This window comes from Falco biarmicus, chromosome 13 (genome assembly GCF_023638135.1).
Source record: "Falco biarmicus isolate bFalBia1 chromosome 13, bFalBia1.pri, whole genome shotgun sequence".
NCBI classification, from domain to species: domain Eukaryota; kingdom Metazoa; phylum Chordata; class Aves; order Falconiformes; family Falconidae; genus Falco; species Falco biarmicus.
Genome location: NC_079300.1, coordinates 15,314,923 through 15,459,101, shown reverse-complemented (window position 1 = coordinate 15,459,101; position 144,179 = coordinate 15,314,923). Strand labels below are relative to the sequence as shown.

The following is a 144,179-nucleotide window of genomic DNA, read 5'->3' as shown; positions in this document are numbered from 1 at the left end:
ACTCAGATACCTCCTGCAAAGCTTAGCATGAGGCAAGAACATTTTGCCAGTCTTGCTTTTTGGCTTCGTTGCTCTTATTTCTATTTATTTCTTAACTTCTATCGTGAAGTTTTTCGCATTTTGTGATCTTAGTCACAAGCCATCTTCACTGAGAATAGGAAAGGATCTTGTGGTCTCCTACAAAGCTACAGTGTAAATGAAGCAGAAATGCTATTACAAGCCTAAGATAGCTATGTTTTAGTGGGATTTTTTAAATGCATCTAGTATGTAAACAGTCTTGGGAACCTGCTGAATGAGGAAACCTATGGTAGGGGACTGTAGCATATTCCCCACTAGATGTTTAACAGTTATTTGTAAACATAAAAATGACAGGAATAATAATGATAGACAAAGAGGATTTAAATATCATCATGGAAATACACAAATACTACAGAAAGACAAAAAACTTCTGTGCATATTTGTCATAACATTGTATTCTGATATTCTCATGTGTAAGTGCTTTTAGAACACAGAATAAGAACAAAGTAGAACAAGCTTCTGAAAGCATAAAGTATATTATCAAGTCTATGGAATTATGTAGAGTCCATGAACAGTTTCCTTTTTAATCCTGACATCCCTTTCGAAGCCCCTGGTTTTGTTGCAAAAATTTCCAGTATATCAGAAGACTCTTATATTGGCCATTAATCTACACCGAGCATTTTTCTTTTAAAGTTCAAGCATGATTAGGCAACCTGGGTTTCTTTAAACAGAAAAAAACCCTGATATGGATTCATATATGCCAACTCAAAACAAGCACATTTTTAATAATAACTAGAAGCCTTTCTTAGACAAAGCTTCTCCCCCCAAAAAATTGCAAAGGCATATTAGTTTCATGTGATGAGTTGCAGGAGAAACTTGGTGGACATTATCAGAATGTGGAAAATGACCGTGGATCTTGCAAAAAAGCTCCTAAAATGTACCTGTGTGGTGTTGACCAGTGGTGCTTGCAGTAGGCTCCACATGTTTCTCCATCGGTACTCTTCCTATAAAGTTCAAAAAACTTTTACACCTAATTTTCACAGGGCTCACTACGACACTTGAGGAAAATCACTTTTTCCAAATGGAAAAATGCAAATTTCCTAAACGGAAAATTCAGCAAGTCCAAGGAGTTCATAAACTTAAGGCCCTATATCATGCTTCTGAAATTCCTGCTCCCTATGCTTCTGTTTTCCTGCCTCTAAAATAATAGCATAGTAAACACAGAAATACTGGCTGAAGCTAGTTGTGAGCTTTTTCATAAATCCCATGTTTACTGTTCCCCAAGGTCACCACGGAATTATAATAGATGCTCTAAGAAACAGCTCCTACTTTGGGCACAAAATCTCTGCAAACAGCTGTTCTCAGGACAGCAATGAGAAAAAAAAATCAGGAATCTTCAACTCAAAGATCTTTTAACATATAGCTGTATTTGAAGTTAAAAAAAAAATCATTTTATTGAATACAGCACAATCGATTCTGTGATCATTTTGGTATCTAACTTCACCGTTATTGTCATGATATATAAACCACGTCACTAATGCATTCTGAAGATGTGGGATTTGGAGTGGCTCTACTGTTTGCTACTCAGTTATCTTGGTTTTGGATAAAAACAGGAAATGTGTTATAGAACTCTTTAACATATAATTCTCACGATCAGAAGACAGCAGATACAAACAGATCCACTCACACAGGGCTGAGAAATGAAGGAACATTTCAGACCTAAAGCACAGCAGGCACCATTTTCCTGCTGACCTTTTCTTTGCAGCAAAGTGATGGCCCTGGTAAATAAATGACCAATCTTGGTCTTTTTTCGTTAAACTGATTTTTGCCATTTTGGGGCTCCAGACTGTCCCTTTCTCCCTGGGAAGGCCTGTCTCTGCTGTGAGCAGCTCTCTTGGTCAGCAGCAGGAGGTAAGGCTGGTGGCAGCTGCCTGAAGAGAGAATACAACAACCTATTACTGCTTCATACAGGAACAGCAGCCGCCTCCAATTGTGTGAAGAAAGAAGGAACACTTGTTTTGCCCTTAGCAATCTCTCCTATTTCATCCCTACCTATAAAAGGTATTCACACAGCTCCTACTGAGGCCATGCAATCTCCAGTGTCCTTACAACACTTCTGCATTACAAAAAAGCAGATTGTATCTTTGTACACATCAAAAATTGAAGCATAGAAAAATCAACTTGCTCAAGATAAAGTTTTCAGTCCAGAAGAAACACTTCATATTTGGAGAAAACCTCTTAAAAAGAGCTTACTGTTTATACAAACTCCCCAGAAAATTGCTAGTAACAGAAAAGTTAATCAGTGTACAAAAAAATCCAGTTCCTACACTTCTCTTTCTTCAGACACTGTACTAGTAGAACTTCATCTGTGCCTTCATCTTAAAACACTTGTAAAGCCAAGCTGAAGAATCAGCCAGTCATCTTGCAGTAGATCAGACACATATCAAGGGTGGACTTTAAGACTGAGCTTCCTCCACAAAAAAACCTGGACAAAACTGTTCTACAACTTCAACCTGCTCCATGGTGGGAAAATCCAAGCCTTTGAACACTTTCTGAAGAGACAGAGCTGTGAATGCACCAGTATCTCAATGCAAAGTGCGGAAGACAGGGGGTGGAGTAAGAAGTTGTAAGAGTTTCTTACAAATGAAAACCTGTCTGAAACACCCCAGGGTGACAGCTTCCAGAAAATAAATGGGTTTCAAGTGCAATTTCTTATCCCCTCCCTCTTCTCCCCCAGGTTGCCTGTTAATTCACCATGGTAATTTGGGGTAACATGTAGAGACAGTAGCTGCTTGATGGAATTGTCAAATGTGAACTCCGGAATCTCTGAAGAATCAGGGCAGATAAGTCACGTAATTTTGATGTTACTGTGCAATGAAAGACAAGTTGTGGCTTTCTTTAACTTAGCCACTACTGAAAATATATGGTAGGAAATACTGTCTTTATTTGATCCGCACAATGCATTTCAGCTCTACTTAAAGCAGAATGACTCATTTTGGCTTGATGTTACTGTCATTCCATATGATAATGATACTAGCAACTCTGACCTTCAGCATTAGAACAATATGCCCAATAGATACAAAGTTTCACGAACCAGATTTAAAATAATTACTATAGGTGAAGATCATTAAAGGTTTTTAATTTTGCATGACTGCTTTATTTAAGATCATTCTTTGGGGTCATCTTATGGCAAGTATTTTTTTTGTCTTGGCAAAATGTGTGTGAAAAGTTAAGACACATGTGCAGTGTGAAAGTCAAGATGCATGTGTCCCAAATAAATGAAAATCAAGCATTTTCTGGCTTTGTTGTTACCAGTTTCCTGGTAATATCTTTGGAGAGAATATTATGCAAAGTGTGGAATTTATTATTTATTTTAAAGTTATATTTAGTACATAAAAAGCTAAACCACATTTGTTCAACTACTGTATATACTGTAATTGCACATCCTAATTTTGTGCTTTTGGTCATGCAGTTAGCATAAGTAGTTGTAATTACACTTTTAAGGTATGTAATCATGTAATAATTAAGATGCACAATTCAATTATATAATTATGGTATGCAAATACATAGGACTATCCTGTGACATTGATTTTAAGTAGATTACCCCATTATTTCTGAGGGGAGTTCTACTTAAAAACTCATTACACAATACAAGTTGCAAAGAATTATAGAGACAGGAAAAAACCCTTGTCATGCTTGTTTGGATATCTGCCTGAAATGTAAAAAACTCAAAACTCTTAAGCAAAAAAATAAAAAACAAGATTATTGACCTCGGTATCAATGTACAACATTTTTGCTAATGCTTTTAATAATTTTTTCCACTCTTTTGTTCTCACAATAAAAAAAGACACACCTAAAACTAGAAGGGCTTTGTGCAGAGCACCACAATAATTGATGGCTCATTCAAGGAGGTTTCTCTCCAAAAGTAGGAAGTGGCAGAAGCAAGAAAGCCGCTGCCAGAGCATGGGGACAAAGTAGTTGTCCTGCTCCATGCACACTCATCATTAGCAAATCGCATTAAGACAGGAATTTCAAAAAGCTAACAACATCCTGGCATGAGCTCCAGCATAGAGCAGATTCACCTTCCCCTATACATTCACCTTGATGTGACTTGAAGAACAGGCATGAAGACCTGAGAAGTGGCTCTCCCCCAAGTAAAGCAATAAGGAAAAAACATGATCTGTATGATACAACCTGCCCCCCACCCCCCAAGTTTGGTTAATAATAACATTACAGTAACAATGTGTTGGAAGAAACATGTCAAATTAAGGAAAACATGTCTGAGCACATCCAAGCTAGAAGAACAAACCAAAATATCATGTTATAATTCTCCTTTTACGCCACATTCCCTCTGCCCTTCATAACACTTTCTTGCACATAATTTTATGATTAGCTGTAAGGCTGTGCTGGGGAAGCTCCTCTCGGTTACAAATTGAAGCAGGCATATCACAATGGGACCCTGACTGGTGCTCAGTAATCCTCAAAATGTTGCAATGAATAACTGCTAATTGCTGGTCGCTCATCATTACACATGACAGATTCATACTCATTCCAGAAATAGGCAGAGAAGAAAAAAAAAAATATCTTAAATTATTTTCATTTAGGTTCTTCAGTAGCTTTTTCCTCTGAGAAAAAGATGTCAATACCCTGAATGTTCTCTGGCTTAAAGATATAAAACAAAGTTAACAGATGTTCATCAGTATGTGTGATAACAAAATCAGATATTCAGTGACCAGACTTCCCCTCAGATGTCAGAACAGCTTTAAAGGTCCTACTTAGAATTTTCATAGGATCTGGGGTGAAAGTATTTTTTTCTTTTTTAGCAAGATTAATACACATTATTATTCATTTGAAAGATATAGGAACACATTCATAGTTCAGCATCTTAGAACTGATTTAAGGATGAAAACCACTTAATTGCATATTTTGAGTTTAAATAAGTAACTGTAAGTGCATACAGACACGCAAGAAACTGAATTCTGCCAAGAGAACATACCCAGGCAAAGTTATTTACATTGCTAGGTACTGAAGGTCAGGAACAGATACACCCCAGCTATCTCCACAGGACTGGGAAAACCCCACACTTCTCCAGTAGATAGCTCTGAACCAGATCCTATTTCAGCATCAACTAGGACAACATGAATCTGATCTTCAGTGGTGTTTCTATTGCAGTCTTTGCCACTCTACAACTAACAAATACCATTTATAACCTGGTGAGCAATGCCTCTGCAGGTGATCTCAGCTATTTTCAAAGTATTCTTTTCTATTATTGCTGAGGAATAGCATAGCTAGGCTTGAAGAGGAATTCATCTCTCTTTGAAGGGCTACCAATAGCATTCTCTGGTGGCAGTATTTCAAAGAGAAACTACTTCTTTTCTTTAGGGCCCTGCAGCTCTTTGAAGAAGGGGAGGCTACTCTGAAGTACTGTAATGCAGAAGCACACAGTGTTCTGTCCGAAAAAATCAAGCCAAACTGAGGGGTCTTGATGGATGTCCTGAAAATAGGATGGCATACTTGTCTTCCTCCAAATTTTCCATCTTCTCTTCACACAGCACAACTGACATAAGTCTGTTTCCTCTAATTTCAGAGAATTTTGCCATGTAATATTGGAATTTGGAAGCTGCTGCTGCAAGACATTTTCCTTCTCCCACAAACCATAAATGGAAGCTGACAGTGAATTTCTTTATTCACCTTCATTTGCTGCTAACACCTTGTGCTTTACACAATTTAGTTTATCAGCTTAGTTTTAGCCTTTCTGCAACGATGGAAGGTAGCATCATAGATTTGAAAGATAGTACACGTAGCTTGGACAGACCTGTGAAAGTTCATAGCCCATATCCTTCCAGTTTGTCCTCTGGCCTTTCCCTGATTTCCAGCATCAGCTTACACAGAGCATTTCTAACTAGACAGGTGTTAGCAAGTCCTTAGAATGGTTACCTTTCCTTTCAATGATTGCTGTACTGACCTACTTCAATTTCAATTCATCTGGTTTTAAAGAAACCCCAAAACATAACAAAATAAAACCAAAACAAAACACTAAAGCTCAAAAAACCCCAACAGCTATTTTCATGTGTGCCTTTCTTGGCAGATGACAACTAAGTATATCTCTTTTCCAACTGCCTTAAGGCAGGCAAAGGGGTTCCCTTTTTCTTTGATTTTTTTTCTGATATTGATGGAAGAAACTCTAGCTCTCTGAAGCCTATTCTCTCATGAACACATTCTCTGCTTACACACATTCGTGACTCTTTCTCTGCATATTAAACATTTAGGTAAACAGGTTGGATTTTAAAGGCTTGGTTCAAAAACAGGAGCTCCTAGGTGGAGCTAGTCTTCAGCTCTAACTTAATGGGTCAAAGATTATCCCAGAGGCATACACTCACATTTTATCACGCTGTTCTTATGCTGCTGTCATGGCAATTGACCACTGCAAACAGGAAAATCCTGAAAATCATTAGATGTCATATAAGGATTCTATAGCTGTAGGAATGTCAAGCACTAGACTAACATATAGCAAATATCCTCGAGCATAGAGGCCAACACATTGCATGGAACTGACTGCAAATTTTCATATGGTCTTTTACAAGAGTTTGAAAAACAAAACATACACACAAAAACCGGTGCCAGTTTGAAGTCTGTTTTGGTAGATGTGGGTAGTCTTGATGTAAAAATCAATGATGTTAAAGATGACTTGCGTTATAATGTAAAATTTATTACAAAGTAGTATAAAGAGGGAAAACATTTTCACACTGAATGCAGAAAATTTATTTCTAATGAGATATTATGGGTCTAGTATGGTAACCTAGTATACGAACCTCTTTACCATCTTCTGTGGAGCCCCTTGCTGCAGTACATGCCATGCCTTCCAAACAAGGACATTTTGGTGCATCTATACAATTTCTATGTCATTCACAACACTGCAGCCCAACCACTTTTTCCGTCCATCCCTCACCATTGCTGTCTCACAGACAGACCGGGATGAAAGAAAAGACGACTGTGTGTAACATAGCTCACATTTAACATACACAGGTCACCAGCATCCTCAAGAGCCTGCCTGCAAAGCAGCATTGACCACCACAGACAGGCTCCATTTCTCCCCACCAAGATCCCCCAGCACATCCATAACACCATGAATATTTGAAACTCAAGAATACCAAGAGCTGCTAACAAACAATGAGAAAAAGCCTGATCAATGATGGTATCACAAGGATATTGACCACCAGTGACCTTAACCTGTAACTATCTAACAATTTCTACACTGACCAGCATGGTCTGTACACTTTTCAGTTACTGGAAGATGGTCTCAGCTGCTTTAAAACTGTTGACCACAATTTGGTAAGAGGAAGACACTCCTGTATATGCTTTAAAGTGACACCAACATCAAGATGTATTCAATTAAGGTGTCATGTCTCATCTCAAGTGGAAAAAGAGAAATTAAGTAGTACAATAGCATTTAACAGCTGATAATAGTGTTTCTGCCTGACTTGCTCTAATTACAGATTGAACAGGCTCAGTGTTACAGGCAACCATTAATTACCTGCTCTATACCCCAAGTGTATATTTTTCTCCAGTTTTAAAGCTAAGGTCAAAATTCTTTTCATATAAGAATTGCATACAGAAGTTTAAGTAATCCAGTAACTCTCCTTCCACACCAAAAAACTCTACTTTCAACTTCATTTAGCGCAGACATTTAAATTTCACTGCTAGTATACTTAAAAGTGACTAAATTATTCCTCAAGAGAAACTCCCAATGAAATACCAGATTCATATCAGAGCATTTGCCAACCACATATTTTAAATTACATCATAAGTTGTTTCATGGCATGACTGTTGCTTTTCACGTTGATTAGTAGATATTTTTTGCTTATATTAAATTATTCAAGGGCAGAATGCATCAAGACAAGAATTTAATTTCAGAAAGTTTACCTCATCACATTTTGTAGTCCCTGTGAAAATCATATGTAATATAGTTAACATTATTCATTCTTTTTTTTTTTAATTTCCCTCCCCCTCTTTAAATTTTGAGAAGGAATTGAAATTAATGCAGATGCTCAACTGTTTCTTACTACTTATTTGTGATAACCATTTATGTCTCTAGAGCACATAGCTACTTTTCTCTGAGAGTGATTTTAGCAGAAGTAGCAGACTTGTGGATTTGCCTTACAAAAAGCATGAATTCCCATTACATTTATGGAGCTCTGATGAATGCAAAGCTAGAGCTACTTAAAACAAGACTATGCAAACACAGTCCTTTAAAAGGGAAGGAATATTTTGGACCCCTTACTCATGATAGAGGACCATGAATAATTATGGTTAGACAGCAGAAATAATACTACATGAAACACTTCTGAAAGCCTTTTTACAAAAATGTACATTCATTTACTCAGAGTGAAGAGCTAACTGTAAAAGCAAATAAAGAGCAACCCAGTTAATCTGGAATTTGGCTTTGAAATAATTTCATGATTTAGCTTAAAGCTTTCTCTTGCTTATACAGGCATTTTGGAAACTAAATCCCTGATCTTCAGCAGGAGCGCAGGCTACACACGGTCCCTTAATGTAAATGGCTGAGGCCAAACTCGTGTTACCCACAATACTGGATTTGAGTGTCTCCCTACTTCTCCAAAAGGAATTGTCTTTCAAAACAGACATTGTGATATGCCAAGATTTAAAGTGATCACAATCTGGCAACATTACAACCTGAAGATAAAAAAAGCATATGCAAACACTGTTAAAAAAAATAATCTAAACCCCCACATTATGACAGCACTAGAGTGACAACTAAATGTGAAATTATAAGAATGTTACAAACAAGAAAATAAAGACTTCATGGCAACTTCAGCCTAACAATAACCTCAGTGTAAAGATATTGAGACAAGAAGTCTACACCGAAAATTTCAACTAAATGTATTGACAGAAACTACGTATTTCATTGCAATTCTGATAAAGGCATATTCCAGCTATGACAGCTCAGGACCCCTCCTGAAGCTATTTATTTTTAAAATTCACAATGTGAGTCTTCTATTTTTTGTCTCTTCTTGTTCCATTTATTACATGCTGAAGCCATTCCATGTTTTGGGTAATGGGAATATGTTAAATGAGAGAAACAGTGTCAAGCAACAGGAAAAACTAACCATTTAACTCTGGGAAAGGACACTTTTTTTAAGCCTTTCAATCAAGGGTTTAAGGTAGGTTGCAAGGTTTCTATCACATAACCAGTAATTCTAATTCAGTTTGATATTCTGAATCTTTAGTCATCATCACTGTCAAAATAACCCCACACGAAGAGAAATAACATGAGGAAAGTAAAATGGGGATGATTTTACCAAAACCTGTTTCCTCCTGTGAGAGTGAGGAACCCCTTGATGGCTCTTCCTCTTTCCTCCTGTTTCTCTTTACAGGAGATGAAAGCAACTTGGAGGTTTTTATGCTTCCTAGACTTCATTTTGCTGCAGGAATGAAGACTTTGCCCCTCATCAACACAAAACAGACATAAGCCTTGGCAACTTCTGCTGAAGGATTTTGTTTCTACCCTGATGATCCACACTCTTTAAAGTGTGCTCAAGCAAACAACGTGATATTGTGCATTGCTGACAGAGGTTCCAGTACTACTCATACCGCTCCAAACTGGCCTCCTTTCAGCCTGAAATCTGAGCTCCTCAACATTTCTTAGCCACACTATGGTTTGAATGCACAGCATATTCTTGTAGATTAATTGAAATAATTGAAAAGGGAAGGAAATACTTTACTCAAGATTCTCTTTGCAAATCACACTCATGTTTATATAAAAGGTCACAGTCCCAATTCTCTAGGGTCTCAAGTACTTCTAAAGTTTGCTCTCTTCCTTTTTTTCCTTATCTCACCTAGTATTATTCATCTTTAAAGATTAATGATTCTTTGCTCACCAGTTTTTTCCTTAGTAACCTTCAACAAGCACAAAGTCACTCCATTTCCACATACAATCAGGTAAGGTTCGAGTATCTTCATAAAAAGGGATGAAACAGTATCTCACTGCTTCTACCTCAGTTATGTCACCTAACAGAAAACAACATTCTTCAGCTCACATCTGTGTAAACAACTTAATTTCATCATACAGATTTACTTTCTTTTGCAACAAAAGAGCAAAGATGCTGCACATTTCTGCAAAAACTCATGGAAATGCCTTTCTGGAGGCCCTCTTGGGCTTGCTTGGGCTTACAGATAGAGGTTTTCCATCTGATAAGACTGAAAACACAACATTCCCTTCCAAACAGCCTGTCCTCTTCTACCTAATTGCCAGGGTACGTATGTACATCTTACAAGCACATCTACTCTAACCAAATACAGAGGAAAAACCTGTGATCCACAGGCAATAGGAGTTATCTGCCTCCCTAGGGAGATACTTCTTACTAGTCACTAACTGCTTTTTCTTAGTAACAAAATCCTGTCAATCTTCTCAGGCAATGTAGCTCCCAGAGGCTCTCCATGACATTGTGTCCCTTAGCTCCGCACTTGTAGTCCTATACAGATGTAACATAAGAGCCTGGAGTCCTTTAAAGTCTCCCTCAGAGTAATTCTTAACTAGTCAACTATATAGAGAAAAAGAGCTGTTTATTGCTTGTAATGATAGAAACAGAACTCTTTACTGGATTGTGTAAAGAATTGAAAAAATACTGCCTCTTTTCCCAGTAAACTACTCTGCCAGCTGTTGTTTATATTGTGCTAGTTAATACTCAAAAATACATTCTTTGGTTTAATCTGTGTTAAGAATATATATGCTTAGAGAGAGAAGGGTTGGTTGTTCAATTATATGTGACATCTTCATTTAATTTAAGCCAATATAAATTTATAGTAGTTACCACAATCACTAGGCCTGATTCTCAGCTTCTCTATAACTAGAAATTACCTATGGGTAATAATGTTTATCCCATTTTCCTGCTAGAGTCTGTGTTTGTTGCTGGTGCACCTGTCAAAGCAATGTATACTGTCTGAAGACATAAAGCAAGAGTCTACCATTCTCACTGTTTGCTGGTTTCCATGAAAACTGCAATGTTCTCTTGTTTGTTTTAAAACAAGAATCTCTTTATTTTCAGTTGAATTTTTCCTGATCCAGCTTCCAAGCATTGTTCCAAATTTCTCCATGTGATTTAAAGTCTTTTAAGTTGCTCTTATCTGGCTGTGAAAGACTCAGCACTTTGCGTTCCTGTCATTTAAAAAACTTGGATTGACTCTGGTACCCTTCAACATAATAACATATCTACAGCCGAGAAATCTTTCTAGTTCTTCTGCTGACATTGTCCAGTTCTTCATATCTTTTGAAGATGTTGACCTCACAAAGAGCTGGAGAGTTCTAGTGTTTTTTAATTACTCAAATCCCACTTGGGAATAATTTTGTATTTGCACCAAAAAAGAATAAAGTCTACACAACCACTTGTACCCCCACTTAATGCATCATCTTTCATTAATAGTACTGCAATAATCACAAGGCTTAATTGCTTACTCTGTCAGCTAAGCCCTTTGTAGGAAAGTGTCAATTCACAATTCACTGCTTTCGAACCCAATTTCAACAAGGGATATTTATTCTTCCCTTTTGTCACATTAAAACTTCAGGTAAACTGGCTACAATTGTCTATGGCATTGCAGAATCCAGTTCTGTTGTATATAGCTACAGGCCATAGTAACCATTATCACAGTGTAATTAACTAACCACTTCATCTACATCCAAATAGCACAGCACTATTTTTCTAGCACAGCAGAATCCAGTAATCCCTGACATGTCTGAGTGCACATTATATTCAAAAATATGAAACATAAACCTCAAGTATATTAATAATTACAATTAAAAATAGATATTTCAGTCATTCCACTTGCTCAGAGGCAAAATGATGTGTTTGAAGAGCTAAATAAAGAAAGCCACTGAAATATGCTTCCACATGCCGAACACTCAAAGCTGCAGTCTTGTTAACATTAAACATGGATATTTAAAAAAAAATACTCTTGAAATATGATCTTTAATTTTTCCTGTGTTACTGTTTTCACGTGCCTCACTGAATTCATCTAAGTGTAAGTCTGAATTACAACCTTGGCACAGAAATGCAGTCTTCCCAGAAAGTCAGTGATGGCCATATAAATGTTGAAGTAAGGACTATTTAACATCAATTGGGCCAGCAAGGGCTAGTTAAACATCAAACATGCTCAACTTATGCAGTCAGTCCCATACAAATTCCTACCTGACTTTTCTAATAACAACAGCAAAAAATAAAATTGTTCATTATTCCTGATATCTGCTTACATAGTTATAATTTATCCAAGTCTTGCTTTGTTACTGCTTTTCTAGATGAAAATCAGTTGAAATGATGCAATTCTGTTACTGATGGCAAATTTTTAAGCAGTACCCTGTCTGATCTGCAGATTATAAGGGAACATTTTCATTGCTCGATTTGATAAAATATCTAAAGCAGACAGCCAGAGGCTGGTAGTCACTACGCTGGCTACGTTCTTACGTTCCTTCACAAAGTCTCCTCTCCTGGCCACAAAGGCAGCATATCAGCACTAGACAGACAGTGGGCTGATTCTATATGGCCATTTTGAAGCACACATTAAGTGCATCAAATAATATTGTCTTAAATTAGTCACATTTTACACTGACAACTTACTTCTAATACTGAGCCACTATGCTGACATTTGGAAATCTGAAATAGATAGGCATATGAAATTTGTTATTTTGTATTTCAGCCATAAATAGTATTGCATAATAAAGCAAATTATAGTATTAATGAAAGCCAGTCACAGTGACTTCTATAGTTTTAAGATGAGGACATTGAAAGACGTGTCTTCTTGGCATTTGCAGAGGAAGGTGTGTAGACGAATCATGTAACTGATTGATACCCTTGTTTCAAAAAGACAGCTTTTCTGCAAAGTCATGTTCATTTTTATCTAATCCAATTAAGGAAACATAACGCAATCTAGCTTACTACATTTCCTATAACAAATACCCATTTGAAACATGTTCATTCATAGCCGCATACACAACAAACTCCAGAAGGAACAGTTCAGTGTTATGTATTGCTACCAGGAAAAGGGCAAGTCTAGCCTCTATAAAATCCACATTTTTGTTCATCCAAGAGGGTCCTGTTTGCAGCATAACACCAAGAAACAATACTTTGTTAGCATTAAACACGATAGTGTCACCCCAACAGAAACAAAAGCAACAGCACAGAGAGAAACATTTACCACAGCAGATGCTGTTTCTTTCAATCTCTGATAATATCTAGGTTTTTTTAATACAAAGATATTAAAAATTAATTATGCTGTCAGTCAGTAACATAAAAGTGTTACTGTATGTGATGAACTCAGCTCTAGATGTGAAGGAAGTAATGAAAATAAAAGCAATAACCTAATTGCTTGATCTGAATTATAACAGTGCCAGATGATGTAAGACATGCTTTTAACAAGAAAAGACTTGTTCAAGACCAAAATTGTTCTGTGCGTTATAAATTACTTTTTTAGAAGACTATGGGTACATCATGCTACAGAATGAAAATCTAATATGTGCAGACATGCAATTTCAAAACAGTCCTCAAGACCAGAACGGGACATTCACACAAAGACAAAAGACCCATAAATTTACCAGCTGTTGCCTGATACCCTAGAGGCATACAATACTTCACACAACTCAAAAGATAAACAACAGGCAACTGTGGGCAACATTCAGCTTTAGCAGTGGTCAGAGGCTAAGAATAACAAAGAACACTGCATCTCTCAACAGCAATAAAATCTACCCAGCATCTCAGTATGTGGCTTTAAAAAACCCTGTTAATGACTGGGGCAGAGCACTGCTCCCATTGAAGCCAACGAAGCTTGAATTGGAGAAGCCAGCATTCATATCTTTTCATTTACATGATCATTGAAAACAAGGAATGGATAGATATATTTAGTAAGAACAAACTGCTTGACTAATAGTAAGTTTCAGAAAGATGAAAAAAAATGTCAGGAACTTCATAAAGAAAAACTCATTTCAGCAATCTAATGTCATGAAGCTACCAAAATATTTTTTTCTGTCCAAAGTAACAGAACCTTGTATCTGGACCTCAATGTAAATTTTTATTCACTTAGTTAAAAAAAAAAACAACAACCTAACAAAAAAAACCCAAACAAAATTTCATTCATGGCCTTTTCTCCTCAGTATTTTCAAATCTCTACAGTTCGGGCCCAGTGTGAAGATATTAGCAACTAGCATTTTCCTCTGCCAAAGGAATGTACAACTTCATGCACTGAACACATGGCTAAAGCTGCCTAAGCCAGTACAGATCATTGTACAGCTGCCCTAAGCCCTGATCTTGTTTTTCTTAGTGCAAGATGCAGCTCAGCACACACCAACCCATCAGAGATGGGCCATCCTCCAACTGCAGCATCTGAAGTTGTGGGGGAGGCTGCACACTCCAGTTGTGCGGAGCCCTGGGTGTCTGATGAGCTCCATCATTTAGCCTTCACACTGGCAAATCAAATAAAGATGACATTTTGCTTCTTTTCAGAGCTGATTGGCATTTTAATTACTCTACAGTTAGAAGCGTTAATCGTGCTATGAAATGAAGCAGTAATTCACAGCTAGTAAAATTTCCCACAATGGTTTTACAAGCATCAATATACAGTTTACCTCATTTGTTTTTTTAAAAAAATCAAGAAAATAACAATAATCATAAAATGCACCCATAGTGGTATAAACACTTTTTCCAAAAAACACCAGCTTCCAGAAATCCATTCCCAGCAGAGGATTCTTCTTGTCTTCTATAAGATTATTTAAACCCCTGATGAGTTATTTCAAAGGACTCAAATATGATAGCTGTATTTACTACTTTTGTTTCAGTAGATTCATAAAGGTATTTGCCTAATATCCCAGACCCCTCCTTCCCATAAGCTTCCTTCTTTCACAGCACTGATAATATTGTATAAACAAGTTGTGTCCTTTTATTTTTCAGGTATTCTACACGTGAAAAGCTTTTTGCTCCAGCGAGTTTGCAGAAAAAAAAGCTGCAGTTGCTATTAAAAATAAATATGGAGCAAAACCATGTTGAAGAATGCATATAAGCAGCTGAAATAGAGCAGCAGCATACACATAAAAGCCACCATACCATTTATTTTTTAAAAGAATGTAAGCCCTTCACAACAAATATTTTTTAATTAATCACTCATTTGCTTATTTGTTTGGGGAGTACATGTCTGCAAGATGATTTATCTTCTACAAATTTCAGCCATCTGGCTGTTGTGAAAGCCTAAAAGAACATTATAAAAACAAATGGCTAAGAAATTCCTTTATTTTTCTAAGGAATATTATGGGTGTGGTGGGCCTGTTCTGGCAGCGTGTATGTGCGTGGGTCCAGCAAAGGATGGCTATAACATAGCATCACCTACTTGAAAGACAAAGTTTTTCACTTCAGTCAGTGGATACAACCCTAAAATATACTCAGTACTTCCACCCATTGTTTTCAGTGAACAGTGGTAAGAAGAGGTAGTATTTGAGAAGTTGGAGGTGCTCATATCTTGCACAGATGCATCACTGATTCAGAGAAGCACACTTAATATGAACCTATCAGATGCAGACATCAAGATGAACTTCATTTTGTCACAATAGGAAGTGTACAAAAAGCTTTCTAAGTTACGTTACACTTAGAACTTATAAATGTTCATGTAGTGTTTCTCTGCAGACTTTTGATTTATTAGTCTAAAGGAAGAAAAGGACAACTTTTTCTTACTCTTTTACTTCCTTAAAGGTTCCTACACATCAGTCATATCTGTTTAGTGCAAGGCTAACGTGCCATCATCTGCAACTATGCAGAATTTTCTATCGCCATGCTTAATTCCTGACTCTGTAGATGAACCAAACCCCACAATAAATAATAAGAGTAAAAAAGACATCCTTACACATTCAGTTGTTTGTTTTTAGAGGGAAAATGGACAAATCATTTCAAAGAGTGTGCACCAGACAGTTGATACATAAAATTTCTCATACATTTTTCCTATTGAATGCTGACCCTCAAGTCAGTAAGAACACTTAATCCGTTGTCAGCAATTTGCATACCCAATGCTCTGTTGAGATCTAATGACAGTCCTTGCAATTCTTACACATCTTTTATCCTTCACTGGTTATATATATCACTAAATATCAATCTTTCAATGTAATGAAACACACAAAAATCACAAATAAGTTGTTGTTCAAACTACATATTGCTGTTAGTAAAGCTAACCTTACATAAATAGATACAAGGCAGGGAGGAAATAAGTTTCAGAAACCTCACTTTCACACACATCATTAAAACTTATGATTAAGAAATGGGGCAAGGGTAGCTGCAGATCAGGTCCACATGGTATTTAGTTTTCCATGTGAAATATGGATCTTGGCTCCATGAGCATGCCTCCGAGCCAGAACTGAGGGAAGGAGGAAGAAAAGGGGTTATTTGCAGGACAGAAGGAAGCGGGTGTGATCAGAGCCTCCCCCCGCAGATTTTCTTGTTCTTTTTTTTTTAAAAAAAACCCCAAGATTGCACTTTTGTAGGTGAAGAACTACAGAACTACTATATTAATTCTTCCTCAATCGAGGGTGTAAATTGCACGCACAAACTTTTGACTTGCAACTAGCACAAATATGTGGGATGGTATACACATATTATTCATAGCACTTCGTTTCTATTTCACACCAGGATCAACTAAAAATCTCATAAGAAAGTCCTTTCAGATTAAGTAGCCAATTTTTCACTCAGTGAGGTCCATAAATAATTTTTTTTAAAAAAAAAAAACAACACAAAAGTATCTGAGAAAAATCTTATCTAGTGTTATTTTAGTGCTCAAAGCAAAGATGTTTCCTTTTATTGAAGCATCTTCTTAGTGTTTTTCAGACCAGGATTAGTTAATCAAGTAATAAAATAAAAATACACGTGGCAGGCTTTTATTGGTGCCATAGTCAGATCTAGACTTTAGTTTTATTGTTCTTAAGAAATTATGTAGTTCAACACTACTTATTCAATCCCAAATCCTTTGAATAAGATAGGGAAAATGTGACATTCATCTTACACTATTACCAGGGAAAAACTAAAACTACCACTAGGAAAACACACAAAAACAATACATTGTTGAACCTTGCCATCTCTTCTATAGGTTTTGTTGAGAGATGGGGTAAAGAGGATTTTCACTTAGCGAGCGGGAATTCAAACCCAGTTTTGGCCCAAAACTTGCACTAATTCTGCAGAAGATCATGGGATCCTTGGGCTGGTTAGTGTTCTTCAAAATGCAGGCTTATGACTTCTGTGCTTGTTTATGTAATTCCCACTTCTCTGTTAAAAGTGAAGTTGCCAGTGTTACGTGCAGTGCAGCAGCAAAAGTGTTCTTTTTCTCCCCCTTTCCTTGATACAACAAATAACATGACTGTATTTTTCTCCACATGCTCTCAAATTCATAGTCAAAACTGAAAGAGCCCATCACCACCTGGAAGTGTGAACAGATCTTATCTGGCCTGTCACCGTAGGCGTACTCCCCTCTGTCTCGCACACGGGCCAGCTATTCCTATTGGAAGTTGTCCATTCACACGGAACTGCAGAACAGCCAAGAAACTGGTCTTTATGAAGAACAGGTGGACTTTTTCCTTATACCAAATCAAAGATACTTGAAGCCTCACAACATGCAGTGTTATTGTTCACTTGTTCACCACTTCATACCCAACCTGCCACAAGCTTGCAGTAGAGAATTGCAGCATTTCCTGACTTGACAACACAACTTTGCCAGGGGAAGGTGCTAGGGGTTGTTCTGTAGGAAAGGCAGTGGCCAAATCGCAAAACCTGTGCTTCTCCCAGCAGGGTGCCACACTTCGAAAAGTCTCACCCCAGGTCGTTCCTTTCCTATCTTCTTATCTCATGTTGTCACCTGATTTAACACACACACACAAATTAACGTCCTGTCACACAAAACATCTCACACTTCAGTTTAAAAGCAGCCAAGGCAACGGTAAGTGTACAAGAAAGCTTGGAGAAGCTCATACTGAGATTTCTAATCTTTCGAAGATAAAACATCAAAACCAGAGAGCATCTTACTTTAGCTGGACAACAAAAATGCACACTCAACTTCTTAACTAAGACACCACAGTTCTAATTGTTCTTTTTATCCACTATTGTTTGGAAATGACAGCAATCTTCGCTCCCAGCTCCAGAAAACACTGAAGATGATACATTTAGAAATATTTCTGTTTTGTTGCAAAAGACTTAACATTTGGCAGTTGATAGAGGATAAAAAACTTGGCTGATGGGTCTTAGTCTTATCAAACTTTGTCATTAACTTTTAGTTGATCTTCTCCTACTGCCATGAAGACAGACACAAAGTATTTTGGGCAAAGGTCCTTCAGTTCAGATTCTCTCAGAATTAGTTATCAATACCATTATAGTGACGTACCCAGGAAGGACACATACATCACTTAGCATCGTAATAACAGAGACTGTAGGTCTTGCATTTGTATACATCACATAAACTATAGATAAACACAAAATACAAAAAGTTACTTATAGGATTATGAGAAAATTAAATATCTCATTTTATCTACTTTGTTTCGATTGAACAAGAATATTAATATCCAAACTGAAAGGGTTTGCTTGTGTTAACAGAAGTACTTGTATAAAAAAAAGAAAATCCACGTATGAGAATCTTTCTTTCAACACCAGTGAGGGTTGCTCTTCAGATCAAGTACGTGTTTTCAAATGGATTGTATATTTCACATATATTTTCAAAAATCTGGCTTTATAATAAGGGCTACATTTAGACACTGCAGAGTACAAACAGCTCAACACAAAATCATTTTTCAGTTAAATACATAGCATGTTCTCAGAACTAGCGCCTTCTCCAATTGCACTTATAAAAGAACATAACTGGCCATTTTGCCACCTTCCAAACACCGTAACTTCTATTAATACTTAAAAGAGACGTCACGTTCAGAGCTTTTACTGGATCATAAAGTTTCCCTGGTATATCCAAAGGTTACTAAGCTTTTCGCAGTTGACTGAGATTTACAAGCCAAATGAGAAAGCAGCTCACATCAGTAAGGCTTTGTAACTAAGCAAGTAGAAAGCAGCTTTAACCATGAATAAGGCATGATGGGGCAGCAACATTACAAAGACAAAATAGCAGGGAAAACAAGTCATAAGGGGTGGGGGATCAGTTAATTTGGTAAGACAGATTTTGGTTCATTAAAGAGTTACAAAATCAGAAGTAGCACATGTGAAGAAAAATGAGGTGGAGGTTTGTCACCACTGAAAGCAAACTGAAACAAGAACACAAAGCAATCCTAGGAAGGTACAAGATAAAAATCAGGACACAGAGATTCGTACAGCACCTTGAAAAGCTGACACAGGTTTAAAACCTTTACTTTTTCACATCAACAAAGTGAAAGAGGCAAAAATCAAGGAGGTTATCAACTGATTCATAATTGCAAAGGGTGCCTATCTTGATCAGCTGATATGGAAACATTAATTTCTACTAGATTTTTGAGGAGAGTATAAAATAACATTATTGCCATTTGAGTGCCCCAAAATATGCATATGTAGAGCTCCTACTTACCACTACACATTCCTGAAAAGCTTCCAACTTTCATATATAACATTCCTAAAATGAACAGTCTGCTGAGGACAGAATAATTGACAGAAAAATATTTAAGAATCCAGGTGTAACTACTTACAGAATTAGTGATTTTTAACATTATTTTTTTTTTTTTTAGTTTACCACTTGCCAAACCTTCCATTGTCTCCTTGGCATTTGGTTGATTTAGTCCAGGAGACTTAAAACCAAAACAAAAGCAAACTAGAACTCTCCAAATTGATACCATCATGAACAAGGATGACATTATCTTGTATAAACTAACAAGACTGAAAAAAAGAGGAAGACAGATAATCATAGGTTTAAAAATTAAGCAGGACAGATGAAGAAAGTGTCAGCAGTTATTTTAATGCATCCCCATATTTTTCTAGAATGTGTAAAACCTCTGTTTTCAAAACATTTGGGGCCTGACATTGCTGGGTTACATTCATGTGTGCGTTTTGCCAAAAAGGGAGGAAGGTCCACATTGCAGGAGCCGCCTCACCCTTATGGAGAAAACATGACCTGTGCTCTGAGACCAAAGCTGGCCCACACAAGACTCCCTTAAAAACAGAAGCCAGGGAAGTTCATCATTATTACTGCTTCAGTATTGGTCCAGTATGTATTGGACACATACAAAAATTCACACCAGGAATGAATTAACCAGACTCCAACTACAAGGAAAAAACAAAAGGCAAGAAGGGGCTTATCAAGAAGCAAAAATTACAAGGGGTACCAAACACAAGAGCAAAATATGGATAGCAAGATACGAAGAAAACAGCAGTATGGTCCTGGAAAAGCATTTCTTTTTTGCTATGCTGTGAAGTAAAACTTTAAAATGCTACAATAAGGGATATTAGGTTGATAATCAGGAATCAAGGAAACTCTGGTGGGGGTGGGAACCAAATCAAAAGAAAACTAGAGACATTTAAGAAATCAAGATGTAAGCATACCTACTTTTTCCTGTAGGCAATAGTTCCAGAAAGCTCTGGTTTATTTCTAAAGACTGAAAATTTATGAAGAATCAAAACTTATACAACAGACTACATTTACAGACCATTATGATCTACAGATTGATAAGCTAATAAATAACGCATCTGCAACAGATTAGATTGTCCTTGTTTTAAAAATAATTTGTAATTTTAAAATAACATACATGGATGTAATGCATAGTATATGCTACTCCACAGCCAGTGTTTATTTATAATTCACCAGTTTAATGAGACAAAAAACCCATTGCAGATTTTCCTTGTAAGATGACACTGTAGGAGGAAATTATTATTATAAGTAAATCTGAATGGATATTTTACTACTCTTTTCCCCACATGTGTGTGTGTGGCTGTTTTTTTTTTTAAATTCAAAACATCCCACAAGCATAGTGGAATACTATTAAGTTGAAAACTTCCAGCAATAATGCAAATAATCATTACATTCTTTAATAAAAAGCTCTGAAAAATAACTGCAAATAATTAATTTCATGTATATGTAAACTGGAACATGTATCACTATCTGATTGGCTAAGTCAATAGCATCTAGCTTCTCTAGCTGTAGTACTTACTGAATTCATTCAAGGAAAATCCTGAATTGTGAGTTCTACAATAAAGTACACACAAACAGAAAACACACCTGTTAATGAAATAATTTTAGTTAGAAAATTTATTCAAATGTTTTCAAATTAATATTAAGGATAAGCTGAGGATCAAGGAAACCAACACAGCTGCAACAGCCCTGCCATGCTTTTCAATGTATCTTCATGTTTTCCTCAGAGTTAAATTTTCTGTCTCGATCAGGCAGAATCAGTCTCACAATTCACACTTCCTTGCCATTAAGGACTAACTTAACTAACAAGCATCTCTACAGTTGCATCACATACAGATCTATCTCATACTACACTGAGACACACCAGAGCTGGAAGAGAATGCTGTGTGGGAACAACTGCTCTTACAATATTACAAAGCCAATTACTTAAATTTTTGTCAAGAAAAGAGACTGGAATTAGGTGGGCAGGGTGGGTGTTAATACGATAGCTCTAAGCCAAGCAAGACAATGACAACAACAAAAAAAAAAAAAAAAAAAAAAAAAGCTACACACATATAATTCCACACAGTAAAAGTAGCTGCAAGCACTGCAGGAGTCGTCCTATGCTCAAAGCCTGTTTTTCCCCAAAGGAATTGCAAGACCTAGATTTTATCTCAGCATAAGCATTTGTACACTAATCATTTCTTTCTTTCTTTCATGTTACTGTCCTCAAAACTTGCATGAAGCTCTACCACATGCAACTCCCATAACTACTATTCAAGAACACAAGGGTTCAGTTTTCTTCATATACTAACCATCCGGAGAGCCAAAACATAACATCCGATGTAAGAGCAATTACAGCTCTTTGATTAAACTCTGGAAATCAGGCACTGCTGATATCCAAAATAACAGCACTAAGTACAAACAGTTTACATTTCTGCAACTAATATTGGAGTCCTTTAAGCAAGCAGACAAGGACTGAGTTCAGTGCTATAAGGTTAGAGAGCTCTCACTGTGCTGTTCCCAGCCCAGGATGAAAGAGATGAATAGAGATGATCTTTCCTGCTCTCCTGCCACAAGCAGGTAAAGCAGTGCTTCCCAAGAGCCCACTCAATGGGACACTTCTCCAACGGCATAAAAACTATCCCAATTTTAAAATGTGCTGAAAGTCCTGACTTGCTCTGGAAATTAAAAAAAATATAAATACAAAAAAAAAAATCACATATCTCTCATCTTCTACACCTAATGCAAAATATTAATTTTATGATGAGGTGTAGCAATGCTGATTTACTTCAGGTGATATCCAACACTGAGACACTTTGGAAAACAAAAACCTCAGTGAGAAAGATAGCTGACAGTCAGCACTGTCCTCCCAGCTATCAGCTATCCAGAGGGCTCCCACCATTCCAGGAATTACTCTGGCTGGACTCTGCACAGAACAACTTTGCATCTGTGAACAGGGTTCACACATTTCATGACAGCACTTATGAACCTATTCTGGGATGGACTTTTAAGCAGCTAAAAAAAAAAAAGCAACAAGACATGTCTGATACACAGATGACCTTTTTAATCCACAGGACTCTTAACCTTATCTGTGTTATGAAGAAAATTTTCCTCCCAAGTAAAAAAACCGAATATACCTTTTTTCCTTTCTCCCCAAATATCAAAACTTGGGAAAGTTTGCAGTTCAGTTTTTAACTGAAAAAGAGGTTTACCTGTTGGTTCTCCCACTTTTTCCTTTCATTTGCCCCTTGAGTTAACAAAATGAATGGCTTTTATTTGCACTTATATTTTTTTTTCTTCAGTTGTCTTTCCTCTATTCTACTTTTTAATAGAAGACTTTCTCCTCCATTTTTTATTAAGGTCACTTATGGAACTGTGTTCAGGAGTGTACAGAGGGCAGCAGCACATTTCTCAACACATAGGGTTCAATATGTGAGAAACTTACACATGTCCATATATTGGAGATGCTAAAAGTGGCCTGACTGCAACAAATTAAACTGCTGCCACTACAGTCACTACACTGTGGGTGAAAGAAGTTCATACCTTCTTCCAACAACCACTTTAGAGCCTATTTTAGTGCTTCTTCAAGTACTGCAAATAAAGAAGTAAAATGCTGCTTAGAGAAGTATTATACTGTTTACATTTAAAAAATGACTGAAAAATACAGATATATTTTAAAGTTCTTTCTCCACAGAGCCTGATTCACAGTTCATGCCATGAAAAATAGTTTCTCGGGGGGGGGGGGGGGGGGGGGGGGAGAAGTTAGAAGTTGGGGACAACTGTATGAAAACAGTAAGTACAGCACTGGTTGCAAATATGGTAATCAGGGCTACACTACATGCCCTTCCTGATGGGATTACTGCTCCAGGTTTGCTCATTAAATTGTGAAGAGTTGGCTGTTCACAGTCTTCTGTCAGGTGCTATCTGATGACAGGAAGATCTTCCCAGCCCATTACAGCTACCAAGTGGCTTGACAAACGTCCTGCAAAACTGGAATATTGTATCTCAGCAGTATGCAATGGAGTTTTGCCAAATGCCTAACAGCCCTATTATTTCTCCCTGACAGGCTGTTTTACAGAGGTTATTATTTTCTGATTACACTAAATTAAAGTATGGGTTGCTGGACAGAACAGAAGGATATTTACATTGGACCTCTGGCATCATTATAATGAGATAAAGGGCAAATACAAGCCAGAAATGATCCACTCAGAGTGACATTACAACTTGTTATACTGTATATTTACCAAAAAAAAAAAAAAGTAAATTAATCCTTATTGCAATACAGATTCCCCCCCCCCCCCCAAAGGTGAGGCCACCAAGAAATAAGATAAAGCAGCTAAGAATAGGGAAATACTGGATATTTCATTGAAGTGGGAAGAACTTAAGAGCAATGGGGCTGTAATAATTCAGACCAGTTGGAGATCCAGTCTCAGCAAAACAAGTCTTATACTCAAAGTTATTAACCCTCAAGAGTCAATAACATATATGCTATTAAATTGTGAGACAAATGTGTATCTTAACAAGTAAAAAAATACATTGATAACAAGACAATCCTGATTTTAAATAAACCTCAGACTGAACTTGCCCTACAGGTGTTTTGTGTTGAGGAGAAGTATCTGCCTACTGCTGTCATTTACCTCACTTCTTAGGCACATAGATTTCAAATCTACGAAAACTGAAACAAATGGTTTCAATTTGGCAGCATCAAGGTCCTATGAAAAGCAACCTCCATAGAGATACAAGCTATGAAATTATATCTAATAATTCACTCTCTTTTCTGTACCACTCAACTGGGCATGGAGCGGATGAAAATGGACATGGAATAGGCAGAGTCCCATTAGCCATCCCAGCATCATCCAACAAAGGTGAGGATGCATCCAAGAGGAAATAATAGTATGGCAAACAGAACTGTTTTTTTTCAGACAACAAAAGAGCAACAGTCTGTTTTTCTTTGCATACCTTCTGCACGGAGGGGAAAGTTACATGTGTTCCATAAGCAGCATGCTCTATTCATATGTTGATATACACAGCAAACAACCATATATTTTCTTCCAATTTCAAAAAGATCAGCCTAATTGTAAATGGTAATTAAGACATAATTATTCTAACCCCACATCCATTACCATAAAAATTAAATCTTCATGACATTTGTAGTTTCCAGCAATACAGTAAAATAAAGCTGCATAGAAAAGAAACAGGGCTTACATCTGTTATTTTAACCATGGGGAAAGAAGAATGGTACATATGTTAAAGATTAATCCTGATCAAATTACATAGAAATCTGGGCTCATAGCAATGCCAAAGATGAGGAAACTGAAAAAGCTATCAAGGGTCATATCTGAAATTTAAGAATCAGAACATAACAATCTTTCCATTTTAGTTCAGAATGCATCACTGACCCATGTAGGGACCAGCACTGCAGTACCAGAAACAATATAATGTTGTTGGTTTTGAGGCTGAACTTCCTGTGCAGGTTTTATTGGTATAACATCCATTTGATATCAGTAAAGACACTTCTGAGCTGCACCAGAATAACAACTTGACAGCTGCAGTTATTTAAATTGCTACCATTGCCCTTTTAGCTAGCCACAGCACAGAGCTGAACATCATCTTACCTGTAAGTGTAACTAAATTTTTTCTCTATACAACCCCTAGTATCAAACAGCAGTCCTCGTTTGACAAAAGCAAAGCCTACTGTCTTGTCTGACTGCAATTAAAAAAGAAGTGATCATAGGAAAAATGAAACCATCAAATTAAATATCTTGATGACTTAATGAATAGAGTTATTCATGTGACACCAACTTTACAGCTCCAGTCTAAAGTCTTTCAAAGCTAGCAAGACTTCCATTCAACCAAAAGGCATAAACATCATCCTAACAGTGAGATTCTCAAGGATTTAAAACACTTATCACTATTACAGCTACACAGGCTGGGAAGTGAAAGGCAGGAGTGTCTTTCTGAGCTGGATTCAATGGTTTCAAACTCCAGGACCCAGGTTTGAAATACACAGGCTACCTGGAAAAGTCAGGTCCAGGCAAGACCCACTCTGACTCTTGATTAAAAATCGAGTAGGGCATTTAGTGTATAGAGTGAACGTCAGTTCTTTCTGGCTGTAATTTTCCTGCACCTAAAGTACAAAATATATTGGTTTTTTTTTCAAAATTCAGTTTCTTGTCACATACTTGTTAGGCTGCAGATCCTTCCTGAACTATACCTGCAAGGTAAGTTAAGTGGTATTGCTTTGGCACTTTCACTGTATGGCTTCCCAAAGAGAAAGTGATCGTAACATGTCAAAGGAAAAATTAAACAATCCTCAAAATGTGTTCTGTACTCTATTAGTATTGTGACTAAAAATCTCATTTTAAACTTCTACATGTACATTCCATGTCATTCTTTGATTAAAGAAAATTCTTCTATATAGGAGGTCTCCACAAAGACCCTGTGAATAATACGTGTAACTTGATGCACAGACCACTAGTGAGGGTTGGTCAGCAGTGAATTCATGGAAAGCAAAAAGCAGAAAAAACTAAAATCAAGTCTGAATTAGCTTTTTATTTTCCTTTCTGTCCCAGACCCTAGTCCTAGCTGTAATTCAAACCTGGATGGTAATGTGCCAGAAATATCAGGACAGCTGACCACAACTGGCATCTTCTGAAGGGAGAATTGTTTTTGCCAAATCATACTGAACCAAGTCATTAGTTCCTCCGCATATACTACTGAAGCTTAAACAGAAAATCATAACCACAGTAATACAGGATTTCAAAACAGCAGCTTACTCCACAGAGACAGCTAGATCACAGAATCTGCAGTCGATCTGGTGTTCACACAAAAGGAGTGAAACAGTCGAGGTGAAGAACTTCTCGGACATGAAAAACAAACTATATCTATAAGGATGAAATATTTGCCTGAATACTTTTAAATGCTTATTTCATTGTGACTGAATAAGTTTTTTTCCTTCCCAAACCATTTTATGCTGCACTATTAAGGATTAGGTAAATGAGTTGTCTTGGGCCACCAATCTGGAGATTCAGCTTCGACCCACAAAAAGTGTTCAAACAACTGTTGCTTTGAAAGCATTCATCCACTGACTACTGTCAACCTGGGATTAGATCTAGAAGTTTGTTACTCCCGTCTCAAAAATACCTTTCACCATGCACTGTCTGAAGAGAAGGTGATTACATATAACATTAACATATGTTTCAATTTCTCCTTCTGTTTTTAAAAACAAATAAAAAATACTGAAGTAACTAGACAATTCCAAAACATTCATGTTGTTACAATTAGAAACTTTTTTTAAAAAAGAAATAGAATTAGTTCTAAATTTATGCATGGCTATTTGGTACCATTTGGACAGTATTAGGTGAAGTACAAAAAGAAGTTCTTCTCCTTCCTGATATAAACAGTCACAATAGCCTCTTCAGCTTTTTGTTTTTGACACTGAATAAGTCATATTTCTTCATCTCCTCTTGTACAGGGAGTTCTCCCTTCTTCCGATGATCCTGGCTGGACATTCCAGTTTGGATCCACATCTTTCGATCATGAGTGATTTGAGTTGCTCACAACATACCCAGAGGTCTCCTGAGTGCCTGAACTTGAGTATCAGTACTCACGCTTTGGGAGTATTTCACTGGATACACATTTCATTTTTTCCATGGCCATGTCACACTGATGGTTCAATACTCTTCCTGTGTAGGAAGACTATGCAATCAGTGTACACAGATCCTCTTCTTTTGTGACTACTTCCAGCTGCAAGCCTCCAGAAGAGATACATCGATTCCCAGGTGCCCAGCCTTGGGGTTTATTTTATTGATTTTCTATTACTTTGGTTTCCAAGGCTGTCCTGTTCTTTCCTTTATAGTACAAAATAACTGTCTTTATGGTCCCTCCTAAATTTTTGTCATCAATAGATTTCATCAGCATAATCCCATTGTTTATGCCAAAGTCATTAATAAAAAACACAGAACAAAAGTAATTCTCCCCAAGACAATCCTTGAGGAAATAAGTAATCTCTATCCAGACAATCTTTTTTTCATAACTATTAGTTGTTGACATATTTTAAGCAGTTCCTTATGTGCTGTGTACGTTTTCTACCACTTACCATCATAACTAATAATTTGCCATTATTTCTCCCAGTCCCTAACTAATAGTTTCCCAGTGTTAGATTTAAATTGCAAAGACTCCAGAGAATAGTGAAGTATAAAGTATTTAAAATTTCTCCATAAACTGCTGCATTGAAAATATTAACTCTCTTGTTTGACCCATGGGGTGTGAATTATTCTCTTTTCCCTCATGCAAAAATAGATGTAGATCCCAGTTCCGATGAGACTTTGAAAAGAGCAGACAACTACGGAAACCAAACTTGCAAGAATATTTACAATATCCATCACATCCAGCAGAAAACTCAGAGAGTTCCAGCAGGAAACTTCTACAATATGGAGTTAAAGATTTTTCAAGGAGAATTGCATTATCTAAAACAAAACCATGTTGTATTTCAATTTCATCCTTCCTTAAAAGGGCTTCCATTAGATATCAGTATGTCTGAAAAGGGTGTGCTATGAATCCTTACTATGGTCAGCTCTATTTATAAACTGTCAGTTACATATTCAAACTTTTATGAACACAAAATCCAGAGAGTAATTTTGTATTCATTTAGGAATTATTTTTGAAAAAAACTCACACATTTCTACAAACATTTACTTCCTATAAAGCAGCAGTCTTCATATATTTAACCGAAGCTTCTCTCAAAGAACACTCCACCCCCCAAAAAAACCCCACCCAAACCAAACCACCACCAACAACTCCCCCCAGGTTTACAGTTCCCTGAATAAACTATATTTCATAGTTATTTCCTAGATTTTTTTTTATTTCTTAGATGTTCTAACTCAAAACCAATTTTTATTATTATTTTTGAGACTAGTACTTTGGTCCACCAGTTCACTATTTGTTTACTCATTCACCATTATTTTTGCATCTTTTCTAATATTCACACCTTACAAGTTTAAAAGTCAGCAAGATTCATCCCAGTCTCCAACTGTATGCATGAAAATTTTTGCACTGCACCTGCAGCATGGAAGTAACACACGTGGTAGGTGATAACATTTCCTAAGGTAATAAAAGTTCCTACGACAATGTTAGCCACGTGGAGTGGGAATGCTGGAACACAGTCCTTAGCCTCTATCTCTTGCGGTTCCAAATATTTTTAAATTAAATGCTATAGGTATTTGAGAGGTCCTCTCTGCAGTAGGCTGCTAAAAGCAAGAGATATCCATTAGCAAATTCCAAAATAGATTGTGCGAGGTCTTTCATATATTTTCAGCTTTAAAGACCAACAGACTGTTTTAAATAAAGCAAGGCTTTGGCAACGAATTTAAAGTTTCTGGTTTTAGCAGCACTAGCAGAAAGCCACAGAGGTTACGGCACAAGGGATCCAGGAAATCGATTTCTAAACTCAGTTTCCCAAGCTCAGAGAATAATAGCAGTTTTTGCTGTAAGAGTCCTTGACAGAATGCCCCAGTTTTCATACCCTTAACAGTCTGATTTTCAGGGATACAGCCACCTAAAATTCCAACATTTGCAAGCACTAGGAGCCTGGTCAGAGCCTAGGCTCCATGAGTCTTTGTATCTCTAGGAACAGTTTAAGTCAAGCTTTGTCCATCACATCCTTATCAGACAGCTGGAACCCAAAATGACAACATCTATTGCCAGCCCCCATTACAGCTGCCTCTTTGCAAATTCTCACTACAGGTGTCTATCTCTTGCTAAATGTTAACTCTTCAGAAATCAACAGCATAAATATACCCCAACACATTTGCACACAGGAAGAAAGCTTGGCACAGAATTTCTGGTAGCAACATTGTGAACAAAAAAACCCCAGGGCTTGCAAACTATTAAAAAAATTCTGTGCTGTGCTGTTTCATTTGCATAGCCTTTCCTTGGGAATCCATTCCTGCTCAGGAATGACTGGGGTTCACCATTTGCTTCTTCACATTTTTCTTCCAAAACTACCTTAGCTCTCCCATCACTGGGAAGCATGTTCACTCCCTCTACCAATCAAAGCTTATGCCCCCCAGCTTCTCTTTCAAAGACCTTTTAAAATTATTTTTGTAATGGTTTCTCTTGTTATCAGTAACTTTCCAAAACTCCAACCACTGTTTCACTATTTTAAAAAATACTGGCAAGCTGTTGCTTACCTTCTGTTATCCAACTTTCTAGAATACCGTACACAACAGCAGACTTCCACTAAAAATAAAATTTCATTAAAACCTAACATATCCATTAAATAACAAAATCCTACCAACTTATAATGAAAATATGTAATGGAGATTCTTGGTCCTTTTGCATATTCTTACACTTATCACATATTATTTCTATGTTTCATTTCTTCCTCTATAGTGCTGGAGCAATACTTCATTGTTCCTGGTTTTTGACTGGTCTCTAGGCTCAAATCCTGCAATGTAGTGTATTTCTGAGGAGTCCCAGAGGATATTTTTCCTACTATATGTTTACAGTACCTTGCAGAAAAGGATTCCAATCTTCAATAAATTATTTCAGTACTATTTTAATATAAATACTGCTGCAAATATGTAAGAAAGTACCATAAGTTAAATGATTTCTTGTGTGGTCCTTGGGATCTCAGCCACAAATACCAGAAAAAGTACAAGAAGTAGTCTACAGAAATAGAAGGTTAGGAATTAGATTAAAAATAACCCAGGACAAAAGAATACCTATCTTATTTAAACTTAGGTTTAAAAATAAGATGGTTTTATTCTGTAGTATTAACAAAATACTCCAAGTCAGGTCTTGCCATGAAAAGAGAAACAGCATGAGTAGCAAAAAACAGCCATTAGAATAAACACCAGTGAATTAGTTTTCCGTGGAAACTGAAAAAGAAAATAAAAGGTGCAAAAGCACAAAGTTCTGTAGGGAAATAAACTCATGACAGTGTATTACAGTGGATGTTACATGTGGTCATTGGTCATTATAGTATTGTGAGAATTTGTCACCACAAGATTTCTGTAAAGCAAGGAGCTGATGGAGCCACTGGCTATCCTGAAAGATAGAGCTTTGCCAAAAACAAAAATACGTGAGGGTGAACAACAGAATAAAGGAATCAATAATAATTTGTAGTCATTAAGTCCCAATCACAGACTAGCAAGGATGATATATACATACAAAAAAGTAACATTATTACATAAAATCAGATCTGCCATGTTGGACCACAACAATGCAAACATACTGCCTCTGACTGATTTTAAGCATTTCTCCAGAGGCAGCCATCATCCCCCAAACTAACAATTGCAGATTAGTTTGTCCACAGACATTCTTACTTTGATTCCAATGGCTACATTTTCACCACTGATAAAAACACATTCCAAGAACGTTCTCAGCACTGACTCGTTCTCCATCCATATGGTCAATACAAAGGGTAGGAGAACCATGAAGTAGGGGGATTTGGCATCTTTAGTGTATCACAGGTGCAGCAATCAAGGAAAGAGTTCCCAAGTAGGTACCTCAGAAGACCTACCGAGCAGAAGGACACCACCTTATCAAGGAACTCAAAGATACCTTACTACTTATGTCTTGATCACCCAAGCACCAATACTACTTGCCCAGTTCCCAGCCCACCCTTTAATACAACGATGAACAGTTAAGTACATCATATGCAAGATACTAAAGTGCCTATGCTTCTCATCAGCACCCAAGTAACACTACCTGGAAAACAACGTAGGTAAATAATATTCATCACCAAATTGCCCTAACAGGCTCAAATTCAACTTTTTATTCCTTTTCCTCATGAACAGAGAGCATCTCAGGAGCCAAGAGTTGGCCTGACCAATCCCAGTAAAACTGGGACGTCAGGATACTCCTACCCATTCACCAAAGCCCATATACACCTTTAAAATCCTTTCATGGAAACAGAAGTGTGGATGTTTTGTGGAAGAGCTTAGTCTCATTCTAAACAAATATGGCAGCATACCAAAGCAGGCAACCATCAGCAAAGTGAGAAAGCTAAAGACATTAGCATGCATCCAAAGTCAGCATGCAATCAGCCAGATTTTCAGCTAATACAAAACAGCATTAATCTCATTAACTTCTTTGGCTCGTAATCGTCTTCTAGATTTACAACACACACATACCACACGTGACTTCCCCCATCAAATTTTTCATGAGCCAAATCTCAGCCTCACCCACCTCCTTCTCCCACAGCCCCTCGGCTGTATCCTGTTACCAACACAACTGGGCTTCATTATCACATCTTCCGCAACCCTGCAAAAGCACGTCCTGCACAAAGTGCTTCTTTTGCTTCTGTCTTTGTGCTAGAGAAGCTTGAAAGCACCATCTAATGGCACAAGTAGTATCTTTAATATTAACTTTTAAAACTGCTTCTAGAGTACCTTAAGGAGATATGAATTCATATAAGTAATTTTAGTGGACGCTTTCCATAGAATGTAAGGTACAAAAATGGGAAATATTATTTTACCCCACGTCAAGGACAAGGCATTGTACTTTACTAAGCCATATTTATAGAAAAGCGTACCTTTCTATATTGTATGTCAGAGTTTTCTGATATCCTCAATTTCCAAAATGGCTTAAATATGAAGTTCATTAGTGCAGTGACCACAGTTCTGTTTCTGCATTTAGAAGTGAACTGAGTGAACTCTACTGGAGATAATAAACAAGGACATTTCTGCTGTTAACTGTATATGAAACAAAACAAAACCAACAACAAACAAAAAAAAAAAGAAAGAAAAAAAAAGAAAAAATGTGCTGCACAAGATATTTCAGGATCTTAGCTGCGGGCTGTCTCATATCGCTAGTACTTACTAACAGAAACTGGAACAACTGGAAGCTGTCTGATTTCTTTATCCAGACTTTACCACTTGGCTACTGTAACGTTCCCAACTACTTTCAAGAGTACAAATGAAATGGAACACCGATTTCATTCACAACAGTTTGGAGTGGATTTTGGCAGGACACTACAGATGGTTGTGGTCAGCCTCTGACTCTGAAGTAAACTGCTTATTGTTTTATTCAATCCTGAGCAGACTGAATAAACACCCTTCTTGCCACCATTCTCACCACAAGCAGCCAGAACAGCAGTTAGTGATTTGCATATGCCTATTTATATCCTTTATATTTTAGTATCCAAACATGCAGACAAGTGGCACATTATGACAAACAGAACTTACATTGCTCCAGCACCATCAGTATTTTTATCTTTATAGAAAGAATTATGCAAGATGAACTGATGATAGTCTAACAGTAATAATAATTCTACCTTCTCATCTCAAATGTTTCTTTTCTGCAAAAATACTATTTCTGCAGGTAGAGAAACACAGACAAAAAGAAATTAAAAGATTTACCTACATTTCACACAGCAGGTCAGTCGCAGATCTAGAAACAGAATGCAGTATCCCAGCCCTGTTCCAAAGCTCCATTCACTCAACTGTATACAAAGCATATGTCATGCAATGATTTTAATCAAAGCAATAGCAAAGCATCATCTTCCCAGCTTCCAAGTCTTTCTCAGATGAAAAACTTAGAAATATTGGCAATGCCATTCTTCTGGTTCCAACTCCTTGATCTAGCTTTATTTAAAATAAAAATAAAAAAACCCAAATAAATTTCCTTTGTGAAAGCAAATATGCATAAAAGTAGGTCTCCAGCATTGTTACAGGAACTTGAGTGGCCTACAGGTACTAGACGTTGGAAATATGAAACGTAAATGAAAATGTCAAGAGAATAAGGGACAAAAGAGAACATTTTCTTTTTCTTTTAATAGAACCAGCTTTAAAAGTGAGGGTGTTGGAACAATTCTGTCATACACAGGAACTTTCTTCCATGTAGAATTTACAGCTGCCAGCAGGCTATAAACTTTTAATACGGAGTGCACGACAACCAAACGTTCAGAAGTCACACGGCCTCCTCTGACACAAAGGAACAAGTGTTATTCCCCCTTAAAAGCTATACAAACATGGATCCAAACATGAATGTACCTGTACAATCTTTAATGTCAGTTATTCTTAGCTATTGAGACACAGATGTTGTCTCTAGCTAGGGGGTATTTATTTTTTCTTTCCTTCATTTAAGTCGTGTAAATCTCTTATTCTGATCCCTATTTTAATTTCCATTTGATGTTGCTTTATCTGTCTCTGACGAATGGCTACCAAATGAAGCTTTTGGAAAGGAAAAAAATCTACCTACTTTGAAATAAGCTGATATTGAAGCGATTTCCATATGAACTAGCAAAAAAACGTACCTGTAAATCCTTATTACCTACACTGCAGCTTCTCTATACAGCTTTATTTGACTTGCAAACTTTTTTTATTAGCCAAGTCATGGTTTTCCCACATGAAGATCTATTTCATGGAAGATTCACTTCTCTTTGGAACCTCAAGGCTTTCACTAAGACCAGATCCAAAGCATTTTGAAGTTTGACTAGGGCTTTGGAGTTTACAGTGAAAGATGTTTCTATTTGACTCAGATGTACTAACTATATGTTAGTCTCATATTTGCTTTGTTTGTTTTGGGTTTTTTTTTTTCTTATTCTGACTGCAGAGAGAAAATACTAATACTAGCCAAATGAACAGAGAACCAATCCGAGCCTGGGATCATCTACAAACAAGGAATAGAGAACGAAAAATAGATCGTTCCATTTGTTACAGATTATAGCATATTTTTACAATGTGTTTTAACTTTTCCATGCAATTGCCTGTTATACTGGGTATATGCACTAAACCACAATATTTATCATACTGAGTACTGCTTGTCTATCTTGTATTTAGAATTGCTTGCTGTGTTTATGTTTAAACCAGATAACGCAGATGGTTACCCCCTCCACAACTGAATAATAAATCTAAACTGTAAATCCCTATTTATTTTGACTGTCTTGACAAAACTTCTTTGAAATTATCATGTATTTCATTTAAAGGATTTTTTGATTTTCCCATGTTAAAGGAATCTCCTGGGAAGGAAAAAAAGGCACCTTCAAAACAAATAAGTTCTATTAATAGAAAAATATTTTTAAATGGTAAAAATGGAGCAGATTCAGAGCTTACTATTTTTTGTCTACAAATTGTTATTGGGGTATTTTTCTGGTTTTTTGTCCTTTAAATTAATATAAATAGGGCTAGTGGGAGAAATTTTTTTGCTTGGGTTTTATAGCTTGAATTGTAACTGAAGAATTACGTGCCATTGCATATTACAGTCTGTTTTCATTTTATCTCTACCAGTTCAACTGATGGTATGATTACCAAGTGGCTTAGCAGGTAGACACCTGGAAATTGGAAAATCTGTGCTCTACTTTTGTTTCTAGCACTGTCACTCAGTTTCTCTAAAACGCACTGGCATTACACAAGAAACAACATACTAAGTTTTGTCTGTTCAAACTTCATAATAAACCACAAATATACAAGGGGGAACAAGTTATTCAACGGATAACAAGTCAAATTATTATGACAAAGTCCTCAGCTCCAGTCATAGGGTATATCAGATCTCCTTACAAGATATTTGCCAGTCAGGCGTGCTAAAAAAAAAAATAGCATAATTAGATGTAGATCAGGATTGCTATTTAATTAAAATTAGGATCAACAATACAATGGACAAACATAAAATTGTTAAGAAAGTGTAAAAATATTATGCTGAATTCACCATAAGCATACTTCTGCCACTCTTGGAGAGGAGCTGCATTCACTTGGAGAGTGATTAGATACCCCGCAACACCTCCACACCTATTTCTTGTTCACAGAGCTCAAAGGGCTTCTGAAAAGCAAGAAAATTATAACTAGGTTCTGTTTACAGATGGGACAGCCAAAGGGCAAAAAAAAAAAAAATGTTCATGTAACAAGTCATTAGAAGAAAGAGGTATTCAACTAGTTATCAGGCCACTAACATTCTCAGTTAAACTGTTCACAAAAAATCAGCGCATTACAGCTGCAAAGAGGTGCTTGGTCTTTTTTCTTGCCCTTTCACGGTCCTTACCACACCTACACCCTAAATGTATTTCTCCATGGCAGTTTCATTTAAGAAAAACATGAAGTGAAAACCAGAATGTGAGAAGGATGCTATAGTGAAGACAAGCAGACCAGAAAGGTCACCATGAAGAGGAGCTTGGCAATCAAAGATGGAAAAAACCCCACTCTTCTGAGCAGTCTTCCAAGGAAGTAATTCTTGCATGATCACATCAGCACCTCACACTAACTTTAGAACACACTGCCCAAGTTCAACCAAATCTGACAAAGGCCTGTAGGTTTCAGACAAGAACATTCTGCAGCAAATGCCCGGAGGCTTTGTACAGGCCCATGGTGTCCCTAAAGCCACTTATTTCAAGTGCAGCAGCCAAGAGTCAGGGCTTTCCACAGACTTTCCAAGCAGTCAGGAGAAGCAGCAAACTTGAAAGAACATTGGCAGGTCAGTCTTTATATGCACAGCCCTGGTATTTCCTCCTGTCCATAGGCAGGAGAAATGTGATACCACACACAATGTAGGGAAGCCAAGCTTTGTTAGTTTTATTACTCCGAGTAATTAGTCATATGACTAATTATATGCAGAAGAAAATCCACAAAGGAGAAATAATAGACATTGTAGACTTTTTTACTGTTCATATTGATAAAGGGCAGGATGACTGGTGATAATTTCTTCTCCTTTACAGCATTTACTCAATTAACCCAAGCCCCTTACCCATATTCAGGGTTGTATCACATTACAAAGTGTCGAAACCTAGAGTAGAAAATTGACCAGATTATACAGACAGTACTCAATGTCTACATAGGCATGCCTGCCTGCCACCCTTCATATTTCCATGTTGCCAGGAACCAGCAAGACTGCTGGCAATGCTGACGTTTTTTTCCATATCACATTTTTCCTCTCATGAATTGATGCTTAGATTTCACTCTAACCTTTGGAGGGTGGGGGCCAGCACCTGGCCTATTAATTCTCCATTATTCTAAACATATATAGGAACAAAATATTATTTTTGCCTTTCATGGATTAAATGTTTGGTTTTTTTAAGTGGTGTACCTGAGAGTCCAGATATCCTCGCACATCATGATATCTGATGAAATACATCCCAATTTAAATGAATATGAGGGTTGGGACAGACTAAGACTGGCAAAACATGCTTAAAGATCTGTGGAGATGCATGGGAGGTTGCATATCCTCTGAAAGAGGCAAAAACCAGGACATCCCTTAAAAAAAAAAAAAAAAAAAAAAAGCAGAATGACTCCCAGTAGTTAGTTTAAAAGAAATTTGCATGTTTGCTTCTGGACAGAAGCTAAGAGAGCACCAACATGGACTTTAAGAATGAAAATATTAGGACAATATAAAGTAATCACCATGCACTTGCCCTTACTAGCAAGGATAGTTATTTTTTTCAGCATAAGAACCAAAGTTTCATTAGATTTCACTAAAATTCTTTTTTTTTTTAAAAAAAAAAAAAAAAGAAAAAGAAAAAAGAAAAAGCAGTTCTGGAACACTAAAGCATTCTGACTGAGTTCAAGTAAGGAACTAAGAGATTTACTCTTTAAGTTGCTCCATTTCTTTAAGTAATAAAGGGAGCCTTTCCATTACTTCAAGGGAAGCCAGATTCAGCTCCCACAGAGTTCAGGTGGAGGTTGGGCACTAAAATCCCATAACACACACAGAAGAGAACAGCCTTTTGTGTTTATACCAAACACAGTCCATAGAAACCACTCAGTGATGGCAAATTATAACATTAAGTGGACACACACACAAAAACAAACCCCAAAACACGTTCTCATAGGAACTGAAACTAAATCATTAATTTGGTTCTAGTTTGGTAAGTTTTGTCCAGCAATCATTTTTTAAAATATCATATGTCAAAACACTTCATTAGCTCATTGCCCAACATTTCAGTGCATTAACAAATGGATTTTGCTTTGGACATGATGCCTTAGAAGATACCAATGCCTTTGCAAGTATTAAATCAGCTGTTACCATGCAGCTGAGAGGATTTGCACCTCAGTCTTATTTTGAGCTCAAGCTTCAGGTTGGGTGTCTCATCCTATGGTCAAGACTATACTAATTACTGCCTCAGGATGTCCCTGGGTGGACATGCCCTTTGTCATGCAAGCAAGTCATATAAGTGATGTAAAATTTGTAGAAATTGCCTGGAAAGGGGGGAGGAGGGGAAAAAAAAAAAAAAGGGTTATCTGAAAAAATACCACTAATCACACAAAGCCACCATTAACTTATAAAAAAGAAATGCTGCCTACGCTTATTCAGAGAATGTAGCTCACCAAGAATGCCTTTTCCAAATAACTAAGAGTAAGAGATCGGTTGTGCCAAGAAGGAAAACACATTATTTCAAAGTTGTCCAGATCAATGGAATACAGGTTTGGAAAGATGTCAACAGCGTAGGAAGAATGAAATCTTTCTGTCCCTTTTATATGCTTCAGTTAAGCTGAATTTGCAATGCAAAAAACCTTTCAGGTATTCTCTGAGCCATTTCTATTGGTTGCCTTTATGCCCTTATAAATTATTTTTTTAAAATGTTTATGCCCCTCTCTCCTTCCAAGTGTTTTAACTCCACTATAAAAATCAGATGCTGTTTCACAGACAAAGATATCTCAGTCAAAATAACTTCTGGAAGAAGCACTTGAATAAGCCTAAGCAAACCGGTGCCAAACCTCCTCCTGCTTCTGTGCTGAGGGGGAGCTGGTTGGATACACCAGGATTACAACCACGTGACACTGCTCCACAAGAGCTCCATTTTGAAGACCTTTTTAGGATTATTTTGCATTACTCCATCAGTTTGCAAATCAGACTGTTCTTAAATGAAAGACTGGGGGTAGGGGAGGGCAGAAAACCATAACATTACCATGTGGTGAATGTTTTTCTGTTAGCTGATGAACTCCTACAACACTTCCATGGATACCTCTTAGATTATTTTATATATCTATCACTAAAAGCAAAACCTCCACAAACAGATTTAGATTGGTAACACAAGGCAGTAAAGCAGAAAGCCTAAGAGAACCAGATGCAATTTCATCTTTAAAACGTTTCAGTTGACTTTATGGATTTTAGATTTAACTATTTTATTGCACAGCAACAAGGACTACAAGTGAAGGAAGAACCATTTCATAAAAGGCTGAATATATCCTTTGATACCATTTCTACATTGTCTTTGGTTTTGAAGAGTTTAGTAAAAAAGGCAGATCACTATACGTAGATACATATTGTGGCAAGTAGATCTAATAATTCAGTACTGAAAAAGTTAGACATGTATGTTCAAAGGCCACACCACACTTAAGCTCTGTTTTTATAGAAACTACCTCAGCACATATAAACACCCCTTAAAAGGTCTGCTAGCCAGAAAATTATGTCGGCTGTATGCTATGAAGTACTGCATTGGGTCTGGCTGAGCCCCACAGCAGCTCCCGTAGTGCTGTGCTTGTATCGGTAGCTGGGACGGTGGTGGTGACACACCAGGGTCTGGCTGCTGCTGAGCAGCGCTCACACAGCATCAGGGCTGCTCACCAGTAGGCTGGGGGTGGGCAAGGTCTTGGGAGGGGACACAGCCAGGGCAGCTGGCCCAAATTGACCAAGGGGATGTCCCATAGCATATGATCTCTGCTCAGATATAAAAGCTAAGAGAAAGGAGGAGGAAGGGCAGGCATTTGTTATTAATGATGCGACCGCTACCCATATTGAAGCCCTGTTTCCTGGGAAGTGGCTGAACATCACCTGCTGATGCGGAGTAGAGAATAACATCTTCTGTTTTCCTTCACTTCCACGTGTGCAACTTTTGCTATTCCTTCATTAAACTGTATCTTGACTGACAAGTGTGGTTCTCCCATCCACCCCACCCCCCACCCCCATCTTATTTTCTCCCTCCCTGTTCTGCTGAGGAGAGGAGTGGTAGAGCAGCTTGGTGGGCACCCAGCATCCAGTCAAGGTCAACCCACCACAAGTACAGGTGCACTGTAGGACTGCAGAACAGAGTGCACCCTCTTGTGCTGTGCATGTCAGTCTCATATTTCCAGGGCTGGTATATAACTTTCACATATGTAATCCACTTCACCTTCCAAGCAAGAGTAGAGCAAAGGCTTTCCTTTTGTAACATGGATTTTGGCCAAAATGTAATGTTTACGAAATCAAGCATTTGAGAAATTTTATTACTGAGTATATTCCCAGAAAGAGGGGAAGCTTTAAACCATGCCTTATTCTAGAGTAGAAGTCAAGCTGAAACACCTAACTGCCTCTCCGCTTCCTGACATTTATTAGGTTGGCTTTATAAACCCAGGACAAAGAACAGGTAAAAGTGGTTGGACCCACTCTTTCAACATTTGTTAGCAACAGCTTTTCGCAATTATTTTTTTCCAGAAAATTCATCAACTAACAAAAATTGTTTATCAGCAGCTTGCAGATGTACGCATAAGAGAAAAGCAGTTCATGGATCACAAAACAGAGAATACAATTCAGAGAAAGCTTGGAATTTTCAGATCTACACAGAAATCCCCACTTGCACTGCTGACCGATAGCTGCAATACACCAATGGCCTCCCTGCTCTCCTTATGAAGCATCAGACCACACATTCCCTACCTTCAGACCCAACACACAAATGCAAGGCATCAGACACGAGCAATTCACAAAGCCGGCGTTTTTGACTTTTTCCACAAAACAGCATGTGCAAAAAGTGACTCAAGCCATTTTTCATGCAGAAATATCCTGCTCCAAAGCATAGGGCCTCTAATATTAAAGTTCTCTAAAATATACCCTCCTGTTAAAAAAAAAAAAAAAGAAAAAATATTCTCTCAAAATTCAACACACAGTTCTGACTAAAAGCTTGCAAAATTTTTCAGTTTCAGATGAGCAACCATTACAGAAAATAGCAGAGCACACCAAGACACAGCAATGTTGTAACCATCCAAAAAGAGTAACAGGAAACAAACATCCAACTTTTGATCTGTACTGCAAAACACTCAAGAACAGCCTACAGTCCCAGCTCTGCAATAATTCATTAGGTACTTACTGTCAACTGGACCAAATTCTTGATCCTATTGAAGTCAGCGGCGTAACTCCCAATTCGCTACTCTTCACATAGCTCTCTGGCCTCAGTTTAGCTTGGGGATGTTTGTTTTAAAAAAGTCTTGAATGTTTCAAATGCGCCTCGTATTATCAATCAGCAAGACATTTATATTTCTCTTAAATGCAACATCTGGTATTAATCACAAAATAAGAATAATTTACCCCACATACCCATTCAGGAGCTAAATGGTTTTCCCTGGAAACACCAGCTTTATTGTGCTGTTGGGAAAGAAGAAAGCTTTAAAATATTACTTTCTGAATTAAATTTAGACACTTTCTGATTTCTAAATCTCATCCCCCTTACTGAATTTAGTAATCGATCCAGATACTTTTCTTGAAAGTTGTTTTTCTCCTGTCTCAGGGATAACAAGAGTCCTGAATCATCCATTCATTCCTTCATTTTTCACACATTTAAACTCAAATCTCATAACACTTCAGCTCTGACGCCAAGGGGAAATGACCACAAGTCTGATTGATGCTCAAAGAAAAAGCATCAATTGAACTTTACAGTGTTTTCTAAGACCAAAATGTTTCCTTCAGAGGCTTTAATAAAGGTCATAGGTTTCATTTAAAAATGGAAGAAATGTTTTTAATTTAAGCTATTAAAAAAATGACAGTTTCCACTACTAACACAAGAAAAAAAATCCTATGAGGCTGTCTTTAGTGTAAAAATCAACATCATCTCTCTTTTGATGAATCAAAATTAGGTATTATTATAGGACCCTGATAGCAACCAAAAAAAAAGATCAGAAAACGAACTCCTGGGGGCTGGAGAGGTGGATGTACTTTGCTTTACTATACAAGTACAACAATAGCCAAAATCCTTATCCAAATTAAAATGTCCAGCCACACTACAGCTCAAATAAATAATATTACTGGAAACAAGAGTGTAGAATTTGGAGAAGATCAACTACTTTGTGATGCTATAAATGCATTATATGCATAAGGTGGTCCTTCATGCACACAGACCAGCTACAGGGCATTGCAAGCCGCAGCATGGATTCCATCCTGCTGTTAGCTGGGAAGGATTGAAGTACCCTCATTAGCATGGGCCATTCATAAGGTCTGTAAATTGACTAAACTTCTGCACCTTTCAGCTAACAAGCAAGATTGCATACCTCAAGGTTTACGCGTACTTTTAACATCTTGTGTCTGATATGCCACTGTTCTGCATGGCTACACAGCACAAACACAGAACTTCACTTTCACCAGCTAGTTCCCATACATGGGTAGAAGTTGTACTGTGCTTACAGTACCATAGGTACAACAAGAAATCCAAAGAATTTTAGTCTCTTGACCTGTTCCTGATAACAAATGTTCTTTGTACCTCCTTTAAAAGCAGCCTCGACAGACAGCTCACATTATTCTTTAATGCCACTGGCCCCATGGCTCCAAATCTTTGTTTGCATCACTACTCTCAAACATATTACTGACATTTAATACTTATGGGAGAGGGAAAAGCTACGACCTCTTCTATCAGGAAGTTGTTCATCACTGGATTTTATCCAAGGGGAATGTTAATGATGATACAGAAAAGTGGTTAACCATTTTTCATAAATATAAAAGGCATCTCCTGTTAAGGATATGTTTCCGGCTTACTGTGGGAAATACACTAAGAGGTGACATATTAACCTCAGTTTGTTTATATGAACTCTTATCTTCAAATATGGACAAAACGGCTCCAAAATTATTCTACCTAACAGCTGAGGGACTATTCCAATTTGTCCACTCAAGACAAAAGGAAGGTTTAGACTAATTATGTGGGGGATTGGACCAGGTCCCTGTGCATACATTGTACTGTACACACACACTCCACACAGCAGCAGTAAGAAAAACTATTGAGGAGAGTACATCAGCATGGTCTCTGCAGCCACTCTGCCTTGCGCAGTATCTACAGCTTACCTTGATTAGGAATGCCAGAGGACACATCTCTGCCTATTCCCTTTAGCATCCTAACAGATATGGGCAATGGTCTCTGCCTCCCTCTCAATAGCCTTCCCAAGAACATCCAACATTTTGTTGGCTTTTTTGACCATTGCACGCTGATACAATGATTCCGGGGAACTGTCAATGATAGCTCAAAGACTTTCCTGAGTTTTAACTGCCAGCTCCAAGTCGAAGATCATGCAGGTGTGTTCCCTCCACAATGCATTACCTGCACTGCTTATGCTGAATCTTATCTACCACCTTTTTGTCCATGTAGTTTTGTAGAGTTCCTCCCTATCTGCTCTAAGAGTCAGTAAACTCAAGGCAGTGCTATCATATCACAGACACATCAAGTAATATCTGGTAACTGAGTGGTAAAAATGGATAAATTAAAATCCAAGGAGTTATTCCGGTTAAAAATGAGAATTTTGTTTAGAGTTATAATAGGCAATTATTGTTATATTTTTCATTCAGATTAGTAAACTAGGAATTTAAATATAGTCATTCCTTTCATGCAGTAAGTAACTAGGACTTGTGGTTGAAGGAATAAATTAAAACTTCATTGAGTTGTGTTGAAAAAAGAACGGTAGCACCAGCTCCACAGCTACTTACACAGTGAATACATACACGTAGCTTTAATTGCTAAATCATGACTTTGGCCAGACTTCTCTGCACCACTAGAGTTAGCTTGGGCAGCAGTTCATACACCGCACAGCTAAGACCAAGCAGGGTCAAATACACGTCCCATGATATAGCTCCCCATAAGCAACAAAGCATCAAGAACGTGACCTACAGTGTATCAGGTTTGACAGCACTTTATAGCTCCATCTCTGCGGCACCTGTGCCGTTGGAAGGGCACAGCCATTATGCTAGTGAAAGGAGCCAGCAGAGCTGCAGGGGGCTTTTTGCTTCCTAAGGAAGGATTCCTCTCACTTGCTGTTCTCTTAAGACAGCAAGCCTGCTCTCTCACACCAAGCATGCTGAAGCACAGAGCAGAGCCATAGAAGGCAGTCGATATTGCAAATTTTTTCAAAGAATTTTAAAGAAAAGTACTTGTATCTATTTTGGAGATCTCTTGGTCCCTCTCCAGCAGTTCCCTTTTGCTATCCAACTCAGATAATAGGAAGGTGCTCTTCAAGTCATTCTTAGTAAAAAAAAAAAAAAACCAAAAACAAAAAAACCACAATCTCCTCCTTCACCATACTGGAAATGGATTAATTTTGCTGAACTTCAAAGCAATCAGCAATTTTATCAGTGTTAAATGAAATCAAATCCTTATTTACCAATGGAGCTGTTCACACAGATGAAGACAGATTACACAATAAAAATGTCCAGAGTTATAGTCCTAAATAATGTCCAATTACCATTAGGTTTTGTGTTTCGGACTTATTTTACAGAACGTTGAATACTGCTGTATTACAACATATTTAAAATCTCTGCTTTCTGAAATGTTACTGGCACAGCGTCTCCTGTATTTCAGAACTAAATTGTTTAGCAATTCATTAAATAAATCAGACAAATCAGATTCTAGCACAGCATGTAGCAGAATGGACTTGAGTCACTGGTATTTAAGATGCTTTGCAATTGAAAGCAAACAGGCCCTACCCAATTATTATTATGAGGTTTTTTACTTGTAATTTTGTTTATATAAATAGTAGCTCTTTATACAAACAGTAGCTGTTGAGTTGCATTAGAAGTGAATGTGTATACATGCAGAAGGTATATATAACAAGGATTTTTATATACTTTGTATAAAAAATTATATATTATCTACACACAATGCACCTAAATTTTTGCATTAACAGCTTTTTTCAACATACTGTCATGAGTTATGAATCTTTATTAATTTAGGATTTAGTCTATTAGTGTCGTGTAAAGCCAGTTTATCAGCCCTTTCAAATCTACCAAGTTGTTTTATTAGCAATGTAAATCATTTGCTCTAAGTTGCTCTGCAAATCTCCTTTCCCCGCAAATGAAAATATGATTAGACACAGCACCATGCAGTACTTCGGAGGTGAGAACAAATGTATGAAGTGTGAAATAGATGTAGCAGTACATGAATCTCGCATTCCTAACAGCTGTTTGGCAGTACAATGTGTGTATGTGACAGTAATGACAACACACTGTCCTCAAGAGGTAATGAGACTTATATCTCAATGAGCACAGAAGATACATCATAGTTCCAGGAAGCCCCAGGACAGACATCGTGCTGCACAAAATGCATCACTTTGGGTTACAGGAAAGCAGGGAGCAAGCATCCCTACAAGCATTGGGGATTTCCCTACCCAGGTGGGAAAGCAGTATTGATTTGTGGTGTGATTACCAAAGTGGCATGGTTAGAGCTGGTCTAATAATATATTATTCCTTGCTGTTAGGTACTGAAATGCAGGTCTAAGGCCCTACTTTGGTCTCCTTTAGAGCAACTGTATATTTAATTCTATTTGAGTGAGTAAATAGGAAGTTAAAAATCAGAGCCTTTTTCTTCTATTAGAAACTTTTGTCATTGCTGACAAGGGAACAGGGCAACACAACAAAGCTGGGATGACTACATCAGAGAAACCACTGAGAGCTTCTAGTGGAATACGAGCAAACAAGACGGTCATGCAAAATCTACTGCCAGAAATCCCAAAAGACACATCCAGCACAGAAGGGGAGCAAGTATCAGGAAAGCTTTTCTAGTTTCTATTATCCCTTCTCTCTGGTGAGGTCTTTCCAAAAACAATCCAGGTCATGAAAATTTAGAAATGCCATAAAGACCCAGTCATCCACAGAAGTAACCAGGCTTACTTGTGAGAAACCATGCTCTCCTCCAGGCAGACTTTTCATTTATTCCTGTTCTATCGGAACCAGCACCTCAGGCAACAGGACAGGCACAGCTGCCCAGTTCATCACACAAGAAGGACACATCCCGATACACAAAAAGGGGATGTGCTGCCTTGCTCAGCTCAGGTATGAGCCTTCCAGTGTGCAGCACCACTGGGACTGCTCAGTGAAGGTGCAGTGTCTCTTCCTCAAGGACCTCTTACCTCAGGTACCACTAAGTCCCTTCTCTTGTGAGGGGAGAAACTATGCACAGGGTGCCAGAGATGGAGTGCAAGATATAAGGCTCACCAAAATGCATCTGATTTTCATTACCCAGCAAAATCATTGGTACATGATTCCTCAAGTGTAAAGCAGTTGATTACAGCTCTGTATCGTCACCTATTCATTAATTTAAAATACTACATAGCTTGAAGAAAATAATCAATAACAACTTGTTTTGGGTTAGAAACAAAATGCTCTTTGTCCTGCATAACATAAGGGAGGATATTTGTCAGCTCACAAGGTACTACTTTCTGTTGCAAGCACAGGGAACAAACAAGCAAACAAACCCCAAAACAAACCACAAAAAACCCAAACAAAAATATGCAGATTGATGCACATTTATCAGCAGAAAAATGACCTGGAAGTTTCTGAAGGGCCAGCACTGCCTAAAAATTGTTGTTAAACCATACATACATGCTGGATCTCCTGCAAAGTCAGTATTTGATTGCACACAGACCAGCCCCATAGTCCTCACTCCTATCAACAACCAGTTAAAACCCAGTACTATTCTAACAGTATAAATGTAATGCACTCTTCAATAGTAACAGAACCTGTGCAAAATATGCAGAAAAACACAACTGTTTGTTTAACTAGGCAATGCTAAATGGCAGACAAAAGTAATTCTCATTTTTCGTAGAGCTATGCTCCCTTCTCTGTCTACTCTCCAAGCACAGTTTTCAGGACACAAGATGATACTTGTTGGTGTTTTGGTCTGATAAAAGTAAATTTGGGATGTCACAAATCTAGATAGTATTCAGTCTTTCCTGACTTCTCATAAAAATCAGAATAGTTGATAAGGATCACGCTCTGAAAAATTTGACATCATATTTTTTAGCTAAGAACCTTTTGCTTTTTTGTTTACTAGCAATTTATCCAACAGCAGGGAAAAAGAATAATCTGCTGGTCAGCCATTGTATTTCAGGGGGATTAAATGGGTTCTTAAGAAAGGAAAAGATATTAGTGACGAGGAGAAGTGAGTTCTCCCCAATTACCGCTCTTGAGGGCATGCATGGGAAGGACAGATTCAGAGAATGCTGCAAGGCTAATTGTTTTATGAGGGTTAGGGTTTTTTTAAAACTTTTTTTAAAGCAGATATAATCTTATAAAGAATTTGCCCAGAATACAACCTGATTCACTTTGGAGCCAAATGCCATATTTTAACTATTTATAAAGCTAATATCTAGTAAAATTAGAATTTATCAACACTACTTACATATACATTAAATGTCATACTCAGACCATTTATACTTCAGGGCAACTGTCCTTCAGTCAATGCACCAAAACATGCAAAAATATTATTTAGCACACGGGATGTCGCAAGATTCAGGCAGACAGGCACTTGCTATTCTGCTAGAAACTCACTAACGCATTGTGATTTTCTGAAACCTAAATCCTAAAAGCAAGCATGGCCGAAGGAAATCAGGTGTGTTTCAGATCAGGATCTTCTCCATATAGAACAGTAAACACCACACAGTGCTTGCCTGCAGATAAAATATTTCACCTTGCAAATAGAAACATTAGGAAGCAGATGGTTAAACAGCAGCAAAGCATCACACAAGGAAGAAAGGAAGGCAGACAACTTCTCTTTAATATGTATTTCTATGATTCCTGGATATAAGAGAATCTAATTCCCAGAGTAAAACTGATGAAAGGGCCAAAGCCAGAGACATCTGAAGCAGTAACAGAGGTCTGCTTCCATCTGTGTTACACAGCTCTGCCAGAAGCTAAGTCTGAATATTTTCCTGCAGCCACCTTGATGCTAAGCTTGAACATCGAATTCTACCTTGGACTCCAAGGCAAGTAAGGCTCCATAGGCCATGTTAGCTCATGGAAAGCCAGGACTCGCAATGGTCAGGTTTTGCTTTGTTTAAAACAGACAAGCTAAAGTTCTGCTGGCAGGCAGGTGTCCAGGATGAGACTGCATTGCACTCTTCCTCCTGAAGGAGGAAGACCGCGGTCAAGTGTGAAGAAATATGTTAATAAGACAAGCCAGAACAGGTAGATAATTAACCAAACGACTCACCCAACAGTCTGCAACTGGAGACCAGAGAGGAGTCCAGAGAGAGGGAGGGAGCTTAACTGAACAACAACTGAAGTGTTTCAGTTTTGAAACACTGATAAGTAATTGCAAGGAGGAAGGACTCAGGTGACCTGAAGTGAAGGCTTCACAGCTTACAACACAACACACAGCTCTTTGCTAAAAAAAATATGTACTGAGCCCTATATTTAAAAAACACTGTTATCAAAAAAGACAAACGATGGGGTAAGAATGATTCATCACAGCAGGTACAAAAAGGACGGGATTAATCAAATACACAAGTATCCAAAGTTAACATCCATGCGTGGTAGACTAACATATTAACACAAAATAACTTTCATAAATTGACAAGGTGTTCTCGGTGCAAGGGACTGTAGAACAACCAAATACTGAGCAATTCCATACGGAACAGATTTTCAGGACAACATTGTAAAAGGTGCATCTTCCAAAAATTCATTCCATAAGTGAGAAGTACTTTTTCCTACCACTGATTTCATCATTCCATCATGACCAGAAGATTTAGCAATAATCTGTGACATGCCACCTTCCACAGAAGTGCAGTTTTACAGTGCATCCAGATCCACTTTTTGCACAGGAGACAGAATTCATTGTAAAGAACCACACTCATTCAGGTACTGAGGCTGAGTATTAATTTTCTGAGTCTGAAGAACAGAACACAGCAAATACTGTTTATGCATTTCTAAACTTTAGTCAAGATCTCATTTATCAGTATTACTCCCTTTGAATTTGCTAGTATTTCTCAAAGTGGAACCAGTCTCACTGGATCTTTTATTTGGCTATCAACTTTTGCTGGTGCTGCCACTGACCACCTTGGCAAGCATGTCTGCTCCTGTGGCTATGACCACTGCATATATTCACACAGTAAAAGAACAATGCAACATATGTTTTCACAAAACTGTTGTGACTAAGAGGAATGTGCTACTTATCATGCAATAAACACCATAATTAAAACCAGATATGTGTGTGTCCTTTATCCATTTTAATTAGCAAACTTAGAAACATGTAGGAGGCCAGACACAAGACAGACACTGACAAGGAGGTTTCTTATCATTTACTGCAAAATAAACAGCTGTGCACTTTACCACATTTGAGATTTTTTTCCACATACAAAACAAGACATGGCAAGACTGTACTCCAACCTGCCTCAAGTGTATTTCTACAAAGCATCAAGTAAAACAGTTGACCATTTCATTGATACTGAGCTAGGTTGTGAAGTTCACTTCAACCAAAATACCAGCAACTCATCACAAGGCAATCTGCGATAATATTTTAATTAAATACCCCACGTTTGCAACACTTCCAATTTTACCAAAAGGACAAGTTAGCTATTGGTCTTGTGCTTTCACCACTCCAGTAAATCAAACAGAAAACTATCCTTGTCTCTCCCTCTCCTGCATGATACCATATCTTGCTCACTTAATTTCACAGTTATAACAAAAAGTGACAAGACATGCCAGACCTTGTGCTTCATTTTTTTCACAGGCCATTTACGTGCACGCTTTGGGAGAGATGGCCATATGGGCATCTGCAGTTCTGTTTTCAGTTTTTACAGTCCTCACTGATGAGCAACATCAGATAAAAAGCTATTCAAAGTCAACTGTGTGCCAGCAACAGAAAGAGAACTTGAAGGTGTCAGACAAATGACATTTCTCTTTATCAGCCTCATTGAAGGGGTCTTTTTGTATTATCTAGTCTGAAGTCTTAATTTTGGGAGGAATTGTCAAATCCAGTAACTTCAGTCCCTTATTGTTCATCCAAAGTCATGAAAATAATACAGATTTTAAACTATGGAACAAAAATCAGATTTAATTTTCAATGGCTTTTCTCTTTAACATTTAGCAGTAGAGAAGACCATCATATCTCTATAAGCCACATGAAGGCTCCAAGGATTGATGGTCTTCTAGATAGCTGACACTTGTCTAGCACTGCTAATAAGTTAAAATTTTTAGATAAAAACCTTCATATTTTACCTTACAGTGCAAGAAAAGTAATTGCACTTTAATCTTTTCATAGGTACAAATAAAAGCGTAACAAGACATTAATTAGTTGCTTTATTTCAAGTCAAAGTTAGCTATTCTTTCAGTAGAGTCCTACTCCAGGAGGCAGCAATGAGGTGAGGTCCTCCAGCAGAACATGAGTTACTCTACAGCTTGCTACCCACATGGCTCCTAACCCTGAAAGCACACAAAAGAGCCAAACACCTCAAAAAAGCCAGAAGACTTACCCAAATCTGACATCAAAGTTAGAAACAAAAGCTCTCTCTCTAAACTCCTATTTATTGTGTTTAGTTTTTCCTCCTGAGAGGCTTTTTGTAATAATCTGAACTTTTACACATCATTCATTTTACAGAGATTTAGAATTTTGCTAGTCTAGGCGAAGGAAACTACGGTTTTTAAGTAACATTGTGTCCTCCAAGAATGCGTGAAAAGAAAATGAGAAGGGCAATAAATTAAAATAAGGCTAAAATATCTGTGATTGCACATACATACTCAGCTATCCAGGTCTTACTCAGTCCAAGTTTCACAATGCATAAAGGTGTAAGAGAAAGTACATATTCTGAGAAAAGGAGACCCAAAGTTCTCCAGCCACTCTCAGAAAAAGACTAATTAAGGATGGCATCTTATCCTCACAGATGAGCCAAATTAAATTACAAACATTTTTTTTAAAAAATCACACTGCCTATTTCCTCACTAATAGAAAAGCATACAAACAATACAAAGTTCTCTGGCAGAAACTGCATTTAAGAATTATATGTACATGCCCACCACAATCTCCTTCAAATCCGTTTTTATAGATGGGAACATTAGCTTTCATTTCTGCCTCCCTTGTTTCCTGCTTTCCCTGCCAGTGTCAGACAGTGTTTTTTCTTGTACCAGCACTGAGCTAAGTGTGAGCTCCCTAAGGCAAGACTAATCCAGTGGACCACATCTGCCTTACTAAGGGCATAATCCTTTCTCTGCAGTTTTAAAGGTCTTGAGACAACAGGTTGCCATTGAGAAATTTCTGGCTGGAGGGAACAAGGACTGTGAAGCAGACTTAACAAAGACAAATACATAGCAGTTAATCAAGAACATTTCTGCCAGCTGCTTTAATTTCAGTGTTCTGAGTGTATCATGAGGTATTACATGATCTAGTTCTGCCTGCAACATCCAGACAGCCCAGGTTGCGAGGTGTTCAATGTTGGAGCTGTACCCAGCCACATTTATAACCTCCCAGTTTACTAGTGAGCAAAAGACACCAAAACCAACAAATTACCACACTAAGAAAAAGAAACCCTGGGTTGCATCACCTCTTCCTACTTCAGCCTCCACTTCCAGTGTTTGGCATTTTTCACAGGTGGGGCAGGCAGAAGCTAACAGCACTCACAGCACCTCATTAACCCCAGGTGGGCTGTCATTACTTCAAAGCTGTTTCCAATATTCAAGCATTTTTAATCATCTGCTATCTATCCCCATCAATCACAATCACCATGAGTGCCTTGAAGCCCTTTTCAAATTGATAATGCCTTTCTAAGATCAACTCTGAAACCTACGTTAGAGCAAGTGTACAGAAGTCAGCCAAATGTAACACACTAAGCCAGATTTGGGGAAAGAAGGTAGTTATGCAGTTGAAAATACAAACATCAGTTAGCCAGCCAGATACAAAATTAATCCAATTCTATATCCCTATATGCTTTAGGGAACACTTACATTTCTTTTTAGCTGGGAACATCCATATTAACCTTGAATAACGCTGTATGCTCTGATCTCTCAAAGGCAGATAGAGCTCCTAAAGGTACGAAAAGACTGATTAGAATAACAAAATATACTTAAGCATCAGTTTCCACCCTTGTGGGCTCTACAATAAGACAACTGGCGGAAGCAAGTTACACATCTTGAGCTGCAGGCATCAAAATTAATTATTTTACACCAAAGCATGCCTCAAAAGGGACCACTGTAATTAGGATAATAAGCATTAGTGCACATTGTGAATTTTATATGTTGGGTTTTTTTAAGTTTATAAATCCCTTTTGTACATGATCGTTTTGTTATTTGAAATAAAAACACAAGCCAGAAATTTAAAATCTTATTAAAATATATGCAGTTAAACATGGACTAAAGTGTACATAATCCTCTCCCAATTTCAGACTTTATAGACAATATCTATCATTCTAAGTCTTTAAGTATATTAATTGCATGGATTTTAAGTACCATTAACATTCATTCAATATTGTTATTCCAGAAAGCTTCCAGCTAGGATTAAGACCTTTTGGAAACAAAATTTAATTTGCAGGGAAGATAATCATAACATTTTAATCTATTTCAATGTATTAAAATTAAAGAAAAAAACCCCCAGCCAATATTGTTTTTAAACACTGGAGACCTGGCCCACAGTTTACAGAAATTAAAACCAATCCCTCCATTGATGGCAGAGTGTAGACCACACTATAAGCTAACTGGGGCCCCAGTTGGGGTAGTTCACTACTTATTACACATTTACTGCTGCATGGGGGGTGCGAGCTAATGCACCTTTTCATACTCTCACCACCTCATCCAAGGCCCCTAAAAGAGGGAACAGATGCTGAGGTGGAAGCAGACAGTGCATTGATTGCTTCTTTTAGGATTAGCATTAAAGTGTGTAATATATAACATTTAACCCTCACAAAACACCCTCTGCTCCTGCACCTTTTGATCAGCCACTAGCACACTGCACAATGACAAAAAAGAAAGATTTTACCTTAAGCCAACAGAACATTTATAATCATTTGACTTTGTAGGAACAGCATAGATTAATCTTGCTATTGTTTTTGAATGTGGTATTTGTTTGCTTTCAAAAGTGCTACAAGGCAACATTAGGTTGTTGTGCCAGATACCATATTTATAATTACATCTCAGAGTCAATTTATAAAACAATTTGTTAACATACAAAAACTGTTGCTGGTAGAAGGAAAATTTTTGAAGGGCAGTTCTGCATGTAGTCACTATGAAATTCATAGTGATTTCTCTGAAATTTATGTTTGTTAACCTCAGGCTTCAAGCAATTTTTTCTAATTAATTACCAATTTCCTCCCTAATTTTCTCCAAAATTTTAGTTGTCACAATATGTGCAATTTCCTCCCTCAGATTATTTCATCATATCACAATTAGCTTTAAAACAACTATCACTTTCCACTCAGAACTTGCTATGTTTTAGAAGTGAACAAAATTTTTTTTTCTACTTTTAGATCTGTTGTAAAACCTAATTAACATCTGTAAAGTACTCCAATATCTTGGATACAGACTAAGTAAGTGTAGGAAAACAGTTGTTATCAGTGCTCATTAATTTCTTCAGGAAAGCGGAGGGGGAATTCTTCTACCAATTTCTTTCCACTGTTCCCTTTTAATAGGAACATTATATGGCATAACATTTGACAAAAAAAATCACAGTTTTGTTGCGAAGAACTGTGACATGTGTTCTTTGAAATATCCCCTTTAGAGAGGGGATGTGCATGCTGCAAGTGCTGCCTGAAAGAAGAAAGGAAAATTCCACTGAGAATTTAATCTGCCACTTACCATTGCTGAAATAACGGCTGATAACACAGATCACACTAACTAATCACACTGTTAACATCTCTTTCCACATAAGTTTCAATATTACTTAGATCTCACACCTGAATCCATCTTAGTTGTTTATGTTACAGATATACCCTTCAGGGCGCAAGCATTTGTGATCCAAAGCTAACGGAAACCTTTTGCTTTATGTTGGTGGGCTTTGGGTAAGTCCCCTGAGCTCCAGACAGTGACAGAACACGCACCTGGGCTGTATGAGCCAGCAGCTATGAAGTCCTCATCTACAAAATAATAAAGGGAAACCTCACAAAGGTAAACTTCCAGGACTAGTACCATAATCAAGTAATCTAAGGATGCAAAACCAGCCTCAACAAGTTTATGTGCAGCAGAACTAGAGCATTTTAATTAATTAACAGAAATGTTAAGTGGTGGGGTTTTTTATAAAGTAAATAAGACACACATCTGTGAAGACCTTCAGAAGACACATTTCATTCCATGTGTAGGTAAGGAGAAACAGCGAAGGGAGGCAAACAAAGCATTGGTGATTATATGACACTCACCCGTGTGAAAGAATACAAGGAAGATAAACTGAACTATGTAAATTTTAATCAGCAAAACAAGCGTGTTTAGATTTGTCCCAAATGAAAGGAGGGGACTGACTGCAGTAGTATCTGGCTTATGGCAAGCCTCACATCATAAATGCTTTGGATAAATATCTGCTGACCAAACCCTGACTTGTTCAGGGCTTCCCAGTAATCATTATAGAACAGACTAACTTTGGTCTGCTTCAGAATCTGTTTGTAGCCTACACGAGGAATCCAGACATACTGAAGACTAGCTGAATATTGCGATTCATGCTTTCACATCTACCTGAATGGATGACTGCCATTACCACAAAGAAAAAAGCAAGCTCTAAAACAGGTGAGAGGCTTAAAAACAGGAGGCGGCCACTCCTGGACATATCAAAATTGTTGATAATTTTTAGGAAGCAGAATAGGAAAACAGCCAAACAAATGCTGACACTATGCAATGCTTATAATTCATTTCAAACAGGTGGTGACCAACCTCAGCACACACAGGAGTACATGAGTCATTATAACTCTATACAGCTCCTAAACTCCAAGAGTACAAACACTGGCAAGGGCCTCTCTTCTGAACTCTGGATACAAACCAGAGGTAGAATATTGCTATAGGGAAGAAAGATGCTACTGTATAAAGCATTTTCCAACACAAATCAAAACCCCCAGACATTTACAAAGGAATACAATTAGACTGTGTAAGACAATATACAATCCAGCTGCCGCTGATAGCGGGGTCTGGACTTGATAGCAAGTTGAACTTCCTACAAGCCCCAAGACCTCAGTCGCTTGGTTACCCCTACACAGGCAAAATGCAAACTGCCTAAAAAGGCTGATAGAAAATGCATTTTCCTACCACCTACCTACTGCATTTCTGAGAAGTTAACCAGGCCTTTTCCTAACATCTCTATCAAATGCACATCAATTTGCTACATAGCCTATAAAACTAGCTTTTGCCACTCCTTCTTTGGCTACCTTTTGGAAACACAACTACAATTTACATACTCAATCACTAGTTACATTTTAAGTTTCCAGATACCTAATGGTTCTAAAGCAATTAACTTCTGGAAGTCACCACAACAGTAACCGTAACACATTTTGTTCATTTCCATATTCCTTACCTGGATCACCACATCCATTTTTCTCCAGGTGCTTATGCACCACCTGAATTCTTTTCTTGTATTGATTGTATTTAAGGAAAGAGTTTCATTACATTTCTGCAGGTCAGCCCCAGTTTTTAATAACTTTATGCCTTGCTGAGGGAGTAGCTTTTGACACACACTACAAGCAGTATCAAACCTTTTTGAAGTCAGATACATGTTTACATTTCCTCCAGCCACCTACCTTTTTCAATTTTTTTTCCAGCTTACTTATTCCCCCACTCTAGAACTGGCATTTCATATGCTTACTCCTTATAAAGCCTGTTTTCTTTCAGATGCTTGACCCCTAAGTCATTGTTTCTCTCTATCACCCAAGTTTTGCAGCTGTGGCTCCTCATCATTCAGCTGGAGTTCAGCCCATTCAAGCCCCTCATGAGCTGGAGGATTTAACCCTGAAGAGGTCCTTCCATTTTTCTACAGCTGACAACAGTTACTCTCCTTAATGAATCCTAGTTATGGCTGATTTCTACTTCCTCTTATTTTCACTATCAGAATAGGTCCTCACCAAGTTCTTCTCTTCTTTCCCATCCATTTATTTCCTCCTAAGTGAGGCACATGGATGCACTTTGGTGAGATTATCACAATTTAGCCCTCTCTCCCATCTTTCCACAACTGTATCAGCTGCTTCCTTGGGGTCTTAGCATTCCTATTCCTTCTTCCATAAAATAACTTTGCTGTGCTACATTTTAAGCATTCGGAATATGCTGGTTTATCATTTTCAAAAGAAAGCCATCTCATCTGGCTGCTCCACCAGATGGGACTCTTCCCACCGCGTGACAGGACCCACCGTACCTCATGTATACTCCAGTCCCTGCTAACGACAGAATTTAAGTACTCAGCTCCCCCAGACAGGAGTTTCAGTAGCCAGATTCAAACATTGTGGAAGTTCTGCCCATGACTCTTAGAAACTGTTAGCTTTTGTTTGTTTACTTACATAGTCATGGGGTTGGAAGAGTGAGCATGCCCTCCCCAGGTGCATGGTGTTGACTCCCTCTAGGTACCATCTTCCAAACCTTTTATGCATTTCAACCATTTTTGTTCCCCAGTCGCCATCTGTGTGTCCTCTCATTGTATTTAAGCAGAACAGGTTTATTCATTCCTCTGGATTTGTAAGCAATTTTTCAGCTTGTGAAAAGCTTCAAACAAAAGCTGCCATGTGATTTGCCTTTTGGATGTGATAATTGAGCTATCCCAATTCTTTGTTCACACTTACCCTGTTGGGTTAATGTATAGCTCTAGTATGATGTCTCTCTAACACAAATAGTTGCCAGCAAACTGGTAAGCTGAGGCACATTAAAAAAAAATAATACTACAGGAACCTCCCACTTTCTCCATAAAGCAACTTATCAAATGGACAAAAACAAACAAAAAAAATTATCTGTGAGCTCCAGTAAGTAACTACAGGCACCCCAGAGACAACACAGGACAGCATGAAATACATCAGGTAGTTCACACCTTTTTTCCATAAAATGATACCATAAGAAAAAGGAATATGGAGTATTCATGTTCATATAACCCTTGCATTTAAAGACATGATAGAATTTGGGTGTCTGAATTGGCAGATAATTCTTTCCAGAAATATTTTGGTTTTCTGATCAGTTCTTTTTCCATTTATATTTTATTCAATTCCACCACTTTTTTAAAAAAAAAAACATTTTAAATAAAATCCTGTTGTTATTTGTTTCTGCCAATTTTGTTCTACTGAATTCAGTTTTGCCTACAGCAGCATTTCAATTCAGACTTACGACTTTCACTAGTAAGGCCAATTAAACTGCATGATTCCACTTTCATTTAACCTAAACAGAATTAACAGCTTACCTCAAAGCAGATTGGTTTTTTCTAAGTCATATTTTAAGTGATACAGGAATGTGAAAAAAAAACCCCAGCAACAACAAACAGAAACAAAATAAAACAAGACCAAGTTACAGATAAGAAAATACTGTGTTGTCCAAATGCATTTGCGAGCACTGGCTGTTTTAAGAAATGTATTCCATGAAAGGTTCAAAATGAGCCTTGGAGATACTGGAGATAGAATATTGTAAGCATCGGTGATATTTCAGCAAAATTAAATACAAACATGGCCAAGGAGAGAAAAAATAACAGTAATAATTTCTGATTTAAAGAGCCTCCTTATCAGGGTCTGCTCTTCCTTCACAAGCAAAAAAGTGTCCTAAACTCTTACTATGAGTTCCTACTATCTACATCCTACTGTACTTAGCTGAACTCTTGTTTTTACTACAAGTTTCCCCACTACCAACAAGCTATAGACATATCACTAAAACCAGGAAGAAACATACCAGACAGGATTTTAATCCTTGTATTTTCCTCACATTATCTCTGTGATCTGCCTGTAACAGAGAGACCGCATCTCCAAGAAAGCACATTGCCACTCAGCTGAAACAACCCAAGCCATTTGCTTTTCATTTACCCTAATTTAATACATCTGGGGGCAATCCAAAGACACCTGACACTGGTATTTGGTTACCAATTTTCAACCTGATCATCCCTGTATTAGGTTTTGGGATGCACGTACTCTCTTTCCTCGGCAACAATATAGAAGGAAATGATGAGCACTTCAAAAACTTGCATTAGATTCACAGACCTTAATGCTGCTTTAAGATACCGGGGTACTATAACAATAAAATTAAAGCAAACCAAAAGGCTTTTTTAATTGAGAGTGCATGGAAACAGGCAAAATACCTGCTTGTGAATTTATGTTCTTCCTTCTCTTTCATTTCCTGATTATGACAGGCTTTTCTACAATGCTAATGCTCTCTTGAAATAGCTCTTAAAAACAAACCAACCTTATGCTTTTACTTTCTTCAAAGCACACAAGCAGAGGAGATCCCAAAGCAATGAGCAGAGGCAGAGAAACCCTGTAAGACTCCCTTCAGTGAAGAAAGGGTTGGAGGTGCTAAGGCAGCAAAAGTATGAGGAAGAAAAAGCAAACACAGTTAATGGAAGAGGAGAGCAAAAAGACAACAAAAGAGATGGGACATGATCACTGCTAAAAGGTGGGGTATCTTTTACAAAAGACAATGTAGTAAGCTGGTTGCAGGCAGCCTTCAATCAAGATACCTATGGAGGAAAGTCTGAGGAATGCACAGCCAGGTCCTGCTTTGCCTTAGAGCAGCCTGCCCAAGAGCCACGTTGTCAGAATGTCCAGAGGCTGATCTCTGTGAGACTCCAGCTTCTGAAAACCATCACTGCCTATTTCTGTTTCATCCCTGCTTCAGACACAGCATAAAGAACACAGGAGCAATGTGGCAAGTTTCTTTTCCCAGCTATGAAAATCTCTCCCTGGGTGCTATTGGTAGTCTGGTATAAAGAAACAGACACATCCTAAATTGCAACACAACTGTCAGTCTGACCCAAGATTTTCATAGTTTGAAATCTGTTGTACACATATTATTCAGTGAGGCAACAAATGTTCTTCCTCCCATCTCTGTGACTTTCTTAAAATCAAGGTTCTCATAAGTGTCAAAGTTTGCAGTGGAAGTGAGACCTGCCAGATGTGCCAGATAGCTTTTGTACTGCCAGCTTCTCCACATGTGATTCTGGAGAGTTTGTATAGCTGTAACTTCTAGATAAGTAAAAGCCTATCTTCCTGACACCAGGTTCTCCCACTTCACTCCAAATGAAGACTAGTTTTTTTTCTTGAACAAGCACATAGAAATAAATATGAAAACTAGAAAAGAAAATACAGTCCGGGGAGAAAAAGAATGGTATGTTTTTGGCTCTAAAATAAAAAATCAGAACAAAGTATACTGTGCTGATTTCATGTTGCTCAGATACAAGGCAAATTACCAAGAATGTTGCTGATCCTGTGAATTGACAAAGAGTTATAATCTTACATAGCTGCACTTTCCTGTATGGATTCTCTTGTTTTGGGTTAATGTAATTAAACTAGAACAGACATTGTTTGCAGTTAACTTGCCCTAATGTTGAGGTAAACGTCCTGTGGTTATAACCCTACGCTCAAAGCTAAAAACCCAAATACTGCAAAGGAAACAATAGTTCTTGAAAAACATGCATAATCTTAATGCCCATATATAGTTATTGAAATATGAACAAAGACATGTACCTCACACTTTCAGACAGGTTTATAGGGTAGTATCAATTCACCAAGATTTCTATGTGCTTATATTTTAGAGTTACATGGCACAACTGGGAGGTAGTAAGCATGTCTTCCACCAGTTGTTCAAAGCACTCTACATTCCTTCAGCGATAAAAAGACTGTTCCAGCTGAGCTGTGTCAGCTCTTCCTTAAGAAAACAGTATCCAGATCCTCACAAATTGGTCAGGAAAACATGCTCTGGGCTGAATATAAACTGGGAATGGCAAAACCACATTGTTTCCCAGACAGTTCTGAAAATTGACCTTAATGGTTAAATGTGTTCATGAATACAGCCTCACTCCCCAAGTACCTGTAGGAAGCACACACATTTCATTCAGTACATTTCTAAAAGATTTATGTGTCTTTGTGCTAGTATTTTGATTTTAGCAATACTTCAACATACTGACATCACCCATTAGATGATTTCAACATCTAATGACTGCTGACTTCATAACACAGAATGATTCTGACCCTCTACATGTGTTTCAGAGGAGAAAATGAAGAACATCAGTCATTATGACCAGAATTGTCCTCCTAAGACTAGTAGTCCAAGCTTCTACTATAAAGGGCAACCACATCAAAAACACAGATCTGTACTTTGAAAAAAAAGAAGCTGAATGACAATTATAACACACAGCATTCTTTTTTATATATGCTTATGTAAATGTACAGAGAATTTGGGTAAGTATAGACTGATATGCTTACACGTCTATACATTTTTATGTTTCTTTGTGGGTATACTAAGAAAGGCTTCAGGAAGTTATTCACCTTCTGTAATTCATATTTTCTAAAGACCAAAGCATTCTAAATGCTGCTACACTTTGGTGTTAAAAACTTAATAATATAAACTTATTCAATAAAAGCACTTTAAAGAAAAAAAGCTTGGTAACCATGCTGTGATCCTCTGCTGGTTTGTTGTTCTCATCCTCATATTTACATAGTTCATGTTAATCAGTTAAGCCAGCCCATTGCAATAAACCAAACATCACAGTAAACAAGCTGAAGTCATCTAAATTATGAACAAGCTAACATGTTCTTACCATTCATTAAGGTTGCCTAGGAACTAGTTTTACTTTTTTGAAAAACAGTCAATGTCTGGATAAACAACTCAGCCCGAAAAAAACCATAGAGTGAAAACAGATAACATCTGAAGGCAGTGAAACCAGTGTCAAAGGCACACCCTGGCCTGGCCAGGCTGTCTGAGAGCACTGACATAATGACTTACAAATAGGGATAACAGCGTGCCCTGGCCAAGAAGCCACCTAAATTGGACTTTTAAATCATATGTAATCATACAGAGATATGTCCCAATTCTTCGGATCATTAACAACCAAAATTAGCACAACTAGGTCTTCTAGACGTTCATTAAACATGAAAGAAGATGGTTCCAATTAGCCCCATTAATTAGCCTTGTTCCCCCACCCTCTGCCCCAGCAGTGTTCCCCATGCTTTTTAATGCAGTACCCTCTATGATGTGTGGTGGAAAAGCAGGGAGAAAGAAATGCAGCAGAAATGTCTTTTACCCCTGTCACCCAGAGCTCTTGCAGATAAGCTCCTGCTACATGAGCAGATACAGGAGATGGAGGGTTCTGCTACAACCTGTTCACCCAGGTGCTTTTCCAACTCCACAATGGAGGGACTTCAAAATGCATGCTGAATGTGTAAACCTGTGAATCTCTGGTAGATTTTATGCTTTGAAATTTGGAGCAAAACTAAAGTTCTGCCTCCAGTGCAAACGCTCCAAACTGGTGGAGTGTTTGAAAATTACAAGCTGATCTAGACTTTCAGTTTTTGGAAAATATAGATTTGTGAGCACCAATACAATATACTGAGAAGTTAGCTTTTGTCTTGCAAAAGGTGATACAACAAGGATACTTGTTAAACTATTCACAGGAGTAATGAAAGTATAAAGGACCTGAAAAAAAGATAGGATCCAAGATGATTATTCCAAGTTCATATTTTTATGCTACAGTCATATGCTATTTAAACAAATCAAGTATTTCATGTGCACTGAAACACTAGAATAGAAATTCTCATTAGTGATCTCGTCCAATGATAGAATCATTCTGATCAGGTAAGTTGCTGCAATGAAGCAATGGTGTATTTTTAAAGGTAAAAATATTCCTTAGTTTTCATTCTGTCCTAAATAACACAGCATACTATTGTGTATAACTTTTACCACAACATCTATTTTATATCATCTTTCAGATCAATCCAATTGTTCTAGGCAAGTCTTTTCCAAACTTTTCCCTTCACAGGAGAGGCCAACTATTTGCTCCAATTCAGAACACACATTTTGAAACGTGGAGATTTCCTGCAAAATGGCAGCTCCCATTTTCTAGCCATTCACACATTTTCACATTGAGTATTAATTGCCTCTATTTTCACTCTGCCAGGACATTATTCTTAGCCCATATGTAGATGTAAGTAGTGAGATAAGGCAATGAAGACTCAAGCTCTTTGATTCTGTAGTTCTTACACACATTTTCAGTAGCATACTGGGTACTTTGATTAGATCTTGACTGAAGTGATGGATTTGCGAGGAAGGGTTACTTCCACAGTAAATCAGGTACCACTGCATAGTTGGAAACTCACACCTATTATCAACATGATCATTCTGATGTGTATTGGAATTTAGTTGCTTTTACTTTAGAAAATGTTTGCTCTTATTCATAATAACTTGATTAGAAAGTGATGATTCTCAGACCATAGTGGTTTGCACATAGCACTGCTCTGGGGCTGAGACAGTAGGGGGTTTGAATTTTCACTCTGCTATAAGCCTCTTGAGGACCTCCAGCAAGTTAGAGTGATTAAATGGCCTAATTCCCTTATAAGATGATGACAATAGTACTTCTGCCCTGTTCGTTTTCATCACACAGGAATAGGGCATGGTTAGGTTTCTGCCCAATATGTGCCCGGAACAATTGGGTGTTCAGCCACAATGACAATAATCATTATCCTCACTTTTAACTGCTTTGATGAAGGGGCGGGGTGGGGGGGGAGGATAGTTTTGTATAGAGAAGCAAAAGAAGCTGCTTAATACCTGTGCGTTAAAAATACCATCTTTTACTCTCCTGTTACTACATCTCTTCTTCAGAAACAGCAAGACCCCCTTCTAACTAGAAAATATTTTTTTCTCCAAGCAATCTGCACAGAGAGGAAAATCAATCTTTCTGTGCTTCTGTTTAGCTCAAAGAACACGGTAAATAATGTTAAGAAGGTATTATAGCAGTAATTCTTGGTAAATGTACAGAATTCCAAAAGTAAAAACTGACTTCTAAGTCCTTCCACAGTTAGATTGGAAAAAAGAATTTTTCACATAGTAATTATCACTGATAACACTGCACACTCTCCATTAAATTTTAATCACAATGATTACGTTCAACAAAAAGTAGAGGCCAGCTCAAACACCAATTTTTGTTTCTCGTCTTGTTCCAAAGTATAAATGTGTTTTTATGAATACATGCTGTATTTAAGTTTACCACAGTGGGAAATCTTGTTTGTTGTTTTGAGAAAAGGCATTTTAAAAATTACTAATTACACATTAGTTCAAACCCATTTTTTCAGAAATGATTAAGCAACTCAAACAACATCTTTCTTTGCCATAACCACAGCCTTTTCCAGAAACTGATAATTTTATGATCAGTTAAAAATTAAATGGGATAGTTCTTATGACCTGCAAGAGCCTTAAATCACTAATGTGTCAACAGAAGGTGCCCAAACCATCCTGTTCTACTGCACAATAAAAGAAGCACATATAGTCACAAATTTTACAACTTAGATTTCTTTATTTCAGTATTTAATGTTGCTTCTAAATTTTAACTCAGTGCTACCATGAACATAATTTTTACTTAAAGTTTGCTTCAGAATAGATGAATTTACTCAAAGGAAGGGTAAACAAAGGGCTACAATGTGTTCCCCCACTAACAGTACTCAATTCAGTTCACACGTAGCACCACATATTGAGAATAAATCACACAGCCTCTCCAAACATACTTTACCACCATCATCACTGCTTCCAGCTCTAAGGAATTTAAACATAATTCCTTTTACAGGAATACTTTCTTGGCTCAGATTCTGCCTTTATATCACTTGAAGCACAAATGATGCCACTAGCATGACATTGTGTGATCAGAGCTGAATCTGGAACAGGCACGACAGCTAGTAACAGAAATGGGAGCCAGGCTTCACAGACTTTTTGATCATGATCACATTCAGCGTTCACTGTCTTGTGCTGAATTTTGTAAAAATATTTTTTTTAATAACATGATCTGTGTAATATTTTATTTAACGGTATCTATCATTTTAAAAAACACATTTGAAATATAAAATTTTGCTGCCAGTTCCCAGAAAGAACATGGCCACCACGATCATGCAGAATGGGTGAACACCTCAAGGCCAGATTTAAATAGCAAAACCACGCTAAATTGTATCTGTGCCTGCGATGAAGCACTTATTAAAAAGCGAAGCCTGTAAGTCTGAGGCAAAAAGGCTGATTTCCAAAAGCATAGCAATATGTTTGATAAACAAAGGATCCCAAATACCTGCCTCCTCCCCAAAAATGGCATACTTTTAACTCCAGCCTGACATTTCTCTGAGGCACTCAAAAGAGGGCTCTTAGCTCTCTCTGCCCCAGTCAGGTAAAAGGCAGCATGAGCAGCCTTATCAAGAGTGCTCTTCGTTCATTTAAACAAACAGCAGATTTTTGACAGGAGCAAGACAGACAAGTGAGGAAGGTAAAGAAAAGGAAGGATACAAAAAAAGGAAACACGTCATGCAGTGAAAATCCCCTCATTCCTGTCAGCTTTAATATTAAACTACACGATGGGTCCAGCAAACCAGGGTCTACTTTACATCCAGTTTGGACACAGACCCCACACAGGAAGACAGGTATCTGCTTTTAGAAACTGCCAGTCCTGCAAGCAGCCTCTGTGAGGATGCAGATGGAGTAGCACTCAAGCAGCAATCTGGCCTCCCTGCATTTTCTGTCTGCATCCCACACACCTGGCCTGTGCCTGCACACTGACTGCAACCCTGTGGACTGCAGAGCAGTGCAAGCACAGTTCAGGGAGCCCACCCCAGTCCCTGGATGCTGCCTTGCCAGCCTGGGCTCGTCTGGCTCAGGTCTTGCTTGCCAGCAGCACAGCACCCAGTACTTGCTGCTGCTGTGGAGATCACTGCCTCAAAAAGATGCTGGTCTCCGTCATTCGGTTCCCTGGACAGTGAGAAAATGACATGGCTCTGTCACCTCTGCTTCCTACAGATCCTCTCACTCCCCTGGGAGCCCAAAAAACATCTATAGGGGGACACAAAGTTTGCACCGAGGCAGCTGGCATCCTCCTGTTGCAGAAAGAGCTCTGGGAGAAGGGTCAGGGTTCTGCATCGATATGGTGACCTGACAGTTTCATCAAGCATAGATTAACTCTAGGAATAAAGAGGAGTCTAAGTCCCCGTCCCTCCTCTGCCCACAGAACCATCAAATACTACTTCCTTGTTAGTAACGGCAGATGCCCATGCAGGGCTGGAGGCATTGCACCCACTAGATACCCACAGGTCTGGTACAGTCTCACTGCAACCCAGACCTAGAAGGCAGCCAGCGTGCTTGTGCTGGCCACCTGCACAGCAACCCCTGCACTCCAAGCCCCATTACACATGTTATATCAGCCACTGAATTCAACAGTCCAAATCCCCAAAGCAGTTGCTGTTGTTGTTAAACTAATGACCTAGAAAAATTCAATCTAGATTAAAAATATGGTTCTATTGACCTGTTTTATAAACTTTAAAATTGAAGGCATCACACCCTTCTCACTCAGTTCAGCTTCCTAAATTCATGGTAGAAGACAAACAAAAAATCTACTACTTATCTATCAAAATAAACCCAGTTAAACTTTAAAGTGTTTAGAAAATGCTGAGATTTGAAACATTGGCTTCCTTAGAGTCTTCATATTTTCCAGCCTCCGCTTTTGCTGTATGCTATGATGATTATAAGGGATACAATTAAAACATGTGAGCTGAGGAAGACTACAAGTTAAAGCATATAGTTTCCTGGAAAGAGATTAACTATCTTAATTATTCAAGAACCTTAACAGAAAAAAAAAAAAAGTAATAATAATAATGTAAATTTCCATAGCTCTGGAGAAGCAGACCTTGTGGATATTAGCACCACTGCTGCTCAAAGGTCTGCATATGACCTCCCTAGCCTGTCCCAAAAGACAATTTTCACTCTCCGTTTCTCTCCTTCTGTCACATACACAAAGTGTCTAGTATCACTCTTACTAGAGACTGCTAGCTGTAGCAAAACCTTATGGTCTCACATACACAGCGGATGACAACAGTAATATATGTTTCTATTCCTACAAGACAAGCTGCTAACATTATTCCTACAGCTGATCAAAAGCAGGGCAGTGAGAATTACAATGTTAACCTTTTTTTCAGAATTTTCTTTCCTGAATATTTTCCAGTAACCTTCAGTTGTAGTAGACATGAAAGAAGAGAACACACTCTGAAAACACAACCCATTGGCAAAAGTGGATAAAAATTTCTAAATAATAGATGCACTGATTTGGGATCGATTCTTTGTACTTTTCTCAGAAAAAAAAAAAAAAAAGATATAGATATGTAAACAGGACATGACTGAAATACTCATTATGGTAGAAGGAGAGTCTTTTGACAAGTCTTCCTAAATAAACATTTGTAAGTTTTCTTATCTTCAGGCAAATCACTAGCACACTCAAATCGCCTTGCTACCAGGACATGTACAGTTTTCCACTACAGGCAAAGACTTACATCTAAGCAAATGCACAGCTATATCCCATGTGCAAAAGTCCAACCTATTTCCTGAAAGAGGCAACAGTGGGAAAATGCATCAGAAATGCATATTCTTTTGAATACAATGAATAGAAACAGCATGCCACATATCTCACAACCTGCGGTGCTTTCCTTAAGGCCTGGCTCTTGACACCCAGAGGCATCTACATACGGAACATTAGCTTTCAACAATGAAAATAATTTTCTACTCCTCATTCTTGCAGAAGGATTATCTTGAAAATGTGAAAAAAAAAAACCCCACAACCCAAAGGTTCAGGTGTGAATCATTGCAAACATATTAGTAAAAATCGGAGGGTTTCTAAGGCAATATGATATTGAGGTCCCAATGAAGATTTGTTTTCAACGATTTATTCTAAGTATAGTACTACTGATTTTAATAAACAATACTATTAGAAGAGATACTTAGTTGAGTTGATAGCAATAAAATTGCCCAGTCCAGTCACCTTCTTAATGATAGCTGTTTGCTCTAACACAAGCAGTAGAACGAAACCTGCTTCCTGAAGCCCTTTCTTCATTATAGACACCTCAATCAATTCTGCTGGGAAGAAGCCTCTTTATTTACAGCAATTCAATGAAAACAGAATTCTAATCATCAAGTCTATTATTCACTGGATGTTCCTGTAAATCACCTTTCTATAGTGAGTGCATGTTTCAATGGTCATAATGTTACAAATCTGTTACTGGGATTCCAGACACAAAACTGCTGATAATGAGGATATTTTCCCAAAATTACATGAAATGACTTCTTCTCTCTTATGCACATCCACCAGAAACAGACTGAACTCAACAGAGAAATGAAGGCCCAAATTCAATTTTACATGATTCTTTTAAAAAAGAGTCAATTTAAAAAACAAGTTTATTTTTTCATTTTATTCTTGTTAAAAATACAGTTATCATCTACTGTCTGCATCCCTTTCCTGAAGAGAGGTGATGACGGAAGGTAATAAAGTGAACTGATTCCAGGCAGAGATTCACACATCCAGAAGCATTTTGTGTCTCTAAGTAGTCTGTGTCTGATGCTGGCATTGGGATTTGGCTTCAGTTCTTTCAGCTCAGCTCTGAAACAACTGAAAGATCACTAGAGGACAAAACCCTGCAAGCATCACCTTATGGAGATCTCCTCCCTGTCAGCTCCATCCAGCAGGTTTTACCATAGAACAGCCTGAGGCAGAATTGTGCAATAACTGCCAAATGCATTGATGCTCAGTAGAGTTTTGTAATCAGTCACACATGTAAAAGAATTGTTTGGATATAATAAATATGTCCCATATGTCAAGAGCCGCATTTAATACAACCAACAACATACATGGGAATAAAAGAGCACACTGTTGTAGCCAGCTTCAGGGACTGTAGAGGCCTGAGTAGTACTTACTGGCAAGTGGCTTCCAGTCCCTGTCATGATAAATCTGTGAACACGCACATAGTTCATCATTAGAAGATATCTCAGCACGATCTCTCCAGAAAGGAAGCCAGTTACAAACTCCCCAAGTGGCAGGGGGTAGCATGCTGCCAATATAGACTGCTTCTATCCTGACTGCTGTTCTGATGAAAATGCAGATCATTTTTCTTGACATGACACAAATAAGATCAGGGCAAAAGATTATGTCACAGGTGAATTAGTGTGTCTGCGTAACGCACTCATGGCCCATCAGACACAGGCTGGAACAATTAAGTTTGTATCATGTGCCTCAGTTCTGCATTTCTATCTGAGCCTCTGATTGAGCTAACAGACTTTCAAAAACAAATTATAGCCAAACAAGACCCTACTGATTATACGTGTGCAGATGCTGAAAAGCAATTATTATTCCAGCTGAAGTTTCTACTGCAGAATCCAAATGTTTCGTCTTCATTTGACTTCTCCTAACACTAAGTAGATCCTAATTACTCTAAGTCACAAAAAAGTTACACCACCAACCCTTGAAAGATATTATCATCCAAGGTCATGGTGTCTTCCTTAAAAGGGCCTTCAAAAACACAACTAGGTGTATAAAAAGATTAGCCAGCAATCTGCAGTTCTGTGGTTCCCATTGGAAGCATTAGCTCTGTCTGGTACTATGGTCAAGATGACCCTAAAATAAAACAGAACTTCCGAAATCCTGTTCTTGATGAGCATGACAGCCTCAGAAATTCTGCCTGAAAAGTTGCTCCCCTCCTGTTTAAGAGACCAAGAGAAACAAACCATCCAACACAATCCCTTGTACACAAAGTCCTTTTTTTACATCAGCCAGCAGTGACATGAAGAATGCAGCTCTAGGACATGTATTCCAAGGGGGATTTAACATAGCTGTTTTCTTCTCCCGTCTACTCCCAGAGAATAAACTTTGACGGATTTATTGAAGCAGTTTTACATATATTGCAACAGTTAGTGATTCGCTAGTGATCTAGTTAGAACATTCACTAGTGATGTTCTGAACATTCCAGTTGTGCTTACAGGCAGCCCAGGGGATTGCGAGAGAAACTGAAAACGTTTGTACACCGCTTGCGACCCCTACTTCAGAAAGTTGAAGGCAAAAGGAAGGAGCGGGCATCCCGCAGCCATCCCTCGCACTATCCAGGCAACCTGGGCGAGTCCCTGGGCGCCGGCGCTGCGCTGCCCAGGGCCGGGAGACACCCGGCCTGTCACCCGCCTGGGGGACCCCCACGCAGCCGGCGGAGCCGTGCGGACCGCTGCCTCCGCACCGCGGCGGGCGGGGGGGGAGGGGGGGGCGCCGTCTGCGGGCGTGCCAGCGGACGGGGCGGGGGTGTAGGAAAGCGGCGGGGGGAAGTGGGCGGGAGACGGGTCAGAGGGGTCTGTCCCGGGAGATGGGTGGGGAGACAGCGGGCGAGCTGGGCTGTGCCGCAACGCCCCTCGCTATAAACCGGGGGCCGCGCAGCGGAGCGGGAGGAGCGGCGCGGCCGGGGAGGGAGAGCGCGGAGCGCAGCCGAGCGGAGCGTGGTGCGGGGCCAGCGCCGTCGGGGCTGAGCCGCCCGCCCAGCCGGGCTGCGGCCGCTCCGAGCCCGGCCCCGCCGAGCCAGGTAAGGCGCGTCCCCGGGGCCGCCGCGGGCGCGGGGCCACCGCCGGCTCTGCCGCCGGCTCTGCCGCCGGGGCCCCGTCGCGCCGCGAGCGCGCTGCCAGGCCCCGGGGGCAGGAGGGTGTCTGCGGGGCCGGGTGGCGCCTCCTGCTCCGTTCGCACTTGGTTTAGGTGCGCGGGCAGAGGAAGCCGCGGTGCCGGGCGCAGGGCAGGCACACAAGCCCAGTGCCCCGGCTCGCCCCTCGAGGCCCCCTCGCTGAGCCCAGACGGCCGAGTTACACCGGCGACAGCGACAGCCCCGCAGGCTGGGGCCGTGCCGGACGGCCGGGCTCTGGGGGCCTGGCAAGATCGAGCAAAGGCGCTCGGGGGCAGGGCACGGCGCTCGGGGCACCAACACCTTCCCACCACCAAGGCTCCCGGCAGCTTAGGAGAGGCAGCCTTCCTATCTCTGGTCAAGATCAGATGAGCGCTTGAAGTTTTCATTACTGTGCTAAGCAAATGGTATAAATTAATCAAAAATCACTAAAGGTGATGCTGATGACTTTTGAGACTTGTGCAGATGCTTCTGTTTGTCAGTTTTAACAGGCAGTACAACTTCCACCGGTTAGCAGCCAGTAATGGTTTCATCAAAATTGTGTAGCATACACCTTCCATGACCACACTTAGACCTTTTCTGCAGAAAAAACTGGAGGGATTGGAACCAGAGATTAAATTTTAGTTAAAATGCCCTTCTGTGGTTTTTTTCCCTTCCTGACATCAGCCAGCTTCTAAACTTAGCTTGGACTTAAAACCGAAACCAGACTAGAAGTTCTTCAGCATGGTCAGGTGAAACCCTGTAATGTATTTACTGTGCTCCCATTCTCCATGCATTAACACTTAAAATATTATCAGTTATTTACAGGCACACAAGCCCTGTATTCTTCCAAGCAAGTCAACTGGCATATCAGTAACTAAATAAGTCAATCAGATCACACTGTGTACAAGCAGTATATCTGCAGGAACCAGTTACCAGTTACGCCCATTTCCCTATTTCTGCAAACCTACTATAATTAATTAGATGTATGGCAATAAGCGACAGCAGGATTCTGTCCAGAGCGTGCTACAGTTGACTCTAAATTTCCATCTCTTCCATTAAGTAGCAGTATTTGTTTCATTTGTGTTGTGGATGCATGGCATGGGACAGGCTAGTAAATGGGCTCAGCAAAACCACAAGCCCCCAAAAAGGATGAGGGTTAAAGAGGGATTTTTGTTAAGAGGGGATGTCTTCTCTGCCAACGTGATTAGATTTTTGCCTGAATAGGAGGACTGAGTATGGCCTGAAGCAGGTAATTACCATGGTGATCTAGAAAGGCTCTTCTAGCTCTGTTTTAGTGTCAGACCAATGTTTCGCACTTTGGAATACACAATCCATTTTACTTGTTGCCACAATAATCTTTTAAATTACAGCATCTTTCAAAAATACAATGAAGTGCCCACAAATTAAGCTTTCACTGATGTATTAAGAATTTTAACTATATACCTTTCCAGAAAGAACGTGGTTTCTGTGTGCTTTTCCTCTCTACAACTTGAACTACACAGCAGAGAAAACTCAGTTACAACTATGGAGTGCTTCCTAGTTTATGCTGGTAAACTGAGAAAGCAAAGTGGCCCTGTACAATTAAGAGAGGTCATGTTTATCATTAAATTTTAATATAGTTGGTTTCATTCTCCCCTTACTTTGTGTCAAGGTAGTAGAGAGAAACAGTTAATTCTCACGCTGGAGCAGAGCAGAAGCGTGCCCATTTTTGATGGTGTGAGGTGTCTTGCCTTCTTGCTTGGAAACACTACCTTGTTTGGGTTGGACAGCACATGAAACTGCAACAAGAAGATACTGGTTTAAAAGGCAGTAAATACCAGCCTGAAATGCCAGTATCCACAGCACTGCAGAAGTGAGGAGTGCTGCCTTTCAGTTTAAAATGTCACAACTCCACAACCTGCTTTTTACAGTCATCCTACAATAAGAAGATGCATGATTTTTATTTGTGTTACCCACTGAATGAATATTATCTGTAACTTTATTAAATATATGAAAATTTATCGCATTTTTTTGCCATTTATAATACTGTAAAAACAGAGGCAGATACAGAATGTAAACATGGTGATTATTTATACTTTCTAGCATAATTCTGTTGAAATGCATGGACTATCTTTGCAGATGTGGAGATATATGTCAGAGTTAATTCTGCATGTTTTTAAAAAAATATTTCAGATAATAGGCACTCACTGAATTTTCTTACACTCCTAAGTTTTCTGCAAGGTAACTTTATCCTCAGTGTTTGTTAAAGGAATACATTTAGGTAGTCCTTTTCTTTGGCACTGCCTATGGTTCCTTACCACAGGTCCAGTATTTAATATGTAATGTAAAGTTATGTAAGCTACAAACTCTCAATATACTGTTCTAGTTAAACTCTTTTTTTATACAGAAGTATAATATTAGTTGAAATGTTTAAGCAGTCATAAATTACTCTCCTTTGCTCACTACCTCTCCTTTTTCTCTGGGCTTTCTTGAGGTCCAAAAACTATTAGTCATGAGGAGTATACATAATGTCTCCCATGGCTATTACTGCCCAAATTTTAGGGCATCTAATCACATTGGGAGAAGCATCCAATTGTTTCTGAGTGGTTGGCATGTATCTGTGTTCTCTTCACTCCAAGTCTCCTTTTCTGCCTTGGTGAGTTCATGAAAGATCATGTTCTGTCTTGACTTGGATAGAGAACATGGATGTTTATGCATTATTTTATTCAAATACTATGGCTGACTCAAGTTAGGTGGTTGATCTGCTTTTTTTAGCTGAATGTAATGGTTATCTTCCGGGAGGCACCTCAGTAAGAGGAGAAAGACTGAAATTTTATTTGGGTATGTTATACCTAAAACTGAATTGAGGAAAGTGGTTATCAAGATTCATTAGCATATGAATAGAACTGCTTGCACAGTGTATTAGATACACCAAAGAAAGTTGCTGAATAGCTAAATCAGGGGAGGGGGGACAGATGGCAATGAAAAATAGATGCCTCACCTGTTTCTGACAGTAACAGTAGCAACTCAGGAACTATCATCTTTCTCCAGAAAGGGAAGTATAATATCGGAATCCTTTCAGAGTTGCAAGCATAGTAAGATTTACAGATTACAGCTGGGAGAACTGGGTCAGGGTATAGCCTGGCCACTACAGGCCCACAGCAGTCTGTTTGGGGTAGGCTCAATTCATGTTTAGCAAAATCTCTAGCCTTTGGATAATTTGTTTTTCAAGCCTTATTTAGTTTACTGCTGGTGTTTGTGCCTCATGCTTTCAGTTGTGCAATAATTCCAGCAGAAGCACAGTGACACAAATGTTGTGTTCTACCTACAATGTGTTCCTCAAATACTAATTAATAATTTTGCAGTATTCTTGGATAGCAGTTCTGATTTTTGGACAGTTTTTCCTAAGAGAGACTATGGTATTTTTAATAAATCAGCCTCTGTGTTGTTAGGATCAAGTCTGAAAACCTGGGTAAGGGAAAATTGCAGAGCATCACAAATAAATTTTTAGAATTCTTGTGGGATTCGGTAAACAAAATGGAAAACATGGATCACTTATGAAAAGAAAGTGGAAGTAAGACTTACTTTGTTCTGTTCACTAATGTGGTATTAATTTCCACCATACTAACAGGAATAAACAGGTTGCTTTGCCGATAATTAAACCTCAGCTACTTATCTGGAATTAAAATTTTATGTAAAGTTAAAATTTTGGCATGTATACATGAGGCGAGTTCAAATACATTGGAGAGTTTGAGTGGGTGGCAATGTCATTTACTCTTTGATCTTAAAGGTGTATAGAGCTCATGCGTGAGGCCCAGATGCTGCAGCCTGAAGATCAGAAAGGCTCCAGCAGAGCTGTTTTCTTATATACAGCCACAATTGCACAGAAAGTTACTTATCACAGTATCATTTTCAGTCTTCTCCTTCTGGTCCGAAAAGCAAGCTAGTGTGCTTTTGCTAACCACAATATTTCTTTTAGTTCCCTTTCCATCAACAATTTGTCTCCTAAGATCACTTTCACCAATAGACAGTCATTGTGCTCAGACCACTTGTACCATGTTCTGTACCATCTTCTAAAAAATAATTTGACAGATGTACCCTAGAAGAATCTATGTCATTTATGAACATTTTAGGGAATTTAACAAATCTGACAAACAAGGGGAGTTATGATACTTGAACTTGATATTTTTTTTTACCTCAGCTGTAACAAACAAGTGAAAAGAGGTTATCTTGGCTAAGTCCTAACAGCAGTGATTGTTTGAGACAAAGCACATATGAAATAGAATGGCTGGTCTAATAATTTATGGCCTTATCTTCAGAGAAATGATGGATTATACTAAAATTACTTTGAGCTTTCAAGTGAATTGCAACTAAAGGTAGGAAAATATCACGCTCCAAATGGCATGCTGTTAGTATTCTCTGTTGCACCATCATCTGAAAGAACTACAAATTTTGGGCTGTCAGGTGTCTTTTACAATTTTCATTCCATTTAGGTTTTGTTTGATAGCAAAACCGTCCAGGTGTCTGCTATATAACAACGCTAGCTGGAATGCTTGGTTACTATTTGTGGCGTTTATCTCCTTTTATTGTAGTTGAGTAGCATTTTTCTTACAGGTACAGAAAATGGGTAATAACTGAAGCCGACCTCACAGCAGGAAGGCGAGATCAGATTGGCAATGCATCAGTGAGTGGCATGATTGAAGACAAGACAAAAAGTGGGCTACAGCAAAAGGTAACTGGCAATATCTAAAGAAACTGGTACTGAATTTGGGCAAGGTCAACATTTAGACTGTATTTCACTGTTTGAGTTGAAAGCTATAATTAGAGTTATGGCTAGAATAAAGAATGATTTAACCAAACACCTAATTTCAGCTAATTCACCTATTCCTTTCTTTACTTCTAGGTCATACAAGTTTGTCAGTTACTGATAGATTGTTGGCTAGTGGAATGAATGCTCACTAGATGAAGTATAGGAACAGAAATAGAAAATAAAACACCATTCCTGAGTCCCCTCAGTTTTCTGAAAATTGAGAGGGATACACTGAATGAGAGTACTGTGCCTTAGCATTTCTAGCTCAGAGGGACCCAAACAAATAGTAACACATTACAGAAAACCACTGAACAGCTGTACTTTTATGTTAGAGGGCTTATTCAAGGGAGAAAATTCACTCGTTTACTTCCTTTAAAAGACGCTTTTTTGGCAGTTATCTTCCATTTCACCCTGCTTTAGCATCAGTACAGCCTGGTCAGACTCTTCACTTGAAGCAGGCAGCACGTACAAAGATGCAGCCTGAACTTGTTTATTGAGGATCCATGCATACCCCTCCCAATCCAAGTTTATAGGATGTGTACCTTTTAATGTTCTTCTGTATAAACTTCTATTGATTTGTGCCTTTTCTCCTTTCTCCCCTCATTCTTGTTATCCAAGCCTAAAAATTTTTACAATTCCCCCCACCCCCCCAGCCCTGAGGTACATTGAGCCTAAGAGTTAGGCTGCTACCACTCACATCGCTCAGGATTTCCTCCCTCCTCAGGTTCTTTGCTTAATGTACAACAATCAGAAATGAAAAGCATAGGACAGGAATCAACATGTGTTTTCAGAGTGGGACTCTTGTTCTGCTGTTAGATTTCTGTCTATAGTGTTTTCCTTTTGGCTTTCTTATTAGCAGCTTACCATGGTAAGACAGTTTTTCTTTTTCTCAAATCAGGCTTTATTTCAGGTAGAAGATATTTCTTTACCCATGGCCTTCCTAAGAAGCACTTCAAATTAAAAGGGTTCAAAAATATTTTGCTTTCAGATATATTTTATAATGCTGTTCCATGTTCTTAAACATACCATCCAAAAAAGTAATGTCAGGACAGGACAGCCATACATCCAAGCATTTGCTCAGCTCAGTCGGTAATTTTCCTAGCATTAAAGTAAAGCTCATGTGGCACCTTTTGGAGAGCACCATGTTACCCTTTCCAGGCATCTGTGCAGTTTGCTTGAGAATTAAGACTGCACTTCGTTGGGGATGCACTGATTTACAGTATCATAGCTTAAGCTCACACTCCGGCTTTTAACAAAGTTGGGGGGGGGTTGCTTCCTCTGTTGCTGGTCCTTAGTATCCACAAGGAATGTCTCAGAGCCAGGACAGTAAAGAGGGTTCACACTAATAAATTTTATTTTACTGGAGCAATATATTTTACTTTGGGGAAAAAACAGGAAGCAAGCTGTACAAATTTGACAGAAAATCTATTTTGGTATCATTCTATTAAGTGTGCTGCCTTCCAGATGAAGCACGAAGGATCACACTGTCTTGTTTTTTCCATGGGTGATACCTTTCACACTGACATGGATTAAGGTGTCTGTATTTGACCTTTCATTCTCTTTGATTAACCCCTTAGCATCTCACTAGTCCAATTGACTTGTACAAAAGTCAGATACATTGTTTGTCTTTATATTTGGCTACTCAAATTTTCTTCTATTCTTCATAATGATCTGCCTTTAACAGGAATTTTGTGCAAGTGAAAGCACAATTGGGCCTCTGTTTTCCATGTTATACTTACTAACAGTTACAATGATACTAACTTCTCTTGGGCTTAGCTGCATTACCATTTTAAAAGATTTTTTTTTGGTCTGATGGTCTGAATAAACTCTTGTACTTTACCAGTTACTCATGCTGTTTTCTTTCCTTTCTGCCTTTGGTTCCCTTTCTCTGACCCTAATGAGGTATTCATTAAGAAGCCTCCATGCTGATCCTTTGCTTTTAATCTTTTAACTTTTCCCTCCAGGCTGTTCCTAATATTCTCATTCAAGGAAGAAAAGTCTTTTCTGAGGCGTATTGCCATTGTGTGATATTTTCCCACTGTAAGGATACCTAAATTAATTATATAAAAGGAAAGTAATCAAGTGTTTCAATCAGACACAGTGAACCAAATCCTATTACGTATGGCTGAATTATGACACATGGAAGACAAAGCTTCCTCTGAACAAAACGTGTTGAAACCTAACATCCATTTCTTTGCACAAATCCACAATACATTTGCTTTTGCTTCCCCAGTAAGCCAAATGCTATTTTTCAGTACAAAGTCAAAAGAAAGAAAAAAAATGTTCAACATGAAGTTGATTTTTCCCAAAGCCATAACACTTTGGCTAGTGAGAAGTTAGGTGGAAATCACTAGCCATGGTATTAGAAATGTAATGATAAAACTTCCACTTTAGTTGGTTTAGTTAACATGACAGATACTTTAGACACTGGTGTGTCTGTGTCCACGTAGACATGCTGCATCTGTGTGTTTGCTTCTTTTTCAGTTAACATTTTCATTACTCGGAACAAAAGCTATCAGTCACTTCAACCACATTGGTGGTAGGTAAGAAACAGGGATGTGATTTGTTAGAGGTTTTTAGATCACAATGTGCAACATGAACTACTCTCATCCAACTCATCTAATTTCCATTAGGTTAGAAAGTAGAACACTGTGGAGACAGATCTCTCAATTTCCGGGAGCAGAAGCAGAGAATTTTATGTGTTTCTTTTCTCTCTCACTTTCTGGCAGATTTAACTGTATTGCTCTGCACAGTGCATGTCTAAAGCTTGTTATTCATTAATTTACACTTGCCTTCTATTTTTGCGGGAGGGTGGGGGAGTAAAAATAAAAAGCACATTCTGCAGAAGAGATTACATATTAAGCCTCTAGACCACTTAGGTGCATCGTGGCTCCACCTTGATGATTTGGCTTCATGGCAGGAAAACGTCTTTTGAGGGTTAATGTATAGGTAAGGCCTCACACACATCAGAATGTTTCTAAGCCCATCAAAACATTACCCATTTGCTGCACAACTTGGAGCAAATCCATGTACATAAGCTTTCCCGTAGCACCTTTCTTACTATTTTACAAGAAAGTACGGAAAGGCAGTTCCTTGTACCAGAAAAGCAGAAGTAATGTTACCTTGCAGAGTTCATTGCTCGTCAGGTTATTATCTCACTTTTAACTAAGAAAAGCTGTTCAGTATCTTAAGCTACATACATAATGTTAATTTTTGCGTCTGCATCTTCTGGCTTAGCAGAAGAGTAACATGATTGTGGGAGAGTAGGCAAGACAGCACCCTTGTCCCTGAGTAAACAGAACTACTAGGACAAAGCAAGGAAGCCTCTATTTGGACTAACTTGAAGTTCCACAAAGTCCTATCACCTCCCATCTTTGTCTACAAAGTAGTTAACTGTCCCATACCCTTCTTCCTACAAACATCTTTGCCTAGAAGAAGCAGCGGAAACCTAATTAAAACATCACTTTCAGTAGTTTTATACTAGTAACACCACTGATTGAGTCCTTCACAGTAAAGCTATAAAATAGAAAAAGATTACAAAAAATCCTTTTGTCCCAGAAATAGGCAATTTCTTTCATGAGGAAACAATTGCAGCTTTGGCCTTTCTGTTACATTTTTTTATTGTGGTCTCTGCTAGTGAAAGATAAGATTCTGACAGTGATTGGATATTGCTGTGAGCATGTCACCATGCATTAACCATTTTAGAACATTATCATTTCTAATTGGGATGCATGAAATCCCATTTTCTGCTAAATTATCAACAACCACTAATGTATCCAGGAGTGTAAACTTATGGAAATTTTACCTGTTTTCACCCAGAGGCTGGTAAGCATATACTTACTGACCTCACTCAGTACCTGGACTTTCAGAGTAGATTGTAAGACCCTTTCTTACAGTCAGTCCTTAACGGGCTACACTGGTATTTTTATTTTTTTTCTGTCTGCCTCTCTATGATTATACTTATTTTCTATCTTTAATGGCACATGTAATTTTGTTATTTTTACATTCTTAACATAATTTTAGAGGCATTTTATCCTTCACCGCATTTTTTTCCTCCCTGGACCAAAAAGCAGAAGAGGCCCAGGTTTCATGGCACAGTGTGTTTCATTTCAGACACACTCCATTGCAGTACAGCTACCCATAGTAAACTAAAAGATATAACCATTTACCTTTGTCATTGGCTTACCTCAATCAATAAAAGCAGTGAGTATGGAGAGTCTTCATCACGGGAGGCAGTGGAGTCTAGAGAAGTGAACTGTGTACCTGTTGCTTCTCACAGCTGCCTGTGGAAGTAGCACCGCATCCCTGTAGAAGAAGAGCCTGTGTCGCAGAAATTGCTTTGGCCAATAGCCATGTTAAGTGATGCACATTTCTAATATTTTAGCATTCAACTTAAAATACAATGTTAGAGTTTTATATGCTGCAAAAACTGGGAGGAAGAGCCAATATGTACACATGTCTTCATGTCCTGCGGTAACAGTCTATGAGCAAGGATTCCCCATAAGACACAATGTTTTGGGTCTCAGTTCTGTAAGCCATAGTCTACGTAAATAGCTGTTACTCTCAATATCCCAAAACATTACTTACACCATAACTGTGACCATCAAATGATAAATCCCAGAATGCAAACAATAACCAAATAATAACCTCTACAGAGGCAAGGATTTCATTTGGCTCCCAAAAGTAAGATACATAATTCATGAGGTTACCAACCTCTCACTTCTTTCTACTGTATAAAAATAATTTCCATATTCTGTGAATTTTCATTGTGTCTTTTAACAAAAGATGATCTAACTCTCTCTTTCCTAATGCATCTAATTCATTAAAACCTTTGTGTCTGGATTCCTTAGCAAAGCCCAGTCTCTTTCCTCTACCCATCCAAAATGTTCTGTCTGCATCTTCCATATTGCCTATCCCCTTAATATCATGCTTCTCTGAAAACTCATTCACACAACACCAGAAGAGCAACAATCTACATGAGAGACTTCCAGCATTTGCCTGACCTAGTCTGTAGTGACCTTAGTAGGAGCTGCATCATCCTCTCCACTGAGGGTAGGTTTCCCAAAGTTTGGCCGAGTTTCAGGAGCTTTGTAACATCTACATGGTAAAAACACATAGTAACTACGTGCTTTTTTTTAAGTTAGCAAAAGCAGATTCCTTTTTACAACAGACTGTGCCTTTTGGTAACAGAAATGATGCATTTCTGCTAGAGGATTTTTTACGTTTGTACACTCCACGCTTTTCAAGAAGTTTTAAAGATAAAAAGCTCGCAGTGGGAACATGTTCCATCAAAAGGCTAGCCCCAGCATTGCTGCAAGGCAAGTGTCTTGATGCCTCAGTGAAACTAGAGAGGGAACAAGTGGCTGAAGTACAGACAAATCGGCTGGTTTAATCACAGAAGGAGATCAGCCTATAAGAAGAGAAATCCAGGAAACCTGCCTTGCCTTTCCTTGAGCACTGGAGGTGATCTCAGTTTGATAATCATATTGACACCTTTTCAATAGTTCTGAATTTCAAAATAGGCTTACAAAACTAAAGATCCTCAGTTCTGTAAAGGATCTTTATTTGCGAGTGCTGTTTGATCCTGTCAAAGCCAGTACTTCAGCAGTTCTTAGCACAAATTGCATCTAGAACTGAAACTTGTCTCTATAAATTCAGATGTAGTTAAAAACCAGTAAAGCAACAAGCTAATTGCTTAGACATCTCTGTGCTGCTCAGAGCATCACCTCTTCCTTGAACAGCAGAAGAGAAGGGGTCCATCTTACATTCGTAGCAGTTAGTGGAGACAGACTTTATTCCTCTCAAAAGGCCACTCTCCAGGTGATAGCTACCTTCTACTGACCGGTGAAGCCATTGACTAATACTGAGATGATCTGGACAGTGAAACTAAGAACTCTTTCAGTGTTGATTGCACAAAGACAGTCACTCCAGCAAGAAATAAGAATGACCAGAGACAAAACAGCATGGAAAATGTCTTGTAACCCCTTATTAAGCTCTGTGCTTGAAATCACAGTAATATAACACAGTATTTCTCCTACAAGCTGGGAAGGAGGAACAGTTGTTACTGCTATTTTGGTATACTTCTGGAGGCACCCACAAGCTTCAGTGAAGACAGCTGTATAACATTAAAGGCAGATTAATAGGTACATGAAATGTCCAGTAGGTCAACTGGTGATTTTATATATCATCTGAAAGGAGGTAAGATATCTCACACATTGTATCCAATCTGTTCTGTTAAAGAGGGCATAAGGGCTTTCAGCAGTGCCTTTTATTTCAGTAAGATTTTTGCTCTCTTCCCTCTCCACAGCCTTTTTAATACAAAAGGCTGCAATACAGATTTGGATCAAGCGCAGAATGAATATAAAATCCCTTATTCTCAGGTTGGAGGAGTTCACAGTAGAAGCTTAAGGTTCATTCCATATGGAAAAAATGGGAGCACTAGAAATTTTGGGTGTGTGGTTAGGTATCCAGAAACTACATTTGTGTACATTGCTGTGTAACTAAAAAAAGGATACTTTAAAACTTCTTATTCCATGGAACTAAGCTATTAGAATAGAAACTTAAAATTCATCAAATTATTTCACTCGCTTAACAAACCTGAATTTGATTTCTGTCTTTTATTAAAAATGATCACATGGGGCACACTATATTTTATATAGGCAATTCCAGCTGCAATAAAGGAAATGTGTTAATCCATTTGTTTACTATCATTCAGAGAAAGTAACCATGCAGCACGTAACCTTTCACAGCTCAAACTAATCTCACTTTTATTCGTTCTGGGACTTGATGGCTTAATTCTTGTTAAGTGTTAACTCTTTTGGGTACATCCAAATACCCTAAAGATACTACATAACCAAGCATCAAATCTAAAGTTACAAATGTGCAGTAAGCTGTATATTCATAATAAAACAGTACCTTGTATTGTGTTGTCTTTCAAAAAAAGCTTTTCATGTCAGTGCTAAAAACCTTAGAAATTCTAGTCCGACCTTGACCTGGAATAGATTTATCTTTTATTTCCTGGAATCTAATGTGCAATAAATAGCATTGTTAGCAATATGAGGAGATGACATGTCCTTGGTAGGCAGACTTTAGGATAGCCTGCTGATTATTGATCATTTTTATCACCTAGGAGGGCATAAATTTCCTTTTTGGTAAAGCTAATGGCTAGAACAGAGCTGCAAAAATCCATGCTAGATTGATGATAATCGTTAATGCCTTCATTTCAAAGTCTTAATATGTCCAAGTGTCTTCAGCCTCTGAGAAAGAGGCAATTCTTTATGCTGGGGTATAAACAAGAAGAGCAACTTCATCCTGATATAACAAATTTTCATATTTAAAAACCTCATTCAGCTATAGGTTTAATAACCTAGATAAGGAAAAGGCGATCATCATTCCTGTCAAGGCAGAGCAACTGATGTGACTGACACAAGGGGATATCACGTGGAGATTCACCTTTCAGGAGTCTTTTCTGAAGCTCAGTGTTTTCATGTCCAGTTTCAGAAGTACTGAACTAGAAATATTAAGCTAGAAATATATTTTACTTTGTTTAATTATCTTTCCAGTTTTAAGTTAACTGCAGTGCAGATAATTTTATGTTCACATTTCTTAAGACATATTAAACACCAGAGGGTTTGCAACACATTTGTGCAGCTGTGGTCAAAGAAAGAAAACAGAGATTGCTCTGATGGATAAACATGAAAGAAAGAGACCAGAAAATTGTGTGGAAAAAAATCTAAGATATCTGGAGTATCAGGTACACTGTCAAGCCAGAACCAGTGATCTTTAAAACCACCACCTCACCGATCTTCTCCAAGACATTAGATAAATACACAGCGTGTCGAGAATGGTTAATCCCTCAGTGTTTTGGAGTCCAGTTCTACATTTATTGAACTTAAGAATGTTTTTCATCCCCTTAGCAGAGAAAAAAATTACATGTTTATAGAGGAAAAACTCCCAGAAAACAATGTTTACTTTTAGACCTAAAGGATCTGAAATATAAAACCTATAAACTAAAATACTGGAACTTACTGTCAACTGAAAGACTTTTGGCTAACTATAATGCGTGCTGTGTGGATCAACCAGTCAACAAATCTTTGTACAAAAAAACCCTTAATCATTGGTATGCTAGCATTCACTAGACCCCTAAGTTCTAGTGAGGTTGAGCAATCCTGCCTTGGCACTAACATCTGCAAGTAAAATTTTATAGCAATATGTACATCAGGATTTCCCAAGGATTTCTGGGAAGAAAAAAAAAAAGAAACCATACACGAGAAGGGAATTGGCAGAGTTAACTTTGGCAAAAGAGCTAAGTAACAGGAAGAAATACTTTCAATGTGTCTGGACTCTGTAAGTACTATGAGAGTGTGTACAGAGAGTACACAAAAATTACCAAACTTTCACTGCTGCTGCAACTGCTAGAATTCTAACTGTGACATTATTACACTGTGGGCTGTTACAAAGAGCATGCAAAAATTTTGTCATGTGTTACATTGTAGTATTATTTAGCATTTAATGTCCCCCCAAAGTGCTCAGATTTTAGTTATTTCTGCACAGCCCTGTAAATTAGCGTTGTAGAGATGGCCTTTCACTTTACACCATTTTTTGCCACATCCATTTCTAACACAAAGTCCTTGAGCGTGCGAAGATTTGTTTTCTTTATTCTGCATTTTAAATCTAGCCAACTGCCTGCTAGTTTTCTATTTCTACATATCACTTCTATTCCCTGTAAATGCTCCTATTTTTAGCAGCTTCAAGATACAAATGTCATATGCTCATACTCAAACATCCCTGAAGTGCATAGATATGCTGACACTGTAGAAGCCATTTGACATAAATATAGGACAAGACACTGATTATATCTACGTGTCTGGCACAAGACTATTGTTAATATAATTTTTTTTTTGTTCTACTTTTCTCATCTACTAGTTTCAATAAAATAAATGTCACCATAACAGTGTTACAGTAACACCTGCCTTCTCTATCTGGATTGAAAGCTGTTTGCCTTTACTAGCGTCAGAGAACTATTTAGGTAAAAAAAAAATAATTTGAGACAGAGTAACAGACACTGACCAAAGGAGTAATGACAAACTCAGGTATATTAGTAAAAAAGGTGAGAAGAAGAGAGCTTAAAAGTGTTAGAGATGCTTATATTTTCCAATTGTGAAATTATGTACAATTCATGAAATATATACAGCACCTGAAGTCTAAAAATCACCATTTGGAATTTAGATAAAAAATGTGTAGGCCCACATTGCCTTTCAATTTCCAAAAATTCCTTAAATCCCTTTTAAAAAGGCAGGGGGGGTGGGGGGGGAGGAGAAGAGGGGCAGGGATCAGAAGTAGTTCTGAAATTATATTTTTAACAATAACAGTATCTTCCTCCAAAAAGGGAAATACATGTTTGAGTCAAGTTAACCTAGACTTGCCTAGAATTACTTTAAAGAATACTCCCTGGCTGATCCTTGGGGAAAAAAAAGTTGTATGATTAACAACATGCCTAGTTAGTTTTAAAATATTCTTAATTTGGCTCAGAAACTTTGGAGAGGTTAAGTTGCATATGTCTTTGAAAAAATGTCAGGAACTTGTTCCATGACTTACAGGTACAAGAACTGGACTGAAGGTTAGCCAAACCAGGAATGCACTAGAATAAAGGAAATTAGATATAAGCTAGTACATACTAAAATAAACTTAAAATAGTTCATTCCAGTACATTATATAAATGTAGAAGTTCAATGGTGGGTATTTTGCCTTGTGTTTGCATCTGAAATAATCTCGAAGGAAGAGGATATTTTGAAAGTGGTGGTACTTGAATATAAAGCAAATCTATCATTTTAAAATAGGAAATACAGACCTCTAGTGGTCAAAATATATGAGTTAAACCCAAGCGATTTAAAAGTCACTGTGCTTAACTGTGTTACTTTCCTTTTCCTTTACATTCCCCCCACCCCGCCCCCATCATTCAAAATCACACACACACTTCCACCGTTCAGTCATCCCACCAGCATTGATTTTTCCCAGAGGAAAAAGCCCCTTCATCTGTCCTTTTCTCACATAAATGTTATGACACAAACTGAGTACAGTTGAAAGATAATTGGGAAGTGAAGGGAAAGTTAATGAGAGCAGTCTATGAAAACAAACACAAGAGAGATGTTCATTCTTTTCAGAATAAATGACAAACCCACAGAAGGTTTGTCAAACCCACAAATAAACAGAAGGACAGACTCTTTTGAAGTATGCTGGAGGAAGGTCAGAGTACATAAAGCAGTTAGCTCTGGTAGCACAAAATAAGTTAATAAGCAATTTAGAGTTTTGATATTATAGAAGAACCAGATCCTAGAAAGAACATAGGCAGTTTATATTCCAGGTATAAAGAGCCAGCAGAAACAAAGCAGGCCAGCCTCAGTTCTTGCAAGGGGAAGGCACAAAGAATCCACATACAGGTTAGAGAATTAAAGATAAAATACTTTACTCAAAAACAAACAAACAAACAAACAACAACAACAACAAAAAAACCTACACCACAAAATTAACAGCAATTTCAATAGACTGGCAGTTGCTTCCTGGAAGACTGACCGGGAGGACAGCTATTAAATGAAAAAGCACAGGCCAGTACAAGGTCCTGCAAATTGTTTGTTCTCATGTCAGACCACCTCCTGATCCAAAACTGGAAAAGCAACAGCCAGCTTGACAGTTACTAATACAGATCTTCTGAAGCTCGCTTTCCGTTCTTGGTGCTCATGACCTGATATACAGACAGTGCTCTGGTCCTATACTGCCTGTTGCAGTTCCATTTCAGTAACATTTTGATTTATTGTCGTTTACCATGAAGTCAGACACTGACCTCTGTGGAAGATAGTGGCAGTGAACGCAGCAGGCCTAAGCACACTGCAAGGCCACAGTAGATTGAATTATGTGCCTTTTTTTACCCAAGTGTTTGCATTTCTCTCACCCTCCACAATGCACCTATCAACTCTGGACTAAAAACACTTAGGAAAGCTGTGAGTGGGGAACACAGACTGTTAGAAGGAGAGAGGCAGCAGAAATAAGGGGTAGAAGAAAGGTAAATTTATGGCTTCACAGTGGTACTGCTCAGGAACTCCAGAAAAGCAGAGATGATGCTGAAATAGGCATACAAAGTAGAAGTAGTTATAATCGTTAAGGCAATGAGGATAAAGGGGGTGATTCTGCTGGATAGGAAAATAAAAAAGGCTGTGAAATAAAGCATGTGGGAAGTGTCATTAGTTTCTCAGCAATTAGAAGAAGGTAGAAGAAATTGGGAAAGAGGGAGGATGGGACTAAACTCTCAAGATAAAGGAAAAAAGCTTATGCCACCAGAAAGAAATAAACATAGCTAATACATTGAACACATTGTTCCAAACATTTTTCAGCCTCTCTTCTCCCTGTGCAGTAATTTTATATAAAAATAGAATGAGTCGTCCTCAAACACGGAAATATCTTCTCATCTGTAAGAAAAGCAAATAATCCACCTACCATCAGAAATAAAAAATCCTCATATTACCTAATGGCGAGGTGGCTAAACTGTGGCAGGGTTGCTCAGCCTGAGTTTATTTAGCCTTTGTCAAAGCAAATATCAAAACCACATTTTTGTTTAAAATCTGACTTGTGACACCTGCTTACCTATTTATAGCTGATTAAGCTCTCACAGAAAGCCACAATCAGTGCTGTCTTATCTTTCAGTAGGCAAAGTGCTGTTTACCTTGCATGAGCTCAGTATCCCTTGTCGTTTCCACAGGCAGTTTAATTAGGACGCATGTTCACCCAACAGAAGCAATGAACAGAGTGGTGAATAATAGTTGGTAGAGCAGTCTGAAGCATTTCATTATCAGTGACTTATTATAATCATTGTAATTAAAAAAGATAAAAGGTCAAACAGGACAGTAACGTACAACAGGGGTTTGCTGCTCACCAGATAATTTGCTTTGAGATTGATGTTGCCACATCATTCACGGTTGCATCAATTCAATCCTCCTAGAAAAAGCTCCATGTGTATCAGCCTTAAAATGATCCAATTATTATTACGTTAACTCAGATCATTTGAGATTCTTTAAATGGAATTATCAATGCACACAGTTTCAAAACTTGCATTTAACTGGTTTAAGCTGCTCTGGTGAATTCTGGCAGCATAAAGCTGTACCAGCCATCTATTTCTGTAATGTTTTTAAACAATCTGTGTACTTCCAATGTAGAAGTATCTGCTTTGCATAAAATGTGTATAACCATGATCCTGGGACAAGCAGGTAAGCTGTGGCAAGTGAGAATAACAGCAAAAATGACAGTGGTATAGAAAAGAAATCATTGCCTGTAAGGAGTTCACATCACCATGGCTGCCCTGTCGCACCACTGTGCACTGCTATGGTCCCTTGCCTTCCAAAACAAATGATGACTTCTCCTGTGTTGAAGCTTTTCCTAATGCTGTGAAGTCACAGATATCCTCAAGGCAGCAGATCTACCTGAGGCTAGCTCTGAAACTTTAAAATTTCCAGGAAATTTAGAAATTCAGCTTGGGATTATTGGTGCCTTCCTCACTGTGCTTCAAATGTAGGGCTTTCATGAGGTTCATTCTCACAGTAACATTCAAGCTGTTTTCAGATATACATATGGCAATCTGTATTTATTTACACTAAAGCAACTACATTATGCATTTGTGCTTCCTTTTCACTTGCTGAAAATAGTGATAATTTCTTTATTGATTGTAATTCTTTAGTATAATTTAAAACTGAAAACATAAAAAACACATCTTGTGCACAATTCCACAGACTTCAGTGTTTTACCAGAACTTTTAATTCTGGAAGGTTTACACAGATAAATTGAAGTATCATACTATTTCCTGACCAATTTTCTGTTTCTTCATGGGAATTGTTCTGCCTTTTTTAATTCCCAAGCACTCTAAAATAAGCTCAGGGAATTCAATACCTTAGAGTGTCAGACACAAGTTTACCCAACTCAGTTATCACATTTCTGAAAACATAATATAATCATTATTACACTTTCTTGAAAGTACATATGCTATTAATTGCATCAACTAAAGCTACTACTGGCACAAAAAAAGTACAGGCCACCATGTAGGCAGAACAGGGAAACTGGAAGTTAGACAATGAAACACACTACACCAAGGGTGGATGAATTGGCCAAGAAAAGTGCCTTGGTACCTAGCACTGCACAGAAACAGTCCCATTGAAGGGGGAATATTCACCATCAGCTACATTAGTCTTAGCAACTGAGTCTGCCAGGTAGTACACAGAGAGCAGGATGCACTTGCCAAATAGCACCACCAGCTTGTTCATCTAGTCACAGAGAAAGGTCTTGCTCAGCCTTAACTGGGCCCTGATCTACTTTACTGCAAGTCTAACTTGCAGTGGTGATTTTCTTAGTAGAGACTTCACTACAGTTTCATAGTGCAAAGCTCTGGCATGTAATCTCAGTGGGTATGTAAGTGAGCGAAGGCTATGATAATGAATAGACCATGCAGCACTGGTATGTAGCTGGGATAGGGCAAATACTGTCAGACCTTGATGTTGCAGAATGTATCAGTCACTGTCAAATTTCTGTGGGTACTTTCACAACCAAGGGATGAGATAAGAGGACTTATCCTGATTTTTTTTTTTTTTTTTTTTTTTTTTTTTTTTTGTTCTCCCTGTCCTACGGATAGCATGATCTTCTACAGAGCCAAACACCATATATTCTAGATTTGTCACAGTTTGAAAGCTAGGAAGTTTTGCTCAGGATGTATTACTAAGAAATGTACAACATTCTGATCATGTGTGACAGCGTATTTGCCTGACTTGTTAACTTCATAAACGTGGCAAAAATAGCTGATGTCATTTTGAGGTATCTGTACCAACTGAGGCAACAAGACTAATTCACAGAATTAATTGGAGAGACTAGGATGTGTTGTGTTGCACATCTTGAATGCAACTAATAAAACTTGCATCAATAGATATTCCTAACTTGACAGAATTATCAAGAACCTAAATCTTGAAATTACCCTGCTACCTTTATGGAAACGAATTATTTTTGTTCATTTATTATGAAGCTCAGGTTATTAATGCAAACAGGTAATAAAACATGAGCTAAGATAGAGAAATACTGAGTCTTTTAAAACCATAAATTTAGAGCCAGAAGGTGACCTTGCTCACAAGGTGCTGTCTTCAACCCATATTCTGGGTTCAGTTCCTGGCTTCTCTTCAGACTTCCTGCATGGGCTTTGCCAAGACATATCCATGCCTCTTCCCTATTAAAAAGTCAACCCATTTGGAATAAGGTTTGTCTCAGAACAAGAACATGTCAGACACTTAAAGTAGCATTCTGCATTTAACTGGAACATCGGTACTGAACAACAGAAATAATGAGCCACCACCTCCATAACAGCATAGCCCATATTTCTATAATGACAGGCATCTTTTCTGACCGAATGCATCTGTACTACCCAGGGTCCTAGGGTGTGTATATTTATCTATATAAATGTAAGTCACTTTTATATAAGGGGTTTGCTTGTTGTTGGGGGTTTTGTTGATTTTTTTTTTTTAAAGCAATTGTATTTCATTTCATCTCTGTTTGAGGCAGCACGAGCTGGGTTTGTCTGACAGCTGTCAAGATCCTGCAGACAGGAATAAACACTGCAATAGTAACTCCCTATAATTATTATTTAAATATCCACTATTTTTGAGAAAAGATTGTCTATTTTTAGAGTCTGGAAAAGATTTAGTATCAGACTCACAGCCTATTACCTTCTTCCTAAAGTCAGAAGTCATTAATAAGGAAATCGTTCTTGCAGAACACACAAGGCCTGGCAAACCGAACAGTTGCCCTGTAAAGGAGGTTTCATACTGTTGCCATTCATTTAATACAGTTCAGAAAAAAATTTCCTACACTAAGACTAAAACTCTTGGATACATAAATTTTGTCGGTAACTGAACAGGTAAGAGGAATTGTTGTTCCCCCTTGTGCCCTTCTTAAACTCTTTCTACAGTTATTAATATGCAGCAGATCAGCACATCACAGATTATTTTTTTCCCTCACTAGTAGTTAAATACCATAGTTCCAAGCCAGATGGGGAGTTAAGTAACTTCTGAATCTTTAAGGTATTTGTGGTACAACAGAACACTAGATTGTGTGAGTGTCTTCACTGTAAAAAAAAAAAAAAGTCTCAAAAACTTAAGGTAAATATTTAAAAAAATAATTTATAGTGATTCACATCAGAGATCAAAATGCATACCTAACCTGAATTCACTTATTCTCTTAATGCATTACACTTTGCATTTACAGAAAGAAATAGTATTCAGAGTGCATAAGTTTAGTTTCTGAGATATTTGAGTAACTTTGCTCATTATATATATCACCTATTTATGGAAAGAAAATAACCTAAAGACTCTTCTGAATTTAGTTATCTGCTATTTTGAATCTCTATTATTTTATGACACACATTCACTAACCGGTCTTATTTTAAATTAGAACCTTGTTAATTGAAAGGACTTTGTTGATTTTGTTTATGTTAAAAAGAATGGAATGATGATCAGCCAATACATAACATTCTTACCTCAGTTTTATTCTGCAAAGTCTATATTAAAATAGAAAGAAAACACTTGAAGCTGGCTTCAAGTCTTTAATTAATTTAATTAATATCTTAAATTCAAAGACATTGACACATTGCGTTAAACACAAAAACCTGACATTTAATTGAAACTTTAAAAAATTTTAATCCTTGTAATGAATAATATTTTCTTCCTCTTTTCCCCTCCTAGGTGTAAACTTCATAATTTCTCCCTGAAACTAGGTTACAGCTGAAAAGATCAAAATGATTCCAAATTACTCTGCTGAAGAAAACATTAAAAGAATCCATGTCGACTGTCCCATTTCAGGAAGGCACAGTTACATCTACATTATGGTTCCAACTGTTTACAGCATCATCTTTATCATAGGCATATTTGGGAACAGCCTGGTCGTTATTGTCATTTACTGCTACATGAAATTAAAAACAGTAGCCAGCATCTTTCTTTTAAACCTGGCACTGGCCGACTTGTGTTTTTTAATAACTCTGCCACTCTGGGCAGCCTACACAGCCATGGAGTACCAGTGGCCTTTTGGCAACTGTTTATGTAAGTTAGCATCAGCAGGGATAAGTTTCAACCTGTATGCCAGCGTGTTCCTCCTCACATGCCTCAGTATTGACCGGTACCTAGCCATAGTACATCCAGTGAAGTCCCGGATTCGACGTACCATGTTTGTTGCCAGAATAACTTGCATTGCCATCTGGCTTCTTGCCGGTGTGGCCAGTTTGCCCGTCATCATTCACCGTAATATATTCTTTGCGGAGAACTTGAACATGACAGTCTGTGGTTTTCGGTATGACAACAATAACACAACGCTCCGGGTGGGGTTAGGTTTATCCAAAAATTTGCTGGGCTTTTTAATTCCTTTTCTGATCATATTAACAAGCTACACCTTAATTTGGAAGACCCTGAAGAAGGCATATCAAATTCAAAAACATAAGACCAGAAATGATGATATTTTTAAGATGATTGTAGCAATAGTATTTTTCTTCTTCTTTTCCTGGATTCCTCATCAAGTGTTCACTTTTCTGGATGTATTAATTCAATTACATGTAATAACAGACTGCAAAATCACTGATATTGTGGATACAGCTATGCCCTTCACCATCTGCATCGCTTACTTTAACAATTGTTTGAATCCTTTTTTTTATGTTTTTTTCGGAAAAAACTTTAAAAAATACTTTCTTCAGCTAATAAAATACATTCCACCAAATGTCAGTGCACATCCAAGCCTAACAACAAAAATGAGCTCACTCTCATATAGGCCACCAGATAATATACGCTTGCACACTAAAAAGACTGCTGGGCCTTTCGACACAGAGTGATGTGTTTTGTAACATACTTTTTTTTTTTTTTTTTTTTTTTTTGACAACCTTGTGAACGAAGCAGCAAGAACGACAAAATTCATCTGCAGCCCTGACCATCACAGCTTACTGCTCATTACAGAAATATCAGATCACCTCAGAGAAATCACACTGTAAAGATTTAGCAGTGGCCTTTTATTTTACATTGTGAAGAGGATTGCTTGGTTTTCATTTTGTTTATAATGGTGGACAGGCACGCCAGAGTTTCTGCCAGCATCCTGCTGTTAACTCAGAACTACAAAAGAATAGAAAAAACTCCTAACTTAAGTTCAGATGTCTTTTTAAAGGAAAAGCTTGTATAAATTACATGAGTTATAAGTGACCCATTATGCACTTACATGAGATATTCCAAATTTTGTTCAAGGAGTTGATGGAGCTACGCTGCTTGTTTTGTTGGGGTTTTTTTAATGACATAAATGTAATATCTTATTTATAATATATTTTCAAATGTATGCCATATAGAGGGGCCCAATTTTGAACTCAAATGGACATTTAAGGCCCTTGAAATTGGTCTTATTCTGATTTATGCTACTATTTCTCATTTTTAAAATGACAATTTTTTCATAATAATATATTCCATTAAATGCATATTTATTAAATATAGAAGATATTTTTAGATTTATATTCCTACTCATAGATTTCAACCATTGCTTCATAAATTTACATTTATATCCCAGTGGGTATTTTTATAGTGGTTTAAAAAAAAAGTATATATATATATATATATACACAGACACACAAAAATGGTGTTCACTCAACCTTTCCTCATAATATGCCATGCTGACTTTGAAGAACATTACTTATGGAGGGGGTTGATTCCATACCCTGTGTGAATTAAAGTCTGTTTTTGAAAACTGAATTCTGGGACAGAGGTGATCAGAAAATTGCAAACTATTTTTGTATAATAACCAGGGCACTCAATGAGAGAAATTACCAGCTAACCAATACTACTCAATTTTTCAAATTCCTGGACATTTAATAAACTCACATTATGATAAGCAAAACTGTGACAATACTTTCATTGCAGTTTAACTAATAATGCTTTTAGTCACATCACAAAACATCCGAGAGCAAACTTTACTCTTCGAATTTATGGAATTTCTCTCTGTTTATACATAACTAAGCCTAGAGAATTTGCTTCCTGTAGAACCTTTTTTTATATGTATGGAAAAAATTCAAATTTATACTAGCATAAATCAGAACAAAAGTCTGGTTCAAACTACCCATACAAATGAGGGGGGGGAAGGTGATAAGCACTGTAGGAAGTTTCAACTAATGATATCCTCATACATCCTTTTTACCTCCAATAATGAACTCCAGAAAATACTTATTCTTGAGTCACACTCATTTATTGTCTTCAAAGATAGATGAGTTCATAAATGCTTTTTACCATAACAAAACTTAAGAATACAGACAACTTCATGACCCTTGAGACGTTGCAATATTTATAATCTAGACAATTGTATATCTAATGTGTCTCTGTCTCAGGTTGAATTATCCATATTTTCTGATTATCAGTCTCTTGCATATGCACAAATATTTTAAATTATTTTTACTTTAGGGAATTATTTTAAATCAAAACAACAAAAATGTTATTTCTATAGTTTAATAATTTTAAAAGAAAAAAAAAAAGACTACAGCAGTGTCTGGGAATCTTTTGCCTCTTCCTGCTCTTTCATTCACTTATTTTAAGGCAAGTGTCTTCAGTTTTGCCTTTGTTCCAGCTGCAAAATTGGAACAATCTTTATTTATATATGTCACAAGGCACTGTGAGGATTCAGTAAGACTTCTAAAGCTGTATCTTACAAAAAACTTTAAACCTTTAATGAAAGTGCATTAATTTAATTGCAGGCTAGCATCTCAGAATTTGAAACCTGAATGTGTCATTTAATGACACAGTTAAATTATTATATAGAATGCTTTATATGTAGTTTACATCTATTCTTACATGTGAGACAGCCATTTGTTAAAAATGAATATGGCAATAATCACATGCATTATAAGTCGCATACAGAACAGTACCACTGTCTCAGCACCCTGTAAGCTGACGATGGACTGACAGAGCTTGCCATTTATCTGTATGATATTGTTTGCGTACACATGCTGAGCAGCATTGGGAGTTTCCCATGGCAGAAACAGTGCTCTCAGACATAATGCAGCGTGCTGTGCTTGCCATCTGCTGGATGCAGCCACAAATTTGTTTCTCATCTCAAAATTTGTTACAGAAAGAGATAGAAATATTTCCCCTGCCTCTTGATGGCTCTGGAGATCCTTACCCGTGGCAAAACTCCTGTGGAAATGAAATACAAACTCGGCCATCTGGGAGGCACTTACACTTCCTTGACAGGGGCTAAGCTAGCATTTCCTCATCACCTGCTGATCCCATTGGTCACTGAAATCCAGTGTCCCCAGCAACCACAGAAGTAGATCATTTGCAAAACATTGATTGCATTACTACAAAAGCCATCCCAAAGGGAAGAAATATATGTAAGTATAAAAATAAAAATCAAAGCGTATTTGTGCAAGTGATAACTGAGTATTTAGCTGAAAGGACTCATTTATCACCGAGAAGAAACAGCAAAAACCAGTAGTGACCACAAACAATAAAAATGACTGTATTACAGCAGAGAATCCATTGCTTAGTGGTTTTGATCATTTCATGCCAGATCCTGCATTTTTAAGAGACTGTATCCCAGGCTGCTGGTGCCACCTGTGCCTGTCTGCCTCATGGGGAAAAAGCATGAGCATGCACATTTGGCTGGGTTGCTGCAGGAAAGGTAGGAAGGGATTGCAGCTGGTGTGCTTTGAAGGCAAGACTGACCCTGAGCTGACAGGCAAAGAAAGTGGAAGGCAAAGCTGCTGTTAAATAATGCTGGGACATTTTTGTTCTCCTAAGGGGTAGGAAAGAGGTCATCAGCTGCCAAATAATTTGGATCCTAATTTAGTGTTTCCTAAAAAAAGAAAAAGTTTTTTCCAGAGATAAAACTCACCAACAGCTCTATCTGGGCAGCAGCAGAGAGCAGATGCTTTTGGAGCGAAGAGTTACTGTGTACAGCCACATGCTGCAGTTTCAGGCATCCCCACAGAGTCCCGACCTCACAGCTAATGGAAGAGTCCCTGTTGCATACCCACACCACTTCCATCATGCATCTACCTGTGACCAGTGCAGGTGCTGAGAAACACATTGCTGCGCATTAGATGCCCCTGCCCACCTGCCTGCTGAAAATACTGTACGAGAGACTTGTGCATGGGGTATGCAGAGCAGCAGTGTAAGAGAATACAGGATCTGGCCTTTGTGGACCCTTGGCTGTAAGGTCCCTAACTGAGGGGCAGGTAGGAGATGGCCAGAGTATCCTTTGGAGCAAGAACCTACTCCTTGCTCACAGAGAAAGGAATAAGGTTTGGCTCTGTATGACTTTGCCACCTTTGGGCAACTTCAGGTTGAGACCTCTCAATATCAAAATAAGAACTAGCTATGAACAAACTCCCATTATCTTGAAGAACATAAAGTTAATTAAGATGCAAAAGTGTGCTGTTATTTTTAAAAGTATCCAATTTCATTCTCAAGGTGAGCAAAATAAAAGTACTCGACGAATCCTTAATCTGTCCTTGTGCTTTCCTGGTGTGAGGAACTCAAGCTAGTATTAATGGGGACAGCATATAGCCCTAAATACAGGCACCACAGTTCCTGTTCTGTCACAATTAAATTCTGTTGACTTGCTTGAATGAATACTTTCTTTCTGCTGGCAGAATAATTACTAAATCACATTATGTTTGACATGGACATGCATAATATTTATTTATATTTATTGTGTGATAGTACTTTATATGATTCATGTTCATCTCTCTGCTTGCTTGCCCATTATATGCCTGTCCTAAAGGGTACTATATAATCTGCACTGGTTCACCCAAATTCCAACAAAACCATTACAGTTACAATGGGGCTTAATTTGGCTTCTCAGTTTTACAAATTTCCTCACGTTTACATGGTTAAGAGACTGCAGAGTAAGCCTGAGGCCAAAAGTCCTTGAACCGAATTACTATTTAGGTGATGGTTTTCATCATCTACTTGCAACTGTGACAGCAGCAAAGAATCCAGTAGGATTCCCAGGTTGGTTTAGTTTTGCTTGCATAGCTTCAGCAATGATTTACCTTTTACTGACCTCCTTTTTCAGTAGAGTGCAAGTATTCCCAGGGAGAATTTTGACATGGAAAGGAGAAACAAATACTTTGGAGGGTGTGGAAGAAGGCTTAAAGCAGGGACTTACTGATTTTGGAAATATTTAGTGTTAAATGTAAATACTTAATTTTAGTTTTGCAACAGATTTAAGGGAAAAAAAAAGAAAAAAGAACCTAAGAATACATTTTTCAGCTAAGTAGCAAAAATTTCCAGAAAGTCTTGAGAGGCTTTTTGAAGTTTCTTAACAATGTCCTGCTCAGTTTAGAACATATCAGACCATTCTTGCCCCACTCACAAGGTCAGGGTCCCCAGCTCTGCTGTTCTACATGATATTACAGGCTTGGCCAGACCATCATCCCACCAGCTTGTGCAAAATGGTCAGACTGTTCTATCAATCAAGTCCATTTCAACAGCAACCTCACTGCCAAGGCTGAACTAACAAATCCTCAATGTTAATGGCAGAGCTGTCAAGCTCATTGTCACTGGCAAGTTCTGCAGATGTGATCAGACACTCAAGAAATAGGTATAGATCACGTTTAAGAACAGCATTGTGCGATCTTTTTAGTGGAGTAGTGCCATGGCCTGCAGCTTTAGAAGTACTTGGTAAATTAAGTAACAAGAACTAGATATTATCATAGAGTCACAGAATCGTTTGTGAAGTGGTAGATGTTAATGTTTTCTATTTCAGTAGAGATAGTTTTATATTGTAGAAGTTCACTACTATTATATAAGAACTTTTATTGTCTGAAGTATTATTAAAAACATACATATCGTCAACAGATGTCTTTGTGAAAGCCATCTCTACTCCAAAGCAAAGAGATATGTTTGTGTATTACTGTATCTACACTATTATCAGTGTATCTATAGCTATGTATCTTAGGCAATAACATCCTTACCAAGTTATTTTTATTTAATTCTGTAATATTTTATACCACCATTCCTCATTCCTTTTAATTCAAAGTCTAACCCAGTTCCACCTAAACTCTTGAGACAAACAGGCTGTGTCTGCAATTCATAGCGGAAAGGATACCTAGCTAGCTCCAAAACCATGTGTAGAACAACAGTGCAGTAATTCACTTGTGTTTGCCAGAACTGGCTAAGCTGAAGTTTCCTTTGAGTGGATACTTAACAAATTGCTAATTTTCTTATATACAGGTTAGAATTTAAAGTAGAATTTAGGTGTAGCTTTTTAGAAGCTAAATTAAATTCTAGAAACAGACTTACGCAGAATATCGTGTCAAATACAGGATCATGCTACATTATGAACAATGACCCTGAAAAGCCAGGCTCAGGCTGCCTGTAGCTGGGCGTTCGCTGTAAATATAACTACTTACTTGGAATAAGCTTTGGTGTTTCTATGCAGTGCCACATTGTACAGGGGCTTCAGTGGAAATGGGATCAGGTTCCAGCATACTAAGAGGGGAATCAGTGCTTTTTTGTTTGTCAGAAGAATGGTAAAATGGATCACATATTTCCATTTTGAACTTGTATGAAAATAAAATTGAATTTAATCTTGCATATCCCTAGTAAACCCTACTTCATACTCTGTTTTATAGTGTCACACACTGGAAAAAGTGAAAAACAGTTAAAGGCTGGGTCTATGAAATTCTTATAGATTATCTACTGAATACCTTACTTATTTTCTGTGTATTTTAGTTATTCCCAAAATTTATATATTGGCAGTGCTGTGATCCTACATTCAAGCACAGGCCCCAGTAAAGGGGGAGGTATACATACCCTGACAGACACACAATCCCAAGGAGCTTTGCAGCTTAACTGGAGGGTGACAATTGTTAGCATAGGGTTGAAAGCAAAGACTGTTGCTGAACAAATACAAAACTGTGAAGATATTTCACTCTGCCATTAGTTTAAAAAAAATAAAATTGTTTTTTAATTTAAAGTGAGCCAAAAAGCTTCTCTCTCATTGACAATAAGAAAACAAAAAGAGTAGAAAAGAAAATACTGAAAGTTTTTATGTTACGGGTTAGGAACAACCCCACACATGCACACGGAGACTTTCAAGCATCTCCAACTAATATTCTCAAGCAAACTTAAACTTGACCATTTTTATGAAATTGAATTAATAACCACAAATGTTTAGTCAGTGGCCACATAAGTGATTAGCAGCTGATTTGCCACCGTTGAACTTTCCTTCAAAAAAAAAAAAAAAGTGAAATTATGCATTAGAAACCCATGAGATAATTACATGCCCAGAAAAGGAAGACAATGGACTGCATATAGGCTTCCATGAGTTTTGCCTACCTAGCCTGAACTCCTCATGCTTAGTTTATCGCAAGATAGACAAATACACCCCAAAAAAATGCAAAAAAACCCCCACAAAACCCAAACCACCCTAAAAAAACAAACCAGAAACCAAAACAAAAATAGAATAATTTCACAGAAATATAGTATATGTTATAGTAGTGCTATGTATATTTAATTTTGCTGAACACCTATGAAACACTAAGGGATCTAAAGTTTGTTTTCACAAGGTTTTATTAATTTAAGTAGCTTTTTTAAGCTTTTATAAGGATTCAGTTTTGTACTGCAAAAAAACTCCCAAGTATGATAAAAATTTGCAGACCCAAAGCCCTTTCTCTGTGTTAGAGCGCCTATAAAGTGAGGGAATGCGTATGATACGTGGGATACCTGTCAAAGACAGAGCATAAATAAATGTATACATGATGTAATTTCACTTATTAGAGAATTTTTAATGTTGAACCCGAGTTTTATGATATGATTACTCTGGATGGAAATGTAAAGTAGTACGCAGAAAGGCATGCTTTACATTATATACTAGACTGTACTATACAACACTTGTTAAATATAGCAAAATTGTGTGTCTGGGATTCTTGAATTTCTCTGCTTAGAGACAGTAGATATGCACCACTGTTTCAGAAAAAAAACTATCACATTTTAGACAGGTTTCTGTCTAGAATAACTGTGCCAAAAAAAGTAAGCATTTTTCAAGAAACATCTACACCAGACCAATAGTATTTTGAAATACTAAAAATAAACAATCCAAAATAACTTTCAGTAAGGGTTGGGTTAACTTAATCTTCACACCATATGGTTAGATAGTTATTTGTAGGTTTGATGAGGAACAAAAGAACAAAGTCTGACAAGAACACTGGATTCTAAATGAAAATGTAAATTATCTGCACAGCTCATGCCCCAGAAATTCTGAAGTTGCATGTAGTTTTGTTTTGATCAAACAAGGTTTGTGACTCAATATTTTGTTAATTAAAGAAAATTTTAAATGTCTATTGGAAAAATACTGTACTTATTCCTTATAAGTCTAGATAATATTCTATGAAGGGATATGCTTCTATAGTTCTTTCACTTGTGGTCTCCAAGCACCTAACTTCAGTTTTCTTGTGGGACTCACCACTCACTAATGTGCATTTCAAATGTTTCAAGAGCTTGACAGATCAGTGCCAAAATGTCAACATTCATTACTGTGATCCACAAGTCCACATCAGATTTAAACGTGGAACTGAATCACGATAGTGTCAAGACACTAGGAAATTATACAGTACATTAAAAAAATAAAAATCTAAAGGCATATTCCAATTTTGACATCTTACCTCCAGCCCAGAAGACAACCGCAAACTTCATGTGCAAGATAAAATTTTCCTTATACTTCACTGCTTATCTTGGAGCTGTTTAACGGCTAAATTTTCTGTCAAGTTAATTCAAGTATTTTGACAAGGTTATTCCATGACAGAACATGCCTTTCTCTCTCCTGCGATATCATTTGATTGATGATCTGCCTGTATCACAGGAGAAGCTGATCAACACTGCAAAGCTCCATAACTTCCAGCTACAAGCAGATCATCACCCCCAACGTACAAACTTGCACAGAATATTAGTGTGCTCAGCACATGTTAATGAACCCAGTTTCACTTACTGCAAACAAAGTTTACTCGTTTGGCCCAATACAGCCATGGAGGCACAGATATCCAAAAAAACCTACTGTAGATAGGGACATCCTTAAATTTCCCCCACAATGAAATACCTGAAATGCTTGCAGTATTACGTTTACTGATAATACATAATACTGCTATCCGGCACATATACGATATGTGCCACTGCTACACTCCAGCATGCTGCAAATATGCACTAAAATACGCTATGGGTTGTTTTATTTGGCAAAGCCTTGTATTTAATTAACCATGTCTACATTTAACTTTTTTTTCCTACTGTATGTTCTTGTCCCAACTCACAGAGGATATTTCATGCATAGCTTTTAAGTTCACTATAACAGTGGAGAAAAACACATGGGTAGTGCTAAGGATGCACTTCATAACCACATTAATCCCACATTGTTGTTAAATGTGTGTTTTCACAGAAAACAAAGGAATCTAAGACTTTCTCTATATGGTTTACATTTAGGAAATGTCTGATTTCCCAAAACCATAGTGCAATTCTCTCAGGAGGTCTCTACCAAATTTGAAAACAAGCAAACATTCTTACACACAAGTTCCGAATCATGATTTAAACATTTTTTAATTTAAACTAGACTTCTGGTCTACTATTCATTCTGCTGACTGTGCATTTGACAGGATTTTGCTGGCAGTCATTTCAGTATGTATTCCTCCTTCAGAGTACCTCTAAGTAACAGGAGATAAAATATTTTTTTAAAAAGTAGAGGGAAATCACAAAATACACAGAACAAGAAATATTTGAAGATGGGTCAATGCATGTGTGGTTCCTAGAGCTGCATTACACACTATTACTTTCATTAAAAGTGGGTAGATTTCAAACTAAGAACCTATCTAAAAGGCAGAAGTTGTCTGGAGGCTCAATATTACTGCAGGCTGTTTGAAAAGTGTAAATCCTCAGGCATTACAAGAATCAAAGTTGCAAGCGTGCATTTAAGTACACTTTAAATCCTTTGATATTCTACATTTTGACTTTCAAATTCCACCTTTTAATAGCAACCATTGCCATTGATTTAGAGAAGTCAAAGCAGTTCTGCAAACATTGGCCATAAACCTGTCGCAGCTGTTCGTGTGAGCAAACACTGCAGTCCAAACACCTCTCCTAAGATTTCTGTAGTGCAGTACTGAAATCTGTTTTATTTCCATCAAAAATGGTATTGCTGTATGGACAGGATTATAAATTGCTAGCCTGTTAATTGAGACTTTACATTTTTAAGATTGGGGAGAGGGGGAAGAGAGAAAAATGCAATCACATGCAACAATACTGAAGAGCTTTAAGAATACAGGGAGCGGTACTGTGGTGAAAAAGAAATTTATCAAACAAGCATGAACACTGGTTGAATCCTGTTCATGCTGACGTCAGCTGGAATTTTACTATTGGCTTGAATGAATAACACTCCGTTCTAAAAAGTCTCACATGCTACCATTAATTTTAGAAACAGAGTAAAAATAGCATCTGAACAATCATTTTATTTCCTCTTGTATAGAGGTTAAAATATAGCATGCAACCACAAGAGAACTATTTGCATCATCATGGCATATGCACTGTGCAATCAGATGGGCAGCTCAGCACAAAATAGATTAAGTCAAAATGACGGAACCAAGAATTTGATCCATCTGCTTGGAAAGGTGGTTTTAAATACCGACAAGAATCTAGAAAATACAAAAGGAAATAAGGTATTTAATTTTCATGCTATGAGGCAGCTTCCTAGCCACCTTCTTTGGTTTTTATAGTGTACAGCACTTCTTCGTAGCATATATTAATCAGGAAATTAACCTGATGTTATTCTGCCTTACTATCAGAGAGTTTGAAATCATTTGCATTAAAAACATGTACAGTGTTGCTTAGTAACAGAGACAGTGGAATAAAGCCATAAATTGGGAGGAGGAAGATGAGGCAGGAGGAAATCATAGCAGCATAAAAACTTTTATTGGCACTTAAGCATATTTTTCCCTGATTGAAGCAGAATTCATGAAGCAATTACAACCCCATGACAAAGGCTGGTAATGATTAGCCCTTAAGAACTACTGTTATTTTCTGACAGTTCAGAAGCTGGTTTTGTTTATTTCGGGAAAGGAAACATCAAATCTTTGGACTATCCAACACACAGATTAGCACCAGCTAATTATCCAGTGCCAGCATTTCATTGAAGCGCCCACTGTGGAATAGAGGACTTATGTAATGATTTGTAATTTTAATTAATTCTTGTCACTCGATCAGGGTTTTTAAAGTAATAACATGTACTTCAGTACCTGGTACTTACATTATGCTGCACAACCATGGAAAATACACAATCCAATTATAGTGAAGGAATTATTGGAGAAAAAGAGTTGTGAAACAATTTTTGTAAATTCATCAGTAAAATGGTGGTGGTGGTGTGTCTTAATTTTTGTTGGTTTGGTTTGTGGGCAGGGGGTGTGCACATGGAGGGGGTGCATTTATTACAATTGGTTTCTCATTTAGAAAAAGCACAGATCCCATGGTCTGTTGTCATTCTCCATTTCACATGCCTCTTCCAATTAATCTATTATTTATTTAAGTATAACCCTTTTTTTCCCCAGACAAGGCCCTCTGTCTTAGTATTCTTTAATATTCTTGATCTTTGCTTTGATTTAATCAAATTATTTCAGTAAACTTTGAAAGGTCCAATCCCAACCCAATTGTTTCAAAAAATAGCTCAAAACTTTAGACGACCAGCTTACTCCAAACACCACTTCAGAGCCCACCATCAGCACGTAACCATAAAGCCAGGTAAAAATACAGCAGCCCCCATCCCAAATAACCAGCCACGTCTGTCAAACAAGCAAGTATTGCTGGCCACGTTCCCTATCTAGAAGAGGTGACCACCTTCCTGTGCTTATGCCACCAATTTCCACAAGGAGCAGGGTTTTCCCATTCTGCTCTTCCAAGTGAGGGCACAGAGCTGCATGGAGTTGATAGAGAGCCCCACCGGAGCAAAGCGCTCCGATTTCTCTGTTGTCCTCCAAGTGACATGTGTATCCTGTTTCCCCTGCTTTGTTGTTGACCTCCTTGTTATGTCTCACCTTAAAATGAAATGTTATGCAGGCAAGGGAGACAAGTGCATCCATTTGCTCTGCAAATTCATTTGTATATTTAAGATGCTGGATAAACAACAACACAATAAACTGATCTTAAGAAACTCAGAAAAAAGACAGTTTGTATTTGAGCCATTGGAAAACTAGATATAAATATATATTTAAAAAGAGATCATTTCTTATTACAAAAGTGAGTTTACCTCAGAACCTACTCAGTCATAACTTTGAAGTCAACATGAACCTCTGATTATTTCTTTTTATATAGACCCCTTCCACAGTTTAAATACCCTTTTTGATAGATTATTTTTAAACCTTTTCTGTCATCTCAAGAACAGAAAAGACAGAAGAGGTAAAACTACTTCTCTACAAGGATTGTCATCTACCACATGAAACATGCATTTAGAAGCAAGTACAGAAAGAACTACAGAAGTACAAAGTATTAGAGAAGTACTGATTAGACTCAGGATAACCCTACTTCTGTTTATACATGTAGCCTGCCATTTGATAGAATACATTTCCTCTCAGGCAGCTGTTTTGAGACTAAGAAACCATAATATAATCTTTTAACCACAACCTTTAAAATAGGCTGCTTAGTTTACTACATCGTACCCATCAACCCAGCATCAAGTCCATCCAAAGTCACAACAAATTTCAGGTTTCGTTGACAAATTGTTAAATACTTCCCAGTTTGCCAAATTTTCCAAGAAATACAAAACTCCATAAAAAAAATGCTGCTGTGAAAGACAATTCTGTGCAAAGTTAGATACACAAATAAAAATAAATCAAGCTAAGACATCGCCCCATGTGATTTCCTGAGGGAGAATACCCCATAGGATTTCCCTAGCTGGGAACAAAATAATAAGAGACAATCTGTGAATTAATGCTCAAATCCAAACATAAGGACTTTATACACCAGAAGAATCACTTTTATCCCCCCTAAAACTTTTTAAAAAATGTAAGTACTGTTATTTATCAGCTCCCTAGAGAAAAATATTTGTGGTTTTCTTTTAAAAAATGATGAAGCAAAACAGATGCTGCAGTGCAGAGAGCACAGCAAAACAAGGAACAGTTGTTCGCTCGCTCTCCAGTGTGCCATCCACATTATTTGCAATCATGCAAGACCTCATTAGTCCATGTGCTGAGCCAGGATGCAGCCCTACTGCCTTGGGAGCCACACACGTGCAACTGAGATCAGGATTTGGCCACATACTTTCTTTCCGGGCCCAACAAGCATGATCCTCGCAATATAAATTCTTACAGATGCATGGACAAACCGGCCACAGCGTAACTTCGCTGCTGGCAAAGCTCACGTTCCCTGCATTGGATACGGCTCACAGAGAGCACGTTTGCTTCTCACCAGGACACTGACCAATAAAATATGAAATAAGACTGCCTGTTCACTTCATTTATCAGCACAAAGGGCAAGGATCTCTTAGTAATTCTGTCACATCAAAGCCCACCAAACAACCAGCTTACCCCAGAAAATGGTTCTGTCCTCTCACTGCTGGGCAGCCAGTGGCCACCAAGGCTGCGGCTTTAGTCCTGTGGCCTGGCACGAGCCTGCAGCCGAAGGGGAATGTGCTTACACCAATCTTCCACTCCCCACAGCACAAGGAGTTTGTTTTCCACCCAGCACAGGGCTCACAGAGACCCCAGCCCAAACAAGTGCCCACCACAGAGGGGAGACAGCCTGAGTACTAAGCCCTCCCAGCCTGCTGCAGCCTGGCTCCTAAGAAGGCCACCTCAGGACCCTGAGAGGGTGCCTTAATGAGTCTGACAAGCACCACCTGAGAGAGCTACCTCAGGGCTCTGAGAGGGCACCTTCACAACCTGAGGGCCTTAACAGCCCTGACCAGCACCGCCTGTAATGTCTCTGCCCTACCCTTGGCCCAGGACCTGGGTTCAGCCCAGCCTGGAGCCGTCTGTCCCAGCCCCAGTGACATTCAAGGACTCTGGTCTCCATCCCTGTCCCAGCCCAACCTACCCCCTGCCTACCCCCATGTCCACGGCCCTGCCTGGCCATCCTGGGCTGTGTCTGGCCACGGGGCCCTCACCAGGCCCATCCTGAAAGAGGAAAGCTGAGAAGTTTGAAATTATTCTGGTCGTGGTCTCTGGGGCCCAGAGCCAGCTGTAGTAGAGACCAGGATGTAAAAGTTTTCCACACTTCAGAATTCGTAATGAGGTGGGGGCTTTGGCTGGGATTGCCAAAATTATTTCATTCTGTTTTAGCATCTAGCAGCTTTTTAAGACGGCGTCTCCCCTGGGGGCAAGCCCGAGTTTAGTTGGAGATTTAAGGTGATTTAAGATAAACCAAACATTTCTCCTAAACCTAGTCCACCTGATAAGCATTAAAAAACCAGGCAGGGAAGAAATGTGCAGCACAGTCTGGCTTGGCTTAGTGATAAACCCCCTCAGCAGGCAGGTCCAGCAGGGCGCTCGCAGCCCTGAACCTGTAGCTCCGCTCCTTGACCATTTTCTTCTGTGCTCATTAGACCAGAAACCAGACCATTTCCACGTTTCAAAGTTCAACCAGTTTTATCCATACATTAACATTTTTTTGTCAAAATGTTACCATTACCTTTTGCAATGCCTATGAGGGGAAATGTTGGCATCAGTAGCCTGGAAAATTTTAAGAACAGGTGGTTTGGGCAGCTACCGGGCATGGCACAGTTTATCCAGCTTTGGGTCAGAGCGGTGGACTAGCTAACTCGTGAGGAACTTTCCAGCAATTCAGAGGCTACTTCTGAGGCAGACAGCAAAGTGATGGAATAACTCACTTATCAGACATCAGCTCTGGATTTCTTAGTTCTTGCTGCAGTTCACAACAGCAGGCAAAGTCACTGCCATTTATTAGAAACAGGGCTGGCCTTGTGCTAAGGTCGCGGTTCGTGATACCAACAACATTAATACACAGTAGACAAATAAGTCTGTGATAAGCTCGGAACAATTAGAAAAGGCCTTGGCAGAGCTTCAGCACAATTGGAGATGGTTTTTGGCTTCTTGTCCCTTGGGATGGTGTTCCTCTAATAGGTGGTGTGTCACAGGAAATCTTTAAGAGCAATACTCTTGAACTACCCCTGATTCTTTCAGAACTTGCCGTCTTTCCCACCAGACAGCTTACAAACTCTCATAGCAAGATATACAGTACAAACATGGCAGGAGGGACTCTGCTTTGTGCTGTTATTTGTACATTCTAAAAGAGGCATGAGTCACAGTGACTTATATTTATGATGAACCATTTGTATTGTGAACAGGTGTGCTTTACAAGGTTCATCATTTTCCCTGCAGAGCTTGTAAAACCTTGGAAACACTGATGCTAGAGACCTGAAAAAAGTATAAAATTCTTCAAACCTTGCAGATTTGCAATGAAGAATGTTCTTAGATTAAAAAAAAAATGTGATTTATTTGACTCTACATGTAATATGTAACTCCATTCACTCCTCCAGCCCTAAAAACCTGGTCTAGCTGGCAAACAAATCAGAAATTACTCCTTTCCGGATCCATACAAGAGTTATAAACAACAATCTGAAAGAATTTACTTCTGAATGATATTGAAACAAGACTTCAGGGGATCTAAGACAAAAAAAAAGTAAAAAAAAGATTTCACTTCTGTTATTTAGAGAACTTCAATTTTTCTTTTAAAATAAACAATTTTTTCCTTTTTCTCAGCACTTCATAACTGCAAGGCTACTTCTTAACAACACGATTACATTTTTCCTAAATGGGCACAAACCTTAAACAGCTATTTTATTAATATGCAATTTGGGACAAATGGGAGGGAAAAGCAAATAAGTACCCAAAATATTAAGCGTTAATACAACTTCAAAAAATCAACTTGTAACATTATATAGCCCCCTGTAATAATCTGCAAAGAGCTCCATACAGCTTCATCTTTGTGACTGCATGGGATTGTGGCCTAAGTCAGCATTTCTCAAATGTGGTCCCTAGGAAGCAGAATCTTTCCTCCAACTTGCCAGATGCTAAACTGCATTAAAAGAAGTGTAACATACATTAAACCCTTTTTCCATGTAAGTAATTGCTTCTGTAATGCTAGAAAATTATGAAAGGAATGAAGGTCAGCACAATTTCTGAATGGGTGGAAACAGACTACACAAGGCAATCTTTTTCTAACCATGTGGCCTAGCCCAGAAACAAGCTTAAGAACTCCTGATGCAGGTCTATTTGCAATGCAAATTTTTTTTTTTTTTTTTAATGCTTTGTGTTTGTCAGGGTGCTTATATATGCTTCCATAGTTTGTTTGCATTATTCAAGTCTCCTAGCCTTCTGGCTGACTGCAGTTCCTCAGGGCAGAGTGAATTATAAAAGAAAAATGGTATAAATCAAAAGTCCATGTATATTACACTGTGGGGAAAAAAAATATAAAGAAACACCATGCTCTTGCCACCTAACTCTCAATTATAGAAAAATAACATCAGTGAGAAAATTACTACTTTCATAATTACTCCTCTCAATAACTGTTTTTTGAAATCCCATTAAAAGCTCTCAGAGTGCATTTTAAACTTTGAGGCAGTGAAGTAAATCAAAGTATGTGAATGTTTATTCTTTCTTATTAAGGAAGCTGCACGGTATTTGACAGCTACAGGCAATGTGAATTGTGTGAAACTTGTAGGATCATAACAGCAATAAACTTGAAGCAGTATGTGTCTTGATAGATTTAAATACAAAATAAGAATGTAATGTTGCCAGTTAAATGGATTGTGGTGTTTTTCTCTCCTTCTCAGGCCAAGCATGCAGTGTTTTAGACAAGAAACAAAAAAGCCCAATGGTTAGAAAGGAAAACGGTATTTCTTGTAGTCATGAAAATGCAGCTCCCCCGTGTTTTAACCAAACTGTATTTGGGAGGGGTGGGGGGAATAATTTTAAAACAAAGCCTGAATTAAAGAGGTAGGAGGTAGGACATGGTTAAATGGATTAGATCACCTCTGGAACACAGACTTTCACCAGGAGCATGTGTATTGCTAAACATCAAATCTTCAATATGGAAACACTTCTATGGGTACGAATAGATCAGAGGCAGGGTTAATAGATGACACTCTCTCTTTAACAGAGAGATCAATTATAGAGAGACTAAGAAAACCTTTTCTTTTGTCATTCTGTGCGTTGAACAATGAGTCCAGCAGCATATCTGTTTCCTATAAGGCATGAGTATGTCTGCTAGAAGTAAATGTGGAAAGAATGTGATCTCTTAGTATCACTGGCCCAGCCTTTGCAATGAAAAACTCATAGAGAAGCAAAATATCAAGGAAGATGTTCTGCCTGAAAGCACAAGTTCCTCCTCCAAAGCAACATCTACCCTTTGCTTTGTCAATTTTCCAACAACAGCTGCTAGTTATCTGTCATATTAATATGCTTTCAATATACTGTGCTTGAAGCAGCTGGATCAACTTGAAACCAATTTGGAAAACATGTTTATAGAGAAAGACAAAGGAAATGACCTGTAACATTGTAGACACAGTATGTTCCACATGAGAGCTCCATCAGTTGAGTTTTTACCAATTCAGTTGTTTTATTATCATCCAAGGTCTCCAATTTTCATTGTGCTGCTGTTACTGTCTGGGATGTCTCTGACTTCCAATCTCTCTTCCCAATATTTTCTGTGGTTCTTTGGTCCCAGAGGAAAAGCAGCAGTAAAAACAGACATCTAAGTGAACAGTTCCACCACACATTCCTGTGCATCTGCAGCAGAGTGCAATGACTAAACTAGGATTTGCTTACCTAGCAGGTGTGTGAGAAGAATGAACAAGCAGGTATTTCCTTTCTTTTGTGGCTATGAAGAAACTAGAATGATCTTCAAAGAATAAGTTCTACCAAATGGTTCAAAAGAAATAGTTTTTCTTCCAAGCAACTTCCCTGCAAAATGTGATGAAGCTTCCTTGTAACAAAGTGATCCAGCTCCCACCCGCTCACCACTCATGCCATCAGAATTTAGTGAAATACAGGAGTCAGACAGAACACAGTTTTAACTATTTTGGATGTTAAGAGTCACATTGTAGAATGTAATGAAGGAGGACATTGATGAAAAGAGCATTCTCTCATCTTTCATTCTGCATAAAATTTTTTACTTGATCTAGAATTATTTCCAGTAAGGCAAACTAGTCACTTTTGTTTCATGAACTTTGAGGTTGAGAATGTAAATCTGAAAAAACAAAACAAAACAAAAAATCAAACAAAACCCCAAACCAAAACCCCACAAACAAACATTTTTCCTACAAGTGCTGTATTATTATTTTTTTTTTCACTTTTCATAATGAAATATATACGCACCTTTAAACAGATGTTTGATAAAGGAAGTACTCAAGGCCCATTGCTCTCACTTGGTACCAATAATTGTGAATGTTTTGGTTGTTTTTGCATTTGAATTCTCAAGCCTAAACTCAAAATCTCCAGGAAATTTCATTTATGTATCCATGTGATTTTAAAATGGAAGTCAGAAAGCAACCAGTGGCACTGCTCATTGAGGTAATGAGCTATGCAAAGTGTCAGTTAACTAGAGAAAAGATTAAAGCATAAGACTGACTGAAGCACTCAGCCCTGCATGTTCTCTATCAGCTGATCAAGTTGCTGTTCTGCAGAAACAGACTTGTTTCAGTTGTGGTCAAGAACAAGCTGATCATAAGCATCTGGTGCAATGCCATCACGGAAAAGCCATTGCAATGCTACAATGTGTGACATGAAGTGCTGTCAGGAGTTAGGAAAGCACTTTGCTATTAAGCAAAGTCTCCAGTGGTTCCTCCTCTGGAATGCTAGTTTGGTTACCTACAGTTAGAAGCAAGACTTGAGAATGAAACAGCACAGAGCAAGACAGTGAGGAATGGAGTGCACGCCTCTTAAAAAGGGCTTCTTTAATCCAGCAAATACTTCAGTTTGTTTAGTCTAGCAAAATAAAATCTAAGATGACATAGGATTATTCCTCATAAATACATCACAGAAACAAAAATGAAGCTTTTCTAAAGCTAAGGGATAATGCTGATACATAAATAATTGAGAATCAGCTTATCTTGAACAAATTAAGGTTATAAATTAAAAGGCAGTTTCCAACCATCAGAAGCGTGACGATCAGAAACAGTTTTCCAGCAGTAGTAGTGGGGTCCCTGGGCTGAAGAGACCTAAGGTGGCACTTGATATGTTTGTGAACAGAGTAACAGTGTGACGCCTGAGCAAGCAAGGAGCAAACCTGGTTTTCAAGCACAAAGATCTTGTTCCCCTGGCAAACTGCATTACACAGCTCCTGGTCTTGATACATTCATTAAACTGGAATGTCAAGAGAAATAGATACAAGACCAAATTTACACTGTACAAAGATGTACAGTGAACATCTTGGTGGTCTATAAATTTAAATTTTTTTCTTGCTTTTACTCTGTTCTGGCAGCTTAAGGGAGCATTTATTTAAATAATATTTAGACATACAGTAAGTAAAGTGAGCACACATACCTTGCAGGGTATCTGAGCATGTAAATATAAAATCTTTACTAATGACAACCAAATTTTTTAGATTGAACTGCATCTACTAATAAATCGAAAGCCTGCTGATAGTGCAGTAGAGATAGAACGAGACTTTTCTAATTCCAGTCTCCCTATCGTCTCTTATGCTCAACCTGGCTTCCCACTTTTTTTTTATCATACCTTCAAAATTTCTTATCTCTGTTTTACATCTGATCAGCCAGGAGATAAAGAAAATCTGGGTAGAACTCAGCAGCCTCAGTTTTTAAAGACTGTTTCTAACTTCTGTTCAGCACGTTGGTTGAACTGCTTTGCCATCCAATTTGAAACATTGCTTTTCCATGACGCTGCTGATACCTTGATGCCAAATCTTACATAAAATATTTGCTTTCACAAACAGCATTTTTTCAGCTCAGATATCCTCATTTACTGATAGGAAAGCTCTCAGTCAGAGTAATTGTCTCACTTCTGCCATATTATAGAACAGAAATGCAGAGAGAGCATATTACAGCAACCTTTAATATATCAGTTTCAGCAAGCATGTTATCTGTTACCCTGAATCTGCAGAAAAACCCGCAGCAAGCTTGCATCAGGACTTAAGCTAGCAAATCTGCATTGCTTTGCCTGTGCCACACAGCCTCATGAGCTCAAGAGCCTGAAATATCAGGCAACACTGCTCCATGCTCCATTTGTTAGTGCCAAGGGTTTGAATGGGTTTGGAAATGTCAACAGTCCAACAGACCCCTATAAACATTACCGAGCATGAAAGTACAAACAGCAACTCCCCTTGAGGACATCTGGGGGCTTTCTATCTATAAAAAGTCTTAGAAAATCTATAAATCCACTCCTCTATAAAATATCATGAAATATCATGGAGTTCTGCACTGCAGAACCAATGAATCCTTACTGGATTTTTCATCCAAAATAGAAATCAGAGAACAGCAGAATTTTTCCTCTTGGGCCTAGATATTTTTCCAGCAGTGCTGTTAGCCAAACCTCTCCTACAAATTACACTGCCACTGAGTATATAACAGCCCTTGCCTATATATCACAAGAACTGTAAATCTTAAACATAAATTTAAAAAATTAAATTAAAATTAAAATCCAAATATTATATATTCCATTAATAAATTATTTGCATGTGTTATTAACTAAAAGTATCATGAATCTCTCTAACAAAATCAACTCTGCACTTCCAAGTTTAAATCAAATAACCACCAGTAAAGCAAGTAATAAAAAAAAAAAAAAGACCTCTTGTTTAATCTTAAATACCTTTACATTTAGCATAATTTAGAAGGCTTATTTTGGGATTGCATAAACAAGGATACTTTTCATGCCTACTAAATATTAGCATAGTCTATCTCATATAATGTATACCCCATTGGATTACTCCACATGGATCAATAATAAAGAACAGAACTTCCCATTAGCAAATGCTCTAACATCCATCTAAAGACCCTAAAAAGGCCAGAGGGAAAGGGGAAAGTTTCTGCATTTCAAGGGTTCTGGGATATGGCTGACAGCCTTATTGGGTTTCATTTTTATTATTTAGCCCTGACAAAACCTCTCAGTTCAAGCTCCAGAAGCTTGCTGTTCAGTGAAGGGGAGGTACTGAACATCATGACCTGTTCTTATTTTCCTGGACTGAATAATAATTACCAGTTTCTTCAAATGTGTGAGCAGTGCCAGCAGTTTACCTAGTTCAGAAAATAGGATGGGACAAAGGCAGCATAAAGCAGACAAAATATTTAATTAAAAACTATGTATGAATCAGAAACAAGCAAAATCCTAAACTTTACATATTCTGTTGTAAGCCTTCCTGTGAGAAAGCAAAGTCAAATGTGAGCAACATAGTGAACAAACCAAGAGGCAGTTTTGCTTAGGTAGGAAGACCTTTGGCAGCAGAAGAAGGGGGAAAAAATTCCCCAACCCTTCTACAAACATTCTGCTGCACAGTAGTAAACCCATATAATCACATCAGGGAAGGAACTTCACCTTTTGCTATGGAACATCTCAAGGCAGGAGTATTACAGGGTTTTATAGAAAAAAATAGTATTTATACATATAAAATTGATTTTATATTCTGTAATTTTATATATTTTAGTATCATTTTTCTTCTCTTTGGCCAGGCTCTTGGACCAGATCCTCTGATGACATTACACCAAAGCAGCAGCTAAGCTGCTGCACTGCATGGCAGGAGTCCTTAGTCATCACTGAACATCACAGGTGTGATATACTGACTGCAGAATACAGCATGGGGCTTTGGGATACCTTTTCTACCATTTCCATGAAGCACTACAGCAACATTTCCACATCAAAATATATCTTTTTTTTTTTTTAACCTGTTTTAAATAATTCACAGAAAATGTAAGGATTTCAGGTAGCTGTGATGTTCAGGAGGCACTGGATCAAAGCATGGTCTCTCTCTCTCTCCTCCTCCTTCACACCTTCCCAGCAGATCTGATTTCAGGGTTGGAAGCTGAGAAGTGCAGAGAAATGTAAGAAGGAGACATAAATTAGTAGCAAAAAGCCTCTGTCTAAAACTGGACCTGCATGGTCCCAGTGCTTGAAATACCTGTATTACAAACTAATTTTACAAACTGGTTGCAATCAAGTTGGTAAAAATAATACTGTTTTGATCATGCTCTATCAAGCAAAAAAGCAAAATGATTGAATTTAAACATCCAGACTTGCATGGGTGTAACAGCAGAATCTGGACACTGAGTTTAAAGCAGCTATCTTATCTTTGATGCCTAAACATTTCCATGTGTACAGACAAAATTATTTTCCAAGAATGGTGTTAGTTTATGTTCTGCAGCTTGCTTTTTTGCTTCGTCAAGGCCTTTTCATACAAGTTTAACAGAGGTGTGTCCAACAATTAATTTTCAGATAAATTCATGAAAGTGAGATTAGACTATGGCTACATGATGAAATTGTTTGCACTCTGTATGGTTTTCTTTGTTTCGTGAAACCTACTATTTATGGAAATAGAAAATTATTCATTTCTTGAGAAGTCCAGTTTCTATGGAAATAGAAAATTATTAATTTCTTGAGAAGTCCAATTTCATGTTTAATCATTTGACTTCCTTCTATGAATAAAAGGAACTTTTCACGTAGACAATATCCATGCCTCAGTCAGATTTGATTCCACAGATTTCAGTAGCATGCATTTGATTTATTATTTTTTCCCTGTGATGTCTCACAAATAGCTAATACACTTGCTTAAGTCAGACAGGTTCTCCACTCATTTTGAACTTCATTTTATTACGTGTTCACAGAGAAACAAAGAGTGCCAAAATTAATTCGTTCAACTTAATTTGCTACCCCATACTCATAATGAGTGAGCTTTCCCTATAGTTTTTGCAATTAGTGTTTTAATAATGTTGTTCAAGCATAGATTATAGTCCAGTTGCTTTGGGAAGAGTTTTATGAATACTTCTGATCAACTAAGAACCATGAGTCTTCTGGAAAAGTGTTACATGAACAAATTGATGTGCAGAATACCCGATTAATCTGTTTGGAATTTTTGGTTTGGTGGTTTTTACATGATTTTTTTTTTGTTTTTTCCTTTTTTACAATATGACATGAAATGTAACTCCAAAATCTGGTAGAAAGTAAAACAGGAATTAATTTTAATGATGTTTTAATATATATGTTTTGTTGGGGAGGAAGGCAGAGATTTAGCTGAAGTTCTACTTGATCATAGTGGAGTTCTATGTTCTTCTTCAGCTTGTGAATTTGGGTTACTTGAATAATTTTAAATTGAAAATTTTATTCATTTCTAAATGGTCTTGTTTTTCTGAAATGGCAGAACTATCTGACCTTTGCCCAGGTACAACAGCAGTTGATACAACCTGCCTCTCAGCAAAGGACACCAGATATCAAAATCATTCAGAGTGGAAGGTTACTATCCAAGTGCTAAGCTTCAAACTTCAAGTCTACAGATGAAAAACAAGCTATGCAGGAGAAGAACGTTCACCATTTACATGATCCATGAAGGCAAACACATACAAAACCCAAAACAGAACAGATTGATTATCCAGCAATCTGTAAAAGAAATTTCAGTTAGGCCAAAGTGTGGAATCAATCTGCTCAGTCCACTTGCTGATGTTTTTTTATGGACCTGGACTCTCCTGTTGTCATCTGTCTTTAGTCCCACTCACAGTGATCCTGCTGTGCTGTGTTAACTCTAGTATAGCATCACTATCTGGATCATATTTAGCTGGATGAAATGGAGATTCATCTGTCTGTCTAAATCCTTCTGTTAAAACTGGAGGTGAATGATTGCACATTGACAGCCTGATTTACCTTCAGCCCCTGCAGAGTCCAGAATGGGAACTAGGGGAATACTGAGAATGACAATGTGCTAACAACCCATATTTGATATCCTGGAGAGGCCTCAGCAGTGGGCATATACTCCTGTATCTCATTACAGAATAGTTCTAGCACTGCCTCAGCAGCATCTGGTTCTTGCATTGCTGGAGACATTATCTAGGCATAAATGTGCTGATCTACACCAGAAGAGAAACTCCTACACCCATCAGATACTGCATGAAGATGAGAGTTTAAAGTTTAACTGGCTTCTGTTAGAATAGCGAGTGTCTAGTTGCTCATGTACTTTTTTAGATTATAAACTTTTTCCTGTAGGTGTGATCCCTCACTAACTACCACGTGCTCATCTCAGTGCTTTAAAAATTGTAAGGGGAAGGACCTTATGCTTTTTTGCATCTTTGAGCTGTTGCTGAGTCCTCCCATGACCCTGCTAGCCTTACAGATGCCACAGAATAGGCTTGAGTATGAGAACCTGCCACACTTGTGCATGACAGAAAGCCCATCCCAAGAACAAGCTAATTAAGCAGATGTCCTGTGTCAGGTCAGTCCTTCTCATTGCTTCATTAAATATCTTTTTTTTCTGTTTAGCACAGAACAGATTGTTGGTGCTTGGTTTCTGGCAATTCTGGGACTGCCAATACCTTTATCCACTGCTTTTATTTTAGTGTATTTCACACTTTTTTCAAGCAAATAAAAATCTGAATGTATATGGTATTACAACAGCTTCTAGCTAGGGATATAAAATACTTTCTAAACACTAAGCATCTGTGCATTGATCATGTAATGAAGCTGCAATACACTCAGTCTTAATTATGACTTAGACATCAATGGTAAAAAAATGATACTCTTTGCTGGGTAAAAAACTGGCTGAATGGCCAGGCCCTAAGAGTGGTGGTGAATGGAATTAAAACCAGTTGGTGGCCAGTCACAGTTGGTGTTCCCAGGGCTCAGTACTGGGGCTAGCTCCATTTTAGATCTTTCTTGACAATCTGGACAAGAGGATCAAGTGCACCCTCAGTAAACTTGCAGACAACACCAAGTTGTCGGGGTGGGGGTGGGGGTGGTGGAAGTTGTTCTGCTTGAGGGCAGGCAAGCTCTGCAGAGGGGTCTGGACAGGCTGGACCAATGGGCCGAGGCCAGTTGTATGAGGTTCAATGAGGAGAAGTGACAGATCCTGCACTGGGGTCACACCAGCCCCACACAGCGCTACAGGCTGGGGCAGAGCGGCTGGGAAGTGCCTGGTGGGAAAGGACCTAGGGGTGCTGGGTGACAGCTGGCTGGGCATGAGCCAGCAGTGTGCCCAGGTGGCCAAGAAGGCCAACAGCATCCTGGCTTGTATCCAAAAGTGTGGCCAACAGGACCAGGGCAGCGATCGTCCCTCTGTATTCGGCACTGGAGAGGCCGCACCTTGAATGCTGTGTTCAGTTTTGGGCTCCTCACTACAAGACAGACGCTGAGGTGCTACAGCATGTCCAAAGAAAGGGCAACAAAGTTGGTAAAGGGTCTAGAGCTTAGACTGGAGAAGAGGAGGGTCAGGGAAGACCTTACTGCTCTCTACGACTACCTGGAAGGACGTTGTAGCGAGATAAATGTTGGTCTCTTTTCCCAAGTAATAAGACAAGAGGAAATGGCCTCAAATTGCACCAGGGGAGGTTTAGATGGGGCATGAGGAAAAATTTCTTCACCAAAAGGGTTGTCAAGCATTGGAACAGGCTGCCCAGGCAAGTGGTTGAGTCACCAGCCCTGGAGTTATTAAAGAGAGGTACAGATGTGATGCATAGGGACATGGCTTAGTGGTGGATTTGGCAGTGCTGGGTTAATGGTTGGACTTGATATTAAAGGTCTTTTCTAACCTAAATGATTCTATAATTCTATTTCACAGGAGATACTTTGGCAAGATCCACCAACCCTACAAAAGAACAGTTACACATTTCACTGTTTCTCACCTGATGCGTCAATAGCAGAAGTAGAAACACATCCCAGAGTCATGAGAGCTACCTTTTTTTGCTCCATACCCTAGATCTTATCACTCCCATTCTTTCCTCTCCTTATCCAGTTCCTGTTCACACACATTAAGTAGCATCCGCAAATGTGGAGGGGAAAAAAAAAAAAGATACCGACACATAGATACAAAAATAGTAGGATATAAACATGTCCCAGAGCACTAAAGCTGAAAAAGCTTTTGATGACTTAAAAGATGCAATATTAATAATATATAAAGGCAAAAAAAGTACCAAGAAAGCTTGGAGCACATGCTGGATATCAGATTCTGCTGATCCTGACCTCTTCAAAGTACTGCCAAAAATCTTCAGAATATATTAAATAGTATTAATCTTCAAAACTAAGGTTAGAACATATTACCTTAACAAATGAATTATGATAAGGGGGTCCTCACAATTCAAACACATGTGTCTGGTCTGGGGCACATGTTAGGATTTTGCTATATTACATACATAAGCAGTGTTAAGATTTGGAATTGAGCAGCTTCTCACTGATCTTTTAGGTCATAATAAATATAAAACAATATTGAAAAGATCAAATTGTCAATCAAGGATTATGAGAACTGGCAATATTTTGTGACTAAAAGATAGCAGACTTTTTAAAATATAGCTCAACAAACTACCTTATTCAGGAATTCTGTATCTACTGAAACTCCTAGAAAAAGACATTATTTATCCTCAGAGTTTTGGACTCGGTTTGATAACAAATGGGATGAAAGGCTTCATAGGATAAAGGAGGCTTCTGAAATGCTAACATTGATGTGTGTTTTTTCCATTTATCAGTCTGTGGTTAGCCTTCATAAGCTTTTCAAAGTGGAGTACCAGAGTTACTTCTATTTCTAAAACTGAAATAAGAAATTACTACCAAAATGAATTTCAGCTGGAATATAGCCAATTATTAGCATCAAAACATTTTAGAGCTCATGTCACTAGACACAGGGAATACTCTTTGTGAGTGACAACATCATAGAAAACTTTATTTTTAATCATCAAAAAAGCAAACAACTGCAACAAAATTACAATAACTGCTGCTTTTTCTCAGCTGTGCTCAAAATACATGTCCTGAAGGAAATTACTACACACTCTCCTTTTGAGATTCAGCTGGTTTTGTTACTTTTTTGATTAAAAAAATTAAATTTTTCTTCTGAATCTCTTCAAAGAGATAGGTAATACTAGCCTCTGCACTCAGTATCATGTAGTAAAGGCCTAGGTTTACTCAGCCATGGCCAACTGATGTGCTCTTGGCTTGTAATCAGCTGCTAAAAAGAACAGATGGCTTAACCAAATTTAATTTGCTATTTTATTTATCCTTATGCTACCCCTTTATCATACAAATATTAAACGTTTATATTATACAGTTAGAAAAACAAGACAATGCTTAGAGCTAGTTTATGAGCTAATCTGATGAATAACCATCAATCCTGAGATGTAAAATAAATCACTTAAGTAGGATTCCAGGTCATTGTTTTTTTTTTCTGACAGATGGAAACAGCAACGACTGTCATTAGAAATTATAGTATTCAGTAATGCTTGCCAGCTCAGCCGTTGATGGCAGTAATGCTGTGTCAGTGATTGTTTGGAGAAAAACATACATACAATAAAAAAACCCCATCATCTCCAACTGCATGAAAAAGCAAAGAATTTCTTAAAAGTAAGCTCAAGCATTGAAATCTGGCAGTCTACTATTTCCAAGATGCTTCTCAGTGCTCGACAGGGAATGATGACATCTGCAATTTGTTTGATTACTTCTTGTGATCATTTATTCATTGTGAGATCTGGGCTTGATCATCTCCACGTTATTGTCTTAGCAGTGTTCATGGGATCAGACTATTTTATCTGATACTGTAGACCTCATCATCGTAAAGTTAAAACTTCTGAAGACTTTGCAGTATTGCTTTGGCACTCTGTCAGGATAACTCCTGCTGTCATCCTTCTTAGGAGACGTGACTCAAAGTAAGTTTATTGCGGGGCAAGAGCCTGCAGTGCTACAAGTTAGGTCATTAATTGTAAAGTAAGTTCAAACCCTATGGTTTGGCAAAGACGGTTTTGGATAAATAGGCTCAGTGCATTTTTGGAGTCTCCTTTTAGGAACATATTCGTCATGGGTCATATTGTTAAGTATAAATTGCTGCATTTTTGGTACCTTTATTTTAATAATGTATTTCTAGGTATTCTGTATATAAGGCTGCTACAGCCTTACTGAGCTAACTCCAGAGAACCTCATAAAAAATCAGGTGCAGAGTCTAATGCCACATTCATGCTTAAAATGGTCATTGATAATTCAAATTTCTGCACTTTGAAACTGTAACTGTGTATTTAATCTGAGATGAATATACATTAATTTTCCAATATTTTTTTACATATTATATGATACACACACACACATATATATATATATATATTTCTGTAAAATAGCAGACATGGAGTCAAAGAACATCTTCAAGATTATCTGTGCCTGAGCCCCTTAATTTGTCTGGTCACTTAGGCACAACAGAAAACAGAACTGAGCTCATAAATTCAATTCTTTATATATTTATACACTGATTCATTTAGAGGCTCCCTGTTGAAAACATCAGTCACCTCAGGACACAGCATCAATAAACAATTAATATTACATTTAATGCCAAGTACTTGTTAATGAAAACTAAACAGATGCAAGTGCAGTGATGCAAACACACTACCATTTCTCAGATAGTTTAGGCAAAACATGAAAGGTAAAGTAAAAAATGCTTTTGCATGACTATATTTCATTTGATCTTCTTAGCCTACTTATAATGCCCACTGTAGTGCTTAACTTTAAAGATATTTACCTCTGATCCTTACATGATCGAATTAGTGAATATGCAAGAATCAATGAATGTATTATGTGGAGCATATGTACAACTCTGCTGCTACTAGAAATTTCTACACTCTTAGTTCTGCAGGCACCTGCCTTACTCATAAGTCTCAGTGAAGTGACTGAGGAAAGAACAAGTCCAGTACTTCTCTATTGGGGAATAAAAGATAATTGGTACATGCCGACTGGGTTTCCTCTTGCTTTGTCAGCCCCATGTAATTCAGCAAGAGAGACGATACTGTGCCATTAAGACCAGTTATACTGCAACAACATCTGATAAGACATCTACCATTACATAATGTAACAATAAAGTATCCAGCAACCAAATGAGTGCAAAAAACCCAAAATGAATCAAAATTCACATGCAACAGAAAAGAACAAAGTTAAATTCACTTCCTCATGTCAAGTGTTTATGCAACTCAAGTAGCAAGATCCTTCAGCCAGCCCACCCCCCTTGAGACTTTCAGCTGTTTTCACAGGTGTGGAGTAAAACACACATTATAAAAGGTATGCAAATAAAACAAGGTCATCTATCAGTTGATCACTGAGCTGTTCTGCTGTATAGCTGATAAAAAGCAGGACAAAACAGGTTATAAAAGCAGCACGGAAGAGCTAAAAACATTGGGGGGGTTTCTTTAAAAAAAAAAATAATGTGGGTGCTCTTACTTCTAATAGGTGCTGCAGCTGTTTCTGCTCACCTGCAGAATCTTGCCTTTGATGGGTAAGAGCAGACATCAAGTTTCATATTTGCACAATTTCTTCTGCATGAGCAGAACCTTCCAATTGACTTACCCATTTCAAACCCCGTCTTTCTCTTCCCCTTTCAGGCAGAAGGTGTTTCGTGTGATTCCACAAAATGATGAGCAGGTGGAAATCATCAATTCCCTTGCCAGCAACATGCAGGTAAAGAACTTGGGGAAGGGACTCTATTGTATTTGAAAGGAATGGTTTTCCTCTTGTTCAACTAATGTGTGTCTAAAAAAAAAAAAAATCATGCAACTGAATTAAAGACCTAATCTTGATTCCATTCAAGTTAAGCTGTAGTGTTTCTTCAGAAGGAACAGGACAAGGTGATAAAGCTAGAGCTATACAAATACATTACGATACCTTTCTAGAAGCTAGTTAACCCAGTCTGAATATCAAAGGGCCTACCAGAATTTATTAATAAACTAATCTGAAATGCTGTATTCAGTGTGGGGTACTTTCAAGAATATATTAGATAAAACATGGAAATTTCAGCTACAAGAACTTTTACCATTGTAGGCAAAACATTTTGCTCACATAAATCTAAAATTCCACACTCCCAACAAACTGAACTTTTCTTTGGCCTCTAGTCGCTCATGTCATGTTTTCTTCTCTGACTTTCTTTTAAAGCTTCCTTTCTCTCCTACCAAGCTGCATGTTTCTTACTGACCTTGATGTAGAAATATGATGACACAATGACATAAGGAAAAACAATAAAGATAGCAAATATGTTTTCAATATTTTTCTTCAGCTTTGATGTTGTAAAATAGCTGTTGGTGAAAAAGACACCATTATCTGTAGGATGAAAGGATGGTATTTTTAACGAAGTACAGATGTGGAGAACTATCATCAACAGGCTAGCATAGCATGCTGGAACAGTATTCTGTAGAAGAATATACTATTGGAATGGTGCTACCCTTATTAAGAAAGCTAACATACCATGCTTGCTTTTAAGTGTGTAGTATAAAAGGATTGCTTGTCTTCTTTTTCTTTTAAGTAAAGAAAAGATCCCTGAACTACCATTGTTATATAAAGGAATCAGTTAGGACTGATATAGTAGTATATTCTGGAATAGTCATCTCACTTGAAGACACGTAGTTCTTGAATATGCCCATCAGCCCCCAATTTCCTTTACATTCACGAGAAGAAAGGCTTAAAAGGCACTAGATTTGCAAACCAGCTTTGCTTTCATTGGCCTTTAACAGGGCGCTAAATCCAGAGGTTTGGAAGCTGACTTCAACAAAAATATGTGATACGGCAATAGCACTGTTGTTTGTCCACCCAGAGTTAAACACCTTTGAAAGGCACAGGTTCCTTGTACCAACTTCAGTGAACTGAGTCTTAAAAGTACTCATAGAGACAACAGTCTTTCCCAGCTAATTGACATGAAGTATTCATGTAGCATCCCTCTGCTACTGAGTCAGGAGTCTGTCTCTGTCTAACACTTAGAGACAGAAGCCTCCACTGAAATATGTACAAAGAATGAAAGAAGTTGTAAGGATAGTTACAATATTCATAAGCGTATGCATTCAGACGCTGTAGAATACTTGACATTTGTGAAACTGTCACTGCCATCTCCAGAATTCTGCCATATAAATTGCAGGGCCTAATAAAATCTTCTTAATCATTTTCCAGTTAAAATTTAGGTTGATACTTCTAGCAAGCACAGTCAGGTCAGTGTAATAGGATAGGAACAAAATTTGGTATATTAATCACAATCAATATCACCATGACACATACACCCACCTAAAAATCACAGCCATACGTATGTATTTGTTTATTTATCGACCTTATTTCAGGTTGACTTTTGGCAGCCAGACTCTGTCACACTGGTAAGGCCAAAAATGCAAGTTGATTTCCGAGTTGAAGCTGACAAGTCCTTTGAGGTTGAAGGTCTTTTGAAAGAAAATGGAGTAGAATATAGGTAAGTTTGTTCTCACTACTTTATTTTGAATAAGAAATTAAATACGAGGAAAATGTGTTTGATCTTTTTGTATTGGTCAACTGATCCTCCCGTCACAAACTTCACCCCTCCTGTGGATGCCTCTGCTGGGTTCAGCTTCCCTATGGCAGGCAGTTCCAATGGACTGTAGGTGCTCCACGTTAAAGGTGTGGGGTGGAATGCTGACAGAGGTAAGAGGCAGGAAGCAAAGGCTTACTACCAGGAACCTCCCAGAGGTGGAAGCTCACTGCAGTACAAAGGCTGGAGTATGGAGGGGATGAGAAAGATTTCCCACTAAAGGTGAAATGTAGCAAAGGTCTAGAAAGAGCCACAAAGTACACCAGACAGGTTGGCATATAGTATCGGGGAACTGAAGTCAGAAAATGGTGAGCTTCAAGGGCCACCATGAGGGGCTTCCCACTGAGTCCTCTAACTGCAGAATAATAGCTAGGGGAGCAAAGCGCCCAGCTGGTGGCAAAGAGAAGACAGTTATCAGGTGAAGGGCCAATGGGGTAGGGAGAACAGATTTCCAGGACAGCCTTGGGCTTACTCAAGTTGCACAGCAGATGCATGGCAAGGATTTCTCCAGTGAGAAAGCTCGTAATTAGCTTAAATATTTTGTAAATATATTACCTAGAAGAAAGCCCTGAGTTTCCACAACCGAATACAACTACCCGTAAGTGGAGGGAACAGATTACACTGCCACATTACACATCCCTGGGAACAGAAACAGTGTGGTGAATAGCACTAATGGAATAGTGAGGAGAGAAAAAAGCAGGACCAGGCAGCTGCTTATACTTCATATCTTCCAGTCACTATGCAAGCATTAACTGAGAATGAGAAGTTGACTTTGGGCTGGGGTGGAGTGGGGTTGTTTGTCTTCATTTTAGCTTCACCTGAGCATTGCAAATTGGCTGAGCCCAGCTTGATCATCAGGCTTCTTTGATGTGTAATGGATATTCTATCATCATGTACTTAGACACTGAAAGTCACTGTGACTTGATCGCAGTCTCACAAGTTCAACTGACTGAGTGCAGAGGTTTTGTCTTCCAGCCCCATTGTTTTTGCCACCAGATCAAACGCTTCACTGGACACCACACAGATCTCATGACACATAACTTTTATGATCTGCTAAATCCAAGGGTAATCCAACCCGAAATTTACTGGCCTCATATTAACCATGTCTGATTTGGATGCCGCTGGGGGAACAGAATCTAAAAACACTCTAGAAGAAATCGTGTTCAATAATGTCACAGCCCACATACAGCACAGGAATCCGATTTCAGTGGAATTTCCTCTTTGGCAAAGGAGGAGTTACTATACATGTTTTTAGTTTTTCCTATAATACTCATGAACTCCCTCAGGTCCATGCACAAATCTTTTGATTGCAGCAAAGGCCAGAATGTCTGGAAGGCGTCCCTGACAAACTTGAGTGGAGCGTCCTTGTGACAACCCAAGCTGCTACAACTCCTTTGAAGTGCAGCTATGGTGCCCTGACATCATGTCAATGTAGTCACTTGCACTGTTTGTTCTGAAGGCTGGTGGTGCCTCACAAAAAGGCCTCTTACTCTTCTATCCAAATCAGAAATTATCAAGGACATATCCTGGATGAGTAAGATTTGTAAGAATGTTAAGACAAAGAAAAACAAGAGGATTTCATTTTTTGATAGCCAAGGTTAAAATATAAGCAAAAGGTCCTCAAGAGCATGCTCAGTGATGAGCTGTGCCTTTGTGTCAGCCCCAGGGAAAGGTGAACAGGAGAGATCCAGCCACTCCAGACAGGATGCTGGTGTTTTCTCACTGTTGTGTGTTCTAATTTAATAGCCCTATTCACATGCAGTAAAGTAGTTTGGAGGATGGATAATGCCACCTGCAACAGAGTTGTCCAACCACACCTAAAATTTGGAAGCTTGGTTTGACAGAGAATTTAATCTGGCGAACATTGCTGGGTTGCTGCATGGGACTGTTACTTTGCTGCAGTTTAACTCTCCTTCAGTGCCATAAGCTCAAGAGAGAGCCCCTTTTCTTATTGAGGCAGAAGCAACCTGGCAATACAAGGTCAGCCCAGAGCTCATTTTCTGCACGCACTCTGTCTTAGCATTGCCATTCTTCCTAAACCAAACTGTTGCCACCCTGGAGGTTTGTTAGTATGGGAGTAAGTAGGCAGGTGCTCGTTAGGGGGAATCTATTGCTCCCTGATCATTCTGGTGGCAAAGTTGAGGCAGGAAGTACATTGAAACTGGAACCTAATATATCTTATTTTCAAATGCATAGAACAGACCACCCCATCACCATCCCCCACCCCCGGCATTTCACTTCACAATCCATGCAGCTTTAATTCCAGGAAGACCCTGAAATGTCCACCTGGTGCTTCCTTTCCTGCTAGTAAGTTGTATGTTTCTCTTTACGCTTTTCCTGGTGCCTTGCAGAGTTTTGATTGACAACCTGCAGGCTGCACTGGATGCCCAGTTTGACAGCAAAGCTCGTACCACCAGACACAGCTATGAAAAGTACAACAACTGGGAAACGGTAAAGTCTAGAAGTTTACCACTTTGTCAGCTTGGTACCTTAACCTCTGTAGTAAAAACAGCTTCTGATATGTTTCTAGCCCTCTTTCTTTTTCCTCTTCTGTTCCATCCATCAATATGATAACTCTTTCTCTAAACTTTCCTTCCTCTTCTCCTATATTGCTCATTACTGACTTAATCTGTATAACCCATCCCCCTACACCTATTTCCTCTACTTCTGCTCACAGTGCTGCAAAGAAACTAGCAGAAATCCAATGACCAGGCTGCCATGCTTCAGTACTGATTTGCTCTTTCCTTTTCACTCCTCCCACCTTCTCTGCTAAAAATCTTGATACCATTCCCTGCCCCAATGCTAGCCTTCATCTTCCACCATAAGCTCTCCAATCCTCCCTACTTTTTTCACAGCCATGCTCATTTTTCCTGACATGTAGCATCTTGACCATGTCACTCTTCACATCTTTGCAGTGGCTCCTTATCATCCATTGCATCACAGTTCTTATACTTGCAAGTATGACGATCTCCCTTTCATGCCTTTCCTTGCAAAAAACTCTCATTTTTGTGCCGATCATTGCCCACTAAGCACCTGTTACATTTGCAAACAACAAAATTTGTATTTCGTCTCCAGGTGGTATCTTTAGAACATATACAGAACTAATCAATTTTCTTCCATTAGAACTCTCTGAAAAAAAGAAAAAGTCTCCTTTTACAAGGCTATTTAAAAATAAGAACAAAACTTCTTCTGACTCTGCAGAGGTTATTGGCATGCAAAAACCCACCATCATCTATAATGTCAACCATTATTTCTAATATTTCCTTGCCAGTTTGTCTAGATCTGTCTGCTGTTTCCTGCCTTTTCCTTAGTTTATAGATAGCTGTTTGGGCATGGAATGCTTTTATGTGTGGATGTGACAACTTTTTTGTGAGCTCCTGAAGGCCCCTATAACAAAGGGAATCTGGTCCAATATTAGGATAATGAATGCTGTTACTACTTCCCTTAAATAGAATGAAGGAGATATTCTTTATTTTGTATCTGACATTAGTGAACAGTTCCTATAAATCCCTGTCCAGCACTTCTGTCAGTAATTCAAAAATTATGCTGAATAAAAGAGCCATGACACTGAAAAACACTACAACATGTAGAAGATTTAAGACACTCGGTCTACGTAGCTTAAAAAGAAAATCAGTTTTTGTTAAGAGAGTTTAAGGAGTGACTCCAGGTCTTGCTGGAGTCTTCTCTTCTCCAGGCTGAACAACCCCAGCTCTCAGTCTGTCTTCATAGGAGAGGTGTTCCAGCCCTCTCCTCATCTTCATGGCTTCATGCCCCTCCTCTGGACTTACTCCAACAGGTCCATGTCCTTTTTATGGTGGGGGCCCCAGAGCCGAATGCATTACTCTAGGTGGGGTCTCATGACAACGGAGTGGAGGGTGAGAATCACCTCCCTCGACCTGCTGGTTACACTTCTTTTGATGCAGCCCAGGATACGGGGCTTGCAAGTGCAACTATCAGGTCATATTGAGCTTCTCACCAGCCAATACCCCTAGGTTCTTCTCCTTAGGGCTGCTCTCAATCCATTCTCTGCCCAGCCTGTAATTCTGCTTGGGATTGTCCCAATCCATGTGTGCACATGGCCTTGTTGAACTTCTTGAAGGTTGCACAGGCCCAGCTCTCAAGCCTGTGAGATCCCTCTGGATGGCATCACTTCCCTCCAGTGTGTCAATCATACCACACAGCTTGGTGTCATCAACAAATTTGCTGAGGGTACACTCAATAATTCTTGGAAATCTACAAACTGTATTAAATATTAGGTCAAGTTAGATGCCCTGAAGGACCATTCTGGCTTGAATTCTGTGAATCAATTAGTCTGGACCTGAGGAACAGAGATTCATTAAATTTAACCTCTTTATTAAACAGATAGCTGCTTGGACTGCTGATATTGCTGCTCAGAACCCAGACCTTGTCTCTCGCAGTGTAATTGGGGAAACATATGAAGGACGGCCAATGTACCTTCTCAAAGTAAGTGCTTTCATTTCTTTGTGACAGACTTCCTCTATTAACCTTCACAAAAGTATGACATCTATTAAAACACCAACGATGCTGAGATAGTATTATACATTTTGCAGAAAATCTAATACATTTTGTTCACTACTTCTATGATTTTTTTCAACCTTTAAGGTTTTTTTTTCTAAAAAGGGGCATAATGAATTATTCGAAGTTCAGTCATATAAATTCAACCACACTCCCGAGAGCTATTTGAATGACCTTTATGTTCTTTCCATCTGTTGTTTGTAAACCCATTTACTCTGAAAAGATCTATAAATGTCAGTCTTTCTAGCAATAGGCAACGAATTTGCATCTTCATTATATGTAATTTCATGCCGGTTTTGGCTGGGGTAGAGTTAATTTTCTTCATAGTAACTAGTATGGGGCTATGTTTTGGATTTGTGCTGGGAAGCGTTCGTGTTTCAGGATGTTTTAGTTCCTGATGAGCAGTGCTTACACACAGAGCCAAGGGCTTTTCTGCTCCTCATACCACCCTGACAGTGGAGCAGGAGGGGACACAGCCAGGGCAGCTGACCCCAGCGATATTCCGTACCATATGGCATTATGTTCAGCAATAAACTAAGGGGAAAGTGGGCTGAGGGACGGTTGCTGGCTGACTGGCTGGGCATCGGTCAGTTGATGGTGAACAACTGTTTTCATTTGCATCATTTGTCTTTCTTGGGTTTTATTTCTTTGATATTATTATTGTTGTTGTTGTTATTATTTCAATTATTTAACTGTTCCTATCCAAACCCATGAGGTTTCTCTCTTTTACCCTTCCAGTTCTTCCCCCTCATCCTGCTGGGGGCCGACAGTGAGCAAGTGGCTGTGTGGTGCTTAGTTGCTGGCTGGGGTTAAACCCTGGCAATTTTTTTAGCATAAGTCTTACAAATATAGTAGATACAATGCCTCAAATAAAGGCAAAAGGATAAAGATTACGTGCCCAAAATTGCATAAGCATTTACAATAATACATTATTGAAGCAAACAAGATCAGCTTTTAAGAAACACTACAGGAAATAAATCAACACTGCAGAATAATGAAATAATTGGAGGGGATGGGGGGGAGCTTATCTACATTAATAAAAATGAAATTATTAGAAGTTTGTTATTTTAGCTTGAATATCATGGTCAGCTACAGCTGAGAACACTCTATAGATTTCCATTTAATCAAGGAATGCTGTATTTGTATAAAGTTTGACTGGTTAGGTCAGCAAGCTGACTTGTTCTGAATACAAATTATTTTGTTCAAGACCTGTTTTCTTTCTTGTCTTTTTACCTAGATGGGAAAAAGTCATCCAAATAAGAAAGCCATCTTTATGGATTGTGGTTTCCATGCAAGAGAGTGGATCTCCCCTGCTTTCTGCCAGTGGTTTGTGAAAGAAGTCAGTAAGCTTAATGATAAAAAAAATCTTACAAATTGCAACTATGTTTAAGAAAATCTTAGTGAGCAGCAAAAGCTGAGGTCACTGCAGATTGCTTTTTTACCTCTAAATACCTGTCTGCACATTCCTTCTCTCACCTCAGGTGGTGAGGGTGTAACTAGTTAAACCAGATCTTAGTGGTTGGACCTGCAATCTTTCAGCAGCTTAAGACTATGTAAAAGCACGTGTAAGAGGGACTGACCACTGCAAAGGTTATTACCAGTCTATAAACTCCTTTTTACACCTGTAGCCAGAGAAAGGTGAGAGATAAGCAAACAAGTCTAGTAACACTATAAACATAGTCATGTCCTTTACATAGTGGTAAGGAGTAGGGAATAAGGAAATTCAACAGCACAACAGACAGGGTGGGAACCTACCCTCAGCTAAGCACAGAGTGCACAGAGGAAATGTACCCAAGAGAGAAGGAAGACTATAGATGAAGCTCCCTGAACTCCACTCAGGAAGAGTGAAATGCATATACACCCCTTTGAGCTTCCACTTCAAATTGTATGGAATAGTTTCTAAAACATTAAACTATATTGAGGAAAGAGCTGCACAGGTAAAACTAGCTTCACTTCAAGCTGGGATACTTTAGGCCTTGAATTAAACAATTTTATCTCCTTTGTCTTTTCCTTCTCCTCACCATCAATACAAAGCAGGTGGGACCAATCAAATGCTGCATAGTCTTCTCTACAGAGAAGAGGTATATTCCCCCTCAGCAGGGGAAGATCATTCAGTTTAGCAGAATGACTCATTGATTTAATCCCAAATTTTGTAAGAATTCCTGCTTGAAGATGAAAACAATCAACAAAACAAAACAAATCCAAACAACAGCAAAAAACTCCAACCAAAACAAAACCAGAGGCATCAGCTGGAATTTAAAACCCAAGTAAAGGAAAGCCAAAGTATGTGAGTGAGCCATGCTGGCAGAGCCATCGGTGGCAAGTATAATCTGTTTTATCAGACAGCCATGTGGTTTTGCGTAGGAAGGAGGGGAAATTGGAAGTGACATCTCAGTGGAGTCAATGGGAATGTGATTTCATTATCTCCTAATAAGGCTGCAGACAGTATGTGCTACCATTTTTCTCTTAGCAATTCACGTCACTACAGCTGTCATTTTCACTGTCTGGTCACTTAACTCATGGGTATACCTGACACCAGCAGTGGGCTCTGCTCAATAGATCCAAGTGTGGACAGGCAGAAGTGTTTTAAAAGCATAGTCCTCTAAGTGTCATCAGCGGTTCACCTGGGATTGCTTCTAGACATAAAAGAAAAGCAAAACTAGAGAAAAACACAAGCAACATGGATTGTTATATGTATCTCAAAAAAAAAACCAAACAAACAAAAAAAACCAACCAACAACAGAACAACCCAAGCATAAAAAAAAAAACCCAACAAAAAACCAGGAAACAGTAAGTTCTAGTGATCTGAAACTGCTCTTCTAGATTCTAAACACAACCTTCCCACTTGCTAGTTACAGGACAAAAGATGCCTTTCTCCATTGCATTGCTCCCTGTGTTATCCTTCATGTCCATGTAAAGGAAGCATGGCTGCAACATACTTAGAGCAAATTCCCATGATCGTTGCATGCTCCCTTGACACTGATACGTATCTGTGAACAAACATACAAACTGCCAGGCTATGAACAATCAGGATATACAGGTTTATGGAAGCAGTTCTTATGTCTGTTATTCAATATATATGTCTGGAAAAGTGCAGGGGAAAATCTGCCTCCCTATGAATATGTGCGTCCACAGCATTATGACTGGAAATGTGTAAGGATGTATTTTGGAACTATTGTCTATAATCGGTCATTGATGACATTTCTCTGAAAAACAAATTTAAAAAATGGGAATAATATAATGATTTTTCCTTCTTGCATAAATTAAACCCAAACCTTTAAGGTGACAGAATGTAGGGAGAACATATGGACAGGAACTTTGCTCTCTGTAAACAAGAAGCTAGTTGATGGAAATCTCTTTTCAGTGATTTATTATCCTCTTCAAAATCAACATTGCTTCACCATATAATATCTACCAGAATGAGATGACTTTCTAACAAACAGCAATGTGGTTTGGGTCACTGTGAGTTGTCTAAGTATATGTAATTTCACAAAGCTGTCATCTCATGTGATGGAGTGACCTGGATGACTTTGCCCACCCCATTTCACAAAGCTGTCATCTCATGTGATGGAGTGACCTGGATGACTTTGCCCACCCCATTCACTAATTCCTGATCCAGACCCAGGCCTTTAAATACACACTGGAGATACAGATCTCTGAAGGCATCATCAGCTTTTTCTACTTTTCTCCAACTAGGCTGTTAAGACCTATGGAAAAGATCCTGTCATGACCACACTTCTCAACAGATTGGACTTCTATGTTTTGCCTGTTTTTAACATTGATGGTTACGTTTACACTTGGACAAATGTAAGTACGTTCTTCTTTCTCAAGAAGAGTATTGCTGGAAAAGCCAACCGTTAGATCTTTCTCTTAGTTTTGATCTATGTTTCACCATTCTATTTCAGGACCGCATGTGGAGAAAGACACGTTCTAAAAATGCTGGTAGGCGTTGCATTGGTACAGATCCCAACAGGAATTTTAATGCTGGCTGGTGCAGTAAGTGTCTCCTAACAGTATCTATAAGTGATCATACAGACATGTAATAGCCAAAACACTTAATTATGGATTTTCCCTACCTGATGGTTGGTCCAGCTCAAGCTTGAGTCAAGACCGCCAGTATAGCATTGTGGAGTAGCTGGTGTTCAATTCTTGGAGCTGTTTTGGGCAAAAAACAGACTAGTGTCATTGGTATGGCTACTTCTATGAACATATATATACACACACATACATGCATGTATATACACACATATACACTTATATATACTTACATACACTTATACTTATATACACTTACACAGATGTATACACATATATATACACACACACACACTTCTTTGAGTTCAGAAAAGAAGCCAAAAGAGTTTCCTTTTGGTTGGTTTCACTATGGGGAGAGGGGTCTCTCGAGTGGTTTCCACTTGGCTGTTTCCTGGAAGCATCCTAGAAACAGAGGAGATACGCAAGGAGCAGGCTGTGAAGTACTGAAGCAAATCGGTATCCCAAGTCACATAACATAGGACTTTACATCAATACTCACGTTCTTCCAACTATGCACACTGCAGAGGGCATATTTATTTAATGCTATGTCATGTTGCCCAGTGTTTTAACTATGCAATAAAACATTCTCTTCTCTGATACAGCATGTGTGTCACTACGATTTCCAAGGCTTATCTACAAAAGCAGTTTAACATGACTCTCCTAACAACCAACTTTTTTCATTAAATACTAACTAAATTCACCTTTCTTCCCAGCTGTTGGGGCCTCAAAAAACCCCTGTGATTCCACCTACTGTGGCTCTGCACCTGAGTCTGAAAAGGAGACCAAGGCTTTGGCTGATTTTATTCGTGAACATCTTTCTACAATCAAGGCATACTTGACAGTTCACTCCTATTCCCAGCTGCTACTGTTTCCTTATTCATATAATTACAAATTACCATCGAATTACGAGGAACTGGTAAGTCTTTTTGTCATTTTGACATAATGAAAAGAATAAGTAAAAATCATCACTTGCTATTTAGGTCCATTTAACTTGAAGCAGTTTCCTTAACATCTGGAAAGAATCTGTACTGACAGTTTTTTGAAAATCCTTGTCTTTCATAGCAAGAACAAGGGAAACCATGATGACTTCAAGATAGTTCAAGCACAGGATAAACTTTAGAGCCTTTTTTAATTTCCACATACACAATGAATTTGCCACAAGGTCAGGTTTGTCTTCCAGTCGTGCTACACAGAAATCCACTATGCTGTGCAGCACTGCTTCTTCCCAACTGAAGAGGTTGCTGTGTATGTAGCTTTAATACATTACATAGAACATTATGCCCTCTAACTCAAGCTAACAGCTTGATAGATTGTAATAACTATGAAATGACTGAACTGATATCATCAATAGTAGACAAGGATCTGCCTACCTTTTCCTACCGAACCTTAGTTCTTACTGAAGTTCTTACTGAAGTAAACTGGTGAAACTCCTATAAATACAGGTTCAGGACAATAAGGCAGTTTCTGTTCAAAAGTATAATTAAAACCAGTTAGACACAAACCAGATAAAATTTTCATATCTGAGGCGTTTCTGAACAGGCATGGACTCAAACACACCTTTTATTTGGAAGAAGAGAGGATTAATGTGGTGTTTTAAAGGACAACGCTGCTTTTATTCATCCTAGAGAAAGGCCACACTCTAATGCCATTTAAGTAAGATAACAAAGGTCTGGAATGTATATTTTTTATCTTTAAAAACAGAGAGAGGGGTTACAACTATTAAATGTGTACAAAATTCATAAACATTTTATAAGGCCAAAAATCAACAGTCATGAATAATAAAATTACTTCAGTTCTCTGGCATATTAGCATTTAGAAGCTGTTGGCAGGGAAAACAACATAGCAAAACAAACAAGTCTTGATTCCCCCGCTTTCTTGAATGCTGCCAAAAGTCCAAGGCAACAACACTGTGTGTTGCTCTGCTGTGCAGGTCTGACAGATTTATGAGTGCTCCCAAATAGATGTCACCATTCTGAAGCACAAACACAAACTCAGGCCAACAGTGAAGTTCCGTGTTACATTTTTTACAGCTTTAAAGAGAGGATGAAATTAAGATGAAGATTTTGTTTTCTTGATTTATATTTCCAGAAATTTTTAGTTGTATCTATGCCAGGGAACTGAAGTAATTTCTTGTCTTCAATTTTTATAAAAGCTTCACATTTCACACATTGCAGTTCAGTCTAAAGTAATAAAACAACACAAACCCCTTGAAGCTGCTTTGTTGTCAAGATCACAAAGTTCCCATGTGTTAAAAATTTGCATGACGTTCTGCCCAATTTTTTGAATCAAGAGCAAATGTGATGAAACATAACTAAAAGTACAGCATGTTTCTCACAGTATTAAATGGAAAAAGTTTACACTGACAGCTCATTATTAAAACAATCCTTAAGAATAAGAACGAACCTGTATGCTTTTCTAGGTTTTAAAATTCTTTTATGAAATTAAAATTGTATATTAGCAATGTTCTATTATAAAACACAGTAAAATTTAATGAATCACCCATACTAAGGTTCTGCAATTTTTATCAATAAAAACTGTCCCGCCCTACAGGACAATTCTGCTATTACCATTCAGCATCAAAAATAAATAGCTCAGGAATGCAGGTTATATAGTTCTCTTCAACCATTTGATTTCACTTTGTAAGTTAGTCTTTCCAATATCACTTTATCCTCTATTTTAAATCAGGCACACTGATCCCAGAGGGAGTTCCATTATTTTCTACTACAAAGTAATGACAAATCTCACCACCACGACAAGGTGACCTTATCAGTGTTTTTCACATCTTAATTAAGGGAAAATATTTCCTCTATTGGTGATCCCAACAAAAAGACAGCAGGATCCCAGAGGTGTTAAACATGTGCAGTATCTGATTTTAACAAGGGAAGACTCCTTGCCAAAAATCCTTCTTTTGGAGAATGAGATCAGATATCATCCAATCAACATTGCCGGTAGTTGGGATAATTAAACAGAGGGGGCCTAATTCACTCCAATGGCAGTGAATTAAATAGAACGACTGACTTAACAGGCTCTGGGTCAGGTTTGAAAGTGCAGCTTTTCAGGTTAGTTCAAATAACTAAACCATATTCATTTAATCTGTGACTAAAGAAAATTTAAGATTTTCAATCAACATTTGTGCTTGCTTGAAGTGAGGCAGCTACAAAAAGAGGTATTATTTTTTATGCCAGTTGTGTTTCATGTCTAGGTCAGAATTTAGAGAAATGCTGAACAATTAGAATCTCAATTTTTAACAGAAATTGTTTGGGCATATAAAAGGATCATGAAGCATTTTGCAAATGAAGAAGCAAAATGTATAGTGCCATTATCTTAGCTGTTATTTTTATTCTGACACATCTAATAAATTACAGGAAACATAGTTGCAATTTCTTATCTGTTTCAGTGAGCAACTGGACATGTGCTTAAACAAAACCTCACGACTGCTTATTATTAACAACATTTTGTTCCATTGTATTTAATTAAAGTAGCATAATATTGTGCGGCTTATGCTGCATTCCGATGTCTGAGATATAGAAGGGCACAAAAATTGGGTAATTTGAGATCGAAGTCTGCTGAAGAGAAAGATCTGGGGAATACTTATATATCCCTTTCCTGCGAGTGTACTGAACAGCATGTCCTTGCAGATCAAAACACTTTTGCTGTTCACAGCCTTAGGAAATCACCAGAAGGCATAAAACTGTCCTGGTTTTGCTTTCTCAGGTAGAACAGGGCACTCTGCAAATCCCAGACATCCTGTATGCTCCACTGCATTGCTACAGCAAATCAGAACAACCTCGAAGTTACTGTAACTTACTCTGAGTCAGGGATTAGAACTATCCCTCAACTACCCCTGGCTCTGGAGTATAAAACATGATGAAAGTCATGTATGTTCCTTCCTTCCCACTCTTCTCCTTAGACACAAGAGGATCCCATCTCTGAGGATCTCAACCACACAGCTTACAAGGATTTTCCCAAAAACTTTTCTCCCTTTATTGAGGGTTGTTGTTTTGTCCCCCTCAGATGTTGCACAAAACTTTCACTGTTATTCAAACAATACTTGAACAACAAAAATAAAAACACCCAAGACAGTAAAATCTAGGTCAGGAATTTCTCAGAAGTTACACAATATTCTTGGGATGACACCCTGAAAGAAATATGTACTCCTTTTGGTGAACCACATCTTCCCTGCTCCATAATCCTATTGACTCATTCTTTACTATACCCTGGTGTGTTACCCTGCACACAGAACACACACTTGAATCCATCTCCTACAGAGAACAAAAGCATTAGCTTTTCACAATTTAAAAACGTGCTTGGCAAGACCAGTATCTCCCCACGCCCCAAAAAGGTTCTTTTCATCTTCATTTTACTATTCACATTTTTGTCCTCTGGCAATAAAGAACTCTGTATTTAATCCCACTTTCATAAACAGTTCAGCCCATACTTTTTAATCAGTTCATATTTTGGCCTTAGCTTCCTATTCAGTCACCCTATGCTTTCCTCATTCTCAGCAGACAAATCTAGCTTTATCAATTCTTATTTGTATCCAAATTGGCTCTGAACTACAATTTGATAGAGCAGAGGAATGTGCGTCATGCCCTTCCTTCCTTTTCAGGTTCAATTCCATCTCCCAGTTAAATAACAAACTCAGTGCCAAATACATGTCTGCAGCCAGCTCATACTCACTGCCAGATTAATGTATGTATATTATTACAGTTTGGCAGGCTGCAGAATATTCATCTACAACACAAGATAATTTTCTAGACACAGGATTTCAGTTTTTATTACTTGAATGCATACTGGCCACACTGGTTATTGTTTCAGCTCACTGAAATTAACCTTTCATATTGCATTGGTCTAGCATTTCATTTCCTCTTGAGTGCTTAAAATAGGATATAGTAGAAAGTAAAGATATGCCTGGAGTCTGTGCAGCCTGCAAGAGTGAATTTCAAATATATTGCATGACTTTTTGAATATCAGTCTGATTATTTAACCTGATGCCTGGGAGCAGGGTCCTGAATGTTTAAGATACATGAAGACCCGTGGGTAAGAATATTTGAACAGCCAAAACCCTATCCTCTAAGAGACTTGGACATAGCAGTGAGGAGTTGCAACCTACGCTGTTGTATCTGTGCTGTTGCAAACTCCTGTGACTGTACTACTTGTTACAAGTAAATGTTGTTTAAGTCAACTGGGAAGCACAACAAACTGCAAAGGAGGCAGAAAAACAGTATTTGGAATTAGCTTGACAGCTGCTCCACCAAGTTGGCCGCAACAGATGTCCCACAACAGAACTGTTCTGTACTGACAGTCTTACAGTTGTGAAAAGGATGATTTTTAGTAGCAGCATCCTCCAGATGAAGCTGATGTACAAATCTGGCTGAAAAACAAATCTCCAACAGGTGTAGGGCACATTTACCTGAACTCAAGTCACACTGGAAACCCTCTCAACAGGGATCAATTTCTTAAATACTCTGTAAGACTGCCACAGAGAAACATGCTTGCAAAGAAAAAAGAAGCAAAATAGTGAAGTCCTCCAGTTATCCAGATTCCCTGGACTCTTGGGGGATATGCTTAACTATAAGCAACAACAGAATCAGGAACCAAGTTGTACATCAGTCCACCAGTTGGACTCTTTTGAGGGGAATCTGTATTAGCAAAACAAGGAGCCTCAGAAATTTAACTTCACTTGGCTAAAGCTAACTTTGCAAGTATCACATTTACAGCCTTTCACTCCAGAGGAAGCTGAGGATCACATAAGTGGCACATGAGACTGAGGTGAAGTGAAAATGCAGTTTTCAGCCTTGGGCAAATCAGTTTGCAGTCCAGTGAGGGAAGAGAGCAAGAGGTCCATCAATTAGTGAAAAGGCTTCTGCAGATCACTGTCAGACTGTGAGGGCAAAAGGAGTTGTCCACATGCAGCAGCTGTGTAATCAACATCCCTGAAGTGTTTCTAAACAGCTGCAATTTGCTGGCAAATCTAGCCTGATGATACAAGAGTAAAATGAGGGACATGCTCCCCAGAATATTACCTATTATCACACAGAAGATGCTTAGCCTAATAATTTATCTTATTAGGTCAAAACTCCAGATGTGGTGAGAAGAGGCCATAACATATTTTTTCAGTTATTAGCTTTTAATGGAAGATAGGTTTAAAGGTTGTGAATTATGTAAGATAATGGGAACTGAGAACAGAACTCTGCTGTATCACCAGCCCATGCACTCTGTACACAAGATCAAGGAAAATATTCGTAATTGCTGTGTAAACACAGATGGGTGATCAGTTCAGGGAATACTACCTTCTGCTGAAATGACCAGCCCTGCCAGTTCAGCTGCAAGTCAGAAGCTGAAAAGCCATTTCTGCTTCCAGTTACAAGGTATTAATTTGGAGTTGTTTCTAGGACTTCAGGGCACACTTCACGGCACCAGTTGTCTTTCTGCTACTATAGCTTTCAGCAAAATTTTCCTTGCAAGAAAGGTATTATTAGTAGTAAAAAAACAACCAACACTTCCCCCCCAAACACAAAAAACAACAAACTCCAAACAAACCACAACAATTCACTTAACCCAGTTGTGCAAAGATCTAGAAAATCACTCAACAGAAAAGAACATCCTCAAAGGTCAAAAAGATACCAACATTTCTCTTTCCAGACGTATTCCAAATAACTTACAGGCTTGAAAATCCAAACCACTTTTCAAATGCTAAATATCACTTGCCCATGTGGAAAATGTTGGGCATTATTTATATACCTGTGCATAAATCTCCATGTTACTTTTACAAATGGTAATTGTACTACTTTTTTAAAAAGAAAAAAATTTTCCTCATATTTTGTATTTATACTCACACTTATTTACTTAATTTTTATTATTCTTGCTGGTTTATATTTTTTATTATTATTATTTAAAGGTGACTTTAGTTCCTATAAAGTTGAATTTTTATTTTTTTTTTACTTTGGGTTTTGTACTATAAATTATTAGAAAAGCAAATGGTAGAGAGTCACTTAAAGGAAAAAAAAATCTGATCTCAAAACTTCAGTTTTATTTCATGATGAAGTCATAAATGCTCAGTCATGTTTTTCACTTAGAGAGGGTCATTTAAAATACCACCTCGATCTCCAGCCTGGAGAGCTTGAGGAGGTTGTTTATCTGTGTTCCAGGCTCTTAACAGCTGGAAATCTCAACTGCTCTTTCTACAAATACCTCTTTTTACAGCTACCTGGCCAATAATAAAAAACCCCTCAGGTAAAAAGATTTCCTGACATACTTTTTCTGGTATGTGTTCCGGTATGATTTAAAGCCATCATCTGGCAGCTGAGTGAAAGAAATGCCCTATTCTTCTAAAAGGGCAGCTCTGCTGTTCTATTGTCCCTAACACACAGTTTTTACTAAAGAGAGAGCACATACTAGTTACCAACAGGTCCATCTGTAGTATCAGACTACCTTTTCAAATTTAATATCCACTTCACATATATTTGAAAAGAGGAAGAGTCAGTTTACATTTAAAAAATTCATTTACTATTGAGAGATTTGACTCAATCTCAGCTGCTGATTAAATGAAGATATAAACAGAAGAGGACTAAAGAAAACATGGTATTGCTATCAGTAGTCTCCAACCTCTACAATTCCCTCAAAATGTGTTAAAAATTATTATGAATTTTAGAAAAATCAGCTTGTTAAGGGGTTAAAAAACCCCAACCAAACAAAAGAAAAACCCACACTGGGGCAGCTGGTAGTTCAGCTATCACAGTCGCTCAGAATCCAACATTGTGAAATGCAAAGTAACAACATTCTCCCTACAATTGCTTCTGTTTGCACCACAGAGAGTCCAGAAACCAAGCGCCCCGTTAGGTAAAGCCAATGTTATCGGTGGAAGGACAAGCTTCAAATACTGGTCTGCCTTGTTCAAATATTCTTAGCATGCTGAATGACCACAAATTCCTACAGCAAACTCCCATAATTCTAGATGTTCAAAATCCAACATTTGGGAATGGGGAGACATTTGCTGTTCTGCAGTAAAATAGGTGGTCAGTGCTAATGCAACAAACATTTTGATGCTGTGTTGCAGAAGTTGAGAAAGCTCTCTTACTTAACTAAGATTTTCCAAACACATTGTCCAATTTGCCTTTTCGAGTAATTCACAGAAACACTTGAAGCGTAAGGATGAAAAGAGAATATTTTTCAATATATATCTTCCACTGGGAAGTAAGCCAGAGTATAACCTACAGAGAAAGAAGGAGCTTGAGGAAATTCCTGGAATATTAAGCCATTCAGCTGCAAGCTATAACAAAAGATATGGCAACCCATTGCTTATTCTTATACTGAACATCTGCTTTCAAAAATCATTCATATTTATCATCTGTTAGTAATAGTTTTCATGTTTTATTACCAACATGCTGTATAATGAAGAACTGAAAATACCACATGTTCCAAAGAAAAGTCTGTAATTTTCCTTGATGCAAACATATAAAGCTTCATAGTACTATTGATGGGCCTGATCCAACCCTCACTGAAATCAGTGGGAGTTGAATGAGTCCCTCTGTGCACAGGAAATGAATTGAAATTAATGATCCTACATATGGTTCCAGGGTAATTTATGCCTTTTCTGGCTGTTAATATTTATAAGACCTTAATCTGCTTCCACTTGTATCAGCGTTCAACTCCACTGACTAAGCTGACTCTGCTCTGAATTTATACTGCTTGAATAGAAGGAAAAGGCTGTTGCATGTTCACAATTTACTGTATGAAGTTACTACTATTCTCTTAGATTCTCTTATCTCTAATTAAGATTCCTTATTTAGTTTTAATCGTGTACAAATTTCTTCTAAATACAGAAAATCCTGTTACCTATTGTCCCCTTACCTATCCAAACTATACTGGACAATAGCTGTACATAGAGACAGCAATACACAGACTGGACAATACTCCATTAAAGCTTGGAGAGCGAGTTCTTTACTGATAAGCTCTTCACAACATAACAAGCTGTGTCTTCTCAGCTACTGGGATCTAGTCATACCGAGAGGTGAACAACAGTTGTCAAATAAAAACTTCTCAAGCATGGCTCTTCAGTTTATTTAACAATGTATTTGCTTAGATTCACTCCGAAAGCTTCTGAAAATCTGCATTTATCATTCTCCTTTTCCTACAGAACTCTGTTGCTCGTGCTGCATGCAAACAGCTGGCCAGTTTGTATAATACCAAATATACATATGGCCCAGGAGCTACAACAATCTGTAAGTACTGGCCTAAACATACTAGCCATCTATATTAAGCGCTACTAAGACTATCAAATGCAGTTTTCTAGTTGACTGTTGTTCCCCTTCCTAAGTAGTCCCCTTCTTTCTTCACATGCATATACTCAGAGGTATACATGTCATCTGTCATTTCTAAAATATGGGATGATATATTCCTTAAAGATCCCAGGGAGTGTGCCGCCGCCCCCCCACCCCGCCCCGGAAGGTAAGGTGATGTGACCAAGTGTTTAGGAACTCATGTGCAAAGCGTGAATTCCTAAATCACACACAGCTTAGATTTAAACATAAAAATCTCAACTTTCTGCATTTTCAGTGTCTCCAAGTCAAAGTGAAAAGATTATGTGAACCCTAAAGAATTGGCTTCAACTACTATAGCCACACAGATAATTATTTCTTTTACTTTGCATTACAGTCTAAGACAATTCCATTTGTCTACCCTTCTTGGAAACTCAGCTGTCAGGATATGGCCTTTGCAGTTCAAAAGCCAAGCTGAGGTTGCCAAATCTAGATTTCCAGAGCTTCAGTATCTCCTGTATTTAAGATCTCCTAATTTACTTAAATATGTAAACTACTCTTTTCCCTATTTCTCTTCCCTTAAATAATGTAAAAAACCTTTAAGAAACAGTTTCTCCCATTTTTTAGAGTATTATGGTGATTATTCCTTTAAAAATATTTTGGTGGTGCTTAGCAATTCTGGAGGCTCCTTCCTTCCATAGCAAAAGAGACTTTCTACATTGTACCAAAGTACTGGAAAGGGAGGATACCGTTTGTCCAGAAGAAAGATGGAGCTAATATCCCAGATCTGCAGTTCTTTCATATCTGTATGAATCTCAGAAAGCTACCCAGAGAGAGGGTATTTGCTTCTGATACCAAATCTATCTAAACAAACCCATGCAAGCATGCCATTCTCTGTTCCTGGACATTCCTCCCATGGGCTCCCCACAATATTGACAAGGAGGGAGCAGTTTAGCTTGTTTACATTAGTTTGCACACATCAGCTGGAACAAAGCTCACAAATGGCCTAAAATCACAGAAGCTTTTCCATAAGCAGGAAAAAACAATTGATTCACTGATTCTTCCTTTTTATCTGTCTTTTCTGCATTTCTGGCTACGTGACTTGACTCCAAAGTATATCGCATTTCAATGCGTAGCCACACTTTTCCACTTAAGCTTTATTTTATTTCTTTATCAACAGATCCTGCTGCAGGGGGCTCTGATGACTGGGCTTACGATCAAGGCATCAAGTACTCTTTCACTTTTGAGCTCCGAGACACTGGTAGATATGGTTTTGTTCTCCCTGAATCTCAGATAAAGCCAACCTGTGAAGAGACTGTACTTGCTGTTAAATACATTGCCAATTATGTCCTTGAGCACTTGTATTAGAATGGAGTTCTAAAAACTATTAAAGAAGGCTTTATTCAAAGATGCCTTCCTTTTTATTCTTGCCTAACCATAGGTTTTATTTCTCTTTACTTAATGTTCTCAGTCATACCCTCCTTAGTCCATCATAGATCAACAGAACTACAAGTTTGTCAAGAGGAATTACATCTTTTATTAAGGCAACTGATAGGGTCAGGGAAGGTCTAGGGAAAAAAAAAAATCACAAGAAGCTTAATCAACTTAAGGTAAAGGTTGCCTTAATAATTAAACTTATCTGTACACATAGCAGACAGGCAAAGCATTAGAACTTATACAGTCTGAACGCTGTATTAAGGAAACCAAACCAAACCAAAACCAGCTAGGTGATTCACATCCAACCATTTATTGCCTTAATGGCCTCAGTAGTAAGGAAGGGTCGCATCATATACTATTTAAATTACGTTAGCTGTGATATGCTCTTGTGAATTTTCTCAAAACCCACCCTGGATGTGCACCATCACTGAAAACTGGTTTGGATCTGAGGTCACTGCTAGTCCGATCTGAAATCGGCACTGAAGCTTATAGTTACTATTAGTTTTAAAGACCGAGACTTGATACAAATCATGCTATAAACTACCCTGCATTTAAGGTTCTCACTACAGTAGCATCTCTCAAAATATTCTCAGCGCCCTGGTGCTTCCTGGGGCCCCACATGTTCCTACTGTCATGAACAGAAGAATCATAAACAGCCATAAAGACCAAGTCTGGTTATAAATGATTAACTGTTTCTTTCATGAGAAGCTGTAAAGAATTATCCCCCTCCAATCGATTTTCTGTACAGGTAATGTGGGTCTGATTGGGTCAGAGTGAGTGAGAGTGATAAATAGCCACTCTGGGCAGCTTTCTCATGCAGCTGCAGAAAATGTGTTTGGCATTTATTAATGCTGTTTAGAGCTTGGCTAATACGGGACACGGTCTGCAGAAAGATGGGGAAAAACCTTATGTCAACACAGAACCTGGCTGATCTCCCTGCCATTTCTGGAAGCTCTGAACAGAGATTTCCGCTGCCTGTTGATGCTCCTGGAATCAGCACTGTTTCTGGCAGGTCTCTAGCTGACTCAAAACAGCCCATGAAACGCATCTTACAGAGAAAATGGTTCTTCCAAGAAAATCACCAAATTCAGACCTGTCAGAAACTACATGTTCTTTTTTGCCTCTTCTCTGTGGAAGCAGACAGAAAGACAAGCTTTAAATATAATAGCAAGCTTATATTTAAAATGACACTTTCATTTACATGTATAAGAAAAAGAAAGGAACACATCCACTAGCCCACTCCAATTAGCTCGGCAGTGCTCAGATTGAACTAGTCCTCACACACGACTGATCCATCTGTTTTTGATCACTGGTGAAACTGAACCCCTGTGTGAAAATAGCACGTACCAGTGAAAAGACGTGTCATTCTGTTTTGCAACAGAAGTTGGGGGAAGGGTAATCGGCATTACTAAAAATAGCACAGGATGCAAACAGAACATACTGGCCAGAGCCAAACATGTCACAAAGGGCAGGGAAATAAATTACTCAGAATATAAAATATTTTTGGCTAATTTTAACTAAGTATTAACAACCACCCAGGGACTATCCTAATTATAACTGTATTATTTAGGGAGATATCGGAGGCCTTACCACCGACTGCAAGGTGAATTGTTGATACTCAGCACCACTCATTACTAGGAAGGCTCTCTGTAGGACTGCAGGCAACCAAACACACAGTTACAAGTGCAGCTGAGGGGGAGGTCACGGCGCCCAGCAGCTCAGCAGTGTTAGGGCCACCCCAGTTAACTCAAAACTGTGACTCCAAGGCAGAACATGGCACACGCTGTCATTTGGTAGCACTGACATTCACGAAGTCAAGGCACAGCAAAGCAGTGATACGCAGCTTTTCTGTGCCGTCTCACTAGCACCTCTGATCAAACTACATACATGCAGAGAAGAAGAGCAATTAACCATGATATGTCATCCATGCAGCTTGGAACATCAAACAAAGAATATATGGGAGAAATTGAAGCAGGAAAGGACATTCTGCTAGGAGGTAAGCTGTTGGGGCTGAGACACTGAAAGAAAACATGGAGAGGAAGCAAAGGGTCAGCAACAACTCACAATGCTTCAGACTTGAGCATTGCTTTCAAAAAACATAGAAAACCTCCACGCAACACTGATTGATAACATATTTTCAAAGATGCCAGTGTAGTTATTTGGAACCAGCTCCTCAGTTATGAAAAAGTTCTTACAGAGAACCAGGACAGACACAAAAAATAAAAACATATTATACAGATGATGGAGGTACATTGTGACATTTGTGAAGGGTGGGCTTTTCCAACAATTCTAAAAATCCCCAGTGTTCTCCAAACTGAATCTTTTCTTCATTTCTGAAACCAAATAAATCTGTAAAGGAACAGTAAATATTCTACCAATGTTAAAATATAAATAGAATCCACCTCACAATTGATCTGTGGTTTCGATTTTTCTTTAATTGCACAGTTTAAGCTGAGTCTTTACTGAGAAAACTATAAGCCTACACTGCAGTTTTGTAGCATATAAGAATATTTTTAATCATAATCATGTTTATGAAAAAAAAAAATAAGCCATGAAAACAACAGGGGAGTAACTCTGCAGCCTGGACATACCTGGGAATTTTGTGAAGAATGGAAGACTCTATCAAAGAAATACCAGTAAACATGCACTGACAGTAAGGAAGGTCGGCGGTGTCCTGGGGTGTGTTAGGCAGAGCGGTGCCAATGGGACAAGGGAGGTGATCCTCCCCTCCGCTCAGCCCTGGCGAGGCCAAATCTGGAGGGCTGGGTCCAGTGCTGGGCTTCCCAGTACATACAGGGAGACAGGGACACACTGGAGCAAGTTCAATGAAGGACCATAAAGATGATTGAGGGACTGGAGCATTTGTCGTACAAGGAGAGGCTGAGAGAGCTGGGACTGTTCAGGCTGGAGAAGTGAAGGCTTGGGGGAACTCATCTATGAGTATATATACCTGATGGTGTAAAGGGTGCAAAGACGACAGAGCCAGGCTCCTCTCAGCAGTGCTCAGCAACGGGACAAGAGGTAATTAGCACAAATTAAAGCACATGAAACTCCATGTGAGCACAAGAAAAGACTTTTTTACGGTGCCGCTGCCCAAACACACTGGAACAGCTTGCCCACAGATTTTGTGTGGAGCGTCCAGCCTTGGAGACTTTTAAAACTTGACTGAACACAGCCCTGGGAAACCTGCTTTAGGTGATCCTGCTTTGAGTAGGGGGTTGAACTGGACGGTCACGAGTGGTCCCATCCAACCTCAACTGTTCTGTGATCCTGTGAAATTAATGTCTGCCTAATGCAGGTCAGCCAAGGACTGAGATGAACAATTTCAGCTTTTCCTATTTGATTTATACTGCTCCTTTAATTAAATAAATGGAAAATGAGAATTCTGTTTTCTTGGTTAAGAATCACATCAAAAAGCTGCCATCTTTCTCATATTAAGCTATTGTTTCACTCAATACATTCAAACAAGCAATTCATTTCAGTGCTCCAAAACTCAAAAGGGATCAAGAACTGATGAAGAGTTTTAAAGACAATGTATTGTCCACGTGCCAGGTCTCCCAGGAGTGATACTGGAGATACC

At 38.3% G+C, this 144,179-nt stretch overlaps 2 protein-coding genes across 3 annotated transcripts; both read left to right on the top strand.

Moving 5' to 3' along the window:
• Positions 1–73,641: 73,641 nt before the first annotated feature.
• Positions 73,642–95,109, top strand: AGTR1 (angiotensin II receptor type 1). The gene is made up of 2 exons (XM_056358824.1): positions 73,642–73,746; positions 89,586–95,109. The coding sequence occupies exon 2, from the start codon at positions 89,639–89,641 to the stop codon at positions 90,716–90,718; it is 1,080 nt and encodes a 359-aa protein (XP_056214799.1). The 5' UTR covers positions 73,642–73,746; positions 89,586–89,638; the 3' UTR covers positions 90,719–95,109.
• Positions 73,649–140,570, top strand: CPB1 (carboxypeptidase B1). Of its 2 annotated transcripts, none has more exons than XM_056358823.1 (11): positions 73,649–73,746; positions 119,395–119,470; positions 121,111–121,235; positions 123,683–123,782; positions 125,694–125,795; positions 127,105–127,206; positions 129,564–129,674; positions 129,773–129,863; positions 130,616–130,818; positions 139,042–139,126; positions 140,343–140,570. In XM_056358823.1, the coding sequence occupies exons 2-11, from the start codon at positions 119,465–119,467 to the stop codon at positions 140,528–140,530; spliced, it is 1,113 nt and encodes a 370-aa protein (XP_056214798.1). In that variant the 5' UTR covers positions 73,649–73,746; positions 119,395–119,464; the 3' UTR covers positions 140,531–140,570. The 2 variants fall into 2 exon arrangements, with proteins under 2 accessions (XP_056214798.1, XP_056214797.1); XM_056358822.1 differs by lacking the exon at positions 73,649–73,746 and adding an exon at positions 119,182–119,288.
• The last annotated feature ends 3,609 nt before the right edge of the window (positions 140,571–144,179 follow it).

What these genes read in the sequence shown, in the direction of transcription:
- AGTR1 (XM_056358824.1), top strand. Translation starts at nt 89,639, where the DNA reads ATGATTCCAAATTACTCTGCTGAAGAAAACATTAAAAGAATCCATGTC.
- CPB1 (XM_056358822.1), top strand. Translation starts at nt 119,218, where the DNA reads ATGTGGGTGCTCTTACTTCTAATAGGTGCTGCAGCTGTTTCTGCTCAC. An exon ending in GCCAGTGGTTTGTGAAAGAA is followed by an intron (nt 127,207 to 129,563) that starts GTCAGTAAGCTT and finishes TTCTCCAACTAG; the next exon opens with GCTGTTAAGACCTATGGAAA. An exon ending in CATCGAATTACGAGGAACTG is followed by an intron (nt 130,819 to 139,041) that starts GTAAGTCTTTTT and finishes CTTTTCCTACAG; the next exon opens with AACTCTGTTGCTCGTGCTGC.